Raw genomic sequence first — 144,179 nt, forward strand, 5'->3', positions numbered from 1 at the left:
GTCTAAGCAGCACTGGAGAGAGCAGAGGCTAGTGTAAACTGGAGGTCTCCAGAATATGGAGGTCAGGCAGGAGCGAACAGCCTCATGTAGACATGGGACAGTCATTCCCAAGGGGTCACGTGAGCTGCTTCAATAGTGAGGCATCATTGGTAAGTCATATGGGCTGCATGCACAGGGCACCCAGTGTATCTGCCTAAAAGTCACTAAGGATTATTTGTCCCAGGGGAGCTATGGGACAGAGGGGTGGAGGTGGGAAAGAGAACAGAAAAGATCTAGGGACTGGGAGGGAGGGTGTGAAGATTGTTCAGGAGACAGAGGAGTGGGGAGTGTGTAGACCGTGCAGGCAGAGCTGAAGTATGGAACCCCTAAAACCATGTGCTTCCCCGGATAATTGTGCTCGTCCCTGGCTGCAGTGCGCATGCGTGGTGGGCGTGGACGCATGCGTGTTTCTGTCCTCAGCGTCACAGGTACCATTCATTAAACGGGCCCTTCTCCCACCATAGCTGCAGGAATAACGGAGGTGGAGTGGTGAGGTTGTGTGTCCAGGAGGCAGAGTGCCTGAAGAAGAGCGGGAGAGTAGCTGAGTGTGCCCGGCACCGCACATAGGGACCAGCCTAGGTAGTTTCGGTGCAAATTTTTATATCCTAAATCTGCTACCTCCCAGGACTGGGGTGGACACCAAGAGCTCTCGCTTTCCTTTCAAGCGGGTAAGGTCATGTGACCCTGGCTTTCAGCCATTTTAAAAACCACCCAGTTGTCCCAGAGTTCCCTAGAGCCTCCCACTGAAACTAAGAACACAGGACCACCGGGCTTTGAAATTGGATTTAATGCATCATACAGAAGGAAAACTACACTGGTATATTTAAGACAAACACTTTCTCTAGCCACTATCCACTGGATGGTCCCCCTTGGTCCCAAAAATAAAATAAAAATAAAAATTCAAAACTAAGTCTCGAGACGCGTCAGCAGCTCCCCCTCCCGGGTCCAACCTTCCAACATCCTCCCACGTTTCTTACAAAAATCAAACTCAATCCATCCAAGAAGAAAAATCAAACCAACAAAAGAACCTGAAGACAGTTACGTCGCCAGCCGCGCGGTAATGCATAATCGGCACCCCGTAACCAATATATAAAGGCGTGCGCCTCGCAGGGCTCACGTTGTTCATCAATAAAAGAATATAAAAATCTTGTTCAACCCAGTGTAATGTGTATTAAAATAGATCTGTATCCTACAGCACAGTTTCTCCCGGAGTCGTGAGAAATGACAAGAGGGAAAGTGGCTGGTGGCGGGATCCCAGCCAGCCTTCCCGCTCTGCACGTGTGTCTGCGTGCACAGGTGTGCGTCTGTGGCCCTGGCGCATGCACGCGTGCTCACTGCAATTCGGCACCGTGTGATATGCTCGGGGTTGGGGGGGAGCCCCGTGGCTCCTGGTCACATATGGGTTGTGCTGTGTCCCTCGGGACAGGGTGAGGCTTTCGAAGTGGGCTGCATGGCTCACAGAGGTGCAGGAGCCCCCAGGGTGCCTAGGAGCCTACACTCCCTGCGAATAAGGAGCTTTGAGGAGAGCATCGAGGGCTCTGGAGTCTCCAAAGGCCTGGGCCCCAAGTGCACCACCCTCTCTGCCTTCCCCCTGGATCTCTAAGTCCCTTCTGGGTGCTCCATCTGGTCCCCCTCAGGCGAGGTTACCAATTCCTGTATCGGAGCAGAGACTATCAGATGCAGAGGAAGGCAGGCAGGGGCCCAGTTCACATTACGGATCATACAACAAAAACAAAACGCTATACAAAAAGTGTGAAGCTCTTTTTGGCATAGTGTCTTTAACTGGCAAGAAGTGGGCAGGATGCTTGGCGGTTCCTGCAAAGGAGAGTGCTCTAAAGGCTTCGGTTGTGAGTTGAAACCTGCCAGGTGCCTCCCCTGCTGGGTGACTGCTCCCTCTGGCCCAGAACTCCATGAGGAAAATTCCAGGGACTGGCAATAGGAAGAGGTGGGCAGCGACAAGAGCGTGAACTAGGAAAGGATGAGGCAGAGGCCAGGCTGGGCAGCCCATGCAGCAGCGACCCCAGGAGAAGCTGGCTTGTTACTTGTCCAGTTAAATGACTGATTTTCAACATGGTAATACTGATGGATTAAGGGCCAGCAGGACACAGGGAGCCCCAGGGCCATTGGAGAACTACCTAGGTTAGCTACTCTTTTACCGGCGGCTCACCCTGCCCACCCCACTAACCAGCTACCTGTTGTCTTCTTGTCTCCTCACAGCCATGTGTGGCCCAGTCTGCCTCACTCTCTTAAGTCTAAAGTCTTCCTCTCTTAAGGAGGATAGCATAAGGAGAGAAATGGCTGTGAAAACTGAAAGTCGGGGAGGCCTGACAGCCAAGGGTGAGGGCCTCCTGTGCCAGGGTCTGAGACACCCTCACCTGGCCTCTAGGTGTCCCTGCAACTGGCGTAGAAACCCACCTCCAGCTGGTTCTGGCTCCAGGACACTCATCCCACTCCTCCTTTCTCTCCTCATCACTCTGTCTAGTTTATTTTTGTCTAAAATTCATAGAGTTTATGAATTAAGGCTGACAGATCCTCCAGGTCTTGAGAGCAAGGTCCCAGTAACTTTCCATGAGTGTGATGCAGGTCCCTGGGGTCAGTTGTGGTTCTGGGGGTGCTGGAGGGCAGTGCGCATGGTGGTGGTGGTGGTGGAAGGCTTGGTCCAGGGCCCGGCCAGAAGCGGGGTGGGGCTGGTGGTTGCCATAGCGACCTGAAGCATCTGCTCACCCTGGATCAGTCTGAGGAGGGCCCGGATTCGGTCCAGCGATGACTGTGTGCCCCGTTGGCGGGCCAGGAGGCTTGTCTTCAGCTCCAAGCATTTCTGTCAAGGGCAGAAGTATTAGAGGCGGTGTCAGCATTGAGTTCTACAGCATCCTGGGCCAGCCACCTTGATGAGCTGACTTCTCACAAAACCTTCCTCTGACCCCCCACTCCCAGCAGAGCCTGAAACAGGCCAAGGGCCTCACAAAAAAATGGGATTAAATACACAGCTGGAATGGCAGGCTGCTGCCAGGAATGACTCTCCTTGTAGAGCTGGGCTGGCAGCAGCCACTGAAGCCCACAGGCTTGCCAGCATGCTCTCCTCTTCTGCCTGCTCTCTAGCTTCTCTGTGTGTCACACAGAGATGGCACTGCAGTGGGACTGAAGCCTAAGTCAGATGACCATGACACTAGGTCAAAGGGTGACTTCCTTGGGGCACTCTTCAAACTAGGATACGAATAATGTCTTGCAGGACATGTGATGGCTAGTCTCAGTGGTCAACTTGACTACACCTGTATTTAACTGAAGTGGGAAGACCCACTTCTAATCCCGACCTTTGAGGTGGGAAGGTCCACCCTTAATCTGGCCCACAAGTTGGCTCTAGAGTGGAGAGCACTCCTGCAAGGAGCCATGACACATTCCATTGAACTGGAAGCTTGAAGTGCCCCCTGACCTCCAGCCACTTTGAGCTTCTGATGCCCATAAACCAACAGGCTAAGAAAGGAAATAACAGTGTCAGGAGGGTGACTGAGCCAGACTACCAGGGGGAAGCTGGATAGCCTCTACACAATGGAGGTAAGAAGGATGATGTCCGGAGTACAGAAGATCCTTTAGGGTGTCTCTTAGTACCACCATGTCCCGTGACTAAAGTCCATGGGAAACTACATGGCCTAATCCAAGCAGGATGACAAAGGACACCAGGAATGAAGGTATGGGTCACTCCTCCAGGAGAAGAACCAAGACTTTGCCGAGGTGCTTGCAGAGGGCAGAGGAAACACAGAATGGGTAGTAGAGGAAGTAAGTTATAAATACTAGCTAAGGTCATGTGACTAGCTTCAGACATGAGGATTATAATTTCCATGAGTGTTCCTGTCATATTTTGATAAGAATACCTTTGTAAGGCTGGGCAGTGGTGGCGCACGCCTTTAATCCCTGTACTTGGGAAGCAGAGGAAGGCAGATTTTTGAGTTTGAGGTCAGCCTGGTCTACAGAGTGAGTTTTTGGACAGTCCTACACAGAGAAACCTTGTTTAAAAAAAAAAAAAAAAAAAAAAAACCAACCAAGCAAAACCAACAAGAAGAATGCACAGATGCTTTTGTTTTCTTTCTTCGATTTACTTATCATGTAATATAGCATCAAGTAAGAGAATATCAGTGGTTTCCATATGTAAATTGAGTTACTAAAAGAATGTCCCTAGCCGGGCAGTGGTGGTGCATGCTTTTAATCCCAGCACTTGGGAGGCAGAGGCAGGCAGATTTCTGAGTTTGGGGCCAGCCTGGTCTACAGAGTGAGTTCCAGGACAGCCAGGGCTACACAAAGAAACCCTGACTTGAAAAAACAAAAAACAAAAAAACCCAAACAAACAAACAAACAAATAAAAACAAACAAACAAACAACAACAACAAAACAAAAAAGAGAATGTCCCTGAAGGGACATGGCCACCAATTCTAAATTTATAATGCATTTGTGGTGGTTTGTATGAAGGATAGTGATATGTTAGGCATAATTATGACATGCTTAAATATATAATGCACTTACAATTGTACGTTCTAGTGTAATGTTCTAGTTGTCTTCATTTGGAAATTAAGCACGGCCGTAAGGATTATGATTGTGTCAATTGACAAGGGGTGGACTTGTGATTCTATTCTCCCTTGTCTACTCGACTACATCTGGAATTGACTAAAACCCAAGTGGCTGGATGCACCTGTGAGGAGGCTTGTTTTGTTTTGTTTTGTTTTGTTTTGTTTTGTTTTGTTTTGAAATTAAATCATTTGGAGTGGAAAGATCCACCTTTAATCTGGGCCACATCTTCTGATGGCAGCCTACCTATAAAAAGGGCACAGGAGAAGGAAGCTTACTCTCTGTGCCTGCTTGTCCTCACTGACAAGTCCATCCCTTCGCTGGCATGAGAATCTATCCAACCTTTTGGGCTGAACAATTACTGGATTCTTGGACCGTCCACGGGTAGACAGCCATTGTTGGACTAGCTGGGCCTCAGCCCGTAAGCCACTCTAATAAATTCCTTTACATATATTCATTCATTCATTCCGTTGTGTTCCTCTAGAGCAGTGGTTCTCAACCTGTGGGTTGTTATGCTTTGGGTCTGAATGAGCCTTTCACAGGGGTCACCTAAGACCATGAGAAATATCAGTATTTACATTACCATTCATATCAGTAGCAACATTACAGTTATGAAGTAGCAATGAAAATAATTTTATGCTTGGGGGTCACCATGACACAAGGAACTGTATGTATCAAAGGGTCCCAGCATTAGGAAGGTTGAGACCCGCTCCTGTAGAGAATCCTAACAGGCTAAAAAGGCACTGCATTCGGAGAGCTTCTCTAAGCCTGAGATCTCAGAGCCTTGGGCAGCTGAGGCAGAAAGACAATGCGTTCAAGACCTGCCTGGGCAACTTCGTGAGACCTCATCCCAAATTCCCTTAGACGCCATGCGATGCTGGGGAGACTGGAAAGATGGCTCAGTGGGTGAGAGCATTCGCTGTGCCCGTGAGCACCTGAGCGGGAATCCCAGCATCCACATAAAGGCCGAGTATGACCATGTGTGGCCGTTACCTCAGTGCTGGGAGTCAGAAACAGGTGGACCCTGGGAATCCAAAAGCTCAACAGCCAAGCCCAAACTGCAAATGTCAAGTTTAGTGGTAAACCCTAGATGTAGGAAGTAAACAGAGCACACTAGAGGAAGAGAGCCTCCTCTGGCCTGAACCTCTGTGCACACAAGTATGTGTACCTGCACGTGCATTCACACTTCTAGCTCCCCCACTCCCGCCATGCCTGGGATATAAAGTGTTTGCCCCACATACACGAGACCCTTGGCCCAATCCTTGGCACCATTAAAATAAAATAAAATAAATAAATAAATATAATAAAACAGAAAAACAACTTCTCCTAGGCCCAAAACTATTATTATGACCGCTACTGTCACAGCACTGCCTTACTGTCACCACCATCACCACCATCACCACGATCATCACCATCAACACCATCACCACCATCATCACCATCACCATCATCACCATCATCACCATCACCATCACCACCAGCACCATCATCACCATCACCACCAACACCATCATCACCATCATCACCATCACCATCACCACCAGCACCATCATCACCATCACCACCATCATCACCATTACTACCCAGCATCACCATCACCACCATCATCACCATTACCACCATATCACCATCATCACCATCATCACCATCACCACCATATCACCATCACCACCATCATCACCATCACCACCATCATCACCATCACCATCACCACCATCATCACCATCACCACCATCATCACCAACAGCACCATCATCACCATCACCACCATCATCATCACCATTACTACCCAGCATCACCATCACCACCATCGTTACCCTTACCACCACCACCCACCATCATCTTCATCATTTCGTCAATTATCAATCTACAAAGCACTATGTTCTCTTTATAGAGGAGGAAGCTGAGGTTCAGAAAGGCAGGACCTTGCCAAGGTCATATAGAGGCCGCTTGGTAAGTATTCATGGACGGCATCAAAGCTGCACCCTGAACCTATGGGCCCGCTGGGCGGTGCTGGTGAGACTGGGGTCAGTGAGTGGATAATGAGGCAGCCCCCACACCTGTGCTCACCTTCACAGCCGAGGCCAGCTGCCGGTCCCGCTCCTCCAGCTGCTGGCGTTCCGACTGCAGCTCGCTGCCCCGCTGCAACAGCTTCTGCTTCTCCTCTTCTTTCACTGGGGAAGAGGCCAGACCCACTGAGGGGCAGCTGAGCAGCTGGGCTGCAAACGTTCTGCTAGGGACCAGTCTCAGCCGCCTCTTTATCAGCGCTCTGGTCAAGAAGAACCTGGACCCACCCAGAACCCCCAAGGTCCCATATGAATGCAGGGGTCCTTTCTCACTCCCAGGGACATCTTACCTGTCTTGTGGGTGACATAGGAGTGCACAATGGCCAGCATCCCAGTCCAGGGCACACCTTCGTCTTTCTTTAAGGCCTGTGGGGCAGATGGGGTGATAAGAAAAAACACAGATTCTGGAATTTTCTGAGACTATCCCGGCTATGTACTCCCAAGAAGGCATGCTCTCAGATTCCCACAGAATTCCCACAGGGAAGCCACAGATTCTCAACTGTGACCACGGGGACAGTAGCCATTATCAGCCTAGTTCACTGCCACTGCCCAGTGAGACACTTCCTTCTGGGTCTCTCCCTTGCAGAAGTCAGGGATGGGTACCCAAGACCCCTGTTACTCCCTGATCCACCCAGAATACTGTCTCAAATGTGCAGGGCAGAGGTGTGAACCCTTCTGCCCACACCTTCCGCTGGCACTTGGGGCAGACCCACACGCCCTTGGGTGCCGTCTTAAGGGGCGGGTCCAGGCAGCTGAGGTGGTAGGCCCCTGAACAGGTGCCGCAGGGCTGCAGGCTGGCTCCTCGCTTGCAGGCAGCACAGAATTCATCGTGGGTAATTTCACCCTGCAAGAGAAAGCAGGGTGTGAAGTGGCTTGGCCAGGTCCAGGCAGCTTGAGGGAGCAGGAAGAAGAGAGACTCCTCATCAGGGTGAGAGTGTCAAGGCATGCTGGGCACCGATGGGAGGTGTGTGCCCCGACGAGTAGGGTTCCAGGGCATACCCTAACTGATCACTGAGCACAGGAAAGTCTCCTCCCACAGAGTAGGGCCCAGTAGTGACACATCTTCATGTCTACGCTGCCTCGGGGAGGAGGTGTGGACAGACACAAGCTACACCTGTGGTCCCCTCAACTGCATACCCATCTAGCCAGAACACTGCCACTCAGGAGAGACATACCTACTTTCACATCCATGATGCAGATAAGGACACTGTCCCTTGGACACTGGATAGAACAGGACAGAGCACACCAAGTGGACCCCACTCATCCATGTGTCCAGCAATGCAGTAAGGGATAGGGCCCTTTCTGTCCCTCCCAGAGGCCTCAACACAAGCCTAGGGACTGGGCTCCCTAACCTGTCAGCAGGCTGCACCAAGGAGAGCTCTGCAGATGACCTACAACACCTGCCCAGCCACCCACAAGAGCCCTTGTCACTGCAAGACTATAAACCGAGTAGAGTTTCCGACTCCAGTGCTGAAGAGATAGGAAGAGATGGCCCTTATCACAAGAGACTTGACATCAGAGGTGTCCCCAAAGAAGGCCTCTATGTCTTCCCAGCCAAATCCTCTATCCAGAGCAAAGACTCAGGAAGGATGAGGAACTTGCCCAAGGTCACACAGGAAGTGGGAATAACAGATAGAGCCAGGACCACAATCTCCGCCTCCTGCTTCAAAGCCAAGGTTCCCTCCAGGACTATGGACTCGTGGAAAAGAGGGAATCTTCTACTACCTTGTGTCCCTTGTCTGGGTAGTCTGGGTACTGGTATTTCAATAAATTGCCAGGCCCAAGGGTACCTGTGTTTACCACTTCAGGATGACCTTGGAAAGCAAGGTGGCCATCCGAAGCAGGCTGCAAGCAGTCCCCTGGGTGTGTGAACATGTGAACTGAGGTTCATTTGGAATTAGATTAGAAATCGGGAAGGGCCGTTGAGATAGTTCAGGGCACAAAGGCGCCTGGTGCCAAGGCTGAGTTCCATTCCGATGACTCCCACACTGAGAGGAGCGACCCGAGCCCCACAAGTTGTCCTCTGACCTCTACACTTGCATGACGGCGCACATGTGCCTACACACGGACACACAGGCACTAAAGCACACAGACATAAATAAAGTAAATGAAGAGAAATAGGAGAGAGAGGGCTATGCACAGGATCCAGGTCCTGACCAGCTTCTGCGTCAGGAAACAGGGATGTGGGCTTTCTGGGTGGAGAATGTCATAGCATCACAGTGAGCCTATGGGGACAAAGATGGCCAGCTCTGTCCTGGGTCACACAGAGAAGCCAGGCAAAGTCAGGATAAGGATCAGGTGGCACAGTCTGAACACCCTCAGGGCCAGGCAGCAGAAGCCCAACACCCTCAAGACCAGGTAGGAGGCAGTTCTCTGCAGCAATGCAGGGTTGAGCCTGGCATGCAGGCTTGGTGCTGGGCAAGGTCTGAGTGTCAAGGGAATGACAGATGTCAGTACTAAAGCAACGACAGATGTCCCACACCCTTCGTGTGATGATGGGGGTCACGTACCTTCCAGCAGGGGTCCTCATTGGCTAGCACAGGGAGGAAGGGTGGAGAAGATATTAGTGGGGGTGGGAGGAACATGGCTCATGGCTGGAGTTCCCCAGACTTAGTGTGGCAGAGTCCTTGTCCTATAGCATGATGGGAGTATCATGGACCCAGTGACACCCAAATTCTCAGAGCCACCGTATGATGAGGGAAGACTGTCTGTCTTGGGCCTGGTCAGGACCTACCTGGGAACAGGCATCTGAAGTCACAAGGATCATGGGTGGCACAGTGAGGTGCCTCAGAGACAAAACTAGAATTTAGAGGACCCCTCGGAGTAACCTGTTTCCAGCTCCTTTCGGCTGTGGACCCTTTGCATTTTAGGCCGTGAACTCAACCCACACAGAAAGAACCACAAACGGTTTTCCTTCCAGGCTCCTAGTCAAACCATCTTCAGTGATGCTGTTCCTGGGGGAGGAACTGTCACCAACTTAGAGGGGCCCATTGTGCAGATCAGCAGTCTGAGGCTAGTGAGCGAATAACGCCGAGAGCTATGCGGAACCCCGAGAAGCAGGCAGCCATTTCCCACCTCCAAAAATCACTGATAGTTGCTTCTTTGCTTCTGAGACAAAGTCTTTCCGTAGTTTCAGGATGACCTGAAACTGACTGCAATCTTCTTGCCTCAGCTTTTTGAGTACCATGACAACGGGAACAAGGGGCTCCCAGCCATGGAGGATGGTTGGCACGGGGGAAAGAGTCCTACTGAAAGCTGGGATGTATATCCCTGTCTATCGGAGCTGGGCCCAGCACCCAGTACTTCTAGATTAGCTAAAGCTGCCCAACTGCCCAGAGCCAGTATAGGAGGGAAGGCAGGGCTGGGAAGCAGGGGCATCTTCTACGTGTCCTCATGCTCTGCCAGGTCAGCCCTCTGGGCAGTCCTACCACAGTGGCCGATGGCCTGGTTCTCAGATCTGGACGCGAGTGCACAGCAGGAACCTATGTGACTCTAGTGAGCAGTGTGTTCCTAGTGCCATTTCTGTATCTGATGGGATGGAGCCCATCCCAGCAGCTCTCCTCCCTCCCCAGGATCCTTGAGAGCAGAGGCTACATGAAGCCCCTGGAGGACAGAGGAAAGCCCAGGCTTAGGGTCTACGGAAGCCGCGGCTCTAGCTGGCGCTTACCTCGTGCTGTCAGGAACAAGGGGTTGTGGAGATAACTGGAGGCCAGCCGCTTCCTCTGTAAGGACAAAGCAGAACCTAAGAGTCAAGCATATTGCACCTTATTGCACTACAACACCCTGCCCCGGACCCTCCTAGGACAGCTCTGACATCAGGCTCTGGAGACTGGGCAGACACTCTGTACAGAAGACATGGGGGTATGGTGAGGGGACAGATACCAAGGAGCCTGGGGCAGAGAGGAAGTCTACAAAGGCTAGATTCTGCTAAGGCCTAGGAACCCTCAATCCAGAGTTGTCTTGGGCAGGAAAGTCCCCAAGCATGCTAGGTTATGGACAAAGCCAGCCCTGCCCTCCCACCTGCCCGCTAATCTTTCTCTGGTTCTACCGTCATGTAGGGAAATGAAGGCGTATGAACCGGACCCCTCAAATTTCACCTCCTGGCATAGGGCCCAAGCCCCACAGTTATACAGACTTCCCTAAGCCCCAGGAGAGCAGAAGCCTTAATTTTAGTGACCCCCACAGGCCACATCCCCAAGACCTTGATGGTTTCAAGTGGTTCTGTCTATTGCAGAAAGATTGTTCTAGAATCAGCTCTGAAGCGTTCTCTCTCTCAATGGAGCCAAGTTACATTCAAGGACAAGGCAGGGACCTGCAAAGGGCTGCTCTTGGCTTGCATGTTTGTCTAAGGCTCAAGGGTCACAGGGTTTTGAGCTGACTGAGTGGCCAAAGAGATCCCTTGCCTCTGACTGAAGATTTAGAGCTCACGGAGTAGGTTCTATGCCCAGAGTACTGGGGACAGTTTCTTAACATAATAGCCATGGGGGTGAATCCCTGGTGACAGAATTGGTTGGAGGCTAAAGAAAATGTGAAGTTCTTCCTTTATTTATTTATAAGTCAGAGTTTCATGTGGTCCAGGCTAGCCTTGAACTCTCTGTGTAACCAAGGATGACCCTGAGCAACTGATCCACCCACCTCCCAAATGCTGGGCTTACAGGCATATGCCACTATGTCTGATTCATGTAGTGCTCAGGCTTAAACCCAGGACTTCATGGATACCAGGCAAGTACTCGACCAACTGAGCTACACCCTCAGCCGCTGACACTCATGTGAAAGGTTCCCACGCATAGCGTCAGGGATTGTTCACTAGACCCAAGAGAAGAGAAGGGGATGCATGCAAAAGTATCTTCTAGAAACAGGATCGGGGAGGGCTAGACAGAGCAAGGGACAGACGGTGAATGGAGCCTAGACAATGCCAGACAGGGCATTGCAGAACTGGAGCTGAACACTGCTCCCTGCAAGGGGGCCCTTCCCAGCTACGTCCAAGTTCATAAGACAACGATTTAGGACCCACATCTTAGAGAACGGAAATAGGCCTGGAGAGACAGCTCAGCAGTTAGGAGGACTTGCCAGACTTCCAGAGGACCCAAGATTGGGTCTCTGCTTGCTGCCTTCCAGCTGCCCCCAGGGACTAAGAAAGTACAGGCCGAAGATATTGGACACACCACAAGAGCCTCCCAGGAGAAGGACAAGCTACAGTGGGCTCTGAGAAGCATCAGTGGGCAGCCTGGGTCCCTGAGCCTTCACAACATTCCTCTGAGGAATCCAGTTCTACTTGCGGCCAGCAGGTGTGCTTGATACTCAGAGTGGCCTCTGAAAGGACTCCAACGGACAGCTTATGGATGGGACAGGGTCTTACTATGTAACCCAGGCTTGCCTGGAACGCAAACTTTTCCCCTTTCAACTTCCTGACTACTGTGTTAGGTGTGTACACTCAGTGAGAGTTCACCATCTTGTTTCAATGGAATTCTTCTGACTAGAAAGGATGAACAAGAAGGCAGGATGAGAGAGCTGGGGGTAGGGTAGGGCAGAGTGTCCAGGGACTCTTCTGGGTCCATCAATTATTCATCATAAAAGGGGGAGGGGCTCATGAGGCTCTGAACTGCTCCTCCCAACCCATGTGGTAGCCACCAAAAGTCCCACCTCGGTCTCCAAGAAGCCACTATAGGCAGGGTTGGCTGTGCTCCTCCTCTTCCGCTCCTGCCGCTTGCTCTGGATCTCTGGAAAGGTAGACACAGCAGTCACAGGCTCCCTGCCCAGCTGGCCAAAGCTTCTAAGAACTGCTTATAGCATGGCTCTGGTGGCTTTAGGATTAGTGTAAGGGAGGGGGATGAGGAGACAGGGACATACTCCTCAGCATAAAGCCCTGTGCTGTGGCCTCCATAGGATCGATCATATATTTGAATGCTTAGTTACCAGGAAGCAGAACTGTTTGAAAGGATTAGAAGGACTAGGAGGTGTAGCCTTGTTGGAGGAAGTGTGTCACTCTGGGTGGGTTTGAGGTTTTAAAAGCCCATGCCAGGCCCTGACTTTCTCTCTCTGCTTGAGGATCAGGATGCAGCTCTCAGCTACCTCTCCAGCACCATGTCTGCCTGCCACCATGCTCTCTGCCACGATGAAACTGTGAGCCAGTCCCAATCAAGAGTTGCCTTGGTCATGGTGTCTCTTCACTGCAGTGGTAGAGTGACTAAAACAAGCCCCTCTCTGTGTCTCAGGACCCCTGGATGGCCATAGCTGTGAGGGGTTGGTTCCGCTGAGCTGGGCAGAGCTTTCTGCTGAGCCTGTGCACACTGACCCATCTCCTTCCCCTCTCCTCTCTTTGGCAGGTTACAACTTGCTCTGTCTCCCCATACTGCTGGCTGGGGAGCTCATTCCTCATTTCTGTCAGCTTCCTTCTCACCATTGCCAGGGTCACTCTGCGTTTTTCCTGTGCAGTACCACAGGGTCCAAATAAGTACTCTGCGATCCCAGATCATGGAGAGTTTTCAAAGCAAGGGCCAATTGGAAAAGCGTTATCCCCTTGCTCCCCCAACAACCCAACAAGCATAAGAATATGGCTTCCCTTACGTCAGAGATGAGAAAATGTACAGAGTGGACCAAACACCAAAGAAGTAAAGACACATCAGCTCTCATGGGTTAGTGAACAGCAAGATTGGGCAATAACCTCCGCTACTTCACTGTGCGGCCTCTAGAGTGGGGACAGGTCCCTCCGCAAGAACGTGACAGTGCAATGTGTAGTCATGGCATACGGAAAACAGAACATTTCTCTGGCTTGTCTTGAATGACTGTGCCTCCATTATCTGGGGCTGGGTTCCTAGGAGCCTCACATCTGGATAGGGCACAATCATGACCTGAGGCACCCTAAAGACTGCTGCTTCTGTCTGGGGCCCCACAAAGCCCTACCCACCAAACTCTACCTACTGTCCCCATGCTTACCTTCTAGGTGTTCTGTTGTGACCAGGCCTAGAGCTACCATGAAGGCGATTTTCTGAGAAGAAAGGAGATAGAAAGGCTAAATTAACACAGTCATGGACCCTCATCCTTGTCAGCCATGAACTAGTCTGAGCCAGAGGGTTATACCCTGAAGGTGCCCAATCATGAAGCCACTACTTCAGACACTCATGTTGTTCCTGGGAAACTTGGGGAACTCCGATACCCAGAGACTGTCCAAGGTCACTATCGGGAGCTCCTGGGAGTATCGAGGGCCTGTGATGGGACTGGACAAACACAATCCTCAAACACACTTTAAAAACCAACAGCACAGGCCAGTGAGATGGCGTGAACCCCAGGCAGCTGTAATCAGGTGCACTTGAGGAAGGAGCTGAGTGAGCTCGGCCTTCAGGAGGCTCTAGCCTCAAGCGCAGGAAACACAGACAGACAGATGGGCACACTTGCTGAACCATTCTGACCGTGGAGTGGACTCGGCAGTGTGCACGTTCAGCACACAGACGCCTGGGTAAACAGGAAGAGAAAGAGGAGCAGCAACATAGAAGATGGAGCCCCACAAGGTGCTCACTATCCTGGCCATGGCGGAAGCCAGAACACGTCCTGAGTCCGTTATACAAAAAACAGTGTCCACACAAATCCTATGCGTGCCCTCTTAACGACTTTAAACCACCTCTGTATGACTTGTAATGTCTAACATGATATGAACCACATATAAATCATTGTTTTACGGTGTTGTCTAGGGAATGGTGACCATAGCAACGTCTGTGTACATTCAGTCCAGATGTAACCACCGTGGCCTGACTATCCAGCACAGAAGGAGACATAGGAAGTGCCCCAGGGAGACTGAAGATCTCTGGTACAGTCAGCACCAGAGCGCGACACGGCCATACTTCAGTGACAGGACTATGCTGTACTTGATGTGACAGGATTATTCTGTGCTTGACATGCAGCAAACCCAAGCTCTCTGCCTTTCGAAGTCTTCAGAATCTTTTCTCCCTGTGTCTCTCTTTTAATATGTTTGACTGGAGATTGGCTGGGCCCGTGGGCCATACATAACCTGAGGATACAGAGGGCTGAGAACAGCTGCCACGTTGGGTGACAGACTCAGCTGGGAGCTCCCTAACAGCCATAGTAAGGAAGAGAATGGGGCGGGTAATACAGGCCCCACCCAGCTCTACTGGCTTTCTGGAATGTTTTAGAAGTGTATGAACTTTGACGAGGGATGTGAACCAGGCTTATAGCCTCACAGGAGTCAAGTAATAGGAACTTACTTGGAATAGGAATAGTGAGTACAGGCTGTGTACCCACCATCCTGTGCCCACACCCCTCACAACTGTCACTGACCCCCACCCCCAAAGTGTCCAGGTATCGTTCTGAGTTGCTGGCCACCCGAAGTTCCTGCTGCTACATCAAGGCTGTTCCAATACTCTCTGGCAGGCTGCTCAAATGTGCAGGCCTTATCAGCAACTGTTCATGTTCCTTTATTAAAAATGGATGTTCGTGCCTAGCTGCACACCACAGGCTTGTAATCCTGTTGCGAGGGACGATGGGGCAGGAATAAAGCCAGTTGAAGGCCTGCCTGGGCCAAAGAGAGAGTTTAAGTCCAGTCTTGGCAATTTAGTAAGATCCAGTGTCAAAAGAAGTTAAAGAAGGTTGGAGCTGTATAACAGGCCAGAGACGGTGTGATTTTCATCCTGAGTACCATACAAAAACCAGAAGCCATGTTCTGCAATGACCTGGAGTCCCACTTAGGTCAGAGAGGTGCTTGGGGGAGGAGGGCTCCTGTTAAGGGTCCTGGGATTGGCACACAGTCTCTTGCAGCAGGCTCCTCTTACAGCAGGCTTATGCTGCCCAACTCTCAAACTTCAACAAGGGTTTCTATACCAGGATGTGTTTTGACTGTTCTGTTTAAACCATTACGAGTATTTACACTAATTACGCAGTTAGATATAATTATACTAATTGTAAAAATGCACAATAATTGACTAAGATGCACTCGGAGAGAACAAGGCGATGTCACTCTGAGAAACTTCCTGAATGTGGAGAATACAGAACACCTTAAAGCAGGATACACAGGTGCAGGAGAACGCTGCAGGCAGCAAGCCAGCCAGGGCCCCTACTATGTAAATATGTGGAGTTCAGACATTGCTTCCAGCTGAAACCGATGGGATGCAGAGGCTGTGTGGTCACAGAGGAGACGTGGCCCACACAGCAGCTTCATGCTCCAGGCAACCCAGTGCTGGTGTTTGTTTATTTGGGGTTGTGTTGGGCAGGGTCTCTTGTAACCCAGGCTAGATTCCAACCCTCTATGTAGCTAAAGATAACCTTGAATGAATTCTCCTGCCTCCACCCCCTGTGCTAGCATTAGAGGTGGGCACCACCACACTGAATTTATACAGTGCTATGGATTTGGGACAACCCCAGGGCTTTGTGCATGCTAGGCAAACCCTCTACCTACTTTGTTTCCTCTTACCCCCACCCCTGAAGGCCTACTGCACATGTGCAAGAGCAATAATCAACTTGCTCTCTTGCCCAGATACTCCACGGCCCCCATTATCTAAGGAGCAAATCCCTGCCCTGGCCGCCTGCTTTTAAGTCTTCTGCCATCTGTCTGTTCAGGGCTAACACTGTACTCTTAATCTGCGTGCTGTCCAGAGCTTAGCTGACCTCTCTGGGAGTGCCCAGTCCTTTCCCACTTTGTGCCATTGCTCACACAGTACCTTCAACCTGCCCTGCCAATCCCCCTGCCTCTAGTCTTCTGCATTCCTTTGACCTCCTTCCATGCAAAGCCCCACACTGACACACATGTACACACACCCCACGGATATACACGCACATCCCCTGTTCACCCCCTGAGTAATCTCCCTCTGTCTTTTCTCCTGTAGCTCACAGCTCACTGGAAGTTCCTTAACCCCTGTCTGGCAGCCTCTGTAGCCTCATTAGTCTCTGTCCTCAGAAGGGAGCCTCCCAGGGCAAAGACCACACTGCCCATCCTGAGTCGCCTGCTCACAGCACTGAAAACAGTGAAGAGCAGACAAGTGTGAACACAGAAGGAGAACAGCCACAGAAAGCAAGTGATATCTTTGGGACCACAGGTCATTGCCATCACCAGAAGGATGGGTGCCTATAGGGGCTTAAGGAAGACTTTGCTGGTGTGTGAGTGGCTGGAGCAGGGCACGTGGTAGGGACCATGCTGACTGGACTCCTGTAGGATGGATGAGGGGTCACCAGGGACATTGGAGTCTGAATGAGGAGAGTCCTATGGAGAAGAGTCCTATGGAGTAGAGCAGGGATGTTCTGAGCATGGTGGGGCTAAGAGTAGAGCCCCAGCATAGGACAAATACCCAGTGAAGCCAGGTCCTGTGAGACTAGCCTTGGTCAGCTGCTGCCCCACCCCATGATTACAAGTGACTGAAACTCAACCATTAGAAATGGCCTCATTTATCCCTCTTCCTCTAGGGCAGTGTTTTTCAACCAGTAGGCTCTCAGTCCTTTGAGGGAGGCTGAACGACACTTTCACAGGGATCGCTTAAGACTGTCAGGAAACACAAATAATTCCATTATGATTTATAACAGTAGCAAGATTACAGTTATGAAGTAGCAACAGAAATAGTTTTATGGTTGGGGGTTACCACAGCATGAGGAACTGTATTAATGGGCCATAGTGACAGGAGAACCACTGCTCTAAGGAGTGGGAGGAGGTGTCAAGTGCAAGTTCTAGAAAGTTCTTAGGGTATCTAAACTCTACAGTGCTATTAGTCTTGCTCTGTACCCCTCAAGCTTCAGGATTGACACAGATAGGAAGGAAAGGCAGGGGCTACATGCTGCCCAATTTAGAAGAACATTTCTTTCTGGGCTTAGTCCTGAGAGGGACAAAGCTGACAGGCAGAGAGGTCCCTGGAAGCTGAACAACACCCCTGATCTACTGGTTTGCCCACAACTCAGAATCCTCTATCAAGCCAGAGGAACAAGGCCCTCCCACTCTTGTCTGTAGATGAATAACTACACATGACACACATTGCTGGCATTCAGCTAGGCAGCACTGCGGTCCATGCTGACCATGGCCCTACCCTGCCTGGACAGCCCAGAGAATGAAGAGTGCAGATTCAGCTCACTGGGCGAGCCCTGCTCTGGCATCTCCCACCATGCAGTGCTACATCCAGGCAAGATCTTCCCAATGAGGCTGTCCCAGCCCTGCACAGAGCCTTGTCTTACTGCCAAGAGGGGGCTGGGTCCTCTAGCAGGTCACCCTACCTCAGGATTCTCCTTGCTGGGGGATCTTCCTTGATCAGGATCTTCCTTGGTGGCCTGAGCTCCCTGAGATGGCTCCTCCGTGGGTGGCTCGGGCTCTGCTGAACTCTCCGCCTGTGTCTTCACTTGAGGTTGAATGATGATGACCTGGAAGACACAGGGAAGATGAGTGGTCCAGGGACGGAGGGGCAGAGAGTAGCTAGGAGTCAGGTAGGTCCTGCAAGGTGTGTCACAGAGGAACTAGGTGATTGCCTTGCTTCCCCACACCCGCTCCCCATGAAAGCATCTGCGTGAGAGATGGCCAGGGTTACAAAGCAAGGAGGCCGGGTTGCAAATCCTCTCTTAGCACTCTCTGGCTATGTGGCCTCAGAGAGGCTACTCTGTACCTCAGCCTCAGAGAACTCACTGGCAAAAACCTTGGCAATGCCAGCCTCTAGGGGGCGCTGACTCTTTACTCTCAGCTCAAATGCAGGCATGCTGAGCTTGGGAACCCTCAGGATGGGAGGGAGAGGGACTAGGATGATTTGGGGTTACCTGAGGAAATGGAAAGACATCAGCTATAGGTAAGAGAGAATGGTCTGGCAGAGGGAAACAAGGAAAAGATTTTTTAAAGGGAAAGCAGGTGCTATCATGTTTCTCCAAAGGCCTCAAACAGGGCAATCTTCAGAGAGCTCTAGAGGACATGGGGAGATGATTTTAGTTTTAGCATTAAAACTAAATTCCTCACAAGGAATCAAGGAATTTTTTGTTCTCATTTTTTTTTCCATCCAGGCAACTGGAGCATAAAAACAGCTCTTGACCACCTGACTCTCCCAGCAGAGATGAAGCATTAGTACTAGACTCTCTTGCAGCTACCCAACTCAGCCACACATTAGCAGTTCACTATTCCCATATTAATGAATAGCAGTTCTCTTAGGCACTTGTTTTATCCCATACCCATTCACCTGTCTTCATTCATTCATTCATTCATTCACAGATTCACTCAGTTGATTGCTACTCACTCATGCTAACATTCATTCATTCACCTATCTTCATTCCCACAGATCACATGCTGAAGCTCCATTCACACACCCATCTGCTCACACTTCCTGCTCATTCACACTAGTTCATTCTGTTGACTGCTGGTTCACATTTCCTCCACACACTCACCTGAGTCTTTTCCCTTCGTTCTTTGGTCATGTGACTATCCCACCACCCAGCTACTCCTCTGCCTAAGCCTCAGCTCCTACTGGACAATGTCCTCTGAGATTCCACACGCAACACATCCACTCAGGGCTTCTGGCGGACACTCACCTTTTTGTCAGCACTGATGAGGAGGGGCTGCACTTTGATGCCGTCGCTGGCCACGGGCACGGTGGTGCTGGGGGTGATGGTGGCAGCATTGCTGGGGGAGGTGGAGATGATGGCATAGGCCACCCCGGCACTGCTCAGGGGTGAGGTGATGGCGGTGGGCTCGGTGAGGGCCTGGGTCTGGCTGCTGGGTGTTGGCACATGGTTGACGGTGTTGTTGGCAGTGGGGAGGGCTGGGCTGGGGTTCTTGATGCTGACCACAGTGGCCTTTTGGAATGTTGGGGGCTGCTTGGGTGGCCGGTCCCTGCCCGGGGTGACAGGGAGGCTGTCTGGAATCAGAGTCTTTGGCCTAACCTGGGAGGAAGGGACCAGTGTGTGGTCAGACAGACAGACACGAGCTGTTGATGAAGGCACGGTAGTAGGGCAAGCCTCAAGCAGACGAACTGAGTCCTCCATTCGAGGGGAAAGGACAGCACCCTCTCTGACCCTGCTCTGGGTCTCCCAGCAGTCATGACCCTGACTCCAAGGCTCAGGCTACTCCAACCACCATCTCTCTCGATTGGCTGTACGCTGTTACTGATCCCCTACCCACCCACCCATCCTTGGGCTCAGATGAAGCTGTTCCAGGCCACAGTGCCTTCTGGTTCAAATGAGAGCAAACCATGAGGGAGATTACACCAAGTCTACCCAAGAATCCCGTGTCACAGGTGCTGGAAACACTGCCCTTGGGCCAGACTAGGTGAGCCACAGAGTGACAGAGCAGTAGATCTTAGGCCAGCAACACCAATCAGTCTAAAGAGCTCACACACACGGAGGTAAAACACGGGCTGCAGGCAGTCACCACACAGTGGAGACCATGGCTCCAGTCAGTTTGTGTGGTCAATCCTGGATCTTAGGGAATGTAGGTGGTCTTGAAGACACTGCTTAATGTCTTCACCTATGCACTGGGGGGTGATGAAACCCACTCGTGATCACAAAAAGGTCACAAGATGTACAGCTGGCTATCACCAGCCTCCGTGGAGGGAAACTGAGGCAAAGCCAAGCAAGGCTGACCTGAGAACCGTGGTATGACAGGTGTCATTGTCACTAGGGCAGAGGGATCTGAGCCAGGACTGCTCAAGTTATGTGTTGGCCTTTCTGCTTACTCTTGCTTTACTCTAGTGACACTGGGAAGTCCCCCACTGGACCCTGGCTCTTGGGAAAGTCACCAAGACCTTAGTGTGCTGCAGTCAGCAGGCATCGTGTCTATGAGATCTTTCACAGCCTGACCCAAGCCAGCCTTTGATTCACAAGCCTTACTATCTCTTGCTCTAGTGGGCCCTGAGCAAATCAAACCAGCCCTCACCACCTTAGGAGCCATGCCATAGCTGGGTAATGTATCCAGCCTGGTTTAGGTGAGCCTGCTGCTTTATCCTTGTCAGGTATCAGGACCGGTCCCCAGACACTAGGCACAGTACCACATACATTGATGAGGGATGAGAAAAGAGTTCTATCCTTGCCACCCCTCAGCTGAGGATGGTTAGTGCCAGGTCTATTCTCTGCCTCTGAGGAGGACCAGTTGGGCAGATGACTTCTTAGGGATGCTGGGGGGGATGCTGCTGCTGGCTCCTCCCTGGCCACCTGCACTGTAGCGCTGGCCACTGACATTCCCTAACTCAGCCCAAATATGGTGAATAGCCATGGGGCACATGCTAGACATTGGGCACAGCTTAGCCATGCCCAAACACAAGCTGCCCATCCTGAGGAAATAGTTGGGAACCTCAGAACCTTCGATGTTTCCTGCAGCCACATGGAGACCCTGGTTAGCAGATCCCCATGGAACAGGCTCAGCTTGCCATGTTCCCTTCTCAAGGTCTGCTTCCACCCTTGTGAGCTTCCTAGGTCCAGGTGTGTGTTTGGCTCATCTCAGCCAAACTAACCACTTGAGAGCCAGTGAACTCAGGGCAGGACTTGGGGAGGGGACAGCAAGGGCTGATGAGAAACAAGAAGTCCAGGAGCTGGAAGCAAGAGGAGGCTGGGCAGGCAGAGCAGGGGGAGTGAAGAGTGATCATGGGGACCAGGTGACTGTCAGTTGCCTGTCTGTGCTTCTGTGGGGATGGGAACAGCAAGGACTGCTGGGAGATAGAGAACAGGGAGGGGGGCTGCCTAGGGAGTAAAAGCCCCAGAGGAACCAGCACAGGCCTTAGCTGAGCCCTTCTTTGCTGAAAAGCCGTGTGGAGCTGTCCACTGCCAACAGACAAGGACAATAATGTGGCCTCATATCCGAAGCCAGGATCCCCATCAGCTGCTGTAGCTCTTACCTCTCCCTCAGGGAAAACTCTGGCCTTCCCAGGGCCTCCGCCTTAGTTCCTCCCTCTGTACCTTCCTCCTAGGGCTCACCTCCAACTTTGGTCTACAATATCCCCACCCCAGGAGACCTTTGTGGATATCAGCATTGAGATGATTGATTAATATGATTGATATGATGTGGGGACCATCTCAGAGCTCCCACCAGCCCCTTGACAGATCCTTGAGACTCTGACCCTCTTTGGAACAGGTGGACACTTGGGGGGTGCATTAGCTCATGGACAAGGGTCCAAGACAGCTACTTGCCTTAATCCTTGAGTTAGGGGCATCTGTTAGCCCCATAGCTCCAAGACAGATGCTGTCCTCAACTCTGCATCCAGTGGCCCCTATGCAGGTATGGCACACCTAGCAGGAGCTCACCCAAGCTGAACCATTGAAAACAAAGGTGCCAGGCAATAATTCCCAGGGGTCTAGGTGTCTGCTATGTGCTGGGTGCATGTATAAGTTCTCTCTGTGACCGTCAAGGCCAACAGACACAGCAGAGAGCCATCCGACTCTCTGATAAAGGAGCCTTCCATCCAAGAGGTAAAGGGGCAAGTGACTTGCCCAGGATATGGAATCCATCTGGGGAATCGAGGCTGGCACTGAGGGCCTGCATCCTGTACCTGTACCACTTACCAGGAAAGGTGTTAGTGTAGAGTTCCTCAGACCCTCTGACTGACTCAACTTCAAGATATACATCACGTGTGACCAGCACAGGAAAGCACTGAGAGGCAGTTTGCCTGGCAGTATGCGCTCTGGTTGATGCTGGCCAGACTTATTGCTTTACAAAAATTCCTGGCTGTGACCCACTCAAGGATTTCACAGTTTCTCACTGTTTGAAAAGCCAGATTCCTCACTGTGAAAACTCTGAACCAAACGTTTCCCTTAATGAATGGACCGAGGGGATGGAGGAAGGAAGGCACCGCCTGAAGGAGGGACCCAGAGGCGGTGCTGAGGGGCTGGGGACAGAAAGGTGCTTACCTGAGGTAGCACTGCTGCTCCTTGCCCGGCCAACCTCTGCAGGGAGCTGACCTGAGGACCTGTGACAGGCACTGCAGTGGTGGATCCCAAAGTCTGAAAAACAGAGTGTGGAATGGTCTGAGTCCAGCACCGAGCCTGGGACCATGGTCTCAGAAATGACAAAATCCACTCCCTATGCTCTCCATATGCCACTGGAAAATTGAGAGAGAGAGAGAGAGAGAGAGAGAGAGAGAGAGAGAGAGAGAAGCATTGCCCAGAACACAGCCAACCTTACTGCATCCTGATTTCCCTTTTACAATGAAGTTTCTATACCTCGAGACAAAATGTACACACTTGTATGTGTACAAGTCAGGCATAGTGGCACACGCCTTTAATCCCAGAACTCATGATGCAGAGGCAAGGGGATCTCTGAGTCCAAGGACAGCCTAGTCTACAATGGGAGTGCAGAGTTACACAGAGAGAGAGAGAGACCCTGTCTAAACAAAACCAAAAATGAAACAAAAAACCTGGGGTGTGTTGGCGCGCACTTACAATCTCAGCACTGGGGAGACAGATAAAGGTAGCTCCTTGCAGCTCCCTAGCCAGCAAGCCTCATCAAATGAGTGAGCTCCAGGTCCCACTGAGAGACACTGTCTCAAAAACCAGGGCAGAAGTTGACACACATGAACACGCACACCATGCACATGCACATACACACGCGCTCTGAGGACTGTCTGCCTGTCACTGTGGGCTCCACACCACTGCAATATGCAGAAGCTGTCTTGTCCCAGCACAGCTATCAACTGATATAACTGGGGCAGCTTGCTCAGACCCACGGAGGTGGGAGCCAGGCAAGGGTAGCCATTCCATTAACATGCCTCCAGGAGATTCCTGGGAACCAGAGGCCTGCCTGGAGAAAGCTGCCACACCATGCCAAGGCCTATACCTCACACCACTGTTTCCTTAGTGGGGTTCCCCCCATGAGTGGCTTTGTGAGGGGTTGGGCCCTGAAACTCTTGAGAGTGAGCCAAGGACCTACTACTCCCAGGGCCTTCTGACTAAGATGCCTATAACGAGGCTGCTGTTGCCCATGAGGACAGAGCACCCTTTCATGTCTCTCTGAGCCCTGATGTACTTGCTGTGGCCAGCTGCTCTGGCTTTTATGCTGGGTGTGAGGGGTCTCGGGGTCCATTTCTGAGGCCACTTCTCTCAGAATCCACCTTTGTACACTATTTCCATGTAGATCCCTCATCTTTGGGTGTTTCTTTGGCTGCCTCTTTCCTGTAAGCACTGACACCCCATACTTTATTCAGAAAGCCTTCATTTCTGCTTCAGCTCTCTTTCCTGACTATGACAGGGGCAGCTTTTGACTGTCACCTTAGTGATTTACACTCAGAGAAGAGGAGGGATGGAAAGTCAAGAGAGTAAAGGATGGCTGAGGTTTGCCCAAGGTTTGCCCGAGACCCAGAGCCTCTAGAGAGACGACAGGGATAGCTGTGTTTCCATTCTGTGCTTGATACTAAGTTACCGCACAAAGGGCTGTATATTGGGGGTGGGGGTCCTGAAGGCCATGGGAGGTTTGCATCACAGAGCCTACTGGATGATTCCAACAAGATCCTGACTGACTTTACCCAACCTCACAGCTGTGAGACCACTGCCTGGATTGGGGTGCCCCGTCTGTTCTTCAGAGAAAACTAAAATATAAGGTGCCTTTAAGTAAGTACAGTGTGCCATCAGTCAGGCTCTTGTGGGGACAGGTTCTGTACTGTACTGTGAGACCATGGCCTGAAGCACCAGAGTCCTGACAGTTCTCAGTCTAAGTCCACAGTCTCCATGCTTCCGTAGAAAGTCAGTAGCAAACACTTAGCTAACAGGGTGCCAGTATCATATGGTCTGGCGGGAGTCCTCTCAGAATATACCTGTCACCTCTCACAGATGGCCCGTCCTCTGCCAGTGCTGCACAGACTGTGGGTGTGCTCTACTCGGCCCAGAAGCACAAACAGGCATCCATAGGCATCCACCCTTCAAGTCTCATAAAACGCTCATTAATAAGTGGGAAGGCATTTTGTCTGCAACGAGCTGACCTCTCTGCTCCATGCCAGAATTTATCGATACAACAGAAGCAGTCACTTCAGAGGTTGGATCACTTAGAGCCGCACTTCTGTCAAGATAAATGACCCGCTGATGACGACATTTATAGCTCTGAGCATTTTAATAGGGAGGAAAGGGGCCATAAAAGTCAAAGATAACTTTCCTGTATTAGCTCGGTCCCACAGGCAGTCTGGGAGAGGGCGAGGAGAAGCCAGCACATGGACAGGAGGCAGGTTCAGGCAGGCCCTTCAGTCTTCAGGGCAGAAGCCCCCGTGGCTTCGGAAAAGCTTGTCTTTCTTTGGTGAATGTTGAGAAGTCTCATGGAGACTCTCCTCAGGAGCTTTAGTGGGCATGAATGAGGGAGTGCAGGTGCAGTGTGGCATCAGTCACACTTAGTGTTTCTTGCTGATGTCCCCAATGGCCACAAAAGGATTCTTGATACTTGGGCCATAAATGGAGTGACTCTGTGGTGTGGGCACTGCACAGCCTTGGGGTGAGGAGACAGTAGGAAGTGTGTGTGAGAGGGAAACATCACCCCAGGATTAAATAAGACAGAAGGCAGCCTGGAATCAGCCCATCCTGACGACCTCCTTTGGAAAGGTCTATGTGTGAAAGGCTGGGTCCCAGGGTGTTGTCGTCTGGGGTGGGGGTTGCTGTTGACCTGCAGAAGGTGGGGCTCAGCGGGCAGTCCTTAAATTTGGGGACACAACCTAATGGGGCTGTAGGACCCTCTCTTTTTCTCTTCCATTTGTGCTTCTACTTCCTGGTCATATGGTGTACACTTTGCTCCTTCATGTAATCCACATGCTCTCAGAGGCCCAAAGCCATCCTGGACCTGAATGTCCAGAGCCATGGGCTAGATAACCCCATCCCCTTACAAGATATCTTGGGTACTCATGACAGCGACACAAAGCTAAGAAACACTCCCTTTGGAAAGCTGTATCTGCCTTGCCTTCTCACCTCTAAGTTTACACGTCTGCCCCCAACATGAATACAACATATTCTGGCCCCATTGCAACCTACGGGTGGATCAGAGGGTTTCTGGCCTGAGGCTCTTGAGTACCTCCACCAAAATCCTAATGCTTCCTCCTAAGTCCAGGCTGGGGATACAGCTGGAGCCAGTCTGCTAAGCGAAGCCAGCGTGAGCCCTCTGGAGGAAAGGGTTTCCATCTTATCTGCCTCTCTCCCACTAACGTGGCCAGCGTGGCTTTCACCTCTGCGGCCATCAATGCTTCCTTTGCACCTTCCACACATTCCTGCTCTTTCCAACCCTCTCATGGCTTCTGTGCAGCCCCTCTCCAAGCCCCAAACCAGTGCAACTCTTGATGATAATACACAAAACCCTCTATTTGATTCTGGTGGAGAAGAGGGTCCCTGTGAGAGTGGAGTCTCACCAAATGCACTGTGTGTGGGCTCCTCCCCCAGGCTCTCAAAGACCTTCTCTTCACTTTTCCCTCCAAATCCCAGGCAGCTAACATTACTTTGAGTGGTACATGGGACTTCAGAAGTCACACTGGCAAGGACATCACACAAGAAGCTTTTTGATAGTAGCCAGAAGGGGTCACCATAGCAACGGCCACCACAACATCCAGGCTAGCCAGGGAATGCCTGGGCCAGGGAATGTCTGTTGTGTGAGTGGCCTTGAGCTGCCTTCCAGGGACACATGGCATGATTTCCTGCTCATGACTTCAGAGCGCTGAGTTCCACAAGGGCCCAACAGCAATGACTGCTCTGTTCTATGAGTCACCAGAGAAACACATCCTCCAGATGAATTCCTGTCCCTAAGTCACAGGGTAGTCGGGAGGCCCAAGGGCCAGAGCCACAGACAGAAGCTTAGAGGTCATAGGATTCAAGTTCCTTGAAAATTTCTGTTAAAATGTCAGAGCCCAGGAGAGTGAATTCTAGAACAGAGGCTTGATGGTTCTGAAGCTTCCTAAGGCTCAGACCCCTTCCTACAGTTCCTAACAATGTGGTGACCCCCAACCATAAAATTACTTTCATTGCTACTTCATAACTGTAATTTCACTATTGTTATGAATCATAATGTAAATATGTGTGTTTTCCAATGCTCTTAGGTGACCCCAGTGAAAAGGCCATTCAACGCCCCCCAGGGGGTTGAGACCCACAGGTTGAGAACTGCCATTCTAGAAGGTCACACCTGGAAACACACAACCTTGCTCTTTGTGCATAGTTGTGTAAACTGAAGTTCTACTGGTGGAAGATGTTCCCTTAGGCACATCAGTAAGCCAAACCTCAGAGCCAGGAAACCTAACTCATGTGGTAACATATGTGACAGGGCCGTGCTCACAGAGGAAGCTGGGCCCCGCCTGCCCTCAGAATACACTCCCCCTGGTGCTCCCTGCATCTGGGACGTCACAGCTCAGATGGGGTTGGCATGGGGCTTAGGCACACATGACCTCTCAGCTACTAACAGACACATCCCAGCAATGAAGACCAGTTGTTGAGAGTTGGTCTCAGATGGTGTGGGAATGAAAACCCAGCTTTTCTAACAAGATGCTAGGGTGGGTTGGCCAGAGAAAACAGGGGAGGGCCAGCTCAAGCTAAGGCTCTGGATGCTAGTCTCCGTCCTGCCGAGATCCCTAAATACTTCCTGGGGAGGTGATACATAGTGTGTGATGGTGGAGGAGCCAAGATGGAATCGGGGTGAGGCCAGGTCACATGACTGGCCCTTCAGAGCTCAGATTCATTATATGTGCAGTGGGCCCATGGACCATTGTCACACCAGGCACACACATGAAGGTTTCTATCCCTTGGGCCATCTGGCCCCTCTGGGTTGTGTCATGTGGTTTTGACCATGGTGCTGCAAGTAAGGACATGAGTGCCCCTCAGGGTCCAGCCTAGAATAGCAATGGGTCAGAGGGTCAGACATTTGCTTGCATTCCAACTTCCCTGAACGTCTTGGGACTGGGTCCTGAACACTTAATATGCCAGCATGTTCCATATAACCTTAGTCAACCTGTTGAGGGGGAGGTGCCAGGCACAGGGCACTGGGGTCTGAGCCCAGGATGTTCACTGGCTGTGGCTCCCAGGATGTCAAGGACAGAACTTCCAAATCTCTGATTCTCTAGCTGGTCCCTGGCTGCTTGGGATAACCCGTTTAGATGACCGTAGCCAGGGTCTGACTTTCTATGCCCGGTGCGGCTCATTCCTCCTTCTAGCTGGGTGGGAGGAAGATGGAGATGATTGCTTTCTTACCTCCGCTCCAAGTGGCCCAGCCTTGGCAGACACAGCCAGAGTGCAGCGGTTTAATTGCATGTGGGTTGTGATTTTCCTGCATTCTTACAGAACTGCTGTGATATGTGACTCAGATAACAACATCAGTAGCGGCTAATAAATATTAATATAACATAAGCACCGCTTTGACTGTCATGGGAACTAGCTTGTTATTCACAGATGAAACTCAATGGTTGTCTTTATCACTGTTGGCAGGAAAGAACCACTCGCAAACAATGCTGCTGGCACAAGTTTCTGGGCCTGGCCCCTGCACTCCAACTTGGGTGTACCCACTCCTGTTTCCTAGACACAGAGCCTCCACTAGCCTCAGCTTGATGGGTACTCCATGAAGTCTTCACAGATACCCAGAGAAATCCACAAACTGTCCTGCCTCCCCCAGCCCACTGCTCAAAGCCACGCAGGACACAGTGACAGTCAGGACCAATGCCAGGTGCACCAACTTGAATGTGAATTCCACCCAGTGACAGCGCAGTCACTCTATATAGCCTTGTCCCCCAACTCAAAGGAGCAAGTACCCTCTTCCTGTGACAGGACCAGAGAGGAGGGTGGGAGGCATCTGCATATTTGGACAATGGGCCATTGCAACATCCCTGCTGTCCTGGGTCCTGAGGACCAATGTGTACCACACGCCATGTATTGACCAAGAGGAGAGATGGAGGGAGGGAAGCATGCATATGTGAGGGGTTTGTGAAGCTGACCAACCAGAAGACAGCAGGCCAGGGATAAGGCTCCCCTTATGCATACACTGTATTGCATCCATGAAGCCCAGGACAGCACCAGTGTTCCTAGGTGGTGAGATAATGTCACCAAGGATGTTAGAATGCTCTCAGCAGCCAGAGGAATTAGTCAGACTCAGCCATGTCCCTGGAGAATCTTTGACACACATCCCATCATGCTACACCACGTGACTACACGTGGTTTGGTGACATGCAGCCAGGATAGCCAGGGAGGGGTGAGGGAGGCAGGGACCATGAAGGAGTCTGAGGGCTCTGATCCCCGCAGGGCTTTGAGCAAAGGAGAACTGAAGTACTCCTGTGCTTGCTCACCAAGAGCTAATCAGGGGGAGGCCTTCTGCATTGAACAACTAGAAACAAGCATGGGGAGACAGAGAGCAGGAAGGCTTCCTGGAGGAGGCGGTGTCTGGGGTGGACCTTTAAATTTGGGCCAGAATGTTCCAAATGGGCAGTAGATGAAGTTCACAGGAACCAGAAGGGAGGACAGAGAAGCCATCAGCAGGGGCACCAGGGAGCCAGTGGGAAGGAAAGTGGCAGAGAAGGGGCATATGCAGAGGCTCTGTCTATGGGGGCCTTGAATGTCACAACCAAGAGCTTGGTCACTCTGGAAGTGACAGAGCACATCTTAGCTAATATAGCTGGGGCAGGTGTATCACTATTGGATCAGAGACACTGTGTGTACAATGCTGCACTTGAGCCAGGGCCACCAACACCTGAGGACAGCCAAAGGGTTAGGTTCTCATCCCTTTAATACATTAGATGCCAGCTAGCTGCCTCCCTGGCTTGCTGGAAGGCCATAACAAGGCAGGCAGTGGAGGGGCAGTGTGTGGAGATGGCACACCATGGCCTACAGACCCATCTGGACCTTTGCACTCTCTCCTGCTGAGGCCAGTTTTCCAATGAGGTCCTTCCCTGGCCTGCAGCCTGCTCTCTCCCAGGATGCTAAGGATAACCCCCAGTGCAGGGCAGGTGCCAAGCACTAGCTGCCTCTTGGACTCTCAGGGAACTGCCAGACTGTTAAACTATACCTTCAAGGCAAGAGCTCTTGGAAAACTGGACCCTTCATATCTTGGGAAGGGGTTCTTTGCTATAGCTATGAGAAGAAGGTGACCGGGGACTGGCCTCCGTGGCTCAGCTGCCAGTGCAGGTGGCCGGTGGAGCTGGTGATCCTGACTGAGACTTGGTCAGCTAGGGTAAGGTACCCCAGGCCACTCCAACAATTGCAGGGGCCCACTCAGAGGGCAGCTGTCAATCAGATGAGAAACACTAGCGGCTATACACTCGGCTGCCATCGGAAATACCCTTTCTGCAGCACTGGGGCAGCGGAGTAGCTTAATTAACTTGAAAGGATGTAATTTTATGCTATTTAGTACAAATGCACACTCTAAATGGCATCGCACTCTAAAGATCAGGGGCTGTGATCCGTGGGGGAGGGGGAAAACATGGCCAGAGGATCCTGGCAAACACGGGAGTGGGGGGACATTCTGCAAACTTCTGCATGTAAATGAAAACCTCTGAAGCGACACAAAGCCAAAGAAGGCGACCAGAACAGCTGTAGCTGAAAGGGCTCGGTCCCTCTCAGCGCCCCTGAGAAATGCAAAGCATTTTGGGAAGAAAATTGGACTCTGGCACCTAGGAGGTCAGTGGGACTCTCCCATCCACCCTGTCCACCTGCTGTGGAACCTACCTCACCCTTCCTGATGGTAATGCCCCGGATGAGGCATTACCTTCTCTACTTCTCTAAGAGAAGCTAAGACAAGTGTGTGTCCAGACTCGCAAAAGCTTGGGGGCTTGGGCATGCTAGGTTGCATGTCCCGGCCCCGTGGTTCTCACTGTATGTGACTTGTACTTCATTTACAAAATGCTGGACCTTTCTTTGGAGACAGGGTGTGGTTCACGCCTTGGTGCCCGAGGCTCACCACTCTGCTCTGGCTGAGGCTATGTTTGAACATTACAGAAGGCTGGGATGCTCTAGGCCAGTGTTTCTCAACCTTCCTAACGCCGTGACCCTTCAATACAGTTCCTCGTGTTGTGGTGACACCCAACCATACAATTATTTTTGTTGTTACTTCATAGCTGTAATTTCAGTACTGTTATGAATAATAATGTAAATATCTCTGTTTTCTGATGCTCTTAGGTGACCTCTATTAAAAGGTTGTTCAACCCTAAAGGGTTTGCTGCCCACGGGTTGAGAACTGCTGCTGTAAGCTATTCCCTGGTTTCTGTTAGGAATGTCCTTACAGGACTCATAATGTGTTCAGAGCCACAGAGCCTCAGGCTGCATGCTCCAGGTGACCCTTCAGTGCCCATCCCGGGAGGGCTTTCAGGGCACATTAACTATGAAGCTGGGGCCCCTAGCTGTGCCAGCAGGACATATCATGGGCTGGCAGGTGCCTAGCTTGTTTTCAGTCAGGGATATGAAGAGATTCCTGATAAAGGTAGCAGGAAGGTGGCACAGGGTGACCAGAAGTCCTACACTGCCTCCCGGGGCAGTGGCAGTGTGGCACTGTGTGGCAGGTGACTTATGGGAGGGACAATCCTGAGTCCCATCTGTGGCTTGTTCCCCTCTAGGTGATGGCTCCTCCCTGACCATGGGCCACCTGCCCTTTTGGTATGGAATGCTGGGCAGCCAGTGTGCCCGTGGGGCTAGAGAATCATGGGCCAAGGTTCTCCAGCAGGCACCCAGTGCGTCTGGTGCAGGGGCAAGGGCCTGCTCCATACTCTGGAAGGACAAGTAACAGTAACAAGCAGTTAAGCTATCTGGAAGTGCTGCTTAAGAACTTCCACGGATGACAGAGGGACTCCAGGCCCAGCAGGATGGAATGTGTCTCCAACCCCAGCCATTTGAGAGGCTGAGGTGTGAGTATGGAGGAATTCAAGGAGAATTCAAGGCCAGCCCAGCTTGTTAGTGAGACTCTGACTCAAAAACAAATAAACTCCGGAGTGGGGGATGAAAAGGAAGGAGGGAGAAGGTGAGGTTGTGGGAGGGAAGGAGGTAGGGATTATGTGTGTGATCAAGAGATTAAAGTTAGACAAAGAGACAGAAACCTCCTGGCAGAGGTAGGGCCCAGAGGTGCTGGGTGTTGGGGTCAGAAAGTGCCCTCTGCCAGAGTACTGCCTTTTTAAGAGTGGCTAGATTGGGGGACATCACCAGGGCACTCTGGGTACAGGCACATCAGGACAGGAGACCCTGGAATCAGGGCTTGATGGCCCAAGGCCCACATGCCAAAGTTTCAGTCTCCTTGGCATCTCTTTTACAGACACCAGTGTCCCCACATCTCCCAGCTCACCCTCACTTCCTCTCAGACTGTGGGATGTCAGAGCACTCCAAGCTCAGTGGCTCCCTAGGCCACCCAGAGATGGGGTAGGCCCTGCCTTCACTGAGGCCTGCCAGGAGCATGGAGTGGGTGTGGGGTTGGCCTGCTCAGCTCAAGAGGTCATTTGTTTACACTCATACCTGCACTACACATAAGCACCCCTTCTGAGGGAGGGAAACCTTACCATGGGGATACTCTAGTCACCTGTCCTGGTATGTCACTCCAGGCCAGTCAGTAGCCATAGGCATGTGGCTTGGAGGCCTGCTACTATGACTGTGGAGCTGGCACTAGTCACTCAGACTTCCCACGCATAGGCATTCCTCATTTCAACCCATGGACCATTGTGTGCTCAGGGTGTCTTCTCACAGTGTCTAATACACACCTGGAACTAGAAGGACCTAAAAACCTGAGCTGTCACCTGAGTGAAGCTGTAGGACATCATGGCGCAGGCAACCCTTGATGAAGACAATGGATCTCCAAAGCCTCTGTTTTTCCATCTATAAAATGAGGTTGTGCTGGTTTTATAAGGGGAGATTGTGAGATGGACTGAGGCAGGTGTCAGTTGAGGATAAGGTGGCTCTGCCTGGCTTTATCCTTTTGGGGCAGGAAGCCCAGGCCTCATGCAAGCTGGACTGTGCAGCCATGTGTGTGTCAAGATGTTATAATGCCAGTATGGCATGGCTGCCCTCAGGGGACACAGCACCCCATTGTCTCTATGCAGCTTTGTGAGAATGTTAGCATTCCTAATTTAAACGTGTTGAAAATGAACGTCAGATCCCGAGCTGTCTGGACTGAAAGAGAAAAGAGACCCAGGCTCAGTACCTGCAGTGGGAGACACACATATCACATGACCACCTCCTCTAATGAAATAGCGGTAGCCCTCTGTCTGAGAGCTCTGGGGTGAGACTATAGACCCCTCATGCTGTCCCTGGAGAAGCCTCCCAGCTTGCTGCCTGCCAGGCCTGGAGGAGGTGGCACTGGGAAGCTGCAGCAGTCAGTCCCGTTTATAAGGCACTTCTCTGCTGAGGTCCAACAGGAAACAATGCCAGTCCATATCTGTGACCCTTATAAGGCTCTGATTGGGCTGGAGAGATGGCTCAGTGGTTAAGAGCACCGACTGCTCTTCCAGAGGTCCTGAGTTCAATTCCCAGCAACCACATGGTGGCTCACAACCATCTGTAATGGGATGTAATGCCATCTTCTGGTGTGTCTGAAGAGAGCAATGGTGTACTCATATACATAAAATGAATAATTAAACCTTAAAAAAAAAAAAAAAGAATAAGGCTCTGATTGCCTCCTGACCGTCTGTTCTTGAGTCCTCTCCATGTGACACCCCACCTGAAGGCCCTCACCTCCCAGCACCTGGCACCTGCCAGCCACTTGGTCTGTGCACCAGGTATAAGATACACGCTGTTTGAAAGGCGGCAAAGGAAAAAGCAAAAATCTCATTACTATTTTAAAACATTAATTACACGTTGGGAATGATAGTATCAGGGACATGCTGGTTATGTATCATTGCAGTCAGTTGTCCCGGTTCTTTTTACTCCTCTCAGGGGCTGATGAGACAGTGCACAGGGGTTTTCTGAGGTAATGGGAATATTCCCTATCTCATCTCCACGGGTGTATGAGTTACCTGCACGCCTGAGACTGTCAAAACCCATCAGACGGTACAATTAAGAACTGTGAATTTCAAATGTATGTAAATTATATATCAAAGAAGAAATTACACATTAAAAAAGTCAAGCACCAGTTACAGCTCCCTTTTAGAAAGGCAGAGCCCTGGGGGCAGCTGGGGGAGCACCCATGGGGTGAGCCTTATCCTATGGGGGCAACCCCAATACTGTCTCCTATAGGAAACTCTGATGTATTGAAATGGACTAGACAGTCCTGACTATGTCTATTGGGGCCTGGGAGAGGACCCAGGATGAAGACGTGGAGCATGCATACAGTAAGGATTTCTTGGTAGCACAGGGCAAGTATGCTTATCACAGAGGTTATGCCGCTGTGCACGCCCTGCTTCGCTGATCACCAATGCAGTCTGAAGGATGGTGCTTGCACTGGAAACCATAGAGAAGAGGAGCTCGGCCCAGGACAGGGAAAAAGGGGACTTCAGGAACCCTCTCTGGCTCCCAGTCTGGAGTACCACAGGTGTAGAGTGGGCACTGAGTAAGTGGTACAGTGTCAAACACAGCACACACCCATCCTGTCCCCTGCCAGGAGCACTTAGGAAGTCCCAGCAAGAAGCCTAAGATAGCTCAGGCAGGGCTGGGGTCAGGGATATTCCTACAGAGACAGACAAGCAATAAGCCAAGGGCCAGTGGGTACTGTGGGAGCTACATTCTACATCAGAAGACCCCATTAATCTAGGGTGAAATAGGTAGAAAGAACAGGGAATCAGGGGTCAGATACCCCAGGGACCACCCTAAAGCCAACAGCTGTGTGAGCAGTCAGCGTGCAAGGCTGCTTCAGATAAGAAGGAGGGTCATCATGCAGTCAGCCAAGGCCCGTGTCTTTTCGCTTCCCGCTCTAGGAGCAGTATACGCTTCAGATATAGGCAACAGAGCATTTGTGGAAACTCCTGATACTAGGAAGGAAGTTAGCAGGAGCCCCATGGGATCCAAAAAAAAAAAAAAAAAAAAAAAAAAAAGTGAAGTCAACTGATAAGAAGTTACCAAGATAGAGATTAAGTCCTGTCCTCTGAAGTACTCACAACCCAGAGTCAGAAGGTTGGGAACCCAGGGGAGCCCTTGAGATCCTGAGCTTCAGTCTTTCAACCTGCAAGGTTGGTAGTGGCTACAAATGCAGAATTGAGTCTTAAATTATCAGCAACCTCTGCCAGGCCATGGACACTGTGGTCACTAGGCAGTGACCCTGTGTATGACTCCTCTTAGCCAGAGGACCCAGGCTGCAGATGGCTCATTAGGCCTGGTGTGACCCTTTGGCCACCTGAATCATTTTGATCTCCAGACATGAACTGTGATCCCTCCCGCTAGTTTCATTAGCATCTCTCCTCTTCTTCCTGAGCTATGAGCATACCTCATCATCATACCTCACCAGTCTCTCTCCACAACAAGCCAGGATATAAAATGTGTGCTTAAGGATGGAGCTCCATGCACAAGGGGTGCTTCCACCTCAGATTTGGAAGTCTCCAGTTACTGGTGACAACTTGAAGGGTAGGTCACATCGCGGAGCCTCAGAGAAGAGGCAGACCACTGCGGCTAGAACATCTTGAGCCCCGTGTGTGCTCTGGACCTCTGGACATCATTTGCTAGGTACTCTGTGAAGGGCAGAAGGTGAGCCCGGCCAGTATCCTCAGCCCTGGTACCTGGAGCCCACGAGTCAGAGAAGAGCCACAAGACCCCAGCCCCACCAGCCCACCTTGTTCTGTACTAGACACAGAACTGGCTGTTCATCCTGAAATTCTATGAAGAGGCCCAGGACACACCCAGGGCACCAAGTGGACCTGGGTGCCTACAGTGTAATGCCACCTAGCCTCTGAGCTGTGGCAAAGTGCCAGCAGACAGTTGGAAGCAGGGCTGGCTAGGCCATGGCATAAACCACATATAGTTGTAGGGGAAGATGTGGGAGGTACACAGGCTGCCTTGGGGACAGAGAAGTGATGCACACTCTGGCTGGGGTAGAGATGGGGATACAAGGCTACACTAAACAGGGCTTCGTTCCAGATCTCTTATGGCCTTATGATGCTTTGAATGCATAGGGCTCTTCTGAGGCTGAGAGTTCCCCTCTTGGGGTCCCTGTGTCCTAGGGCACTGAGATTCCAACCCTTTCCATTGACTCAGACCCTCACACTGAACTGTGGGCATAAGCCCACATTCTATAGATGGGGAAACTGAGGCCCAGCCAAGGCAGGAGCAGAGAACCTTGAACCACACATGTTCACTTTCATACATGGCAGGGAGAAAGCCATACACATCTAGGTCAACACCAACTGGTCCTTTTCTTCTCCAGGCATTAAGCAGGCACTGACCTGGACCAGCAAGTTGTTCTTCAGTGACACAGTTCTGAGAGGAGAACCAGAGGATCAGAAAGTAAAGATAGCAAAGATGGGACCAGAAGGTCTTACACAGCTGTGTCTTAGGCTGAACAAGTTTACTAAGAATTGCAGCGTCTTATATACACTCTGCAGAAGGAAAACATGACAGACTCAGCGGAAAGCTGTCACACAAATGGACAAAGTCAGCAGGAAGCCAGTCAAGCAGTGTTACACAAAGGGAACACAGGGTGTCTCAAGTGTGTCACAGATAGAGCTCACAGCAACCTTGGGACTGGTGGCCACAGCCCTTTAGGAAGCAAGAGTTGAGTTTCCAGGATCCAAAGTTGCAGCTTCCCCAAGATCCTGGCCCTAGGCCATCACCAGCTGTTCAGAGCATGTTCCTGGTTTTAGACTAAGAATAACATTCCTTCTCTGTACATCATCAGAGCCTTAGGGAAAGCCTTGGACAAGCCTGGCTCCCAACAGTTTTCCCCTCTTTTATTTTTTGAGGCCAAATAATTTACTCACGGCTGAGTGTCCAAGAGACTCTGATATTCCCTAAACCAAGAGAAGCCTCCTAATGATGTAAAAAGGGTCACTAACATAAGCAGTCTGAGTGTAGAGTTAAAAGGACGTTAATGGATGCCAAAGGGGTTGAGTCCCTAGAACTTGTACAGTACATCTTTGGCAGTTCCCATGGGAAACTGAAGGCACCTAAGTCAGTAACTAACTACTTAAGGGTTATGAAATCTAAGAAATCTAAACTAACATTCTCATAATGTCCTATTTCCTATAAGTTATTTTTAATTTTGTTCCATTTTTACTTAGATTCACTGTAGCTTAATGGAGTGAGGCAGACATAGTTCAAGCCAGCATGATGGTAAAAAACATAATGGATGTTGTATAGTTTGTGTTGCATCTTCTAAGTGCAACACTGTAGCTCTTAGAGAATTTAATGTTGCCTCTGGATTTTTATCTATACATTCTTGTGCTGCCAAAGCCAAAGAGGTACTAAAAGCAAGCGAGTGGTGGTGGCTCACACCTTTAATCCAGCACTCAGGAGGCACGGGCCAACACATCTCCGAGTTTCAGAGCAACCTGGTCTTCAGATGGGGTTTCAAGATGGCCAGGACTACATAGAGAAACCCTGTCTAAAACAAAACAAAACAAACAAAACAACTCCCCCCCCCAAACCCCCAAGCCGCCCAAACCAAAAGCAAGCTAACAAAATGGGCAATTTGCACTTGTGGGTTAGTGCCACTGTGGAAGCAGCTAGAGACATAGTAACAGTGATGATGAACTGTATCACCCAGACTGTAAGCCCAAACAAGCCCTATCTCTTGTTGCCATAGCAACAAGAAAAATAACACACCCAGTCTCCCAAGTGCTGGGATTCTAGGTGTGTACCACCATACCCAGCCTCTTGTGCTTATGTAATAAACATGCCCTTAACAAACACTCCTCCACTGCTGATGGGAGTACAAATTTGCACAACTACTCTGGAAATCAATTTGGCAGTTTCTCAGAAAATTGGAAATAGTTCTACCTCAAGACCCAGCTATACCACTCCTGGGCATATACTCAAAAGATGCTCCACCATCCCACAAGGACACTTGCTCAACTATGCTCATGGCAGCTTTATTCATAATAGCCAGAAACTGGAAACAACCTAGATGTCCCTCAATTGAAGAATGGGTAAAGAAAATGTGGTTCGTTTACACACTGGAATACTGCACAGCCATTAAAAACAAGGGCATCATGAATTTTTGCAGGCAAATAGATGGAACTAGAAAATATTATCTGGAATGAGGTACCCCAGACCCAAAAGGACATGCATGGTATGTACTCACTTATAAGTGGATATTAGCCATAAAGTACGGGATAACCACGATACAGCCCACAGACTCAAAGAAGACAAATAACAAGGAGAACCCAGGGGAGAATGGCTGAATCTCTCTCAGAATGGGGAACTAAAGTAGATATTGGAGATGGAAGAAGGGAGGAAACTGGGTGGGAAAGGGAACAGGGAAGAGAACGGGGTGGGGGGGGATCAGGTGTAGGGAGAGCAATGGAAAGAGAATGGAAATCAGAAATGGGCAGCTAGGAGGCTTCTCTAGGACTTGCCAGAGACCTGGGATGGAGGAGACCCCAGGGAATCTATGGGGTGATTCTACCTGAGACTCCCAACAGTGGGGAGCCCTAACAGTGGAGGAGTCCAAAGAGGACACCTCCTGTAGCCAGGCAAGACTTCCAGTGGAGGAATAAGGATAGCAACCCACCCACAAAACCTTCGACCCAATATGTGTCCTGCCTACAAGCTGTGCAGAGACAAAAATGGAGCAGAATGGAGGGAACGGCCAGCCAATGACTGGCCCAACTTGAGACCCATCCCATGGGCAAGAACCAATCCCGACACTATTAATGATATTCTGTTACGCTTTCAGGCAGGAGCCTAGCATAACTCCTCTGAGAGGCTTCACCCAGAAGTCAATGGAAACATGCAGAGACCACAGTCAAATAAGTAGATGAGTCTTATTTTTTCCACGGAGTCTTGTGGAAAAGTTGGGGGAAGAATTGAGGGACCCAAAGAGAATAGAGACTCCACAGGAAGACCAACAGAGTCAACTAACCTGGACCTTTGGGGGCTCCCAGAGACTGAACTGCCAGCTAAAGAGCTAGCATGGGCTAGACCTAGGCCACCTGCACATACATGCAGTCTGATCTTCATGCAGATCTTCCAACAACTGAAGTGAGGGCTGTCCCTGAATCTGTTTCCTGCCTGTGGATCCTGTTCCTCTAACTGGGCTGCCTTGTCTGGCCTCAGTGGGAGAGGATGAGCCTAGTCCTGCAGAGACTTGATGTGCCAGGGTGGGGTGATTTCTGAGAAGAGGAGGGGAAATGGTGGAGGCACTGTGGGAGGTGGGACTGGCAGAGGAGGGGGGCTGGATATTGGGATATAAAGTGAATAAATTAATTAATGGGGCAAGGGGGGACATGCCTTTGCCACCTATATCCTGCCATCAGTCCATCTCAATGGGCAGGGAGCATCCTGGCTCATGACAGACAGAGAAAGGGGCAGATAGACGCTCCAGGTGTCTCCAAGTAAGCAAGTTTCCAAGGGGCTGGGCTTGAGGAAACAGCCAGGTTCTGTGAGGGCGGCTAAGTGTTCTTGTTTGCTTTCTGTTACTGTGATAAACATCACAACCAAAAGCAACCTGGTGGGGCGGAGCTTTGTCTTAGTTTACAGACAGGTCACCATCAAGGGAAGCCAAAGGAGAAACCCAGAAGCCTGAGCTGAAGCAGAGACCATGAAGGAATGCTGTTCCAGGCTCTCATATTCAGCTATTTCTTACACCACCATGGACCACCTACCCAGAGAAGACAACACTGACAGTGGGCTCGGCCTTCCTACACCAATCAGCAATAGAGAATTCCCCAGACGCGTCCACAGGCCACTCTGATAGAGGGAATTTCTCAGATGAGTTTCCTTCTTCCTAGGTGACTCTAGTTTGTGTCTAAGATCAGAGTCCCTAGGCATCTAGACACCTTACAAGTGTCTGACAAGTGCCTTTTCTTTGCTGCTCAACTCTTAACAGGAAGACAGCCAGGACTCAACACTAAGCTACCTCAACCCCATCGTAGTCATAGAAAGAGACTGCAAATCTCACAATGAATTCATCAATATTTAATTTACTCATTGCAGGTGGTAATCTACTTAGCTTAGTGGCAGAAATATTGAGGTTTACCGGTCAGTCAAATGTTGTGTGGTGGCTGCCTGCCTTCAGGAGCTGGCTACGTCAGGCTTGTGGAAGGTGCACAGCTTGCAGGTCTGCCCCATGCTACCCATGCACTCTTGGGCCCAACACCAGCTTGAGGCTGACTGAAGTCTTAGGTAATCCCTGGGAACCACCTGCCACTCAGGAGCACCCAAGGCAGGAGTTTAATTTTTAAGACCCACTTTGGAAACAGGAAAGAATGTTTTTAGGAAAAAAAATGAAGAAAGAAGGTGCTGTCCTCTTGCGGACTTCTGACTAGGATTACATGAACTACGGTGGAGTTCTCTAATTATTCCTAGATAGAAAACTGGGGACTGCCCACAACTAAGTCACTCACCCACATTCAGGGAAGAGAGGGGAGGTGGCCGTCATTGCCAGTGTCCATGACAATCTTTGTCTCAGCCTGCTATCCCGTCTTGGGAGCTGTAGCTGCTGGTCAGCACCTACATGACAGTCCCACAGCCAGACACCAGCTCTCCTCTAGAACCATGTGTATAGCCCCCTGCACGCTCTTCCACCTCAGCACTTCTGGACACCCCCTCCCCCTTCCCCAAAGGCCACAGTACCTCCTGCCAGCTCTACTGCAGTCCTGGCCTCTATGGACGAATCAGTCCCCGAGCCCATGGCAACCCAGAAGCCCAGAAGTCACACATGAAGATCAGCTCTTTGGGAACATCTTTGCTGGCCTTCACTTCTTGCAACCCTTAGGAAGCTTGGGGGTCAGTTCCACGTTAACCGGTGAGGGAAAAGTGCATTTGTGTGGAAGGGCTGGTGCATCATGTCTGCTCCAGAATCTAAAGCGCACTTTCAAAGAGACTCTAGACTTGAGCTTAAATAATGCATACACAGCCTCAGGAGTCAGCCTCCTGGTCTTACCAACTGCTTTTCCATTCCTGAGTTTTCATGGGCTTGGTTTTATGCCCAGTCTCCACATCTTCCCTGGTACAGTGAACTCACTTGTGCAAACATGCAGGGGCTCTTCCAGGACTCCACCAGAGGCCTCACCACCTTCATGGTCTTCCCCTAAGCCCATGAAACCCCTTTCCTAAACTCAGAATCCCATTTTGTTTTCTGAGTATAACTTCTTATTTTCGGGGATCATCTGGCCTAGGGCTCACTGAGAAAGGCAAAGGGAAACGAATGCTCTAAAGGAGCTTTGCAAGACCGTAAGTAGAATCCAGGTTGGAAACCGCACCTTCCACACTCTGGTCCACAGCACTAATAGCTTCTGCTTTGGGGGCTGCTGGGGGTGTACACACTCCACCATCTCTCATAACTAAACATGCATTCACTATCCTCTGGTGCCTAGGGTCTTAGGAAACCCTGCATTCTGCAACATCAATGGTCACAAACTCTTCTGTGTTCTTTGCTAGAGACAATCACTCTTCTTCAAGTTGTGCTCAGCACTCTCTTCTGGGCTCCGGATAGACGTATCCCATTTTTCCCAGCTTCCATTGCAAAGCCATTCACTGAGCCTACGTGAGAGATCTTAGACCATCCTCTTGCTGCTGGTTGCTTGATTCTCCCTCACACACCTCCCTCTCCCCGTCTCTTGGCTCTGATTTCCTGAGTGCTGCTCTCTGCCTGATACCTTGGAGAATCAGATTTTGGAACTGTTCTGTGGTGGTTTGAATGAGAATGCCCCCCATAGGCTCATATGTCTGAATACTTAGTTATTAGTCATCGAACTGTTTAGGAAGGATTGGGAGGTGTGGCCTTGTTGGAGGTGTCAGTAGGGGTGGGCTCTGAGGCTTCAAAAAGCACGGGCCATTCTCAGTTAGCTCTATTTTTGCCTCATACTTGGGGATAAAGATGTAAGCTCTCAGCTACTGCTCCAGTGCCATGCCTGCCTGCTGCCATGTTTGCCTGCTACACAGGAAGTTTGTACCAGCTACTCCATTCCATCAGAGGGAGCAGGTTATCCCCCACCCCCCATCAGAGGCGTATGGAAGAGTATGCACTGCATCACAACCAGTGCATGGCCTTTGACTTTCCTGGGCCAGCCACTCGGTCCCCAGTACATGGACTTCACTCACACTGCACATCACACCAGGCAGAGGCAGCGCTGTTTGGATTCCCACTCACTCGGGTGCTCCCCTTCTGGAGGAGGGCTGGTCTTGGGAGAGCCCTTGAAGCAGAAAAAACTAATGAGAGATAAAAGCTTGGCTTTGAAATTCAAATTCTTCTGTTCTTCCTCACTCACAGACAGCAGGATCTAGCTTGCCTTCCCGGGCCCACAGCTTTAATGCCCTAATGAAGATCTAGAGGAGGATTAAGAACAAGTCTGCTCGACTTTGGGAAAGTGGATAATGAGCTGCATTGTAAGCATTTCCTTCAGGTAAAGGGAGAGCCTTGAAAAGTCACATGCCAAAACCCTCCCTTTCCTAAGTGCAACAGGAAGCTGTGCACACAAGGAACCTGTATTCAACTGCAAGACCCCCACCCCCACCCCATGAAGGAAGGAAAACTGGCAGAATTTCTCTCCCTTCCTCTGACCAAGCCACCTCTATGACTCCTCTCAATATGTCTCTATTTCTCAAAGCAAAACAAAACCTCAAAACCCCCATCTCTGTCAGTCAACCTCCTTCACACTCCAACCTGGCAGAGCTGACCTTTTGAACAAATACAATCCTACTCTGGTACTCGCTTGCGCTCTCTCTCTCTCTCTCTCTCTCTCTCTCTCTCTCTCTCTCTCTTCTCTCCCCCTTTCTTTCCCCCTCTCTCTTCCTCTCTCTCTCCCCTCTCTCCCTCTCTCTTTCCTCTCTCTCTCTCTCTCTCTCTCTCTCTCTCTCTCTCTCTCTCTCTCTCTCTCTCGTGTGTGTATGTGTGTATGTGTCCTACCAATGTGTGTGTGTGTGTGTGTGTGTGTGTTTTTGTATGTGTCCTACCAATTGGGCCCAACCAAACCATAGGCCTGATACCTTGTAGACCAAGGTGTAGTGGATAATTTTGGCATTATTTTTTTAAAGAATATGTTTTTATTTTAATCCCAGGTATGGGACATCATGCTTTACCAGAGGTGTGATTTTTCCAGCAGCAGATAATTTCTGTGACTGTGACGTTTGGAATTCTGGGGACTTTTCAGAAGGTATATAAATGCTAGGGCCCCAAGAGACAAGGGGGGTTGTTGGTTAGTTGTGGTTTGTTAAGTAGTCATGCACAAAGAAAAAAAAATAGATATCTTGGCTGTGAAGATCAAACTTGCCCCAAGGAACTCGGTGGCCCTAATCAGCAGGAAGTGTCCTATGGATAACATCACCCCCTTTTCCCATTATCCTTTTTACTCTCCTATCTACCGTTAGGGAGTTGAAAGGGTAGAAGAAAAGAGAACCCACAAAGCAGCCTAAGTCCAGCTACACCAAGGTGGAGGACGTGAAGAAGAAGAAAGAATCAGGAGGGAGGAGGGAAGAGGGAGGAGGCAGGCAGGACATTCCCACCTCACCATGCTTGTTGCCTTCAGCTAGCTCAGCACCAGATGAGTGTCTCTATAACAAGCCCCCATTCCAGCAAGGACTCTCAGCTTGTTGCCAGGGTTGGTGCTAACCTGACTGGCTCCCACCATAGTCATCACAGTCTATAGGAGGAATCTGGAAACCTGACTTTAATACGGTAATCCCTGGAGGCTGTATTCATGAAGGACCAGGGCCTCCTGGTCTCCAGCCTGTCTGCTAAGGGTTTCCAAATAGGCAAAGGGAACTCTGTAAGTCACCACCCTCCGAACGGAAGAACGTTGGGAGATCTGAAACCCAGAGGCTTTTCCTAGATCCAAAATGACAGGGGGCACAGAACAAATCTCCAGACTGGAAAAACCACTGGTCAAAACTCTCAGCTTGCTGCAGACACACTCAAGCTAAGAATTGAATACTTAAGGTCCTATCCAGGAAGTGCTGGAAGCTACATTCATACCAGTTTAAGATAAAGACTCCCAGGGACAAAGCCTGAGTCGGGGGCACACTCATGAGTTTACCTCCAGGAATCCCACGAGAGCCTCGAAGTGAAGACCTGGGCTAACAAGATGGCTCAGTGGGAAAGACATTTACTGTCAAGCCCTAGGACCCTCAGATCTCACACAGTAGAGGAGAAGAAACCCACAGAGGGAGAGAACCAATTCCTTCAGGTTGTCCTCTGTTCACCACATTGTGCACACACCCCCAGATAAATAAATAAATGAAAAAAAAACATAAAAAAAGGTTAAGTGAAGATCAGAGAAAAATCTCCTCAGGAGGAAAGGAACAATCATCGTGAAATATGCTAACACATATGGAGCCCCTACTGCATCCGTCAACACACATGGGGCTCCTAGCTTTGATGAGGCACCACAGCAGGTGGCCCGACCTTAGAAGCTGGGTAACCAGCCAAGGAAGACCTAGCTCTTCATTGTGAAGTCTGGATGAGGTTCTGAAACCATCAACAGGAATGACCTAGGCAGAGTGAGCAGAGACAATACAAAGTGTGTATATTTTAACACTGATGACACCCACACTCGGAGCTTAGAGGGAGACTGTTTCTTAAGGCATCTGGCTTGGACTGACCCCTCCCCCCACTCCCTCTGAAGCACCAAGAGCTGTGAGCCAGAGAGACAGACCACCATGTAAGCCTGTCACACTTTGCCCAGAGGGTTCTGTGAGATCTTGTAATCATGGACAGAGCTAAGGACAAATGATCTTTACTGCCAGGTTTTGGTGTGGTGTGATGTACACAAGCTGCCGACATGCCCGTGTGCTGGTGCCACACTATGCAAGGTTCAACCTCACACACTATGTCCTGTTTCAGTCCTAGACAAGCCCATGCGTCAAAGCCTGGAACTAGGATGGGGCCCCATGCTGTACTGCATGCAAATCAAGTGAGAATCAGAGAGAGAGAGAGAGAGAGAGAGAGAGAGAGAGAGAGAGAGAGAGACGCAGACGGCAGGCATCCATCTCCCTCCCATGCTAGGTTTGCTGTTCAAATCAAAGCTGCCGAGTGTGATGGTTATTTAGATTTAATAAGCCCTGGGTGGCGGGTGGCGATGTAGGCATATCAGCAAATAGCAGAGCATTCCCTGTTATTGAAAGTTTCGATCATGTAACATTGCTCAGTGCCCAATCATTGAACAAGTAAATCAAAATGAAACATGAATTAACTAATGAATGCTGTCGGATTTAAAGCCAAGAAAATCCTGTCCGTCTCTCCCTTTCCGAGCACAGAGCCACAGCCTGCCTCCCGAAGGCTGATTCCCCATCTCCTTCTACTCTATTCACACACAGACCCACTAGCTTCCCACATTCTCAGCCCAGGACCTTTAAGAGTGTAGAGAATCTTCCAGAAGCCCACTTTGTGCACCAAGCCCATCTTTTCTCAGGATGGAGTCTGCAACCTAAGAATGACACTTCAGCTCTTTTCAGTAGACCAGCCCCTTGGGAGTCCAGTCCAAAGGAGGACACTGATCACCTGCCTGAACTTGGCTGTCACCTCTGAAGCAGGAACTGACCCATGGCTCCAAGCATTGCCTGCTCCTTTCTGGCCAAAGCCAGCCTGGAAGTGTGGTCTTTCATTGGCATCTCCCATGAGTCTCAGGACTCATGGACTCTGGACTAACTAGGTACCTTCCTGCCCTGCTTGTACTCATCCGAGACTCCACTATCCATCACCCCAAGCCCCCCGCCCTCCGCCCCCGACAGCAAAAGAGGTTTATGACTGTCTACTCTGAGACCAAGTTGGGCACTGTGGCAGTCTCCCAGAGGAAATGGGTAGCTGTCCGTGGTTCTGAACCAAAGCCCACAGACTGCCCGTGGTCCTATATCTGGTGCTGTCCGTTGTGCTGGCCGCACAAGGATCACGGCAGTTCTAGAGCTGTCCGTGGTGCTTAGCGAGAGGGGCCCAACCTGGGACACTTTCACCTACTGCTGCCAGGCTCTGTTCCCAGCTTACCCAGGAGAGGGCGCGCAACTGTCTTCCTTTGCTTCTAGATTTTTAGCTTGATTAAAAACAAAACTTATAGTGTTTATGCCACTCCAGGGGGAAAAGGCAAATTACAGCTTACATTTCAACTGACACAGCTGGCTTCACACCCTGGTCTTCCAACTTGCCTCTGAAACTTGCACAGCCTTCTCTGGGAAACTGGAGATGACAGAGTGTAGAGGCCATACACCTGGTCCTCACCCTGGACACAGACACCACACCTGCAGGCGTGCTTTATAGATGCACACAAATTCTATTTTATACTGAAGATCAGAATGATAAAATGTGTAACATTTGAAAAGTAACAATGCCCAAATTAAATGAAGCGAGGAGTCTCAGAACAATAGGCCAAATGATGCAGCCTTGGTCTGCAAGGTCTGGGGTCACTGGGGTCACTGGTGTGAGTCTGATAAAAAGCCCAGGAAGCTGGAGTCTGATGTCACAGGCAATGGCAGCCACAAGAGACAACTCACTCAGGAAGAGTGGAATATATTCACACCAGCCCACACTGATCCACACCCGCCCACACTGGTCCACACCAGCCCACACTGGTCCACACCAGCCCACACTGGTCCACACCGGCCCACACCAGCCCACACTGGTCCACACCAGCCCACACCAGCCCACACTGGTCCACACCCACCCACACCAGCCCCAGCCTATTGAATAGCACCGCCCACGTGGAAGGCTCTTCTTCCCTTGTTGCTCTGCATGTCAATCCACTCTGGATACAGCCCCAGTGTCACAGACACACCCAGAGGTGTGCTTTAGTCCCCTCTTAGGTGATTCTCAATCCACATAAGTTGACATCCAGATTAACATCACAGCTTCTAACTCCCTCTTAGCATTTTAAATTTGGGTAAAATCTGCATTTCATTTGCCTTCTACAAACACACCATCGAGTGACATTGAGCACACACGCCATATTGTGCAACCACTTCCTCTCCCAAGCCCACAAAGGGGGGACTTGATGCCGCCTCTCTGGAATGTTTATGTATCTGATTCTGTTGGGGAAACTAGGAATCCTGAGGAGCAAGTTTAGGGATCCTCTTCATTTTGGGGGGTCGTGAATACACCTAGTTAAAGAGTAAGTTAATGTATGAAGATGTGGTCATGTAGATCCTAGGTTGACTCAGATATATACTCAGCACCACCACACATCTAACAAATGTAAGTAACCTCAGGCCAGGCCTGCACTGAGAGAGGCAGCACAGGCCTCTTCTTAGAAGGCAGCCTTCAGGGCACATGATGAGCACAGGGTTTAGAGGGAACCATGCTATGGTAAAGATCTATAACGACATGAGAGCAAGGCTGGGGAAAGGCGGTGGGTAAAGGGCTTGCTGCACAGGCATGAGTTCAGATCCTCAGGACACACAAAAGCTGGACACAGTGACATGCGTCTGCGTCTCTACTCCTCCTTCTCCTACAGCAAGAGAAGGTAGAAAGCCGAATCCCCAGAAGTTCACAGAGCAGTCAGTCCAGTGTACAAAGTAACCACCAATAAGAGGTTACCTTACCTCAAACAAGGTGGAAGATGAGAACCAATGCTTACAGCTGTCCTCTGACCTCTGCAGGTGTGACACGACATTCTCATGCAAGCTTATACCGTGCATGCACGTGAGTGTGAACACACACACACACACACACACACACACACACACAAAGAGAGACAAGAGGGTACAAAGGAGGCCCCTGGTGCCAATTCAAGGTAACTTGGAAGCTGGGGTTCCACAGGCATTGCTCCCCACCCACGTCCCCCTAAACACCACGCAGTCACTTTAAATACAAGTATCAAGTGCTGCACCTGAGTCTCTCCAAGGTGACTAATTAGCTTTTACTCAGTCTTGACCATAATTGGTCCAGGGTCTGCCACCCCAGGGAACCAAGACACTTCACAAGGGGACTGTGCCCTCTCAGGTTAACCCAGGACCAAGAACCAACATCTGCCACCCCGCACTGAGCTCCAAGTCATCAGCACGGCTAATTAGCACTAATTGTAATATCGTTTCTGTCTTGTGGCTAATACATTTAGACTTGCTAATCAAATCAAACCATTCCACCTTGCCTCCTGCCTTCAAATAAACATTTCTACAGAACGAGAAATAAATAACTCCCAAGCGTTGTCGGCTTCTCTGAGCTGCTGTCTGCAGGGGGGGGGGGGGGAATCGAGAGTAGGGTGGCCAGCTGTTTGTCTCTGGAACCAAGGGCATAAAAGGAATCTGAGAAAGTGCAGGGCAGTCTGGATTGTGCTGAGAAAGAGGGAGAAAAGTGAGAGACCTGGAGCCTCGAAGGGAGAGAGGAGGGTGGAAAAAGAGAGGGAAGGGAGGGAGGGAAGTGGAGAGACTGGCCTAGCTTTAAACAAACACCTTCCTGTCACTTTCAGCATCTTTGGAGACACTTCTCCAGCAGCCCCTGGTGAGGCTGGTAGCTCCTTGGAAACTCCTTCTCTCACCAAGGTGGTATACACAGATTTGCCTCTGCTTTGTCTCTGAGCTTGCAGGCCCTAGGTCTCCAGATCTGGGTTTGCCTAGCACTTCATCCAGCGCCTGGCATGCAGTAAGTGCAGTAAGTACGGAATTTCTGGAGCCATGGAGCAGCAAACGCACAGCCTAAGGATTAGGCTAATATCACCGTGGAGGGAACCAAGAGTCAAAGCCACCAGGTGACTGACTGCCCGGCGGCGTTTCTGATTGGTACAGGGTGGAACTGGCTCAGCACAAATCTCTGCTGTAACTGTGCTCTTTCCCGAGGGAGCAGAGACCACTGTCATCCCTGTGGCCACTCACAACTCTCCTCTGGGGACCTACAGGAAAACAGCTCATGGCATCAGGTCCTAGGGCTCTCTGCTCTAGGACAGGAAAGAGTGATTCTGAGAATTCTGGAAAGGAGATTGACAAAAGGGTGACCATGAATGCAATTTAGTGTAAATGGACCCCGTTACCATGGCAGTCCTGCTGCTTCTCACACACTATCCCACTGCCCAGGAAGGGCTGTGCTGCCCCGGGAACTTCAGGATTCCTATATGGCACCTGGCTGTTCTGTATCTTGGCAAACACCATCCCCCCAATTGCCATTCTAGAGGGAGCAGGAGTGTAGACTTAACCTGGTTCTGCCGGCTGTGACCTAGACCACATCACTCTCCATTCTGAGCCGTGGTTCGGCCCAGAGATCCCCAGCAGGGTCTGGCCATGATCGCATGACAGAAGGGAGCAAATGAGTTTGATAATAGGACAATGGAAAGAAGCTCTGAGCACCAACTGTAGGCACAGGTTGTCACCATTACGTTCTCCAAGCCCTCAACACTGGAGCTGATAAACCCATTTCACAGATGAGAAAGCCAAGGCTGGGAATGTCAATTTCACTAAGAGGTGCAGGTCTGCCAGTCGAGTCTGGACCTCACCAAGCCCACGTCTTCCTAACTCATCTACAGGAACACACAACTTAGCTTGGCCTGCAAGGCTCCCCAACCCAGCATCTCATGGTTACTTATCCAGCAACGACCACAGGGTTGGTATACAAACTAAGACAAGGAAAGTCATCCCACATGAGGTGAGGCTGCCGACTGTCATTAATTTCAGAGTTTGTTCCTGGGAATTATTGTTAACAAAGTTTATGGACAGCATTGGAAACTAGGATTTTTCATGTAGCGATCGCTGCTCATTTTTTAAGTCGCTCATTAGAGATAAGCCACAGAGGAGCAGTGTTAGTGAGAACGGAGGCTCCAGAGGCTGAAGGGAGAATCTAAGAATGAAGCAGCAGCCAAACTGTGATTGGTTGGAGCCAGCAGCACCCTGAGACAAAGCTCCAAGGAACAACATAAAACTGGGTTTAGATTGAGATGTGTGCACAGGCAAATGAGGTGAGGCTGGGTCTGAACCACCTACAATGGGAAAAAGGAATCACTATAAAGGCTCCTTCTTGGACACTGAGCAAAGACTGAGAGGAGGGGGCCATTTCTCAGAGCCAGCAGGCAATTGAGGAAGAGCACACAGGGATCTGTCAGAAGCAACAGACCATGGGGTGGTAGGAGAGGCCTTGTGTTCTCTCTCTCTCTCTCTCTCTCTCTCTCTCTCTCTCTCTCTCTCTCTCTCTCTCTCTGTGTGTCTGTCTGTCTGTCTGTCTGTCTGTCTGTGTCTGTCTGTGTGCTTATGCCTGTGCCTGTGTGTGTTACTGAGGCCTCACTCCTCCTAGACAAGCCTCTACCTCTATTCAAGTTATAAAAATATAAGGACTTTCGTGTGTAAGTCTTTAAACTTTTTTTTTTTTTAAGAAAAAATGTTCTTAAGAAAACCCAACACAGACAAACAGAAACGTTAAAACAGCAACCACTTGAAACCAAACCAGATCCATGTTTCCCTCCTGCTATGGAGCCAGGAGGTAAAATCAAGTACAGTCGGGGGCCAGTAAAGGTACTTGCCGCCACACTGGACAGTTTCAGTTTAATTCCTACATGGTGGAAGTGAGAGCCGACTCCTACAACTCATCCTATGACCTCTACATGCAAGTCACGGCATAGCCATACATACCAATCAATTGATAAAAAATGTAATCAAGGATAGTCCAAATTATCACATGTCTAGTTTTGCTACACACACCTGTGGCTTTGCCAGAGTCTGGGAATAGGAAATGCAGTAAGAAGACACCCTGAGCACACAATGGTCCCTGGGTTGAAGTGAGGAAAGCCTGGGCATGGGAAGTCTGAGTGACTAGTGCCAGCTCCACAGCCATAGTAGCAGGCCTCCAAGCCACATGCCTATGGCTACTGACTGGCCTGGAGTGACATACCAGGACAGGTGACTAGAGTATCCCCATGGTAAGGTTTCCCTCCCTCAGAAGGGGTGCTTATGTGTAGTGCAGGTATGAGTGTAAACAAATGACCTCTTGAGCTGAGCAGGCCAACCCCACACCCACTCCATGCTCCTGGCAGGCCTCAGTGAAGGCAGGGCCTACCCCATCTCTGGGTGGCCTAGGGAGCCACTGAGCTTGGAGTGCTCTGACATCCCACAGTCTGAGAGGAAGTGAGGGTGAGCCGGGAGATGTGGGGATGCTGGTGTCTGTAAAAGAGATGCCAAGGAGACTGAAACTTTGGCACATGGGCCTTGGGCCATCAAGCCCTGACTCCAGGATCTCCTGTCCTGATGTGCCTGTACCCAGAGTGCCCTGGTGATGTCCCCCAATCTAGCCATTAGAAAAGAGGGAACCTCAATTAAGAAAGTGCCTCCATAAGATCCGGTTATAAGGTATTTTCTTAATTAGTGATTGATGGGGGAAGGCCCAGCCCATTGTGGGTGGTGACACGCCTGGGCTAGTGGTCCTGGGTTCTATAAAAAAGCAGGCTGAGCAAGCCACGGGGAGCAAGCCAGTAAACAGCACCCCTCCCCCATGGTCTCTGCATCATCTGCTGCCTCCAAGTTCAGCCTGAGTTCCTGCCCTCACATCCTTTGATGATGAACTCTTATATGGAACTGTGCGAAATAAACCCCTTCCTCCTCGGGTCGATTTGGTCATGGTGTCTTATCACAGCAATAGTAACTAAGACAAACAGGATCAGACTACAATATCCTGTCCAGAAATATACTTTGGGGTAAGAAAACACCTTTTAGAAAAACTCAAAGAAAGCAGTTAATCTAAAAGAGTTTCTTCGGCAGCGGCTGGGAGTCGTTTTGTGAGAGGCTTCTAGTGTTGCAGACAGAGTTCCAGTTCTTGGCATAGGTGGGATGCCAATTGTAAGATGATTAATTAAGCTGTACATCACGTTTGTATGCTATTCTGTATCTACGAGTTAGCTTACAATAAGAAGATGACTTTAACTTGTAACAAATCCAGTGTATCCTAAACCATGATAGAACACTAACATCTGCACAGGCTTTAGCGCTTATGAAACAATTATTGCTCCTATTTTACAGATAGGGAAACTGAGGCTTAAGAGATCCCATGCCTTACTTAGGTGGGTGAGGAAGTCCAAGGCTCTAATTGAGCCTATAATGGTTATTCTTGGTTTTAAACTTGACTACATCTGCAATTAACCAAGCAGCTCGGTACACCTACGAGGGATTTTTTTCCCCCCTTAATGAAGTCATTTGAAGTGGGAAGACCCACTTTTAATTTGGATCTTTTGAGGTCAGAAGATCCACCTATAATCTGGGCCACACCTTTGCTGGCAGCCTATATAAAGGACCTGGGAGAAGGGAACTTGGTCTTTGCCTGCTAGCTCTGTCTGGCAAGTGCATTCCTTCACTGACGTTAGAGCCTACTTCCTCAGGATTCCAGCACACACTGAAGCCCAGCTGAGACCTCCAGCCTCATGGACTGTATAAGTACTGGATTCTTGGACCTTCCACTGGTAGACAGCCATTGGTAAACTAGCTGAACCACAGCCTGATACATACATATATATATATATATGTGTGTGTGTGTGTGTGTGTGTGTGTGTGTGTATACATATATACCATATATATATATATATATATATGAGAGAGAGAGAGAGAGAGAGAGAGAGAGAGAGAGAGAGAGAGAGATCTATTCTATCAATTCTCTTCCTCTAGAGAACAGGGTTCCTTATCCATGAATCTCCTCAGGCATTCCCTGACATCAGTAAAGCATGACTGCCATCACTAATATGCTAATAATCTCTCCATAATAAGCATAATAGTCATCACCAGCATCACTATGGTTGCTATCACTACCACCATCACCTCTCCTCGCTTAGCACCACTACACCATCCCCTCCATCACTCATCAGCTTTACCATTGTCACCATCGTCTCCATCATTACCATAGTCATCGCCATCGTTAGTATCATTACTACCTCCATCAATCATCTCTGTCAGCCATCACCACCATCTCCATCTCCATCAATGGCATCATCACTATTATCATCACTACCACCATCATCATATCATCATCAGTATTATCTGTCAATCATCACCATCATCACCACCTCCCATCAATCATCCCCATCAGTCATCACTTGATCAGAATCTATCACTTTGATATTATTATCATCCCTTTCATCACAATAATCATCACTGCCAACTTTCCAAGAAGAAAAGAACCAACAAAGGTTTAAGAAGGAGGAGGAGGAGGAGGAGGAGGAGGAGGAGGAGGAGGAGGAGGAGGAGGAAGAGGAGGAGAAGGAGAAGAAGAAGCAAGATCAACTTCAATTTTCCAGTTTTACGGGTGTCCAGACTAAGTATCTACCTCAAATAGAGCCAGAGTTCTCACATTTCACAGGTACCAGAACCTTGTGGGTGGCATGTGACAACACAGAGCCCTGCACCTGATGGTGAAGACCCAGACCCCTCTAAGTGAGAAGATACCAGGTACCTGTATAGGTAGACAGATGCAGGCAGGCAGTCAAGGGCCTGTTGTGTGGAGACGGTGGTGGCAATGCTGAGACACCTGCATGAAGCCTGCATCCTGGTCATGGATAGTGCGCCTCAGTTAAAAATCTATGACCACGGGGGCTGGAGAGATGGCTCAGAGGTTAAGAGCATTGACTGCTCTTCTAGAGGTCCTGAGTTCAATTCTCTGCAAACACACGGTGGCTCACAGCCATCTGTAATGGGCTCTGATGCCATCTTCTGGTATGTCTGAAGACAGCGACAGTGCACTCATATGAATGAATGAATGAATGAATGAATGAATGAACCTTATGATCCCTTGATCTTGGGAGTATGGTGGAAGCTCCCAGCACATCTTGTATTTGCTCATGAGTACCTACATTTTGCTCCATGATTTATCAACTTAATCTGAAGATCAGGAAGAACTGTTTAGCCTGTTGTTACTTAACTTTAATTTTTCAGACAAATCACATTAAGATACTCACTATTGCAGTACTTCTGTTTTGAACATCAGCATTGACCATGGCCACCAACAGAGGTACAGGTGTAGGTAGAAGAGGGACAGCCAGAATCTCAACACCCAAGGCACTGAGCTGAGACATGTCATGGCCGTTAGATGAGAGGGGTCACCACGTATTTTAAAAGTCAGTGCTTGGCTTTCAAGTTCCCTTGTCATTAGAACTAAAGGGCTTTTGTGGGATTTCTCTCTGGACGCACAGCACTCTTTCCCTGTCAGGGGTCAACCCTGGAGGTTAGGAAGTGTAAAGATTTTGCTTCTCCTTTACAGACACACAACGGCACTGCATCCTCAAGGGTATAAAGGAAGCAATAGTGGTTTCCAAGCACTTCTACCACCACTTAAGCCTGTGCTTCCTACTTCCACTTTTGAAGTACAGCTCCTCCTTTCGCTGACAGGATACTGCAGCTCCAAGCGTGATTTGTTGCCATCAAGTGGAAAAGCTACACCCAGCAAAGCTCCAGCACTCAGAATTTTCAAGTCACTTACAAAAGACTTCAACGATGCTTCTCTGCTACTGCGGAGAACCACATTTCCTCGCAGACATGCTTAGTACAGGGGGCTGTCACTACTTCTAATAACTCCACCACTAGCAACAGCAGCACCACCACCCTGAGGAAAACCACTACACTCTAATCACTGTTAAACTGCCATTATCATCAGAAAAAAAACACTATCATAGTCACCACCAGCCTTACAATCATCATCACCACCTGCATGACTAACATGGTCACCATCCCCCTCATGGTCACTATTATAATCTCGGTCACCATCACCAGCATGGTCACCACCATCAACATACTGGTCCCATCACCACCAGCAGCATCATTATCAGGGTTACTGTCAGCAGCATCATTGTAGCAGGATACTTATTCTGCTACATTGTATTTGCAGTGGAGCTCGGTGATTAGGCAGTAGAAAAGGAGGTGGAGCTGGGAGAAGAGAGGAAGGGGAGGAGAGAAAAAGAGGAAGGGGAGGGGAGAAATAGAGGAAGGGGAAGAGAAGAAGGAGGCTATCAGCCATGGAGAACCACGGATGGATTAGTCGAAAGCTGTCCTGGGTAGCAACTTCTATCAAAAGGTTAGATACTGGGTAACAACTCTAATTGTGTGGGCATCTTGTTAATTGAGCATTTCTAAATATATAAATCCTTTAGATAACCATTAAGCTTTAAGAATCTCGTTTCTACCAGGTACTGCGAGGATGGCAGATATTGTCTGGGGTTCAGCCGAGCTTTATGGATGCAGCGTGGGGGATTGGTAGAGCCATCCCCCACGCTGGCATCTCATGGGTGCCAGGGCCTGTGCATCTAGCTAACTGAAGCCCCAGGCAGAGCTGAGGAGCAGCGGGAACATGGTGACTGCCTGGGAACAAGCTGGACCTGGTGCCGTTTTCTAAATATCACCCCTACACATCATAATCACCATTACCACACAATCCAGTCAAGAACCCAGAGTTCCCCTCATGAGAAGGAGATGATCTAAGACCTGAGTTTTAATGTATGGCCTTTGCCTCATTTAAAAGAGATGGGGGAAGAGGGGCAACCCAAGAGAGAGCACTGTCTTGGGTGAAAGTCCAGTGACCTCCTCAGGTGTTTGGTGAGCCTGTCAAATGATCAACAGTGTGTCAGGAGATGCTGCTGAAGAACCTGGGGCCAGACTGTGAAAGGCCCCATCTGTTCACCGGAAATACCTCCTGGATTTTATTCCTCAGGCCGTGGCTTCTGAACCGGAGCCAACTGTCTCCCCATGAAGGCTGAGGGCAGGTGTGTAGTGCTCCAGACGCCCATGTGGCCTCCAGAAGAATATTTTCCTCTCTCATATGTGCACCCAAGTGGGAAGTCAAGCAAACATCCCACACAGCTGCCATAGGCAATGGAGTTGGTGAGAGCATCTGGCATGTCAGGGTCAACTTTAGAATAAACAACATTGGTGACAATACAGAGGATGGATACTGGGGACAGAAACTACCTAAGCTGCTGGCCTTTCCCAAGTGAGAGCATCTGTGAGGTGAGTAGGGGCAGCTGCAGAGGGGGAAAATAAGTATTTAGGGGGTAAAGTTGGCAAGATGAAAATGTCGGGCTGATGTGAGAAGGCACCAGAGGAAGCCCATGACAGTGAGCATCTGTACAGCCAGATGTGAGCAGAGACCATGTCACTTCAGAAGCCATATGTGCCAGGCTCTGCAGCACCCATAGTGTATCCTCCTACCTCTAGTCCAACGAGGCATTTGGTGATACCCATCTCACAGACTGGGTACACAGAGGCTGACTGGGGTTTGAGAAGAACAAGCCCAAGGTCACAAACTAACAAGGCTTGGGAATGGAATCTGAGCTGATGTCATGAAGAAGTGTCACTGCTCGGAAGGGAATCTCCAGGTTCTCTGATCCCTGAGCACTAGTGCCCCCCGACCTCTGCCATCACCCAGGTGTCTCCCCAGTTTACAGAAGATGAGAGATGCCTACTGTTGTATCGGCAGTGTGTCCACAGAGCCTCTGAGTGGTACAGGGATGTCAGCCCTAAGCTATGCTTCTAAGTAAGTTTCATAAACATTAGCCAAGTCCTCCAGGGGTTCCTGCCTGGTTCCTCCCACCACTTGGCTCCTTCTGTGCCAGAGAACTCATGCCTCCAAAGGGAGGCTGCTCCGTGTCCAACTGAGGCTCGTGGGAGAGGAGCCCACCTTTTCCTGAGGTTGGCAGGTCCTGTTATCTATCAGCTATGGACTGATTGCTGGTGGAGAGAGGGGAGGAGATGGGGGTGAGAAGACTCACCAGCCCTCAACCTTGGCATTTTACCCACAAGATGAAATGTTCCAATGGGTTCACACAGAGGATGGTGCCTGCCACCTCAAGACACTGCTACACAAATGCCACTGTTTTAATGAATGGCATGGTTCAGGAGAACCAACTGCCCTCACCTGGGATGATCATTCAAGAGGGACAGAAAGGAAGAACTCAGATAATATAAAGTCTAAACAAACACCACAACTGATCTAAACTTTGAACATCTACATTTTATTTAATTAGTGGTTTCTTGAGATGGGGTTTCTCAGTGTATGTAACTCTGTAGACCAGGCTGGACCCAAACTCACAGAGACCCACCTTGCTTCTGCCAATGGAGTACTAGAATTAAAGGCATGCACTACCACTACTCAGCAATCAAGGAAATTTTTGATATTTATTTGATATTGTTATCTGTAAGAGGGTGTGTCTCCTGTGTCTCCTGACAGCTTCCCCAGCCCCTAGCAAGTGTTTGCCTTGGGGACATGTGGACATAGACATACCTCCTCCGAGTGCACTGAGGTCTGATGACAGTCAATGACATCCCACTAGGTATCCACACTGACATTAAGAATGCAGGCAGGCAGGCAGACAGAAGGTACTCTGTGAGTTATAGGCCAGCCTGTTCTACAGAAAGAACTCTAGGACAGCCAGGGTTACACAGAAAAACCCTGTCTTGGAAAAAAAGAAAGGAAGGAAGAAGGGAAGGAAGGAAGGCAGGAAGGAAGGAAGGAAGGAAGGAAGGAAGGAAGGAAGGAGAGAGGAAGGAAGGAGGGAAAGAAAGAAGGGGAAGGGAAGGAAGGAAAGAAGGCAGGAAGGGGAGGGGAAGGAAGGAGGAAGGGAGGAAAGGGAGGAGCAAGGGAGGGGAGGGGAAGGAAGGAGGAAGGGAGGAAAGGGAGGAGGAAGGGAGGGGAGGGGAAGGAAGGAGGAGGGGAGGGAAGGGAGGAGAAAGGGAGAGAAGGAGGGGCAGAAAGAAAGGAAGGGAAAGGAAGGAAGGAAGGGGAAGGAAAGAGGAAGGGAGGGAATGAAGGGAAGGAAGGAGGGGAAGGAAGGAAGGAAGGAAGGAAGGAAGGGAGGGAGGGAGGGAGGGAGGGAGGGAGGGAGGGAGGGAGGAAGAAATTTCCCTTAATCACAATACTGAGTAAGATGGGCAGTGGTCAGTACTGGGCTCTGTCTCCAAAGAATAACCAAGTTAACAGTCAGACTTCTCTGGGGACCTGTGTCCTGAAGTTGTGTGGGAGGAGAAACAGTGTATCCAGGCATCCCAGTGCTGGTACAAAGTGTATCTTTGGCCCCAAGACTGGAAGGAGGTACTTATACAGCACATACTTATAGACAGCAGCCGTCATAAGAATCAAAAGGGAGAAGGAACCTGTTGCCACAGATGACAACACAAAGGGAAACTATTACTCTGCCTTTAAAAGAAGGAAATTGCCATGATGCAAGCCCTTGATCCTGGCACTTGAGCCAGAGGCAGGTGGGTCTATGAGTTCAAGGTTAGCCTGATCTACATAGTGAATTCCAGGACCTCTAACTCTACACTGAGAAACTACATATCGAAAAACCAAAAAATAAAATAAAATAAGAAAGAAACAAATAAATAAATAAATAAGAAGGAAATTCCCATTCTTGTTTGTGTATGGACAAGTCTGTATGGCACTGCGCTGAATGAAATAAGCCAATATGTGCTTGTATATCTGAAGACCTCTGAAGGAAAAAAAATGCAGAAGGTAAATCTGGAGCAGTAGGGTGCTCAGAGGAGGGGGTGGAAATCTGTTCAGTGGGGACAGAGTTTCAGCTCTAGCAGATTTGGGGGCTCTGGAGATAAGTCAGAGTATTGGTGACAGGCCAGAAGGGCTTGAGTTGCTGGGCCATGTATCTAATAACAGTAAGAATTATATCACCTACAATGCATCACAATAAACCGTTTCAAGTCTTGGTTTCTTTCTCTGCAGAGAAGGTAATAATGCTTGCAGAAGTAAGGGAGAAACTTCTGCAATCTGCTGTCCCCTCCTCCACCCCTCTCCCCCCAGCTGTGGGAGGGGCCTTGGGCAGGCTCTCTCCACTTGGAACCTTCCTGTGGAAAATGGAGAAAATGTTACAACAGACCTGTCCAGAAGCACTGCAGACCCAAAGCTTTTGCCAAAACCACAAGAGGCCTGCGCCAGCACGCCTGCCTGCTCCGTCAGCCCCCTGCACACCCACCCAGGGCTGACATCTGCCCTCTAGCAGGCTTTGGGTTGTCCCTGAGTTGTGACAGTTGTGAATGCTACATAGGAGACATGCAAAGCCCCAAGTAGGGTGCTGCTGGCAACACAGGGTAAAGCCAGGCTACTGCCTCCTCTCCAGCTTCTGATCTGTCACCCATCTCTGACAAGCACTGTGAAACAAGGGTTTCACAGTGCTTGAGACATGACACCCCTACTGCTGGGTGATAATGTGTTCTCTGTACCCAACCCCCCATGGTCACTCAAGGCATACTGGTGAATGACTTAACTGATTGCCCAAATAAAGTCCATCATGGGTCTAACCCAAGGTACTCAAACTGCAGCCCCAGAGGAACAAATGGCTCCTGCAGCCAGGACATCTCCTCCTGGCAGACCTTAGGACAAGGAATGTGTTATTGGAGGAGCTTGGCCTTGTGTGGCCCCAGATCAAGCAATAACTGAGAAAGCTGTCGGTGCTGCACACAAGCCAGGCCTAGGGGATGAGGTCAGCAGACTAGGTTGGGGAGCAGAAGGGAAGGTCTATCCGAGGCTGTATCTGGGAGGGGCACACATTGGAGGAACTAGGGTAAAGGCATAACAAGTGTACCCAGGGAGTACTTCTCTCCCAGGCGTGTGGCCTGGGCAGCACCTCAGATGTGGAGTTTGGAGGTTCAGAAGGGAGCCACTGAGACCCATCCTCAGCTCAACTTCACTCACTCTCCCTGGCTATCTTTTTTAGTACAGCAGAGGTAGCGATCGAAACTCCACAGTCTTTGTGTGGGTTCTGGGCTATCATCTGTGTGCTACCATCATGCCATGAGCTGAACCCCTCTGCAGCACAGCATCTAAGAGCTCCTAGAATGTGGAAGAGAGCATAAAGACCACGGGGTCTCACGAGAAGCAAAACTCTGATTCAGTGTCTCCAGCTGGTACCTCCACATACTGCTCCACAAGATGCCTTCACATGGTGGAGTGACAGGCAGGGGTCAAGTTGCAAAGGGAACAGGAAGTGACGCAGTACAGGCACTGGACTCCATGTTTTTGAGCTTTCAAGTGACAGAACTAGAGTCAGAATGAACATCCTCACCCAGGACAGGGTTCTCTAAGCCCAGGCAGAGATCACATCAGTAAACCACTTGGAATGGTGTTGGGCCACCTGTCTTCCAGCCCAAGGCCCAGGAACAGGAAGAACACAATTCCTCGCCGGGCGGTGGTGGCGCACGCCTTTAATCCCAGCACTTGGGAGGCAGAGGCAGGCGGATTTCTGAGTTCGAGGCCAGCCTGGTCTACAGAGTGAGTTCCAGGACAGCCAAGGGCTACACAGAGAAACCCTGCCTCAAAAAAAACCAAAAAAACAAAACAAAACAAAACAAAAAACAAAAAAAAAACAAAACAAAAAAAAAACCAAACAAACAAAACAAAAAACAAAACAAAACAAAAAAACCAACACAGTTCCTCATAGCTCTTCAGCCAGACCTGTCCCCAGTTCCTGCCTCACCACTGTTGATAATGGCAATAGCCTCATCCCGTAAACCTGGACACTTGCAGGGCAGGCCCACCGAGAGGCATGTCTACATGGCATGAACTGAACCCTTAGCATGACCATGAAGGATAAGTGGGCCCCCAAGCTCTGTCCATACCCAATTCGGTGCTCTCGGTCCCTTCCTGTTCCAGACAGCTGGATGTAGCAAGCGCTGCTCACAGGAGAGGCAAAGCAAGTGACAAAATGTTAGAAACTGGAGGATTAAGATAGTTTTGTGGAGCCTCTCAGGCCTGCCCAGGCTGCTTGCCGACCTCTTTACCCCATCACCAGTTAATTTTCCACACCTCTGCAACTCTGGGCCACTCTAAGGGCTCCCAGCAACATTACAGATCCGGAAACTGACTAAAAAAATCTCAGCCTCTTGGTCAAGCAGAAGGACCAACAACCAGGCTGCCTATTCTACACCGACCCTCATGCCATCAGCAACCTGGTTCACATGCCTGCTTCTCCAGGTGCCAAATCTCCAGCTATTGATTCAAATACTCAAACCCTGCTACCAAGCAATGGGTTTGGAAAATCATCCCATCACCCCACCTACTGTAGAAGAAGTTCAGCAGCCTGTCTACCTAAGCTCTCCCTGTGAAGAACACACAGTTATGGGGAAGCGAGAGTGTGGTCAGTGTGAGCCTGGCATCCCTTCTTCTAACAGAGGGGTATGCCTAACCTATAGCCCCCAGATATGCCAAGGCCAGCTGAGACCCATGGTTCACATCTACCTAAAACCATGAACTGTAACCTTAACTGGAAACAGGTCCTTTGACTCAACTCAGTTGAGGCCATTCTAGGACAGAGTGGCCCCTAAACCCAAAAATCTAATGTCCTCATATGATGAGGCACAATGGAACAAACCTATGGATGCATAGGGGAACAACAGGCCATGGCTGTGGCTCCATTCACACATGGAGAGCTTGCCTGCCATGCGCAAAGCCCCAGATCACTCAATTCCCAACACAGATTTTGAGGCCAGCCTGGGCTACCTGAGACCCTGTCTCAAAAACAAAACAAAACAAACAAACAAACTAAAAAAAAAAAAAAAACATAAACCAAAGGAGAAGAGAGAAATGACACAGACCACCAAAGCAGGAAGAGACCATGAAGACGCAGCAGAGCCTAGAGTGAAGTGTCCACAAGCCAAAGAATACTTGGGACTGAAGCTGGGACAGGTGGGGAGGCTCCTTCCCTGGAGCCACTGAGGGACCTCAGATCTGTAGATACACTAATTTCAGACTTCTGGTGTCCAGACTTGCTAACATACAGACTGTTGCTTTAAGCCTCAAGTAGAACTCATATGATACAGTGGCCCAGGGAAACACAGCTGAAGCACAGAGGACTTGAGATGTGGGCAGTCCTGGTCTAGCCCCTAATCTGGAGGCCTCTCTTCAGGCTCTATCTAGCAGGAGCCTCTCTGCCTTGACTCTCCACTTAGTTGCTGCTGCTGCTGCTGCTGCTGCTGCTGCTGCAATGGGAGTTGCTCACACTCTCACTTCCACTGGATCTCCAAATTAGTATGATCACAAGACTGAATTGCGGATGAAAAATACTCCAGCCGGGGGAGCACAAGAGAATCCACAAGGCAATGGGCACCACTTGTGGTGCCCTAGCCGGGCATGAGCTGCACACCTCGCAAGCCTGGGACACCGTCCCTCTGTGCAGCAACCCTAGGCCAGAGAGTCCCGGGGCTGGAGTAGCATGTTTATCCTTTCTATTGATTGAACAAAGCTTAAAAGAGGCAAACACAGCCCTGGGAAAGCATGGAAGGGGTACACACACATTCTTCTCTTGAGTCACCAGGGCTGGGGCACGAAGGGGTGGGAGGATAAATTACTACGCAAGTCCAGCCGCACTGGGATGTAATAAAATGTGTTGCTAAGATACAAGTACCAAGGAAGTTCATTAAAGGCCGCTTTAACCCCGGCTGCCAGACTCTTCCTCCTTCCAAGGCGGCTTATTTGGTGCCGTCCCCTGTGTTTATAATTAGATCCACAGTAGACGAGACGACACCACCCATTCACGTCCACTCAGCAGAATGCATTAATAAAATAACTTGGCTATGCTGACCTGGGCCTCAGTGTTGGGGTTGAGCTGCAGGCCTATTTGACTTTAAGGGCCTCGCTCACTGATCTAAATGGCAGACACCCTTGAGGAACCTCCATGGCTCTGTGGTTATACAATCTCTCCAGTGATGCTATGTTCGGCTGTGTTCACCTCGTGGAATCTCAGACCAGGACAACAGAATAGTTACACCTTGGAAGCTCAGTCACCTCACAGCCTCCCAACATCTTAAGAGTCTCACAGTTGCAGAGTCTCCGCGGGTCAGCCCTCGCGTGGTCTCTGAAGTAGCCACCATGTGATGCTGGCAGGGGACAAGAGTTGAGGGAGGGAAGCCACTTCAAGGCTGTGAGCCAGCCCAGTGGAGCTATCAAAGGGTTGACCCAGAGGAAGAAACCAGACCTTGTCTGAGAGAGCAAGTGGCTGCCTGGCCCTGCTCTGGATGAGGGAGGAGCATGACGGTCAGCTCTCAGGGATGTCGCTTCCGGCCAGGAGTGTTTGGAAGCCTGCGGCGTCTGCACTGATCCCTGTCTCAGGAGGCTTTGCTATGCACTCGCAGAGCGTGGTCTGTTAGGCCGGGTCTCAGGCCCACAGGCCCATGCTGAGCTCTACCCTCTCATCTGAATGCTGGTTCAGCTGCCACTGGGCCATCAGAGAACCTTGAAACCCTTAGCATTTCTGAACCCAGAGTCTCCATGTTAGGAAGCAGCACCAGGCCTTGGCCTGGGTTAGCAGTCGTGGCCTCTTCTCCATTAGGTGGAGTGGTGGCTTGGCAGCACAAGTCCTCCAGAAGTTCTTCTCTAGATAGTGCCAACCCTGACCCCAGCAGAACTGAGCCTAGCATGCAGGCCCTGAAGCTGATTTAAATGGGGGAGGGGGTTAGTAGAGCAGAGATAACCAACCCCGCCTCAGCTCTCTTCTCCATACTCTCTTGTCCTCTGGCCACACAGGTCCCTAATGCAAACACTAGAGCCATCCTTAAGCAAGCAAGTTGACTCCTCTGCCCAGAGAGTGTGAGAGAATGGCCTGTCGTGACTACCAATGCAGGCCTCAGTTCCAATGTCATCTTCTTGGTAACAACCTATGGCCTGCCCACATCATGTACCCCATATTCTAGCCCTGTTCCACTTGGCCAGAGTACCTTCCACCCCATGATCACCATATGTCACTTACTGTGTTTTGGGGGTTTTATTTTGGGGGGTGGGGGTTGTGGGGTTTTGTTTGTTTGTTTTTTTTTTTTTTTTTTTTTTTTTTTTTTTGGTTTTTCAAGACAGGGTTTCTCTGTGTAGCCCTGGCTGTCCTGGAACTCACTCTGTAGACCAGGCTGGCCTCGAACTCAGAAATCCGCCTGCCTCTGCCTCCCAAGTGCTGGGATTAAAGGCGTGCACCACCACCGCCCGGCTCACTTACTGTGTTTGACTATTACCTGCCAGAGGCTGGCAGCACTACCTGTCCTTGTCCTGGCACCATGTTGACCCAGTACTGTCCTGCACAAGCTAAATGTCACAGTGTGTTCAGGTGCCATGGCTACTGTAACCTTCCCCGATGAGCATATGCCCATGGACACCTACACTCACAAAGGTGACAAAGGGACACACCAAAAAAAAAAAAAAATGCAGAAAAGGGCATAAGATATGGAGAGCTCTGTCACCTCAGTGTCCTTCCAGTCCCCAGTGCTCAACATTCTGGGCCACATGGGAGTCCCAGCCTCCACTTTAAGAAACCAGCTGTGGGTGACACTATGCACATCTTTCAAAGTTTCCACATTTGCCATTATGCCTGCAGCTATGACAGACTCACCATGACCACACCAGTGTCTAGCATGTCCTTTTCTTTCTTAGCCAGGACAGACTGGTGCGTGTGTGTGTGTGTGTGTGTGTGTGTGTGTGTGTGTGCAGCATGAGCAGATGGAACTCCCACCTAGCAGCCTGCCCCAGCATGCATGTCACCTCTCACCTAGCAGCCTACCCCAACATGCATGTAACCTCCAAGCAGTGTCATTAAATCCAGGTATGCAACACCCCACCGATTGCAGAGAATCAATCCCTCTTGGTGAGCTGTATCTCACAGTTCTGGACCGGGCTCTCTGATGTGTATTCTAATGACTCTGATATTTGTTTATATGTGTAGATTGTCTGTCTGAATGGCATGCGATCAGCCCCCACTTCCTCCCTTCCTACTTCCCTATTCCATCCCTGCCCTTTCCCTTACCTGGGGTCAGAAGTCTTCCTGCAGCTTGTCTCAGTGACAGTTTGCTGGCACCTGTAGGCAAAGCCACCTCAGCTCCACCACCGCCATGTAAGACTCTGTGTCACCCATTAAGGGAGCAGAGAGCAGGCATTATGTCCCCCAGTGGTCTCACTAGTTATCGATGCCTAGCATTTCTATTTGGGGGGCTTACCTCCCTCACGAGCCCACTGTAGACCTCTGTCCCCAAACGTAGACTCCAAATGCAATGAGGAGGTGCACGGGCTGGGCAACAAGCAGGGACAGTGGGGCTAAGGCAACCAACCTTCATCTAAAGCCTTGCAACTAATCTAAGCCAACCGGCTTCACACACAACTCTAGAACAGAGCACAGGAGCTCTGCCCACGCTGCCCACTCCTTACTTGTACAGCCTGGAAGCCCGCTGCCACCAGGCACCTAAGAATCACTTTAGAGTCATAAGAGTATCACCTGGGGACCACTTCTTAGTGAGTGATCCTGTTGTCAGACACAAGGACATCCCATGCAGGACCCACTATGTGAAAGCAGCAGTCCCTGGAAGAGGCGGCTTCTAAGAAAAATAATTAAAGGACTCTCTTCCCTGTGGTCACAATATGGTGGGTGAAGACTAAACCCTTCCAGATAGTTCTAGTCACTAGACACGGTCCCCAGGCCCATTCTGCTCACTTTCTCCTCTGTGAGAGGATGGGTCCTCCAATATATCCCCTTGTTATTCACTTCTGATACCATAACCCACTGGCCAGTTCTAGGAGATGCTGAGAGACACCTTCATCTACCAACTTTCAAGTCTAGCACTCAAGCCCAGCTGTGTTCACAGGAGTACTAAGACATGGAGTATCTCTAAATTGTCAACAGGGTATAGCGGCACGCACCTTTAATCCCCAGTGCTCAGGAGGCAGAGGCAGGAAAATCTCTAGTTCAAGGTCTACACATGAGTTCCATGTGAGGACTCTGTCTCAAAAAAACAAAAACAAACGAACAAAAAACAAAAAGAAGTAAAAAGTGACTCTGAAGTTTCTGTCCCAACCAAAAAACATATCTGTCTCTGTGTTCTAAAGCTTTCTGTCCCTTGCCAAGTATGTTAATAAAGCCACAGTGAGAATAGCTCCTCCCCTCAACTGCACTGCTGCGGGCTAGACATCAGGCCCAGCACATAGGACACTAGCCCTCATGCATTGTTGAGACCCCACCTTAGAACTAAAGCTAGCTGCTTCTTCAGACTGGGGGTTTGACTTCTTCCTGGATGCCCCCACCCTAAAAAAAAAATAAATCCCTGTGAATACATCATTTCCTTCTCATAAAGAGGGCAAGGACAAGCCCTGTACCCCAAAAGTGCAGCTCAGCTGAGAGCCAGGGATGCCTGTTATTGGCCATCAGAAGGAACCAGAAGGAAGCTGCCAGAAAGAAGCTGCAGTAGCAGCTTCTCCCACATTGGAGACACTACCCCACAACAACACCCACAAGGAAATTTGTCCCTTTAGAGAATAGAGACTATTTCAAAATTAGAAGAATGAGTCCACCTTAAAGCAGAACAGAAGGTCAGCCATCATCAAAAAGAAAAACCCAAGCCCTGCAGAGAGAGGTTCAGGCCAGGGTTGCACAAACACAAAGTGGGGTGTTGGTGGCAGGCTGGCTCCAGGGTCCAGACCAATAGGTCCAGGGTCTGTCCACTCTAGTTCCACTCGCTGGGCCTCCTGACCTGACCCGCCACATGCTCTCAATCTGGGACTAGGCAGAACAGGGAGACAGAACAGGGAGAGAATCTACCCACATCCCTTGAACGTTTTAGGACTTTTTATATCTGTGGGAAAGTTCCACCATGGCCAACAGAATAGTCTCTGACTGGTGGGAAATTGTGCCAAACCATGATCTCCATTTGCTCTGACCTGAATGTCTGTGCAGACTCAACACACACACACACATACGCATGCGCACATGCACACACATGCACACACACACATGCACACACACACATGCACACACACATGCACACACCATCTAACACCCTATGCAGCCAGAAGCCAACACCCAGAGCATCTCTACTACTGTGTGACCTGTACATGCCTCTCACCACAGCCCCATGCTTTAGCCTGCCCCTGAATAAAACTAAAATTACCAGCAGTACTTCCTCAGAGGGCCAGGTAAGGGGTGAGCGAGGAGGAATGGGAGACGGAAAGGGCTCTGAGATGCAGGTGTCCAAAGGCAAGGTGTGGATCTGCAATGCCGGTAGAAATAAAGATGCCAAGTCCCAGCTGTGACATCTCATTTAATCAACTCGTGCCTCTGTAAAACCACTTTATGAACCACTTGCCCTGTACTCTATGGTCTTATCTGGCAGCAAGCTGTTGCTTTCCCCCTTTCTTGTTGAGGGACACAAGCCTCCAAAGTGAGGAATGCTGACTGGGAGAGGACAGGACTCCAAGACTGAAGCTGACTTACAGTTCAGGTCTGCTCAGGTTGAAAACCTGACACAGACCTTTGTTACTGGCCTCTTAAAGGCAAGTGAGAGCCTTCTGAGAGGTCTCTCTGTAGTGGAGAGCCAGATGGGATAACACACACCCTAGGAGGCCTCTGGAGCCCTCCCCAGAGGTGACAGGAGCCTCCGCTGCACTGCCAAGGACAGGACCTGAGAACCAGTGCTAACACTTCCAAGCAGAACACCAGCTCACACGCACAAGTGAAATAAAAAGACGGAGAGCCCACAATTCTGTTCCCAAAGAGACAAAGGCATCAGACAGAGAACCTGCTCTACCACAGGGCGAATCTCATAGCCAGGAGCTCTAATGAGGCATCGTGGGATTACCAAAGTTATTATCAGCATCATCTCATTGAAAAAATTCAGGCCTAATTGAAATCAAGCGCACAGTTCTGACAGCAGGTGCTTTGAGAGGCAAAATATCAAAGTGAACTCTCTGGACCAGTCGAAAAGGATGCCACCATCAGCAGTTACTGGTCCCAGGGATGGGGAGTTCATGACATCTCCCACAGAAATGGCTACAATACACTTCCTGAGCAGTCTGCAGACCCGCTGGGAATTTTGGGATTGTTCAGGAGGCTTGTCCAAGCACAAATCTAATAGCAGTGATGCCACTCACTCAAAGTTTCCCTTGACTTTGGGGCTTCCGTGAAACTTTCCCAACCACTGTCTCGATTCCTCCAGAAGGCATTGTTGGGCCAGGGTGTCTCATCCCTGCCCACATTACAGAAGGCAAACAAATGCAAAAGGGCAGAATGGCTTACCCAAGGTGGCCTGACCAGAGCAGGTTCTAGCACCTGAGGATTTGGGGAGTGAGGTAAGGTTCTGAACATCTTGTCATACCCAACAATGTTGAACATTCCCCCCACCCCCCAGAGAGGACGATGATGCCACAGGCAAACAGAACAGATGACTCCACTCACTGAGAGACCTTATCAACTGACTTTAGGAAGTCTCCCTTCTCTTATCTGTTCAGTGGAGAAGACTGGCAGCCCAGCCTGACCCAAGACCCAAACACCCTGAGAATCAGGTGGTAGGAAGGTGTTTGCTGAGAGTCCCTGTGTGTCTTAGTTAGGGCTTTACTGCTGTGAACAGACACCATGACCAAGGCAACTCTTATAAGGACAACATTTAATTGGGCTGGCTTACAGGTTCAGAGGTTCAGTCCATCATCATCGAAGTGGGAGCATGGCAGCATCTAGGCAGGCATGATGCAGGCAAAGCTGAGAGTTCTACATCTTCATCTGAAGGCTGCTAGTGGAAGACTGACTTCCAGGCAGCTAAGATGAGGGTCTTAAGCCCATGCCCACAGTGACACACCTACTCCAACAAGGCCACACCTCCTAATAGTGCCCCTCCCTGGGCCAAGAATATACAAACCATCACACTGTGACAGCCTCTTTAGACACAGGCAGTACCACAAGACCATGTGGACGTACCTGCACTGTCTCCACCTTTCCTACCAGTGCAAATTAAATTCACCACCTAAGAGCTGCTCCTCAACCCAGAGAGTGCTTACTGCTTCTTCAACTACCAAGAACTAAGTGTCTTGAGTCAAAACTTCACTGTGCCTTGAGGAACGGGTAGACATGCCCATCTTCCCAGCTATATGAGAACGTTCATCAGTAGAGACCACACAGAAGTCCTCAACAACCCCGGCACTGGGCAGGAGCCCTTTACACACCTGTGGGATTAACTGGAGTGTTTCCAGCAGAGGCCCAAGAGGAATAAGAACAAACACATTCACTGTGTCAGAGAAAGGCATTTATCTACACTGTGTGTCTGTCTATCATCTCTCTGTCTGTCTGTCTGTCTGTCTGTCTGTCTGTCTGTGTGCATATACCCATACAGGACAAGCAGTGGAGCATACCCCAGGACTCACTCACACTGGTAGGACCTCTAAGGCAGGATGAGGAACTAAGAGCTAAAAGGTGACTTTTAAACTGCCCAGGGAGGGGAGGGGAGGGGAGGGGAGGTTGAAAGTTTGAGGTCAGCCAGGGCTATATAGTTAGATCTTATCTCAAAAAATATTAAAAGTGGCAATTCTCCTTTACCCCTGAAATGCCACTTCGAAGCATGAGAATGACAATTATTTCCCTGGTCTCCAAGATCCATGGGGCCGGAGAGCTGGCTCAGCAGTTAGGAGTGTTTGCTGCTCTTCCCGAGGACGCAGGTTCATCTAGGTGTCCACATTCCCCGTAACTCCAGCTTCAGGTTATCTAATATCTCCATCTGGGTTCAACTGGCATTTGCACACATGTATCATACACACACAACACACGCAGTGCGGTGGGGGCTGAAGAGCTGGCTCAGCAATTAAGAGCACTTGCTCATCTTCCAAAGCCCTAGGCTCAGATTTCAGCCATGTTGAGCAGCTCACAACCACCTGTAACTCCACTCCTCCCTGGGGTTTAACTGCCAGGAAGCCTACCAGCAACCGTACCTCTTACTTGCAAGGTTTACTTAGGCCAACAGCCCCACCTGGCTACACTGAGTTCTGAGGACACGGCCACGTTCCCCGGCTTCAAACTCATACCATGACCCTACAGCATCTTCCCCAAGTTCCTAAAAACTCAGCCATTCACACCCGACCCTGTCCAGTTTCCCGGGAGTGGGTCTCCCTCTTTTCTCTGCCCACTCATTTCTAAGACATACTTTTAAAATCTACCATTCAGCGTCTGTTCACCCTGGAAGCATCAGCTCATCAATGCAAATCCCTATTTCCTCCCTACCCTGAGAACAAACCTAGGAAAACGCTCCCTCCGCCCCCTCCCTCCGTATGGAGGAGCTTAGAACCTATCAAAGAAATTCATGCACGATGAAGACAGGCGGACACCCAGCCCTCCTCAAAGGCAGAGATATGCTTGGGGTACAGGAAAACTGCTAAGAGGCAACCAAAATGTCTTCTGTGAAGTGTAAAAGTTGGAGAAAGTGAACAACCCCATCAGGGGATGAACAGCAGGGGGCACCCTAGGGTTCCAGTCAGGAGCAGCAACAGACCACTGAAGGTTTCAAGGCCCAGAGTGACCATAGCCCAAGTTATGTAAGTCAGTATGATGAATAACATAATAGGAAGGGCTGGACAAAAAAGGTAGAACATAAAAGGTAGAACACACATGTCCATCAACAGGTGAACAGTTAAGCAAAGTGTACTGTCTCCACTCACAGGTTATTCAAATACGAAGCATGCATAGTTACAGTTTCTCATTATGTTCCGAAACACACAACCCTGCAGACAGAAAGCACAAGTGGTCCAGGGCCAGGGAGAAGGCAGAACCTAGCTTCCAAGTGATGAATGCTCTCAAATGGATGATAACCGTGTCCTGAGGCCTGTGATGTAGGAAAATCGTCAAACTTCCTGTGGGTGATTGGGAGAAAGGGCTTTTGAAATCTTGCAAGAGAAGACAGCACTGAACAGGTCCAGGGTGGTGGAGAGAGGGAGAAAGTGGTTCAAGTCGCACTCACTCCGGGGCTCAGGTAGAAGGATGGGTCCAAGCATTTGCCCCAAGCAGTTTCTTGCAAAATAAAGCACAGAGCCTTTCTCACCGGTGTCTTCTCTTTAAGGTGTAACCATTCTGTTTCAACACGCACCCTCGCTCTTGCTTGGGAAGAAGACTGAAGTTTACTTTTCTAGAACAAAAAGCTCAGAAAAACAAAAGAATCTTTCAGCAGACAGTCTTGGGGGCAGGTGCACTGGGGATAAACCAGCACACAGATTCCAGTGCCAAGCTCTCTGATGTCTGACCTAGAGAGTGAATCATACTGAAGACATGATTCAGGGCCCGTGAGCACCCGATACATAATCCCTTTCAAAAAAAGACAGATTTTTACTGCTACACTTGGGGACAGCCCCTCAGAATCTAGAGTCCATAAAATTGATAGATCAATCAGGTGATGTCCCAGACTCCAAGCTCACCTTCAGGTTCTCCCTGGCCATGTCACAAAAGCTGCAGCAGCAGTTCAGACAGAGCCCCTGCTCACTAGGCTCACTCAGGATCGCAGGTCAGGGCAGCTAAGGCCCTGATGGGCTTTAAAGGCTATGCAGAACTCCAAAGGAGGGGGAAGAGGTTCCGGCGGCGTTTATGACTCGACTATTATTTACACAAAGTGCATCTTGCTTGACAATGAAGATTAAAATGTTACTGTATCTCAGCATGTGTTGCAAATTCTCAGAGTAAAAGCACTGAGGCAGCTAATAGAGGCCTCACACAGCATGGCTCAAGTCTGTCCTATCCAGGTCCAAAGCCTGCCTGGCAGGCTGCCTGTTATTTGGGGTCACTATCCCACCTTCACACCTCCCTTTCTTTTGGCGGGGAACTCCCCTTGCAAAACACAAAGTATGTAACAGGAACTTGCATTCGACCACAAGACTCCCCCAATGATGAGAGGAAAACTGTACACAGAATTTCTCTCCCTTCCTCTGACCAAGCCACTTTGAGGCATCCTCTCAATATGATCTCTATTTCTCAAAGTAACTGAAAAGTAAAACAAAATATCCCAGTGCCACAGGCAATTGCAGGTAGGGCACTGTGTGTTGGAGTTACCCTACTGCTACTGTGTATCTAACAGAGGAAGTTAGCAAACTGTACAGTTTCAGAGTTACCTTACTGTTACTATGTATCTAACAGAGGAACAAACTGTATTGTTTCAGAGTTAGCTCACTGCTACTGTGTATCTAACAGAGGAAGTTAACAAACTGTACGGTTACCTTACTGCTACTGTGTATCTAACAGAGGAACAAACTGTACTGTTTCAGAGTTATCTCACTGCTACTGTATATCTAACAGAGGAAATTAACAGGCAAGCTGTCTTCTAGATATAGTTTCATCACTTGCCTGTGAACTTTTAATTGAAACTTAACCTTTTTACTTCATATTCCAAGGGGCAACACAGGAAAACATCTCCAGGGGTGGAAAGACTATGATTTTCCCCCCAAATAACTCTATAGAGAGATTGTACCTTTAAATTCTTCCTTGAATTGAAATATGCACTATACTACACCAGACAAAAAAAAATTTGCCTTCAGTCCTGCACTGCAACTAACTTCTCCGGGGCAAGTTTTGGGCTGTCCATGCAAAATTGAGTCGCCTCTGACCTTGTAAATCCACCCGGCCCCAGCCAAACAGCCAATCACCACCGAAGTCCCCCAGGAAGCACAGAGAGTTAAACCTCCAGCTCATTGCATAGGTGAACTCTGAGAGCCCGTTGCTGCCAGCATGGGAGAGGCAACTCTATTAGCATGCTGAACCCGGCCTCGGGCCCCCTCCTCTCCCTCTTTTATGAGCCCTTGTTATATAAAGGCCACAAAGAGAAACAGAAAAGCAGACTTGCCTTCACAAACACAAGTTCCGATGGCCAGGCCAAACCCTGGCTGCCTACCAAACGTTATTTTTAGGCATCTAAACGAGAAACGTTTTTAAAAGGCCAGAGAACAAAAGTTTTCTGGCTTCCTTTCTTTCTTTTAAAGCACTCACACAAAAAGATGGAGGCACTGTTCCTTTGCAGGCAATACTCCCGAGTTCAAATTTGAAGGCAAAGGCATCCTGGGGGTAGGAGGGCTCCTTACCCCCAGCGGCAGCCTGTACCTTCAATCAGGATTTTCAAAGATTTCCTTTGTAGCCTTATCTAAATTCCGGCATACGGGATAATAAATAGCTTCTCATTTACTATCATAAAAAATTTAAAACCCTGAAATAGTTGCCACAATCCAGAAGAAACGATCGCACACAAGCTCGGAAAGACCTACTCCAGATAGTGCAACTACTGGCACGAAGCGAACACATAAAGAGACATTGTTGCAAAGAGAGAGGCACCTAGCACTGGTTTTTCCCTTTTAAATCTTCTACTCCGAGCCTAGGACTCCACAACTTCGCGTTTTACCCAAGCTATCACACTGTTCCAGATTTGTTAGATTTTTTTTTTTTTAAGTATCTGGTTTGATTCTACATAGTGATTAAACATCTTTGTGCTCTGCGGAAAAGGGTCTTCCAACCCCTCCCCCTCCAAAAATGGCATCGAAGCAATCAAAATGGTAATGCCGGGCCTGGGTCCCCTCCCCCCGCGAACTCCCCGACTTCGCCGGGGCCGCGCGCAGGCCCCCCTCCGGCGGGAATGGAAGCTTCCACTCGCGGACGGGGGCGCGCAGCCCGGGGGGGGGGGCGGGCTCCGACAGAAAGGGGCAAATGCCCGACTCCCCAGCCTACGGTCCAGCCCGGCGTCCCTTCTGCTCTTGCGCGCCCCCTCCCACCACTTTGCAACTTTAAAGACTCGGCCTGGAGCACCAGCCTGCGAGCCGAAGCATCCTCCCGAGCAACTGCGAGCTCCCGGCCGCTGGGGAGGGGGGACCCCGTGAGCTGTGGGAGGAAAGTCGGCCGGGCTGGGGGCTTCCTCTGGCTGCCCTAGTCCGGGGCGGGCGGCGACATTCCGAAGGAAACGAGAGCTATGCCTGGGCCCCGGCGGCGCGCGGGGGGAGGGAGGGGCGCGCCCCCGCCCGCCGCCTCGGAGACCCGGGTGCACCATTGGCTGTACAGCTCAAAGTTCTCGGCCGGCGGCGCGCAGGGGCGGGGGCGCGCGCAGAGGGGGAGGGGCTCGGGGGCGCGCAGCCGGCCGGGCTCTGGCGGCGGCATCTGTTCGTGGTGCTGAAACCCGGAGCGCTGAGCTCAGCGCAACTAACTCACAATGGACAACTTTTCTTCACCGTGGGGGCGGCGGTCGCGCACCCCCCCATGGCTGGAGCTCCTCCCGGGTCCCCACATCCCCTTCCAGGCATAAACACTCAAGTTAGGGCAGAACTGGGGGGTCCCGGGGGCGCCTTTCTTTTGTTCCCCGGGAGCTGGCGTCAGGTTCCGAGAATAAAAAGTGAGGCCGGCGGGATGGCCGGGAAGGGGCCGGCTAGGAGAAAGATCACCAAACCGGGTCGGCAGTGCCACGCGGAAATGGCTTCCAAGGAGTTTGGGGTGCAGGCCCGAATTGCCGCCCCCTTGTGTCCCCCTCCCACCGCAGCAGGGATAAGGGGATGCCGAGGCCGGGGAATGTCCACGTTCCCAAAACATGTCCACCGCTCAAGATGGACGCCGGGCAGCCGGCGCCTCGGAGGTACGGCGCAGATCTTTGGCCGGCCGCCGGAGCCTCGCGCTCCCCTCAGCCACCACAAACCAGCTCTTTCTATCAAGAAAGGGAAGACGGCAACTTTGAGGACTACAGCCATAACCTCACGGGAGTCGTAGCGTGCGGCGACCGCAAAGGCACTTTTTAGGGTGCTGCCAAAGTGCCCGGCGACCCTCCCTGGACCCGGGTCCCCTGTGGGGGATAGGCCCCCCTCCTTACTTGTTTGTCGCTGAGCGCTGCGATCCGTGGCTGCCTTTCGTGGAGCTGCTTCTTGAGGTCGCCGTTCTACGGAGACACAGAGGAGAGGGCTCAGCCTGGCCGCCCCGGGGGGCGAGCAGGCGAGCCCCGAGCCCCGCATCCCCATCACTCAATGCCTAGCGGGCCAGGCCAACCGCGGCGCGCCCCAACTTTCCAGGGCCGCTTCCCTCACACGGGCCACCGTGCAATGTCGCGCGGAGCAGCTTACCTGTGGCTGCCGCCTCATTGGGGCAGCTCCCGGGGCGGGGCGGGGGCCGAGGCCACCCGGCGGCGCGCCCCGAGCCGTGCAAGTTTGCAGGCCGGGGTGCGGGTGCGAGTGAGTGTAAGAGTGTGTGCCGGGGGAGGGGGGACGAACAAAGAGCCAAGTAAACACGGCGAGTCCGTGTCGAGCAAAGCTCATAAATATTCAAGTCGCGTCCTAATCTCCCCAACACACACACGCGCACGCCGCAATACCGCTCGGGCACCGGCCGCCTCTCTCCCGAGTCACAATCGCCAAACTACTTTTGCTAACAGTGATGGGTCCGTGCCGGGCTGGGCCCGGAACAGGAGGCTTGGAACTGGCCTGTCCATGCACCCTGTTCCCTGGGCAGCTCTAGGAAGGTCCCCTTTCCGCGTTCCCGAGTTGTGCAAAGGGGGCAGCGGCAGAGAAGACGCCACGCTGGGGTCCCACGAGCCCTGGATCTGCAAACAGTGCTGATTGCACGGGAGCGAGGAGAGGGAGACCCAAGGGTTCCATCCCCGCCCGGACATGCTCCAGGAAGGGGCCTGCTTCCAGCACCCCTGAGACCAAGAGTTAGAGATGGAGCTTGGGTCCCTCCAGCCTCCACTCCCCAAGCCACTACTACTCCTCGGCCCAGGTTCCCGGACCACCTACCTGGTGGCGCGCGAGTTCCACCGCGAGCGCCTCGGACCGGCTCTGCAGCTCCATCGCCGTAACTTGGGCAGCACTTTGCGCTCACTTTGGCCAGAGCTCGCAGGAAGTTGTGCGACTCGGCGGGAACCAGACTGGGAGAGCTCGGATCCGGCGTCCCGGGCACTGAGAGACACAAGTCCCCTCCTGCAGCGCCGATAGGAAAGAAGGCTGACGAGAGGGAAGAAAGGCGAGCGGGCGCCCAACTCTTCCGGCTGTCGCTAAGTTGCGCCGGGTGCCCGGGCTGCCTGCGCCGCCCGGCGCATGGCCCCCCGGCGCCGGGAGCCCCGCGCAGCCCCCCAGCGCGCGCCCTGCCGCCACCCGCGCCAGCTGACCGCCGGCAGGGACTATATTTCCTCCGGCGCGCGCGCCTGGATCTCGCTGGGGCCGCGGCAAAGTTGTGCCTCGGCACGATGCTAATTCGGCAGTGCCCGGATGGAGCGGGCCGGGGCGGCAGGGGGCGGTGCCGGGAACCCGCCGCCGGCCCCGCCCCGCCCCGCCCGCGCGTGCGCATTGCGTTCGTCCCGGCGACCGGGCTTCGGGAACAAAAGTGGCGGCTGAACGGAGCGCAAAGTCGCTGCTCTCAGAACCTAGCACCGGAGCGATCTCCTCGGTGCGCAGCCGAGAGCACGGAGAGCCGGGAATGCTTTCACAGTCCCACTCCCGGAGCGACACTTCCCGCAGCAAACTGAGATGCTACCCTTCTGCTTCTTGCACCTCCTCCCTCCTCCGCTTCCCCTTCTCGCCTCGCTCTCCGGTTTTATTTAAATCACCCGGTCCTCTCCCGCAGCTCCTAGCGCTGTGACTCGGAGACTAAATCAGTCCTGTCGTCGGAGTCCCTGCGCCTAATGGCCGCTGTGGTATTTAAACAGTATGAAAACTGATCTCTTGACTAGTCCTTTAATGATTTTTTTACACTCACAATTAAACTCTCAACAGATGTCACTAGACTTTTTTTTTCCAGACAGTTGTTAAAAATCGTAAACACGACAGGTCAGTGTGACATAAAGCAATCATAACTACAGCTGCGGAGATGACATTTCAGAATTCCCAGTGCCGGGGCCGGGGTCAACGTCTCGGAGTCGAGATTACTACGGCGGAGTTTCCTGTCCTCATCAATTAATGTCGGGGCTTTGTGCCCTGCTGGGCGCTAGCACACTAGTGCGTTTCTAAGAAGCAAGGAAAAAGGGGGCCTCCGTGTCAGAGTAACCATGAATTGATAGCGACTCATAACTAACTCTTTCCGTGGGTCACAAGAAAGGGGGGAAGGAAGGAAGGAAGGGAAAGAAAACTCAGGCACACCAGACAGAAATGTCGCTTCAATGGATGCCAACAGTCTACACATTTCCTTTGCCCCTCAGGAGAAATCAGCCTCTCTCCCTCTGTCTCTCTGTCTCTGTCTCTGTCTCTGTCTCTTTCTCTCTCTCTCTCTCTCTCTCTCTCTCTCTCTCTCTCTCTGTCTCTGTATCTCTCTCTCTGTCTCTCTGTCTCTGTCTCTGTCTCTCTCTCTCTCTCTCTCTCTCTCTCTCTCTCTCACACACACACACACACACACACACCAGAACACCAGGTTTGTTAGGGTCATATGCAGTATTGGTCACAGTTGACAAACATGACATGAAAGCAATCTAACTGGCTGACTGGACTGGTTTCTCCTACTTCTGGGTTAGACTCAATTCAAGACAATGTCTCCCACTCCCTTTTTCTTTCTTATTTTCTTTTTCTCCCCCTTTTGTAGTTAGGGGTACTGAGGATCCAGGGACTAGAACATACCAGGCAAGCCTCTGTTACACAAGCCACTCTGGAAGCTCCGCTCAAGTCTTTTGCTGGCGAGGACAACAGTCTAGTTGAAGACTGGTGTTTGGAGGACCAGGAGGGATATGTGCTGGCCAAGAGGCTCCCTCCTGTGATCTCTGTAAATGTCATTGGCTTTTGGCAAAGGCTCAGGGTTATATTCCTGGCCATGTGGTCCTTTCATCAACACGGTAGACTTTCTGGTTGTCCTTGGCTAGCACAGACTCTAGCAGATGCCCACCGAAGGAGATGTGCTGGCTGGTCAGATGGTGATGGCCCAGCGTGATTTGTAGTTTTGCCCACTGTCTATTGATTCAGGCTTCAATAATGATCAACATGTCACCTACTTCCTGGGTCATGGCACAGACCATGGTGTGGGAGCACTCTGACAATGAAGGAAAGGCAAAGTGACCAACCAAGGATCAAACTCAGGGCCTGGCCTATGCTAGGCAAATACTCTACCACTGAATTATATCCCCAGCCACCTGCTTTTGAAGTCTCTGGACTTTGATCCCCCTGCCTCAGCTTCCTGAGCAGCTGGGAGCAGATGTCCTCGTAAGCAAACATGGAGGTTGTCCTGAGCTCCTACAGGCTTCTGAACACCAGGCTTCACCCGATCAATGTTCTCTAGAATATTCCTTCCCTCATTCCACATTTCACAAATCCTTTTCTTCAAGATCCACTTCAAATGCCTTTTCTGGAATACCCTCCCCTAATTTCCACAAGAAAACTCCTGTCACCATCTCTGGAGGTAAACCAAGCAGTGTTTACATTGTTAGAGGTACTGGGAGCTGAAGCCCAAGTTCTACCCTGAACAGCATCAGACAAGTTTCTCTACATCTCCTAACTTCACTTCTATGCAAGATGGGAATCTATCACGCTAGACACAGATACTCCAGATTCTTCAGCACCTCGCCTACCTCTCACCATGTTGACTTACTTAGTAGAGGGGCTGGATTGCTACCCATTGCTTGCCCTGCTTGCCTCCAGCCCCGCCTTGGCAACAAGCCTGATCTAGGGGAGCTGTATTTGCTACTTTTCTCTTTCTGTGAGAAGACACCATGACAAAGGCAATTTAGAGAATTTATTTGAGACTTACTGTTCCAGAGGAATAAAAGTCCATCATGGCAGAAGGGAGGCAGCAGAAACTGAGGGCTTGCAGCAAGCAGCAAGCAGCAAGCAGCAAGCAGCAAGCAGCAAGCAGCAAGCAGCAAGCAGCAAGCAGCAAGCAGCAAGCAGCAAGCAGCAAGCAGCAAGCAGCAGGACACTGAAAAGGTTGCTTTGACACTTCGAAGCCCGTCCCCAGTGATGTTCCTCCTCCTGTGGGACCACATTTCCTAAACCTATCCAAATAGTCCCATCAACTGGAGAATCACGTATTCGAACGTCTGAGCAGATGGGAAGCATCCGCGGGAGACGTGGAGCCACCAGAATGGTCATTCTATGGCTGTGGAAGAACGGCTGTTTGTAGGTAAGGTGCTACACCCTGGCATGCAACTCTGGCTCCAGTGGCCATCCAAGGGCTTGAATAGCACAGTCTCTGCACACAGCCTTTCAGGCTTCTAGCACTTCCCCTGGACATGCTCTGACCTGCACTCAGCACCCCCTAACAGCCCAGCTCCCTTCCCAGGCACATCTCCTTTCATTTCAGCCCCCCACCCCATCACACATACTGCTTGTCTTCCTATGTATAGCAGGGTATGTATCTGGTTGTTATCCTTGGCTCCTGGCCTACAGCTTCTAAGACGCTTGACCTTTCCTGATAAGACTGAATGACCCCTGTCATTCATTAGGACCCGACTTAGTCTCAATGGAGCCTGTACTGAGGGTGTGGCTGGCAGTGAGGGTAGACAACCTCAGGATCAGGCCAATAATCAAAGCAGGAATCCTGCTGTCCAGCCAAGCTCTGGAGGCAGCTCACACTGGCTGGCCAGCTCTACTTAGTACATTGGAAAGGTGCTGCAGATACCCTGGGGGCTGGGCCAAGGCAAAGTGAGAAGATAAAGACAAAGACAAAAGGTAGCTATCACACTGTGCTAGCCCAGGCTGGCCAGGCCTTCTCACCACACCACACTCAGTAACCTGTCATACTTGTATAGACATTATGATGTCCAGACCCAGCCACAGTACTGCAAATGATATAAGTCCCCTCATTTTTTGTGGCAGAATAAAACTCCACTGTGTGTAAGTACCACATTCTTTATTCCTTCACTCATCAAAGGACACCTAGGCTGATTTTAAGACTTGAGTGGTCAGGTATCTCTATACTGGCTGTCTTGGTTAGGATTTTACTGCTGTGAACAGACACCATGACCAAGGTAACTCTTATAAAGACAAGATTTAATTGGGGCTGGCTTATATGTTCAGAGGTTCAGTTCATTATCATCAAGGCTCGGGAACATGGCAGCATCCAGGCAGGCATGGTGCAGGAGGAGCTGAGAGTTCTACATCTTCATCTGAAGACCTCTAGGAGAAGACTGGTTCCCAGTGGTTAGGAGGAGGGTCTCATTGCCACACTTCCTCCAACAAGTCCACACCTCCTAATAGTGCCACTCCTCGGACCAAGCATATTGAAATCATCACACTGGTTGACTTTGATTCCTTTGGGTAAATTCTTGAGAGCGGTACATCTGCGTTGTCTGGCTCTTCTGTTCTTGAAGACCTTTCATGCTTGTTTCCATTGCAAAATGATACGACGTTAAGAGGTAGGATTCAGAAACCAGAGACTTTGCCTCCAAATCCCCAAGGATGTTTAGGACTCTCCAGTGGTTAATGGCAGATGGGTACCCAGTCCAGTCAGCTAGCTACCCATCAGCACTTCAGAAGAGCGGCTCTTTGGGGAAGATGCTCAAGGGCCTGCCCTATACTGCCATGTGGAGTAAGCTCCCATGGCTTATGTGACCTAGTCACACAGACGAAAGAGGGGCTTCTATGACTTCACAAAACATCTATCCATCTCTCCCCCTCTTCCTTGTTTTCAACTTCATTTCCATCTTTGTCACCTGCTTTGTGGGAGACAGTTTCAGCTGTCCTGGAACTGGCTATGTATCAGAGAAGAACTCTGACGTCCTTTCCAGTGTTGGGAGTAGACCTGTGGTCCTCAACCTTCCTAATGCTGCAACCCTTTAATGCAGTTTCTCATGCTGTGGTGGTTTCCAATCCTAAAATAGTTTTTGTTGCTACTTCAAACCTATACATTTTCTACTGTTATCAATTATAATGTAAATATCTGTGTTTGCCAATGGTGTTAAGGAGACCTCTGTGAAAGTATCGTTCAATTCCCCCCAAGGGGTTTGCAATACACAATTTGAGTACCACTAGATTAGAGGAATGTTCTGCCTTGCCTGGATCAAGTGGTGCTGGAGATCACACCCAGGGCTTTGCACCAGACAAGCACTCCTTCAACTGAGCTAGCTCCCAGGCCTGCAGCATCACCTTCTGATGCACCCACCCTCCCATCTCAGACTCATAGTTTTGAGTGGAGGGATCAGACATGTAATTTCATGTGTGAAAATAAAAGCCGGCTTTTATGCACTGCTGATTTCGAGCCAGATTCAGCTGCCCGCGAACATGTTTGATCTTTACTGTCTCCCCATTTACAGATGGACAAACTGAGACTTTACAGTTGCATCTGTCCATGGCAGAGCTTGGCTCAGCTCCATCCTTTGTAGTGCACCTGAGCAGGGTAGGGTTGAGGCTTTGTCCCTGCCACTGTAGAAGTGTGACTCTGGAGATGGAGCTTGCCCTATACTATGTTTAAGCTTCATTTCCTGTGTCGGAATAAGCAAGAGGGAACTGAAGCCCAGAGATGGCAATGAAGGCCTTGCCCTGCACCAGCTGGTTGGAGGCGGAATGAATATTCAGGTTGTGGTGGCTAAGGCTCCCACCACTCCATGCAGCTACAGGAATGAGGACAGGGGTGTGTGCACAACAGGTGGCTCGGAGCAACCCACAGGAGCTGGCTCCAATCACTTCCTCTTATTACTAAATGGGGAAACACAGGCAGAGAGATGAAGGTCAGAACTGGAGGAGTGGTGGCCAAGTATGGGACTAAGATTTGGGGAGGACGTTGAAGGAAAGTCATGGCAGGGACTAGGTAGAGGGTGTTCCAGGCTTGGCACGGACCTGGAGATGATCATGCCATGCTCCGTTTACAGATGAAGAAATTAAGGCCACCCAGCCTGTGTGTTAGGTGGGCTATCTCTACCTGAATCCAGATTAGATACCCAAGCACACACTGTCTGAATTCAAGTGGTCCTCAAGCAAATAAAACTAAGCAGGGGAGGACGAGGGAGGGTTGACTTTTCTAGATCCAGCATGGGTGAAGTGGCAACTGGTCAGAAGTTCAGGGAGCCTGGCTGATATAGGAATCTTGGGGCTTTCTGATGTGCAGTTAGACTACCACCACATCACACAGCATTCTTCTCTCAAAGATTTTCAGCTTCGGAGCTTCTTTGGAACAGGAAAAGACCTATGGGGAAGAGGCCTTCTTACTTCTGGAGAACTGACCACCTTTAGAGACAACAGCTGGGATTGGTGACCTGGCGGGTGCTAGAGGGGTGCTGTCAGGTGCTGGAGGGGTGCTGGTAGGTGCTGGAGGGGTGCTGGAGGGGTGCTGGAGGGGTGCTGGTAGGTGCTGGAGGGGTGCTGGAGGTCCCTTGCTTCATTTCAGGAGGTCTGGGTTTCCTCCTGGGTCCAAAGAAGTGTAGGCCAATGAGCTGAAGGGAGAGCAGGGTGGAGAAGCACGGGGTGAGATACAGCCTTCACTCCCAGGAGCCCCTTAGTGAGAGCCAGGAAACAGGAAAGCCCCACCCTGTGCCACCTGAGGATGCTGTCCCTGGGGTTCTATTATTAGCAGAGCATCCTAATTAGTGCTTTCACACCTACGTCATCATAGATTCCAAATCAGCTGCTCAACTCGCTTTTGAGAATGAGTCAATGCGTGGCACGTAGCCGTGGGCTGCCCTTTGAAAGGGAAGGACTGTTGCTGGAACATACCAAGTCCTCTTCCTCTCTCAGCTCTGCACCTTGAAGCTGGCAAAAGAAGTGGAATTGGGTTTTCTTTCCCACATTTGCCAATTTTTTTTTCCACTTTAAAAAAATGTGTGTAACTAGGCAGTAGTGGTGCACGCCTTTAATCCCAGCACTTGGAAGATAAAGGCAGGCAGATCTCTGAGTCTGAAGCCAGCCTGGTCTTCAGAGTGAGTTCCAGAACAGCCAGGGTTACACAGAAAAACCCTGTCTCAAAAAAAAAAAAAAAAAAAATCCAACCAAGCAACCAAACAAACAAAAAAGTGTGTGCGTGTGTGTTTGTGTGCATGTTTGTGTGTACATGTGAATGTGCGTGTGTGGGTGCGTGGGCACATGTATGTGTGTGTGCATGTGTGTGCGTGCGTGTATTGTGTGTTTGTGTATGTGTGTTTGTGTGTACATGTGCCAGTGTGGGTGGGTGTGTGCATGTGTGTGTGTTTGTATGCACATGTGTGGGTGCATGTGTGTATACGTGTGTATGCACGTGTATAGGTGCGCATGAGCATAAATGTGTACGTGTGTGTGTGTGTGTGCGTGCGCGCATGTGCGTGCGTGTGTGTTTGAGTGCATGTCCAGCACATGTGTGTATATCAGAAGACTTTTGTGAGCCCATCTTCCACTTCCACTTCATGGGTCCCAAGGATAGAACTCAGGTCTTTAGGCGTGACAAGCTTGACTTTACCGCCCACCAAGACACCTTCACAGACCTTTGTGACATTTTAGCTCTGGCTAACAGTAAACCTGACCCTGGGCCCCTTCTTCAAAGAAACAGAATCTTTTTCTTTGGTCCAGCCCTGAGCTGCCAGCACTCCACCCTTCATGAAGCTGGCCAGAGTCATCCTGGGGAAGTCATTGGGAAATCTAGGCGGCAAACTGACTCTTGTTCCAGCATCATCCCCTGGGTCTCCCTGTGTCTTCTGGAGTAGCCCCAGTATGATGAGGATAGACAGTTGTCAACATCCATGTCATAGGACACTGCCCAGGGATAAAGAGGGACCAAGGAACAACAGCTTGCCTCCCCCTCCGTCACTTAGTGAGCATCCCACTCACCTACAGAGAAGACAGCACCGCGCCATCGCCATTCTGCATGTAGGGAAAGTGAAGCTTGGGGTACATGGGTTACTTGCCGTCACTCGGCTGGTAAGTGTCAGCAAGGACTCAGCCTTGGTGATGTGGGCTTGAATTGGAACACTGCTTTACAATGGATGGATGTTTATACTTCCTCATCCTTGTTTATCATCAAAGGAAGTCAGGATGAGAACTCAAACGCAGCAAGAACCCGGAGGCAAGAGCTGCAGCGGACATTGAGGCATGCTGCTTACTGGCTTGCGCACCAAGGGTTGCTCAGCCTGCTTTCATGTAGAACCCAGGCCCACCAGCCCAGGGATGGCTCCACCCATGACAGGCTAGGCCCTCCCATGTCAATCAGTAGTTTCTAAAATGCTCTACGGGCTTACCTGCAGCTCAATCTTATGAGGCATTGTTCAAATTGAGGTCCCCTCCTCTCAGATGACTATAGCTTGTGCTTGTATTGAGTTGACATAAACTAGCCAGCACAACAGGTAATATTAACCCCTTCATATATATGAGAACGAGGAGGCCAGTGGATGCTGGAGAGTGGGCTATCTTCCCAAGTACAACGTGGATCTAAGCCTGATGTTCTACTCACTATATCCAAAGTGAGCTGGGTTGGCCAGAGGCTTGAGGCCTGGAGACGATATTCTAGGCTGAGGGGCCAGCTTTGGGGCTTCCTTTATCTCCCTCTAGGGAGGACCTATGTAAAAATCTTCCAGCCACTGTATGCTTATCACTAGTGAGGATCGTAGTTAAGGAGTTACGAGTTGTTAATATAATCTATAATAATAAAATGAAGAATATTGTTGTAATGATGAGAGGTGCTATTGGTGGATGTTAATTGCAGTAATTAGTTCTGATTTATTAGGAAGGGAGGGAGTGGCTCCGAATGGTACATCAGGAAGGCGTGCAGTTGCTGGGTGTTCTAGTTCTCTTTCTGTTGCTGTGACAAACGCTAACCAAAAGCAACTTGGAGAGAAAAGCATTTGTTTGTCTTGTGTTTCCAGGTCATGGATCATCATTGAAGGAGGCCCAGGCAAGAACTCAAGCAGGAACAGAAGCAGAAAGCATAGAGAAGCACTTGCTGGCTCATACTCAGGTAGCTTTCTTATACAGCCCCGGACCATGCTGCCAAAGGTGGACTGGGCCCTTCCACATCAGTCTTCAGTCAAGACAACCTTCCACAGACATGGCCACAGGCCAATCTGACTGTGGCAGTTCTTCAATAAAACAGGTCACCTCATCCCAACGACTCTAAGTTGTGTCAAGCTGACAGTCAAAAACTAACCAAGACACTAAATGCATGTGAAGAAATGAGACGAACGGGAGTTCGAGACCCCTGCCTGAGCCCTGGGATAGCGACCGGTGGATCCGCACTCCTAAAAATGTAACATGTCCTGGATCTTTGGATGGGGGGTGGTTCAGTAAATGTGCAACGGGCACACTGTTGCTGGCACAGCGTAAGCTAATTACATTCAGTACTCAGTTAAATCAATGGAATGGATTTACAGGTCAGGATGATGTAGTAAATACCTTGGCAACGGAATCGCTTCCTATCCGGCGTCACCGTGGCTGACAGCAGCTGGGCTTCCTTATGACCAGAAGTACAGTGGTTGACACATCAATAATGCATCATGATACAGTAGCACAAACAATGACAACAGCGTCACTAACTCATGGGATTTTCTAGGTCCCTCCCACAGTGATCCTGGGCACCTTCACAGCATCAGGAAACCACTGTTGCCCACAGCCAGGTTACACAGTTTGTGGCAGTATTCCTCCCTCGCCTCTTGTCTGAGGTAGAGACTCAACCTGGGCCACGGTCACAACTTCACAAAGGCTGGAGGATGAGACCCAAGCAGGAGTCAAGGGGTGATGTTTGAACATGTGCAGTGCTGAACAGCTCTTAATTGCTAAGTGGTTGGCCCGTTTCCCCGTTAGCCTTCTCTGAAACCACTAATAACTGGAGAATCCGCCGCTAAATCAAACAAGTTTCATTGGTCGTGTTTTGTCCTGTTATAAAAATAGCTAACATTCTCTCTCTCTCTCTCTCTCTCTCTCTCTCTCTCTCTCTCTCTCTCTCTCTCTCACACACACACACACACACACACACACACACACACACACACACATACACAGGGAGGGGAGGCATGGATGCAGGGGTCTCTTATAGATGGGAAGTTGTATCCTTTAAGATGAACATGAGAACAAGACTTTAGGGACTAAGGGTGAAATTGTATGTTGTACAGTGTCAACGTGAGTGTCAAGTTGACAAGGAGTGGACCTGTGATTGTTAATTTTGTCAACCTGACCAGTATCTGTGAAAGTATTTCCAGAGAGGTTGTATGTTTGTCTCATGGGGGGAGCTGCAAGTGCGAGTAAGTCAGCTGTTTGGTGTTAGCCCCCAACCATTGCACTGACTTCATGCCCACACGGGAAACCTTAATGATTCGCCTGTAGAGTCTTCATGGTCCCAGGATTTCTCTTCCTACCCGAGTAACACATTTCTTTTTTCTTCTTCCCACTGGACACTCAGGAGCCTCAAGTCCAGTGTCCGTGGAGAGGTCCCAAGGAGAGAAGACAAGGATGCTGGGTGAAAGTGGAGGCAGAGGTGGCAGTGATGTGGCCATAGGCCACAGAATACCTTGAGCTGCTAGAAGCTGGAAGGTTTCTCACCAGGAGTCCTGGTCACATCCTGATCACAAATTTGTGGCCACTGGGATGATGACAAAGTACACTGCCTTTGTTTAAGCATTGGAGATGGCTTATTTAAAGCAAGCATTTCGAACTAACAAGCACCGTAATAAATAACTCATTTTCTAGTGGATGCCAACACTCTACTGGAATTCAGGCATTGTAGTAAGATTGTGTTTCTTCGACTCCTGTCACATGTGTGAAATGGAACCAGGATATGCTGTCAGGGGAAGCTCCCGTTTCCTTTCAGGGCTCATCTGGGAAGGCTTCTAGCTCAGGTCGGGGCTATGTGCTCTGTTCGCTCTGGACTTGGCTTCTGTATCAGCTGGTTTTGTGTCAACCTGACACAAGCTAGAGTCCTCAGAGAGAAAGGAACCTCAGCTGAGAAAATGCCTCCATGAGATCCAACTGTAAGATATTTTCTCAATTAGTGATCAATAGAAGAGGGCCCAGCCCATGGTGTGTGTGTGTGTGTGGGTGGTATCCCTGGGCTGGTGGCCCTGGGTTCTATAAGAAGGTAGGCTGAGCAAGCCACAGGGAGCAAGTCAATAAGCAGCACCCCTCCATGGTCTCTGAATAAGCCCTTTCTTCCGGGTTGCTGCCATGTTTAAGTTCCTGTCCTGCCTTCTTAGTTAGGGTTTTACTGCTGTGAACAGACACCACATCACAACCAAGGCAACTCTTATAAGGACAACATTTAATTGGGGCTGGCTTGCAGGTTCAGAGGTTCAGTCCATTATCATCAAGGTAGGAACATGGCAGCATCCAGGCTGGCATGATGCAGGAGGAGCTTAGAGTTCTACATCTCCATCTAAAGACTGCTAGCAGAATACTCACTTCAAGGCAGCTAGGATGAGGGTCTTAAAGCCCACCCCCACAGTGACACACCTACTCCAACAGGGCCACACCTTCTTTTTTTTTTGTTTTTTGTTTTTTGTTTTTGTTGTTGTTGTTGTTGTTGTTTTGGTTTTCCAGACAGGGTTTCTCTGTGTAGTCCTGGCTGTCCTGGAACTCACTCTGTAGACCAGGCTGGCCTCGAACTCAGAAATCTGCCTGCCTCTGCCTCCCAAGTGATAGGATTAAAGGCCTGTGCCACCAGCGCCCGGCTCAGGGCCACACCTTCTAATAGTGCCACTCCCTGGGCCGAGCATATATAAACCAGCACACCTTCCTTTGGTGATGAACAGCAATGTGGAAGTGTAAGCTGAATAAACCCTGTCCTCCCCAACTTGCTTTTTGGTCATGATGTTTCATCCCAGCAGTGGTAACCCTAAGACAGCCGCTGTATGACATTGGGAAAGTGCCTTAGATTTTCCGTGACTCTATTTCTTCTCTGTGAGGTGGAGACCATTGTAACGGGGTCCTCTGCTTCTGGAAAGCTGTGAAATGTGGTAACTGACAGTGAGTGCTGTGGGAGTAGCATCCCTAGCCAATGCCAGTAGATTTTGGGATCTACTCGTGATCCCAAAGCCCTTCCTGAACAGGAGCACAGTGAGGAAAAGGAGCTTCACGGATGGCTACTGAAGACACAGGGAACATGTAAAATGCATGAGAGTAGGGGTAAACTGAGGCATGTGTAGGAATTCAGTCTTCCCACTGGACACTCAGGAGTGCGTCTGTAGAAAGCCTCACCAAAACATAGGAGCAGAGATTGCTAGTGACAAGGGACCAACAGAAGAAGATGCTGCCTCTCTCTGGCGTCCGTAGCCCTTCCATGGGGCTTTCAGGGCACAGAGAAGTTCAGCATAAAGAGGCTCATGGGAGAGTGTGCTGTGAGGGTCTTGATGCCTGTAAGATGGCTTCTCCCTTCCTTAGTTCTGAGGCTAGCTTGGGGCTTTAGTGGCAGCAAGGAGCAAGGAGCAAGTGGGAACAGCCAGAGGGACGCTTAAGTGGTGGGCTACAAGGCCCTACCAGCGACTAGCCACGTGTGTCCTGGGTGTCCATTCCTTGGATGCCCAGAATAGTGACTGTCACCAGCCTCCCCTAAGGGAGAAGACAGAGGAAGAGCAAGGCCAGAAATGGCTCTGAAGCTGATAGAATCTTGGCACTCTGAAGACCTCCAAACTCGGGAGACCCTTACTCAAGTCTCAAGAAAACACAGCCACCCAAAAATCGCAAGACACCATACCTGGATGCAATCAGCAGAGGTTTATTAGGGAGAGTTGGCCAGCCAAGGTCAATTCGTTCACTCATGCAGGAGTTGAATTGACAAAAGACCAGCAAGCTGAGGGGCTTTTTATAGCACGGGGTGGGAAAAGGGAAGAATTTTCACGCGGTTACACATGATTGGTTGCTTTACAATTTTTGAACATCAGCAGGCTGTACCAGTCAATGGGGGCAGAGGGCAGTTCCTACAGGCGGAAGCTTATCTAGGTTAGCAGAGCATCTAGTTAGACTTAAATTACAGCTTTCTGGAACACTGGGAAGACCTCAAGGGGGTTGAGGGGTAACCAAGGAAACACCACATAAAAACAGTAGAAAGTACACTTATCTTTGTAAGGATATAACCTTGCCCAACCATTCATCTTGTGGTCAGCCAGTTCCTGGGACTACCCAGATGATTTGCATCTTTCTTTGTAGTCAGGAATGTGTCTTTCTGCTTTGGGCCTTCCCCACCCACAGGTGGGTTCTCTTCCCTGAGGCTTGAGGAATGTCCTCTGACTCAGGGATAATGTACTCCTCCCGGAATGTATCCCGGGGCAGTGAAGGCCTGAAATCTTACATTCAGTTCCACTTTCTGGAGCTAGTGAACCTGCATTCTTTTGCTCAGGTCTAGGGGTAAAGAAAAAGCCTGTATATATTTTATAAAATGGTCTTTAGCCGGGCAGTGGTGGCGCATGCCTTTAATCCCAGCACTTTCGAGGCAGAGGCAGGTGGATTTCTGAGTTTGAGGCCAGCCTGGTCTACAGAGTGAGTTCCAGGACAGCCAAGGCTATACAGAGAAACCCTGTCTCAAAAATAAATAAATAAATAAATAAATAAATAAATAAATAAATAAAATGATCTTTATAATTTTTCACTCTACAACCCTGGGAGGTCATCTGAGAGGTTGATGCCTGCCGAGTGGAAAAGGAGACTCTATGCATGGCTTAATCATCATTGTGATGGTACATTATCTGGTAGTCCTAGAACACACAGCCCTACTTAGAAATGGCTAGAAGCATGGCATGCTCACCCCTGGCTCTCAGCTCCCACAGCCCCTGAGGAAAAGCATCAGACTGTGTCATCAACAATATCCCCTGATGCAGACTGTGCAGAGTTTTATGAAGAGTGGTTGTGAGCCCAATAGAGAAGGTTGGGTGCAACCTATGGGCAAACCTGGCTCTGCATAGGGATCTGATGAGCCAGGACAGGAAGATGGTCAGGAGAGAGCCCTACACTTGTGTCAGGAGGTATATGCATGAGGGTGAGAAATAGAGACCTTCCCAGCCTGTTCTCAGACTGACAGGACAGGACATGACCATCCAACCAATCTCAATGTCCAGTACATTGTAGTAGTAAACTCTCCACCTTCCAGGTAGAGGTGGTGCCCATGGGTGCTTGAAAGAAAATGGCCACCAGAGACTCATAGGGAGTGGTACCTAATGGAGGTGTGGCTTTGTTGGAGGAAGTGTGTCACTGGGGATGGGCTTTGAGGTCTCTGTCAAGCCAGGCCTGGTGCAGCTCACAGCCTCCTCCGGCTGCCTGAGGAACTGTAGAGTGAAAAATTATAAAGACCATTTTGTGAAATATATGCAGGCTTTTTCTTTGCCCTTAGACCTGAGCAGAAAGAGTACAGGTTCCAGAAAGCGGAACTGGATGTAAGATTTCAGGCCTTTACTGCCACTGCCCTGGGGTTACATTCAGGGAAGAGCAACATTCCTCAGGCCTCAGTGAGGGGGACCCGCCTGTGGGTGGGGAAGGCCCAGGGCAGGACACATACCTGACCACAGAAAGGGATGCAAGTCATCTGGGTGGTTCCAAGAAGTAGCTAACTTTCCACTGTTCTTGGTTACCCCACCCCCCTGAGGTTTTCTCAGTGTTACAGCCTGCTGATGTTCAAAATTTGTAAAACAACCAATCATGTGTAACCGCGCAAAAATTCCTCCCATTCCCCCCCTGTGCTATAAGAAAAGGCCCTCAGCTTGCTGGCCTTTTGTCAAAATTCTGTTCCTGTGTGGACGAGCAGTTTGACCTTGGCTAGCCAACTCTCCCCAATAAACCTCTGCTGATTGCATCCAGGTATGGTTTCTTGTGATTTTTGGGTGGGCGTGATTTCCTGAGACTTGAGGAAGGGTCTCCCGAGTTTGGGGGTCTTCAGAACCATATGTAGAACTCTGAGCTACATCTCCAGCACCAGGTCTACCTGCATGCCACCATGCCTCCCACAAGGATGATAATGGAATAAACCTCTGAAGTGTAAGCCAGCCCCAGTTAAAATCACTTTATAAGAGTTGCCGTGGTCATGGTGTCTCTTCACAGCAATAAAACCCTAACTAAAACAGCACCTGTGTTCAAATTCTAGCTGCACTTGGTTACAAGTGGCTTGATCTCACTGGGCCTCAGTCAGGTGATATAAGGTGATGCTGGTGTCCCTTCCCCATACAGGATCTTTCAGAGTGCAAAAATAACATGGGAATCCTAGAACAGTAATGGCGCCTTAAACACACAGCACAGCTCTATGGCTCTATTATAAGAAATAGCAATGTCATGGTAAAGAAAAAGAATTGCCGGGCAGTGGTGGCGCACGCCTTTAATCCCAGCACTTGGGAGGCAGAGGCAGGCAGATTTCTGAGTTCGAGGCCAGCCTGGTCTACAGAGTGAGCTCCAGGACAGCCAGAGCCAGGACTACAGAGAAACCCTGTCTTGGAAAAAAGAAAAAGAAAAAAGAAAAAAGAAAAAAAAAGGAAAAAAGAAAAAGAATTGATGGGTATGTTATGAACTTTCAAAGATGGTGGGCAGTCAGATATGTGGACACCATAGATGGAACACAGACTCTAGCTTATAGTGCCTGCATTTTCTATAACCAACTTCATCTTGCTTAAAAGCTGCCATTTCCAGGCTGCGGCAACAGTAAGCTATTTAAATTGCCATTTAAACCAGTACACAACAGGGAACTCTCTAGATGGAGTCCCACCCAACCCCTACTTCTGAAGGAAAGGTACCCTGAGAAATGCGCATGCCTCTGTGTGCAAAAAAAAGAGCTGGCAGAAACCTGGGCCTCTTGGTGTCCTGAAGAAGTCACCTGGAAGACTGTCCCCAGGGAAAGTCAGACAAGAAAAGGCCAATGTTAAGGAAGACACAGGTCCGTTAGATTCATCACGTGTAGTCCCGGAAGCTGACAGAAAGGTGGTATTCATAGGACTAAGCGACAAACTGATTTTTATACCAGAGAAAAACACAAGAGATCAGAGTGAGCGCCTCTGAAGCAGGCCTGCGTATGGCGCTCCAAAAATACACTAGGAAGAAAAGAGACCCAAATCTCCTCAGAGGAAAACTGGCTCACTAGTGCGAAACAGCCAGTGAGGTGTTCACACGGATGAGACATGTACATCAGAAGGTAATTTTAAAGAAGCCATACTTACTGAGTGTGGCAGCATACACATTTAGCCCCAGGACTCAGGAGGCAGGGGCAGGAGAATGTCTGTAAGTTTCAGGCCAGCCTGGTCTACATAGCGAGTTTCAGACCAGCTAGGATTACATGGAGCAACAAGCAAGCCCCCACTCAACTTGTGATTTTTTTTCAAGATCTTATTTTATGTATTTAAGTACACTGTTGCTCTCTTCAGACACACTAGAAGAGGGGATTGGATCTGATTACAGATGGTTGTGAGCCACCATGTAGTTGCTGGGAATTGAACTCTGGAAGAGCATCTGGTGCTCTTAGTCGCTGAGCCATCTCTGCAGCCTGACTTGTGATTTGTTTGTTTGTTTCTTGAGTATTTGGGTTTTGGTGCATGGTGCACATGTGTTTGTGTGCATGCATGAGTGAGTGTGTGTGTGTGTGTATGTGTGTGTGTGTGTGTGTGTGTGTGTGTGTGTGTGTGTGTGTATGTATGCTCATGCACATGTTGTAACTCTGTGACACAATCCTCCGGTTCAGGAATTCCGGAACTTCACTTCTGGGCTCTGGCCTGGGTGTAACAGCAGGTTCCCCAGCCCACCTTCACACCCCACTCATAAAAGCGTTTTAAAATACCATGCTTTGTGCTCTAAAGGCACTGACGCACTTCAGCAGAAGACATGAATCACCATAGAGTTGTATAAATAGCACCCTGCTGTTGACAGACCAGTCCCACACCACAATCCTACTGGCAAGTCCTGGCTCTGGCACCTGTTGCCTTCTGTGTTCCTCCCTCATCCACTTGACACTCAGACTCCTGTCCCAAAGGGCCTGGATGGGCAGTGTCCACAAAGGAGCCACAAGCACCCTAACGGCCACCAGGTCACACATTGTGGAAGTCCAGGTTCAGTGAGAGACCTTGACTAAAAAACCAGATAAGGTGGAGAACACTAGAGAAAGACACCCGGTGATGACCTCTGACCTGCACAGGCATGCACACACAAACCTCCAGGTGTGTCTGCTCTAATACAAGACAGTGATTCTGTCTGTGTCCTTGGGCTGGCTTAGGTTCTCATAAACTGGCTTTGTCTGCCCTAGGAGTTCCCACATCAACCGAGCACAGAGCTATCTGACTTCCAGGCAACATGGTTCCTGAGATATCCATCTGCATCATGAGTATATTTAGACCTGTTCTTAGTTGCTTCAAGACATGACCACTCGGGCTTAAGGTGTGGGACTCATAAAGCTGCATCCCTGGGGCTCCCTACCCAGAAGGTAGGCCTGTAAGCTACACCTCAGGAGACCTCCTGCTCACAGGTTTTTACCGTTTCAGGGATGGGCCTTGCAAGCTTCCTGAGCTTCCTCAGTCATTTACATTTCTTATGTATTTCAGGAGCCTTCTCCTCCCCTCAGGAGGAACCCTGTCAATCAAGGGGGACTACTGGAGGATAATCGGCTATCATCCAACGGATGCCAAGGCCAAATGAGTTTCTGTGGGGGTGCAGGGAGGTAGTGATTTCTTGCTCCCCATTCACTGGATAAGATCCAGACAAGGAGAGGTCAGGAAAGTGTCATGGCTAGTTTTATGTCAACGTGACACAAGCTAGAGTCGATGGAGAAGGGGAAGCCTCAATAGAAAAAAGCCTCCAAAAGATTGGGCTGTATGCAAGCCGGAAGGGCACTTTTTTAGTGATTGACAGGGGAGAGCCCAGCCCATTGTGGGTGGGGCCATCCCTGGGCTGATGGTCCCTGGGTTCTATAAGAAAGCAGGCTGAGAAAACTGTGAGGTGCAAGCAGCACTCATCCACCGCGTCTGCATCAGTCCCTGTCGCCAGGTTACTGCCATGTTCGAGGTTCCTGTCCTGACTTCCTCCAATGAAGAACAGTGTCATGGAAGAATATGGCAAATAAATCATTTCCTCTCCAGTTTGCTGTGGTCACGGCATTTCATCAAAGCCTGACTAAGACAGAAATCGTAACCCTAACTAAGACAGAAAGTCAGCAGGGTGTCCAGTTAGCTGACAGGCACAGTATCTCATTCAGCCCAGAATGCAGCAGCCCGGGCTGCCAGGGTCTCCCCCGCATCCCCATCAGCTAGGAATGGAAGTGTGGTGGATTTCAAGAAACATGATGTGGCTTACTTACCAGCTTACATGTCACCGGGGTGACAGCTGGGTTTGTCATCCTAGCTGAGGGGAACTGGTTAGGCTTCTGCCATGGAAACTTATACAGGGACCCACTTGTTGGTAGATGTTGAATAGCGGTTTCCTTCTAGATAACTCTGTCCATCTTGGAGGGAAACTCCTGAAGACAGGATGTTCTAAGGCAGGATGTTCTCAAACTAATACTGTGACCCTCTAATGCAGTTCTTCATGTTGTGATGTCTCCCAACCATAATATTATCACTTCATTACTACATCATAAGTGTAATTTTGTTACTGTTGTGAATTATAATGTAAGTCTCTGATATGCAGGATATCTATCTGATAGGGCCATTCAACCCATAAAGGGGTCACGACCCACAGGTTGAGAACCACTGGCGTACCCAGTGTCCCGAAGGCATTCTCTAGTCCATATACTGTCTCTACATTTTATCCTTCTATCCAGTGTCTCTGTGGTCCATCTTCCTGTCCCCATGGTCTCCCCACAGCCTGTCCTCCTTCCATTGGCTCATCTTGTTCTCCAGTATCCTGTAATCCATTCTCCTGTCCACTTTGTGTCCTGCAGCCCATCTGCCTGTCTACAATGTCACTCCTTTTGGCAGTGCCAAGGCTGCAAGTCGTGAAGCTTTGATGACCAGCAAGTCTGTCACAGTCCCTCCTCATTGAGTCACTCTGCCTCGATGTCCTCCACTAGACTTCTCAGTGCTTGTTCTCATCTGAAATCTGCTCCTTGACTTTAATACTTAGGCATCCTCCTCCTTCCTGCCCCAAACTCTCTAACACTGGGCTCTATAATAGCTCCCTGCAGACAGTAAGACAGTATTTGCTGAGTACATGTTGATGAGAGGGGGGTGGGGGTGTGGTGTGGGTCTTTGTTTCACAGGCAACAACCCCAGAACAGTTCAGTGACACACCCAGTTATGTGCACTGAGACCAGGTGGGGTGGCAGGGGAGTCCTTATCTGGGTTACCTGAAAGACCATTGTATCAAGTTGTAAAAGTGACGGCTGGATTGCAATGGAGACCCCAAGATGTTAGAGGTGCCAGAGCTGTGGGACGTCTGCAAAGGAGAGCTGCGTACAGGGACTGGAACCAGCCCAAGAGAGAGAAGTGTGCTGCAGTCAGCAAGGCCAGAAGGGTGGAGCCATCTAAGCCCTTTGTCATGAAGCTACTGCTGGCTTTCGGTCTTGCTTTGGCCCACCGTTTCCTTCCTCTTCCCCAATTCTTCCTTTTTGGAATGGTAACATGTATTCTGTGCCGTTGTATGTTGAAAGTATGTAACCGCTCTTTGATTTTACAGGGGGTTACTTACAATGAAAGGATTGCTTTGAGTCTCAAAAGAGGCTTTGAACATTGGACTATTTAAACAGTGTTGGGAATATGAAAGACTCTGGGGACTAAGTTGGACTGAATGTATTATGCATTATGAAATGGCTGACAGCCAGTGGCATCCAAGCAGTGGCATGTGTGGCTTAAATGAGAATGCTCATGCATTTGAATACTTGGTGAAACTATTTGGGAAGAACTGGGAGGTGTGGCCTTGTGAGGAGATGTCATTGGTTGGGCTTTGAAGTGTCAAAAGCCCATGCCATCCATTTCCAGTCCTCTCTCTCTCTCTCTCTCTCTCTCTCTCTCTCTCTCTCTCTCTCTCTCTCTCTCTCTCTCTTCCATACTTAGGAATCAAGATGTGAGCTCTTGTTTCTTCCTGACACCACCCCCATGCCTTTGCTCTGCCATCATGGACTCTAACCTTCTGAAATCATGAACCTAAGTAAATGCTTTCCTTTCTAAGTTATTGTGATGATGGAGTTTTATCACAGCAATAGGAAAGGAACTAAGACAGCTTCTAAAATTAAAATAGTGCTTGTGGAAATGTTTGGTTTTCTCAGCACCAAGTGAAGTGGGAAACCACCATGTAAATTCTACTTTGATGCTCAGACAGCCAGGCTAAAGCTTCTGGAGACCTGGGATGCTGGGAACTGAATTCAGGTCTCCTGAAAGAGCAGGGAACACTCTGAGCCATCTCTCTACTCCTAGAATTTATTGCTTTTAATCTACCACAAGTGATAAGCTCAGGGCTGTGAAATCAAGTCCAAATAAATGGATTAGGGCCTCAGGGGGCATTTTTAGTTCTGGTCACAGACCTTAGGAGAGAGACTCTGAGCATCTATTTTGAATGTTTAAGACCCCATACTTGCTATTTCTAGTCTTAAGAATGTTCTAGATGGTTCAGATAGATCCTAAAACATCTTCAAAAAGGCTGGGTATCATGCTAGACTTGGCTCTATCACAAAGCCTACATTTATGTCTCTCTCATTTGAAAGGTGTCATGACTCTGCTTTGTGGGGCTCTGCATGGGGACTTGCCACTCTTCCCTGGAGGTAGGAGAGTGGGGAGGGAACCATCCATCCCTGGGCGATAGGAGGGCTTTCTGCTGGCTTCCAGCTGCCCACAGTGACTAAGAATGATGCGTGAAAATAGCAGCTGAAAATGTCACCGCCCACTTCCCAAACTTTCCAAGAAAAAAAAAAAAAAAAAAACCATTGGCCCAGGCGATGGAGCCTGTGAGCAAAATGAAGCAGCAGTCATTTGTCTGTGGCTAGAGATGAGGCTTCCATCAACAGTGATGTGGCTCAGGACCTTGCTTGCTCGTCCACTATTGTGTGACACTATTCCTGGGAAATGTAAACAAATGTCTACTCCCCAAAGTACAGGCAGCCTCAAAGTCCAACTTGGTCAATCAATGAGCTTTCTGAGTGTTACTTTCAGGGATATTAGTGAGAAATAACCTACAGGCACAGAAATGACTCAAAGGCATTTTTGACTGTGCCAAAGCCCACCCGAGCATGCGTGACAGCTCACACAAAGGTGGAAACACACTGCACAGTCAGAAGGAGGCACAACAGGTTGGAGTGTCTGCAATTGGTCTGAGCCTCTTCCAGGCAGCTCAGCTGACTGAGCCCCCTCAGCAGTCCTTACTGCTTAGATAAGCTTGGGAAAGACACAACCCAGTGAATCAGGTCAGTTTCAGGGAACTCCTGGAGCTTTTGAGTTGTTTATTTTCCGAGCCCAAGGAGTTTCCTTGCAGGATGTATTTCACCTTCCCTTAGAACAGCAATGAATGAGGCTGGTAGGTAGAGCTTCACAACTTTTCATGACAATGTAGATGTCATAGTCATTGCCACTCCTGTAGGTCACACCTAAGAAACTCTTCTATTTGAACTTGAGTAAGCCATCCTTTGAGCTGTTGGCCTGTCCCAGTTTGAGGGCACGTGTTATCTTTAACAGGTCATAGCAAGGAGTCTGCTCACAGAAACCACTGTAGGAAAGGATGGAGGTTGAACGGAGCATGGGGTCAGTTCCGACAGAGGCTTTCCACAATGTAACTGGGGAACTCTGGCCAAGTCCTAGCACCTGTCTGAGCCGTGAGTGAGTGAGGAGGTTGCCTGAGATTGGTGAAGTGATGCCTGTAGAATACACGGCCCTGCCTGGCACAGTCCTGCTGATGCATCGCCGAGGGAATTAGTAAGAGTGTACAGAGCGATGATGCTTCAAACGCTTCAAAGGACGCTGTACTCTTTATTGTCTACAGTTGTCACACAGAGAATGTAGAAGTCATTAGTCACACTCGTGCCAAACACCCTTTCCAAACTGGAAGCAGGCAACACAGAGGGAACTGTGAGCAGCTTGTGGCTGGAACAAAGCTTTAAGCTGGGCTAGAGACTGTGAGACACACACACAAACACACAAACACTCACACACACACACACACACACACACACACACACACACACACACACTATCAGTAACTCAGTGACTCAGCCAGGCACAGTAATGCTGAGAACTTCCCAGAAGGGTGATCACCCTCAGTTCTAAGAATGAACTCATATGTCCCAGTGGAGCTCCCTCTGGACTTCTCCTTTTGGAGTTTACTTACTTACAAGCTCTGCTTATTAATTAGTTTATTAATGTATTTATTTATTTATTATTTAAAGTTTACTTTTAAAAATTATGTGCTTGAGTATTTTGCCAGCACGTGTGTGTGTGTGTGTGTGTGTGTGTGTGTGTGTGTGTCCGTGCCCCACATGTATGCCTGCTGCCTGCAGAGGTCAGTAGAGGGTGATGGAGTCCCTGATAACGGATCCCCTAGCACTATCATTGTGGATGGTTGAGAGCAGTCATGTGAGTGCTGGGAACTGAACCTGCGTCCTCTGCAAGAACAAGTGCTCTTAACTATTAAGCTGCCTCTCCTGACCCTTTGTTTGGTTTTTGGAGGCAAGTTCTTGCTGTGTAGCCCAGGTTGGCCTGGACCTCAATTATAGAGTTCAACTTAACACTAAACTTTTACCAGTTCTCCTGCCTTAGCCTTCTGAATGCTAGGATTTAAGCTTAAGTCACCATGCCCCACTCTTGCCTCTGAGAGAGGGGTGTGTGTGTGTGTGTGTGTGTGTGTGTGTGTGTGTGTTGGGTTTGTGTATACACGGATGCACGGATGCCCGGATGCATCTGTGTAGAGGGCAGAGGATAACTCCAGGTATTGTTTCCTTAAAAGAGCACCTCCACCTGTTGTTGCTGTTAGTTCTTTCCTTTGTGTTTGTTTGTTTGTTTGTTTGTTTGTTTAAAAAGGTCTCTCACTGGCCTGGAGCTCACCCAAGCAGGCCAAGCTGGTTGTGCAGCAAACCCCAGGGACTCACCTGTCTCCATCTCTCCAGGGCTGAGATCACACATTAGACTACAACCCTTTGCTTTTTAAAGGCAGATTCCAGGGATCGAACTTGAGGCTTGCAAAGGACAGCACTCACCAACTAAGGTCAGAGGATCCAGCCTGAGGTCCCCATCTGTAGCAGTTAGAGGCAGTACTCAGATTCTCTTAGTGCTAAGAGACAGGCTTAGTGAGAGGCTTGGGGTTTACAACAAAGCAAGAGGCGAGTAGGAGGCTCAGTTCTTGGTAAATACAGTCACATGTTCCTCAACAAAGGACACCCGTTCTGAGAAATGCAGAGTCAGGACACTGGTATCACCGAGTGTATTTACACAAGCCAAGACAGCTCCTGTGTCACTGGTAACATAGACTATGAGTCCTCTATCACAATGGGATCAAAATGTTACACTGGGCATGACTGTGAGTGGATGAACAGGACAAGAATTATGGGATGTCCTCAGGATGAGTCCCAGTCCCCGAGAGGCTCCTTACACTCAGTCCACAGGGTCAAATGAGCCATAGTCTGAGCTGGGGTCAAACTGAGGATGCATGAATGGCTCAGCCACAGGGTGCAAGGTTAATTTTCAACAAGACTTTCATTTCTTCACTATTTCTCTACCTACTGACAGCTGTCTAGACATCTTTGTCATCTGTGACTGCAGTATTGTCTAATGACATGTATAAATCTCCCTAGCCTGGGGTGTGGCTCAGTGGCAGAGTCCTAGCCTAGCACGTGTGAAGCTTTATGAAGCTCTAGGTTTGATCCCTAGTGCTGAAATGTGAATCTTGTTAATAGTTTCTTCCTGTGTATGTGTGGATACAAGACTAGAGGTCAACCTTTGGTGGTGTTTATCAAACCATCTACTGCAGGGTTTTGTTTGTTTGTTTTTGTTTGTTTTGAGACAGGGTCTCTCACCGAACCTAAAGCTCACCAAATAAGCTAGGTTGACTGGCCAGAGAGCCAAGACCTTTCTGACTCAGTTTCCCTTATACCAGGATTAAAATTTTACCCCACCCACCCTCATGTGTTGATTGATTTTGTCAACTGGACACAACAAAGAATCACCTGGGAAGAGAGTCTCTAAGAAGAACTATCTAGTCTGTGGCCATGTCTGTGGGTCTTGGTTATGCCAGTTGATATGAGAAGTCCCAGACCATTGTGGGTGAAGCTGTACAATGACTGGCTGTAATCTGGAACTGTAAACCAAGTAACCCCATTCTTTTTAAGCAACAGAAATGAAATAAAGACACCTGGGAAGAATGTCAGCATCCCCTCCCACCTATGTAAACCGCACCACCTACTGGGCTATCTCTGCAGATCTCATTGGTTCCTGTGTGGGCCGCATGTTGAACAGATAATACTTTCCACATGAAGAATTGAATAAAACAAACCTTGAAATCAATTTCCTTTGCTAATGCTGCTACCACAGAGTCTAAAATCATCCACGTGGCCATCTCGCCTTCCACCGTTTTCTTCTTTGGCATCTACACATGGAGTCTGAGTGGGATGCCCTCATTTTCTTTATCCTCTTGGTTTCTGCTTTAGTTGAACCATAGCCAAAAGTATACTCTGTATGAAATCAAGTTTTATAGCACTTTGTTTTAGAAATAAATGAGAAACTCACTGAGACTCGTTTTGTGGACCAGTATACTCGCTACTTAAAAAACACTCCTATACTTTCGTTTGTGTGTAGGGATGTCTGTATGTATGTTTGTACACCCTATGCATGCAGTACCTGCAGAGGTCTACGCTGTAGACCAAGGTGGCCTTGAACTGAAAGATCCTTCTGCCTCTGCCTCCTGAGTGCTGGGATTAAAGGCATGTTTGAGAAATCATCTTTGGCTCTGGGCATCATACGAGCTTCCTGGGGCTGAAGGTTCTAAGATGTTGAACAGTTCTCATCTCTCAGATGAGCATCAGGCAGGCAGCTCAGGGCTGAGGGTTCTGCGTCTAATGACACTGGATGTACTCCTAGCCCTTGTGTGGTGTGGTCCTAGTGAGAGGCTGCCATTTGGAGATTTGAATCAAGAGTTTGCCATGGGTCAGATGGGGCCTCTCACAGATCTGTGCTGTCCTTTGTTCTCCGTGAGAAAGCTGTTCACAGTGTCCCTCCACAGTAGCAAAACTGTCTTCCAGAGAGGGGTGGCTTTGAAAGAGAGACGGGCAGCCAGATGCTCCAGGCTTGCCTCCACTGAGGCAGGAGGATGGCTGGAGAGAGAGCATTGGGCAGGGAGTTACAGAGACAGAGGAGACAGAGCTGAGGCAAATGCTGGAGAGACCTCAGGACCATGAGTTTTATTCCTGGGCCCCAGTGTTTGTAAGACTAAAGCTAAATGCACTAAAGGGTGTAAGGCCAGAGCTTATGCATGGGACCACAGGCATGAGCTGCGATACAGAATATCCAGCAACTTCTGACCACAGAGAAGCAACAAATGGGTTGGTTGGTCTATGTGTGTCTCAAACATTCCAAGGAATAGACATATGCAAAAATCATTCATTGTGTGTAAGAAATTCAAATTTAGTGCCAGATACACTCTGGAGTCAGAAGCAGGCAGATCTCTGAGTTCAAAGCCAGCCTGGTCTACAGAGTGAGTTCCAGGGCAGTCACGGCTATACAGAAAAACCCTGTCTCAAAAATCAATCAATCAAACAAACAAACAAAAAAGATATTCAAATTTAACCGAACATCCTGTGTGTGTGTGTGTGTGTGTGTGTGTGTGTGTGTGTGTGTGTACATTTGGTCAGGTAGATGCGTGTTTGTGGGTACATGTGCATGTTTGTATGTGCATTTAGATGACAGAGGACAGACAACCTCAGGCGTCCATTCCTCATGATGGCATCTATCTTGCTTTTTTAAACTGGCCATCTCACTGGCCTGGCCTCACCAACATAGCTAGGTTAGCTGGGCAGCAAGCCCCCAGGATCCTCCTGTCCCTGCCTCCCTGGTGCTGAGATTTCAAGCATCAGCCGCCACACCTGGCTTTTTCACATAGGTTGTGAAGACTGAACTCAAGTCCTTATGCTTATAAGGCATGTATGTATGTATGTGTGTGTATGTATGTATGTATGTATATATATGTGTGTGTGTATGTGTATATGTATGTGTATATGTATGTTTGTGTGTATGTGTGTATGTGTTGGGGACCACTCTGCTCTACGTTTGGGGGCCAGAAATGTTGAGAACTGCATTACCCCACGTTTGGGGGCCAAAATGTCTCGGACCGTTCTGTCAATGTTGGAACCCGAACTGCCAAAAGCTTTGGGGACTAACCTGTTAGCTCGCACTGCCCCAAGCAGCTTCGGTCTGCGGGTCAGGGTTCAGCAAGAGAGAGTGAGGACGGACTCGAGGAATGAAGATCAGACAGAGTGTGATTCAATCCCATTTATTCTTCAGTCTCTCTTCTTCTCTCCAAGTCCCAAGTTTTAAGTTCCTAGTCCCTAGTGCCTCCAAGTTCCAGGTTTCTTCTTCCAAGTGCTAAGTGCCTAATGTCTAATAACTAACTCCAAGTTGTTCTTCTAATGCCTAATTCCTACTCCCAAGTTGTACTCTGTCCAAGTTCTTCCTCCAAGTTGTACTCTCTAACCTAATTCCTAGTTCCAAGTTGTACTCCAAGTTGTACTCCAAGTTATACTGAACTCTTCTGTCTGCCTCTTGCCTTTTATATGTCTCACTTCTAAGCCACGCCTCTAAATCACGCCTTTAAGCCATGCCCTTAGACCTTGTCTCAGAATCTGATCTCTAAGTCACACCCTTAAGTCTCACACCTTTAATCTCACACACCCAAGGAAAGATCCTGGGTATCTAAACCAAGATGTTATCAGAGTGTGCTCAGCTGTTGTAGGCTGATGTAATCAAGTCTCTTGCCAGGGTAAATGGCTCGAGATGGCTGCAAGGATGATAGCTACTTTCTGTTGGCTCCCCACATGTATGTATGTGTGTATGTATGCGTTTATGTATGTGTGTATGTATATATGTGTGTATGTATGTATGTATGTGTGTATATGAATGTATATATGTATTTATGTATGTGTGTATGTATGTATGTGTATATATGTATGTGTGTATGTATGTATGTATTTATGTATGTGTGTATGTATGTATTTATGTATGTGTGTGTATGTATGTATGTATGTATGTATGTATGTCTTTGTGTGTACATACACATAAACACAGATACCCAAGATAATTGGAAGCTGGCATCAAATTCAGACCCCCAGGAGGTAGACTTACAGCAGTTTGTGAACCATCTGATCTGGGTGTTGGGAACAAACCTTGGGTCCTCTGCAAGAGTAACAAGAGTTCTTAACTGCTGAGCAATCTCTTCAGCCCACTTTGGAGGGATGCAATTCCATCAAAAACATTTAAAATGGCAGCATTTTACATAATATATATGTTGCTATCATGTTTAAAAATGAAAGAAAGTAGCTGGACTTGGTGGCCCATACCTATAATCCCAGCACTTGGGGTGGGAGTGAGGGGCTGGGGCAGGAGGATTGCCTTGAGTTTGAGGCCAACTTGAGCTACATAGTGACTACCAAGCCAGCCAGGACAAAATCTTATCTCAAAAAAACAGACAATGGTGCTGCAGTGATGGGTCAGCCATTAAGAGTGCTTGTTGCTCTTTCAAAGGACCAAGGTTTGATTCCTACAGCCAACATTGTGGCTCACAGCTGTCTCTAGCTTCAGTTCTAGGGGATCAGACACCTTATTTTTGCCTCCACAGGCACCGAGTGTGCATGTGGTGCACATATATTATGCAGGCAAAACACCCATACACATAAAATAAAAATAAACGTAAACAAAACCCGCAGAAAGCATATTATCTGCTTTATAAAGTCCCCGTCTAAGAAGCTCCATTGAAAAGTGGGCTTGACTAGGAAGGTGTGATCAACCCGCTGTGGCAAGCGCGGCATGTTTGCCAGCTGCTGGACGGCGGCCAACATTATCTCCTCTCACTGTAACTGGATTAGCTCCATTAAAAGTGTTTTTAAAAATTAATCATAGAAATCTATTTGTACCCGGGGCACTGCAGTCTCCTGGGCACAGAATTCTCATATGTTAATATAATCAGTGCCTGTTACATTCTACGACATTAAGAGGAGCAAATAGCCTTTAGATTTTCCCTTTAGATCTACACACATTTTCTTCCAGGTACTTTACTCTCCTCCGAGACCTTCCTACATGTTAACTTGGGTACCTCAGTGGAAAGCCAGACTTCTCGTTTTTCTATTTATCGTGTAGAGTGGTGGGCATGTTTCTCCCAGACACGTAGCTAAGGCAAAAAGAGGGGTAGCAGTGACAAGTGCCAGATAAAGTGACACAGCCTCCAGCTGGGGAAACTCCAGCAGAGTTAAAGCAATTCCTCTGGGCTCCCACAAGGCCATGCTGGGATGACACAGAGCGAAGGAATCTGTCCCTACCTCACAGACATCCCAAGTCTGGTGTGGAGACAGCTCAGGGGTAAACAATTCAACTTGAAAGGATGCCTTATATGTCATGGAGCTAAGAGGAAGCAGGAAGCACCAAACTATGGGGAAGGCACATGTCCACAAGAGAACATGCACACACTCACAGGTACACACACACACATGCATAGGCACATGTATGTACATACACACATATGCACTTTAACACACGCACATATACATGCACACACATACACACACAAATATAATTCTAAGACATTTATAAGGGAAAAATGTAAAAGTTAATTCCAAGAATATTGAGGGTAAGGCCAGATGGACCCTCACCATCACTGGTGACAGGATTCTCCCTAAACACTGCTCAGCTTCTGAGAAAGGGCATGTGAATGTTAATCTTGCTTCTCAAGTTGACTGGACTGAAAGGCATCTGGATTAATAAAGTGGAACTGTGGCTGCCGCATCTTGGAGGGCATTTCTGACCTAAGCCCTGGTTTAATCCATCAATGGGTTCAAAATCTGAATAGATCATGGGGGAGGGGTGTGCGTGATAAAACTGGAAGGTGTAGTAAGTGGGTCCCTGGGTAAGATTAGGGGTGCCTGTGAAGGGTACACCTCAACCCTAGCCTCTTCTTGTGCCTCCTCTTAGCTTCCTGGTAAGCAGCTCCACCCCTCCACACATTCCCACCTCCACAATGTTCTGCCTCACCTCACAGACAAAGCAACAGGGCCAACGGGCCATTCATTGAAAGCCTTGAATCAGGGAGCCACAATAAGCCCTTCTGGCTTTTAAATTGCTTTTCTAAGGTATTCGTCACAGCAAGAAGTCTGATTGAGCCGGGCAGTGGTGGCACACGCCTTTAATACCAGCGCTTGGGAGGCAGAGGCAGGTGGATTCTGAGATCAAGGCTAGCCTGGTCTACAGAGTGAGTTCCAGGACAGCCAGGGCTACACAGAGAAACCCTGTCTCAAAAAAAAAAAAAAAAAAAAAAAAAATCCATGTCCCACTATCCCTAATACAGGGGGTTGCTTCATGTCTAAATGCATGAGGATGAGGAAAGCATGCTCTCTGAATATCTACATGTTATACAGTGTTATTCCTACCAACTCTGGGCTGAAAATAACCCAGGAGTCTATCAATAGGCAAATGAGGAAGGAAGTAATGGTGTCTGTATGCTGGGATGCTGGATGAACGGATGGACCTAATGACATACCAGGTCGCAACTAGTATGATTTAGTTTATGCAGTTCTAGAAAATGACAGCATATGGGGGCTGGCAGAAAGCAGCCTAGAGATGAGGGACTGACGGGAACAGGAGGGAGGGACCAAAGGGGGGCTTCAGAAAGCCAGGGAGTGGAGGTGTCCTGATGCAGTTTGGAGTAGGCTCATAGGCTGAGGCATCTGCTTTGGCTCACGAGATTGAATAACGTGCGTGAGTGGGTGCCTTGTGCTGCACATGTCTCAAAGGGATCCCAAAACCACAAGAGCCAGGTGCATCGGCACACAGCTGGAATCCTAGCATGGAGTTAAGGAAGGGAGGCCCAGAGTTTAAGGACACTCTTTGCTACACAGCAAGATGTAGTCGCAAGGGCACAAATAAAAACTTAAAATGAATGGGCAAAAGGAGAGTGTGATGGTTTGTATATGCTCAGCCCAGGGAGTGACACCATTATAAGGTGTGGCCTTGTTGGAGTAGGTGTGTCACTGTGGGTGTGAGCTATAAAACTCTCATCCTTGCTGCCTGGAAGCCAGCATTCTGCAAGCAGCCTTCAGATGAAGATGGAGAACTCTCAGCTCCTCCTGCATCATGCCCGCCTGGATGCTGCCATGTTCCCACCTTGATGATAATGGACTGAACCTCTGAACCTGTAAGCCAGCCCCAATTAAATGTTGTCCTTATAAGAGTTGTCTTGGCCATGGTGTCTGTTCACAGCAGTAAAACCTTAAGACAGAGAGGAAATAAAACAAACAGAATAAGCTTTTATTTGCATGTGGGGTGTGTGTGTGTGCTCATGTCCATGTACATAGAGGCCAGTGTTACATGCCCAGTGTCTTGCCCAGTCACTAGGGCCTCTCATGTGAAATCAGAGCTTGCTGGTTTGGCTAGTCTAGCCAGCCAGCCAGTCTCTGCCTCCCAGGTGCTGGGATGCCAGGTGGCCCACCACACCTGCCCAGTGTCCCTGTGGGTTCCGGGATCCAAACTCAGATCCTCATGCTTGCGTGGCAAGTGCCAAGTGAGCCATCTGCTCAGTGCAAAGCAATAGTTAAAAAATACTTAATTGAGGTACAAATAATATATCTCAAAACTGCATTTTTGGTATCTATAATTGGATGTCTTTTATAAAGAAAGGATTCCCTGAGGATGGGTTTGTGGCTGGGCCTGACAGATGGCAGGCGAGGGGTCTTTCCAGAAGTGAGGGACAGGAGAGTCTGTATGGGACTCAGTATTCTATATGAGGGGGCTTTTTTTGTTAGAACTGGGGGGGGGCTGTCCCTGGGGAGATCAGTGAGTACAGGATAGAGTATCTTGAATCCCTGTACTTTGAGAAGTTAGGAACTGAATATTTGTGTCATCTCTAAAATTCTTGTTGAGATTCTAATCTCCAATGTAACCACACTTGGAGAGGGGGGTCCTTCCAGGGATACTTGCGATTTAATGAGATCATAAGGGCAGAGCTCTTGTCAAATTGGATTAGTGTCCTTGTAAGAAGCCTGGAGGGCAGAAGGCTGCGGGAAGAGAGATTCCACCACCACCACCACTCTCCCACCCCCACCTCCCAGGAACCTCACCATGTGACACTTTGACCTTTGGTTTTACAGGAAGAGGAATGGAGGTGGAGGGGACCCAAATGGCTTGTCAATGGACCTGAGATTTAAATGTAGGGTTTTGCTGTACCCTCCCTGGGGTTCTAACATGGTAATACCCCCAGAACTATTCTGCTCTTGCCCAGACTACAGAAGTTTGCCTAATAAAGGCATTCAAAATTCAAAACCATTGTCAAGTTGGAAAGTTACATGGCCCACGACAGGGACACTGATGGCTACCCCACTCCACCTGGCCTGAGCATGCTTTCCTAGCCTAGAAGAGAAAAGAGCTTCTTCTAGGAGGCCAAATCCAAACTGCTCTCCAGCGCCATCTAGTGATCGGGAGGCGTGCAGCTCAAGGCTTTAGCATTTGGCAAGGACACAAATGGCCAAAACCAGCTCCAGGGAGAAAGTCCTCAAATAAGAGGATCCACAGAGACCGGCCATAGGGCTGTCACCAGGGAAGTGGGGCTTGGGAATAGTAGGATTTATATGACTGTTGAGAAAGGAAACGGTAAGCCTGTGAGCATAGCAGCACTAGTCACAGAAGCCAAACGGTGGCGTTTCACCTAGATGAAAGCCTGCTATATAATGGATGGGCACCTGTGGTCGTCCATACAAGGAACAGTGCTCAGCCTTAAGTGGGGAGGGAATTCTGACACATCCTCTATGGACCCTGAGTCCAGACACAAAGGGACAAACATTGTGTGATGTCACTTGTATACAATACATAGATCTGGGGATGTGGCTCCGTGGTAGAACATTTGCCTAGCATGGCGAGGCTCTAGGGTCAATCTCTAACACTGCAAAAAAGGCAGATTGTTTTTAAAAATTGATAACCACATAAAGCAGCACTGAGGTTTGCCAGGGATAAAGAGATAGCAGGAAGTGTTGATTCCAGAATGAGGGAGAAGAGGTGGGGCTAGGGTCAAGGGCTGGTATTGAAATAAGGAGGGGGGGCTTTCTAGCAGAGTGATATCTGGCAAGGGACCCTGGGCATCAGGAGCCCTAGTCAGCTCCCACAGAGGTCAGTGAGAACTAGCAAGCTGAACCTCGCATCTAGAACACACGCCGGCCACTGCACTCCACCAAGAACTGAAGTAGCCTGGGGGCAGCTCTCACCAGAGGCTGCACCCCACTTTCCCACTTGCAGTCTCCATAACCATGAGATAAACAAACCGCTCTTCTTTGTAAGTTAGCCTGCCTCAGGTATTTCATTACGGTCGTGGAAACTGACTGAACCCACGTGTAACCCAGAGGCCAAGAACAATCGTAAAACCGAGTCTGCTCCAGATGGACACATCAAGCCCAGCCTGTACGCTGAGACGGTCCTGAACCCTGACTAACTGACTCACCCAACACTGAACATCTTGAGTTCAAGCCTGGACTGTGTTTTTCAAGTTAATTTTCTACTTTAAAAAAATAGAGGTATTCTTGGGGAAATAGCTGATGAAGAAAAATAAAAAACTGTGCAAGCAAAGTGTGAAATGTTTTGTCAAAGGAGAGAGCCAGGAAATTGCCGAATGGCAGCTAAGATCCTCCAAAGGACTCGGGAGCTGACAGTTTCCTCACTAGCTAGGAGTATCTGATTTGAACCCTGACAAAAGGGAATTATGTAGTAGATTGAGGCCTTCGGACTATGCCTACGCTCATGAGCTCACAGTGATAATTACAGGAAGGTATATGACCACCTCTGGGACATGAAAGTGACTCATTTGTTACCTTGAGAAACAAGGAAAGAATGGAGCATTTCCTACACAGACTTTACCACCAGGTTGCCAAACAGGATGAAGGGAGGAATCACTTTGTTAAATATTTTAATTTTTTTATATTTAATTACGTTATGTGCACACAGTACAGGGGCCAGAAGAGGGTATTGGATCCCCTGAAGCTGGAGTCACAGGTGGTTGTAAGCTACCCCGGGTGCATGGTGGGAATTGAACTCTGTTCCTCGGCAAGAGCCTTACATGCTCTTAGCCACTGAGCCATCTCTCTAGCCCCAAAGGGCTTGCCATCTCTTGATAGGAGGAGGGCACTCAGCAAAAGAATGATCAAATATTGTCATATTATAACACCCAATGACTCACAGACCTTGACATTAATCAGTACCTGCCAATATCATCGAAGGAGACCCAGGCGTTGTGTATCTCTAATGGAAAAATAGGCACGAACCCTCCAACAATAAAGGTATGGCACCTAATACATATTAATTCCAGCACTGGGGAAGCTGAGGCAGGAAAATCATGTGTTCCGTGGAAACCCAGTGTCTTAGTTAGGGTTTTAGTAGAAAGTTGTAAAGAGACACCATGTCCATGGTCATAAAGGAAAGCTTTAATCGGGGCTGGCTTACAGTTTAGAGGTTTAGTCTAATTATTGTCATAGTGGAAAGCCTGGTAGCTTGCAGGCAGACATGGCATTGGAGAGGTAGCTGAGAGTTCTATAACGGATCCCAGGGCAGCAGGAAGAGAGAGTGACAGGGCCTGGCTTGAGCATCTGAAACCTCAAAGCCCACTTCCTCCAACAAGGCCACACCTTCTCACAGTACCACTCTCTACGAACTGAGCTGCCGATTTCCAGACAATGCAGAGGGGAGCTGCTCCAAGAACCTTTCTAAACAGGTCCACTTCCCCAGTATCCTTTCTTTCCCACTACCTCTGGTAGGCGGTGGGCTAAAAGGGGGACTAAAGTGTTTAAGAACCATTAGAAATAGGCGTTTGCAAAAATTAAAGTTACACTTCCCAGTCCAAAGCCCCCAGTGTGACCCTCAACACACCCTTCCAGACATCCTCCTGCCTTGGAAGCATGCTTCTCTCTTTCTCCTCCTGACCAGGTAGCTCCTGTATTTGCAGCACTCCACTAGGGTCTTGGATGAGGCCACAATGTTCTCATTCAGCAGATGAGAACCAAAGAAGGGCTCGGCACTGTGAAATAAAATCATTTTGCAATCTGCTTGTGGGGTGCTGGTGCTGGTGGTGTCAGTGCCAGACATCAAGTGTGAATTGAGCACTTACTATAAATATAAATGCGCAGGGGATAAGAGATGCCTTTTAGCTTTGAGACACAGGAAAGTTATCAGTAGAGCTGGGAGCTGAGATTCCCAGTGGAGAAACAAGTTCAAAGCCAGTTGCTGTCCTCTCTGAAGAGGCCCCTAGCCTGCTGTGTATATGACTGGACTCCCAAAGCCTGTGATCTGGGTCTAGACCTTTGTTCTGCTTCTAATTAGACTCATAGACAGGGCAGGTTACTTAACATCTCCTGCCTCAGTTTCCCCATTTACAGGATGAACTGACATTAGGGGGCTTCCCTCTACACACTGTTGAACAACTGGTTACTATGAAGGATTTGGAAAGGGTTTCATAGCAAGTGGTGCAAGGCCCACAGTGTGTGCCCAGTACATGTTGGCTCTTGTTACTGTCCCCAACAAAGTTGTCAGTGACAACGGTTGCCACTGTCACTGGTAAGGACAGAGGGACAAAGGAGAAGTATCTGTCGACTTAACCTCTGGTTGTGTGCTGGATGGAGTTTGCAGTTCAGTGCGCACCAACCCGGCCTGCTGATCCTCGGGGCATTACAAAGAGTTTGCTCAGAGTGGGGGCTGGTTACCAGCCACACAGAAGGCTGTCAACAGAGCCGAGGAAGAGGACTCGGTGATATTTACAAGCCCATTAAGTGCAGAAGTGGTTAAGGGCTGGAGTTCCAGGAAGCTGCCTGCCAATTTTCATCCTGCTGGGTTTTGTGCAAGGCTGAGTCCCCTGCCCCCCTTTCTCATCTCCTCCACTCCCTCCCTTCCCAAGCCCTGGACAGACTTCGGAGGTCTTAATGATTCTGGAGAGCTATTATGAGCTGCCAGGAGAAAAAAAATTATTTTCTTTATGAAGTGGTGTGTGTGATTTTCACTACTGACTGCGATAGCGGCAAGAATCATTTTGGTCACTGACTGCGTAATCTGTGGCGTGAAACTTCTCTAAGCATGGATTTACATGATGGAGAAAAATAGCCTTCCAGGATCCACCCTGCCCCATGGAGAATATCCAGAGTGCTTTTCAGAATAGGCTGAGTATGGAGCAGAGCCATTGCCCAGGGCTCACTGAAGTCTGGGAGACATGGAATACAGATAGCATCTTCACTCATTCCCTAGTAACTTAGGAAAAGGAGACATGAGAGGATGGTTAGCTCTGGAGGCATGCACCTTGCCCCTTCTACCGCATCATACTGACAGACGGGGCCAATAAAGCCAGACATTGCTGGAGCCATTCTTGGTTCTCAATGCTTGGTGCACCACAGGGTTATGGTCTTCAAGAAAGACGGTTAGGATTACAGTGGGTGGATCAGTTGACAGTATTGTAGGATTCACCTGGATCCTTTCCCTGTCATCTTCCTATTCCCTCTGTGGGAGTCCCTGGGGCCATCAACACAGAGCTGCACCCAGCTCCAGAGGCTGCCTTGGTCTGTCTTGAAACATCGACTCAGGCTGCGCAGACAAGATGAGCAGAGCCAGGTAGAAAGGAAGACAGACACCGGCCATCAGTGTGACTACCTTCTAGAGAGAGCATCAGGAATGACTCTCTTCCTAATTGTTTGCATTTCTCAGGTTTTTTACAATGAGCACCCAAAATGATAAAATAATAATAATAACACCAGATCTCAAGAAGCAAATTCTGAAGCTGCATCAACCTCGTCCATGCTAGTAAAAAGACTCGGGTCCTGACACATTGTAAGCAGCTCATATCAAGGTGGAGATATACGATGAGCATGTTGGCACACGCCTTTAATCCCAGCACTCAGGAAGCAGAGGCAGGTGGATCTCTGAGTTCGAGGCCAGCCTGGTCTACAGAGTGAGTTCCTGGGTAGCCAGTGCTACACAGAGAAACCCTGTCTCAAAAAAGGGGGGGAGGGAGCATAACGAAGTCTAGAGTTTTTAGTTTCCCCCAATATTTATTTATTTTATGACAATTTTTAGGAGTTGGTTCTCTCTTTCACCATGTGGGTCCCAGGAATCATTGAGATCTTGGCTGCAAGCACCACACCCCACAAATTTTATTAAAACATAGAGCCTTAGGGAGAGTCCAGTCAGTAATGAGCTTACCTTACAAACATGAGAACATGAGATCTACCCACATTAAAAAAAACAAAGAGTCTGGTGTAGTGGCTTTTTATCCCAGCAGTAGGAGGTGGAGCCAGGAAGATCCCCAGGGCCCAGGGGCCAGCCAACCTCCCCTACTTGGTAAGTTCCAGGTCAGCCAGACCCTGTCCACTGTCTGTGAAACAACCCATGAGGGTGTTCTCTGACCTCCAGATGGACTCGCCCACGTGCATGTGGACCCTCACACATGATCACACGCAATATGCAAACATGCACAGACAAGAATATACAGGAGGAAAGACACAGCTGAGAATCAGAGAGTCCTTGTGTCCCTGTCTCATGAGTAGAGGGTTAAAGCCCTCTACTGACCTGGAATCTCCTAAAACCTTACCTGCAAGCAAAGGCTGGCCCAGCCTCCAGCATCCCACACGGCCTGCTTCCTCCCTGACAGGGTCCTTCCTCTTTCCATTGGCCACTGCTATATGTTCCATATCCCACTCTGCAATTCTGCTTGGATGTCCCTGTTTGTCCCAGGTCTAGGTGGGATCAGGAGCAGCTAAGCTAATGGGGACAAAAAGCCTGAAAAGAGGTGCAGGGGGGCGCTAAGGTCACCAGACACAAGGTCTGCTACGTTTGTGGCTGCCTAGGGACAGCTTGGCTGAAGATGAAGCCAGCAGATGAAAGCCAAGCAGAGATAAAAAGGAGGCCGTCCTGGGTCTGTCACCAGAACCTGAGCCCCGAGCTCACCCTCACTGACCCATTTCAAGCCTTTCAAACTTCCCTTTCTCCCTCATGGGAGTGTGGGAAACACAGGTAGCCGTAAGCAGAGAAGGCCGACACGTAGCTTGGGATCCGAGAGTCCACGGGGACTGATTATTTGAGTTAACACTTTAAAATCTGAATTTCATCTAACACAATGCAGCCGATCCGGTGACAGGCAGCCTGTGCCCTTCACAGTTCTGTCAGGGGCCTGCAGTGAAACGGTCCCCCTAACTTCCCGTCTCTCTCCCCACTGAGGTTAGATATGTTTGACATCTGTGACTGCTGGACTTTGAGCTTGATGTCTCAGTCCGTGTCTTTAACTTCACTGGGTAGTTGTTAGAGAAGTTCAAAAGCCTGTGCTGAGGTAAAAACATGGGAGCAGCTTCTGCTTAGGCGGTCATAGGAGGTCAGGCTTTGCACAGAGTAATTACATCCTTATACTCACGGGCTATGCTCTCCTGACCCAGCATGCTCTTCATTGAGCCATACCTCCCAACAGCACTGCTGTTTCCAATGCATGAATTCAGGACACATCCATACCACATCGACACACACTGTGGTGGTTTGGATAGGAAAGGCCCCATAGACTCATGTGTGTCAATGCTTGGCCCACAGGGAGTGGTACTATTAGGTGTGGCCTTGTTGGAGAAAGTGTGTCACAGCAGAGGCAGGCTTTGACGTCTTCTATGCTCAAGCTACGCCCAGTGTGATACCCAGTCTTTTCTGTTGCCTTCCAACCAAGATGCAGAAGTCTCAGCTCCTTCTCCAGCACCGTGTCTGCCTGTGTGCTGCCGTGCTTCCTGCCATGACAATAATATACTAAACCTCTGAGCTGTAAGCCAGCCCCAATTAAATGTTTTTCTTTAAAAGAGTTGCCTTGGTCATGGTGTCTCTTCACAGCAATAAAACCCTACTCTCTCTCTCTCTCTCTCTCTCTCTCTCTCTCTCTCTCTCTCTCTCTCACACACACACACACACACACACACACATCATAGCAATATACATATAATAAGAACACACAAACTATAGTAATACAGATCATAACACTGTCCCCACACATATACCCTCATACACACATACTCAGTCACATACTTGACACACCTACACACATACACAGTCTTACATACACATACCTTTACATGTATACACATATACAAACATACACACATGTACACACATACATATAGATACAGGACATACTATACACACATATACATACCCTTCTTAGTTCTACCTAGAGGCCTCTTATGAATCTGAACTATGGATTCTAACAAATTTTAAAATATTTCTCTCATAAGGATCTCTAAAAGGAGATGACTACACCATTCAACAGCTAAGTTTTCCCACCACTATGATCCACGGTTTTTCATGTCCAGCTACAGGGTGTGCTGCCCTGGGAAGGGCACAACCTTGTTGCAAATCTCTGAAGAGATAAACTGAGAAGGCTGCTGCCAATCATTCTCCCTGCAGCCCCTTTATCAGTCTATCATGGAGAACTGTGACTTAGGTTTGCTCCACTATGAACTATGCTAAAAATGGAGCCACTGGCAATGACACAAAGTCCAGAGATCCCAGAACGAGGGAGGAGAGGTTATAAACCAAAGATGGTGCCTTCAAGCTTTGGTCTGATTTTGCCCCCAGTATCCTCAGGCAGGTGCTAGGATGGTGTGTCATGGAAGGAAGAGAACAATGGGGCCTTGGTCCCTTTCCCTTCAAAGGCCATCAGGCACTCCACTGACAGACCCCTTCCTCTGGCTTTTCCCCTTACCAGTCCCAGGGAACAGAACTGGCAACACACCTTGCTTTCCTCAGCAGTGATTAAAGCAAACTTACTCTCAGGGGAAGGTGAGGAGGAAGAAGAGACAGGCTAAATATCTCAGGCTCTTCCCGGGAGACGTAATTAGTCTATCTCGGCAATCGCTCATTTCTAACTCTGTCAGAATTTTCGTCAGCAGGTTAGGCTGCTGAAAAAGAAGTAACAGCTATTAATTAGTATGCAGATTCATCAGGCAATAAGAAACAGGAAGAAATCGGCTTGGGAGTAAAAGGTAGAGATCATTCCAAGTTGCCTCCCACCCTGGGGTGGTGGGCCTGGTGGCTGGACTTGAGGAGAGGTCAGTCTGCCGTTCTCTTAGGCCCAGGAAAGCAAGGCACACAGATCACAGGGTAGTACAGGGTCAGGTTCCTCTGAGTCACAGAGTTGCCAGCTCAGCCACAAGGCTTGAGACCTGGTACCCGTATCTGGTCCTGTTTGGGTCTGTTTCTTTCTATCATTGTTAAATGTATACTGATATTTAACTTGCCACTTAAATATTTTTTTAAAAATTATATTTGTTGAAAGAGAGAGAGATTAGGCTTTGCTATAAGCACCTTTATCCACTAAGCCATCTCTCCAGAACTATAAATATTCCTGGTGAGAATATAAACTGAAGAGTAAAAGCCACAATCACCTCCAACCTAGTCCAAAACTAAATTCTCTCTCACCACCCACCCCTAGCAGGGTTTCTCTGAGTAACAGTCCTGTCTGTGCCAGGACTCACTTTGATCTCAAACGCATGGAGATCAGCCAGCCTCTGTCCCTAGAGTGCTGAGATTAAAGGTGTGTCCCACCAGGCTCGGCTCCGAGTTCTGATTTCAGTGCTCACTTAAGCGTCCTTTCTGCTTTGAGAGATACACTTCCCGTAGAAGACTGGATTACCAGTCCAGTTACTGGAAACCCGTGTGTGGTAAGTTTCAGACCAGAGGGAGGCTATGGGGTAAACACGAATCAAAAGATGGAGAATCCCCCTTGAAGACAACCTCAGGTCCACTGAGATTCCGGAACCCCTCTCAGTGGCTGATGAAGAACCCCTCAGACTGTGATGAAGGTGAAGAAAATGACCTGATTTACTGATCTACTTGGACCCTCCCAAACTGTTGATGTATATTTTTCTCAACTTGTTTTAATAAGAGTTTAACATCTCTTCCAGCCCACCACCCACCAGAGGTAGTAGAAAAGAAAGGTTATTAGGATACGGGGCAAGTGGACCCATTTAGAAATAGTTCTTTGGGGTGATGCAAATCTTTGTTGTTTTCAGTCCAGTCCACTAGCAAACATCAAACACGAATCAGCAGCTGCAGTCCAGCCCACTCGACGGACACCACACACGAATCAACAACTGCAGTTCAGTCCAGAAGAAACAGAGAGGCTTGCCAACCAGCCCAAGTCCATGGAAGCAACAAGAAACCGCAGGAACCTCAGGAGAAGTTCTTTGGTGAGTTTCACTCTATGGTGTCCCCACAAGCAAAGCTCGGAATAGCGAGGCAGAGCAAAGCGAACCAATGTTCAAGGTCCCACTGTGTGTGGGGGGGTCATATTTATATTTCTTCTAAACGTCATGTGTCCTTTCATGTGTCTGCTTTAGGAAAACATCCTGTCACCTGTGTGCCCTCCCCAAAACACCATTTGACAAAACTGACTTTCCAAAGAAACCAGAAGTTTCCAGTTCACAAAACCTTACTGGTTTGCCTCCTGGTTTTCAGCAAACCCTTCATGATCAGCTTGGGCCATGGGGTCAGCTGGCAGACAGATGCCAGTCTTTGCTACCAGGCAGTGTCTTGGGGGTCCAGGTATTCAGTATATGCTAGGTTTTTGTTTTTGTTTTGTTTTGTTTTTACCAAGTCATGGAGTTGACTCCTCCTGTACACAGAAGCAGCAGGACTGAAAGACAGAAAGGAGGACAGACAGATGGGCAGAAAGAAGAATGAAGGTCAAATCCTGATGACCCATATTTGGGACAATGACAACAGCTTTAGCTAACAAGTAATTACATTACAATAGGGAACAAAGGGAGGGCAGAGACGGCGGATTCCAGAAGCCCCCTGGCTAGTCAGTCTAGCTAAGGGGCAAGCTGCAATGCAGGTCACCCAGATATGCTGTTTGATTTTGTTTCATTTTGTAATAAGGTGAAAAATGATGGAAGAAGACACTTAACACTGACCTCTGACCCTATGTGTACACACGTGCATGTAACATACATGTGCACACACTCATGAGGACAAAAGCTGTGCAGCTACACATAGAAAGGCAGTGGGAAAATTCATAAAAGCCAGAGACTACGCTGGAGCCAAGGCTGGGGAAAGAGGAGCCATGGGCTGTTGCCTATTGGGTAATATTAGCAATCACTAGAGAGACATATCAGAGGGTTCTGGAAGTGGATAGTGGTGAGAGTCTATGTTCATAGACCCTAGCATGACACTATGAATACATTTAATGAGCTGTACACTTAGCCTCTAGCACTTAGACATGACATCCGGACAAGGATGCCAGCTCATTCCAGGAGACCAGTGTCACTCTGAAACCAAAACCAGACAAAGGCAACACAAGGAAACTACCACCCTGCATCCCGTCTGCATGCTGTGCAGACATCCTCAGCAAAATGCTAGCAGACCGTCGGGAAACCCATAGGGAGGCATTCGCACCGTGACCAAGTGGATTTGTCCTGGAATCCAAAGGAGTCTTATCCCGGGAATGGAAATTTGGCTTAGCATCCAAAAATCAATTATGATACGCCAAGGTAATAGGATAAAGGACAAACCCCACAAGATCATCACAGCAAGAAAAGGCACTTGGCAACTCTAAAAGCATTTCACAAAGACACTCGGCAAACCGGAAGTGGAGAGGCATGTCCTCAACTGGAGAGAGATGATCTGTGAAAAGCTGATTGTACTGCACTTCTTAACAGAAGGCTGAAAACTCCTTCTTGGGTCAGGAACAAGACAATGGTGTCTGCCCAGACACACTCAGTGTGTCATTGGAGGATCCAGCCACAGTGAGGGGACAATAACAAGAGACACGGGCACCTGGATTACAGAGAGGACTTGCACCCCACCCCACCCCCATGGAAAACACCAGAAGACTGACAACTATCGTGGAGCAGAGAGCAGATTCAAAGAGTTTCAGGCTGTAGGGTCAGGATCAAGTCCGACTGTGCTTCTCTAGTGAGGCTGTGAAACTGGGCTAAGGGAGAGAGTTTAGTGGTGATAACTACAGTAAGGACACAGTGTTTAGGATGGCACTGAACAAGAGAAGAGAGGAGCTGGACACCAAAAACTACAAAATATTCTTCATAAAAATGAAAGACCCAACCAAAGCCATGTCAGATGGTACAGTTCCTTTAATGCCAGTATTTGGGAGGCAGAGGCAGGTGAGGCCAAGCCTGGTCTGCATAGCAAATTTCAGACCAGCCAGAACTACATAATAAAACCCTAACTCCAGGAAGGAAGGAAGGAAGGAAGGAAGGAAGGAAGGAAGGAAGGAAGGAAGGAAGGAAGGAAGGAAGGAGAAATGAAAAACAAGTAAAAAAAAAAAACAAAACCAAGCAAGTGAAAAGTTATTCACATTGGATGACAGCAACAAGAACAGAGAGTGCCCAGGAGATGGTTGGTGAATGAATGGCTGCCTCATTACCACCCATGATTTGGGGGCGGGGGGTGTGGAAGTCAGCTGAATGAATGACCCTCCTTCTTGTCCCCTGGGAGATCTCTCATGAAGCTACGGTCAGATGGCACCCTGTGAGGAAACACCCACACTGGCTTTACCTGTGTGTGCCTGATACCTTTGTCAGACATGGTTAGGACTGTGCTCAAATCCCACCTCCCTTTTCCCTCCTTCCCACTGCCTCCACTGTCCTCTTTCCTCCTCTCCCCCTTACAACTGAATAATATTTGCCTTGTGGTCTCTCCATCAGGGTGGCTGGATCACTTTGCAGGGTAGATCAAGACTCCCCTAAAGCAAACATACCTTGTAAGACTCAGACCCAGAATCAGCCTGGCATCCCTTGGCTCCACCATGTTAGTTAAGCTGAATCATCAATGTGGAGGGAGACCTTGGAAAATGACAAGCGGTTCCCTTGGAGCCATTGCTGAGATGAAGCTCCAAGCCAGCTTTGCTGCCTGTGCCCCAACGGCTGCCTTACCACACTCCCTCCTCCTACCAGTCTCCTCTCGCTGTCACTTCCATCAGCAGCTCGAATAAAACTGTCCACATACAGCCAAGTACAACTCCCCACTAAAGAGTCAACAGAGCACCCAGGTACACTCATGTAATCCCAGCTACGTCAGAGGGAGGGCGAGAGGAACGAGAGCCTGTATAACAACAAAGGTGTATCTTTCCCCCCCTTTTACTGAACATAGATTTTATTCTCATGTAATATATCCTGATTATGGTTTTCCCTCCCTCTACTCCTTCCAGTTCCTTCCTCCCCCACCTTCCTTCTCATCTGGATCGACTCCATGTTGGTCTCTCATTAGAAAACAAACAGGTTTCTAAGGGATAGTAATAAAATATAATAAGAATAAATAGAAACTATCACGTTGGAATTAGACAAGACAAACAGACAGAAGGAAGAGAGCCCAAGAGAAGACACAAGAATCAGAGACCCATTCATTGGTATACTTAGGAATCCCATGAAAACTGGAAGCTATTTTATACACACACACACGTATATGTATATGTGTATATGTATATGATGCATATGTATATAAGTATATGTGCGTGTACATGCATGCAGAGGTCAATGTACAGACCAGTGCATACTGTCTCAGTCTCGTCTCATATGACCTTTGATCATGCTCATTTAGAGGGCCTTGTTTTCTTGGTGTCCTCCATCCCCTCTGGCTCTTATGCTCTTTCTGCCTCCTCTTCTGCTACGGGGTTCTCTTGAGCCCTGATGGGAGAGATTTGACGGAGACATCCCACTTAAGGCTGAGTGTTCAAGGTCTCTCATTGTCGGCATATTGTCTAGCTGTGAGTGTCTATATTTGTTCCCATCTTCTGCAGGAGGAAACTTCTCTGATGATGGCTGAGCAAGGCACTAATCTGAGTATAGCCGATTCAGGATATATATCTTGTATAGAATTATATAAGAACAATAGTATTTGGTTTTAGCCTAGGTCCCTGTGTTAGCGAATCTCTGCTTCTCTGGTCCTTGGTTATCCATGCACTGTGGGATATGGGTTCCATGTGGTGGAGTGGGTCTTAAATCAAATCAGACATTAGTTGACCACTCCCACAAGCTTTGTGCCGCGTTGCCCAGCCTATCTTGCAGGCAGGACACCATTGCAAATCAAAGGGTTTGTGGCTAGCATGGAGGTTCTCTTTTGAGATCGTGAAGAATACCTTCTGGTACCAAAGACAATAGAATGTAGGGGTGAAGCTTTATACAGGCAGCAGCCCAATGTCTCCATGTTCAATGAGTTGGGTAGGACTGAGTAAGAACCTATCTTTAAAAGTTACTGTATTGTAAATATGTCTTCGTCCTACCTGGACAATAAATGTTGTCATACACCTTGTGCATGTGCAGAGCTGGAAGACAGTTCAGTGGGTAAGAATGCTTTTTCTGTAAGCATGGGGACATGATTTTGAGTTCCCAGCATCCATATAAAAAGCCAGATTTGACTATAAAAGCCTGGGGCCCCAGCAATGTAGAGATGGGAAGATCCCAAGAGCAGAACACCAGCTTTGTAAAAAAAAAAAAAAAAAAAAAAAACAAAAACAAAAAAAAAAAACAAAAACAAAAAAACCAAATAAGCTTCTGGTTCAGTAAGGGACCCTGTCTCAAAGCAATAAGGTGAAGAGCTGTAACACACTGCATCTTATTCTCACCCTCCTGTAGCTACCAGCGGCCATACATGAACTGGTTTACCTGAAAGAGGGGCTGAAAATGAAAAGGAGACAGAGGGGCAAGAGAAACGTGAAGCCAAGATAAAGTTTTCTGATCAAGGCTCAAAGTTTAATATTCAGCATTGCGTTTATATAGGGGAAGCCCCACTGGAACCATCCTTTGTTTCAGCTGGTTAATGTTGCATAGCAGGCTCAGCAGGCAGTCTCTTCTTCTAAGTTCTTGTAGGAAGTTGCAAGTGTAAACAAAGGGGCTGAGTTCACCTAGGTGTTAAAGTCCTGTGTGGCCAGCAAGGTCTGTTCAGACTGCTCAAGGCTGGGAAGGGCACACCCTCCAGGCTCATGCACAGCTTACACACATGCATGTATCATGCCTCTAAGAGGAGATACTTTTTGATAAACCACAGCCCACAAGGGCTTACCTCAGGAACACTCTGTTTCAAACTTCTGATGGTACCTTTAGTACGAAAATCTTCCTTGTTTAGAACACTATTATTCCAGAGCTTAACATAACAGGTCAAAATCTTAGGTTATATACATAGTAAGCCTTTTAAAAGGATTTATTTTATGTATGTGCCTGCATGTATGTATGTGCTATATCATGCAATGTCTGTGGAGGTCAGAAAAGGTCATTGAATCCTCCTGGAACTGGGGTTACAAGCAGTTGTGAGCCCTCTTGTGGGTGCTGAGAGCTGAAGTCAGGTCCTCTGGAAGAGCAGCCAGGACTCTTACCCTCTGAGCCAACTCTCAGCCCCACACATTAGGTTTTCAATATCCACTAATGAGAATAGTTATGAGATGTTCAAGTATAAATAGGTTTAATAAAACCATGAGTTCTGCCCCCAAGTGTTCTGACACATCCAGGACCACAGGGGAGACAGGGACAAAAAATGGAGCAGAGACTGAAGGAAGGGCCATCTGGGACTGCCCCACCTGGGGATCCATCCTGTCTAAAGACACCAAACCCTGACACTGTTGCTGTTGCCAAGGAGGAAGCTGCTGTGGCTGTTTCTTGGGAGATTCTGCCAGCAAGTGACCAATGCAGATGTGGATGTTTAGAGAAACCATCAGACTGAGCTCAGGAACCCCAGTGAGGGAGCTGGCAGAAGGACTGGAGGAGCAGAGGCGGATTGCAGCCCCATAGGAAGAACAATGTCAACTGGCCAGACCACCCAGAGCTCCCAGGGACTAGACCACCAACCAAGGAGTGTACAGGGAGAGATCCATGGCTGTGGATCCATATGTAGCAGAGGATGGCCTTGTCTGACATCAATGGGAGGGGAGGCCCTTGGTCCTGTGGAGGTTGGATGACCCAGTGTAGGGGTATGCTGGAGTGATGGGGCCGGAGTGGGTAGATGGGTGGGGGAGCACCCTCATAGAGGCAAAGGGGAGGGGGGAGAGCACAGATGTGGGATGGGGGTATTGTGGGGGGGGGGGTAACGGGGAAGTGGGATATCATTTGAGATATAAACAAAATGGAATGATTGATAATAATAAAAAGAGCAGCCTAGATGAAACATAAAAAAAAAAAAAAAAAAAACAACAACCAACCAAACAAACAAACAAACAAACAAAAAAACCTATGAGTTCTTACCAACAGTTCACATTCCATGGACTCAGACTTCTTGCCTTCACAGCAGTTGACACAATTTAGTTTCAGTATGAATTCTGAACATACCAACCTCCTGGAAGAATCCTAGAATGTTACTGCACTGAAAGATTAACCATGTGGAGTGACATTCGGTGGCAGAAGTGCTTAGCTTCTCCATGGAGATGTTTCCTAGTGGTAGAACAGAGTACTGCTCTCAGAAGAGTTGTGATGCAGCCTGCAGCTGAGTGTGCCAGATTCAGCATGTGTGGCCTTTCAGATAGACGACAAAATGGCCTCCTAGCTCTTCTTCCCTTGTCACTGACGATTCTTAGGCTCCTTAAAGCATTGCACAGTCTGTCCTATGCCTGGTCCCTGGGACAAAATTAAGATGCCCCCAACCTTCAAGATAAAGGAAACTAAGTTATTCAAGATTCACTCTTTAAAAAAAAATTTCCTTTATAATTCTAAAATAATGATACATTTGATGACTTGCAGGGAAACATCAAGGAATTTCTATAAACGTGAGATCCAAAAATGTGGTGTCACTCCCTGAGTTAATTTTTCTGTTGCTGTGATAAAACATGATGACCAAGACAACTTATAGAAGGACGAGTTTATTTGGACTTACAGTTTCTGAGGAATAAGAATCCACCACCATCACTGTGGGGAAGTATGGCAGCTGGAAGGCATAGAGCTGGAAGCTGAAAGCTCACATCTTAAATTGCAAGCAGGAAGCAGAGCCGACTGGAAATGGCCTGTGGCTTTTAAAACCCCAAAGCCAGTGATATACTTCTCCTAGCAAGGCACACCTCTTAAGCTTGTTCAAATAGCACCTCTAACAGGAAACTAAGTGTTCAAATGGGGGACATCTCATTCAAACTACCACACTGCCAAAATCCAATCAAAATGCCAAGCAGTGCTGTGCTGGTAAGCGTTTATGGCTTTCTCAATAACACTGACAATTACTGAGGTGTAAACACTCCCATGATTACCATTTCAAACCAAGAGCTTGATGTAATTAGACAAAGAGCAGAAGACAGGTACACAGCCATGAGAGCATACTCTAGACTTATGGGAACATGGGACCAGGATGTGACTTGTAGTCAAATAAGTTTAAACCGAATTAATCACATTTTGTGCTATTTGAAGGAATGCTAAGCAGACTAAAGGACTTGGTGACCACAGAAACCAGAAAAGGAAAGAATAAAGAGCTGAACTGGCAGGTCTGTCTGCATTAACTCTCCAGGAAGAGGGTGTCCCACCCGGAGACACACGCTGCAACTTCTCAGACACAGCCCATGCATCTGGTGGCTGCATGAGATTAGAAACAGAACTCTACTGGTACAGTTAAATTTCCTGTTCTGCAGGTAACTTTCTGATTAGAACTTTGAAGTGGAAATTTCTGGTTTCTTTGGAGACTCAGTTGTGTTATGTGATGTTTTATAAGAGGATGTTTTTGCTGAAGCAGACACATGGGAGGCTGTTTTGTTAAGAACAGACATGTGGTGTTATTCTGGAAGTTGCCTGGGAAAGGGGCATGTGCTATTTTGCTACAGTGGAGGCTTGACAGAACGTGGATGTTAGGAAAGGGTATAAATATTACCCAACAGACAGTGGATGATGCTGTGTGGTATTGGTTCGCCTTGCCACTCTGCTGGTCTTTATTGGGTTTTGCTGATGTTCGTCTTTGTTGATGATGCTGTGTGGTATTGGTTTGCCTTGCCACTCTTTGCTGATCATTATTTGTTAAGAACTGGTAGAGAGAAACACACCAAAGAACTTCTGGCGTTCCAGTGGCTTCTTGCCATTTTGAAGACTCGGGCCAATTGTCAAGAGCCTTGGAGTTGTTCTGAATCAAACTGCAGTTGCTGATTTGTGTAAACTGAACTGCTGACATCTTAACAATGCAGATTGGATTCACCCCGAAGAACTATTTCTAAACAGGCCCACATTTTCCTTTGCTTTATTAACCTTTCCTTTCCACTACCTCTGGTGGGTGGCGGCCTAGAATGGAGGTTAAAGCATTTAAATACCCTTATTAAAGTAGGTCTTGGACAATATAAGCCTAGAGAACTTGCTTTCTCTTAAAGAGTCATTCATTGTCCAGGGGAGAGAAGTCAGGCTCTACTAAGCAACAAGTCACTGAATAATTTTTTTCTTGTTCACTTTTAACTAATAACCGCATCCACAAACATTCTCATTCACTCTTTCACCACACTGTGATTGCTTTAGTGGCGGTAAACAAGGATCTACAGCATCTTGAGACTGTGTGGGCTCTGGGCTGCTCCTCCCTCTGCCTCCAGGTTCGGGGCAGATATGCTGATGCATGGAGAGGATAGTAAAGGCAACATGCCTGGTCATCCTCCAGTGCCTCTACACAGATGTTCTTTCTGAACCATCTGCTTTTGCAACTGTTCTAAGGAGGTGGGTCTAATACAAGCTGCCTTTGAGAATGCCCTTTCTGTCTTAGTTAGAATTTTACTGCTGTGAACAGACACCATGACCAAGGCAACTCTTATAAGGACAACATTTAATTGGGGCTGGCTTACAGGTTCAGTCCATTATCATCAAGGTGGGAGCATGGTAGCATCCAGGCAGGCATGGTGCAGGAGAAGCTGAGAGTTCTACATCTTCATTCTGAAGACTGCTAGCAGAATACTCACTTCCTGGCAGCTAGAACTAGGGTATTAAAGCCCACCCTCTACAGTGACACACCTACTCCAACAAGGCCACACCTCCTAATAGTGCCACTCCCTGACCAATGCATATACAAACCATAATACTTCCCCACATCTAAGATTTTTATATGCCATAGTCTATTTTCAATGACACCCCTATATGTTTTTTCTTGACACAGGAAGAACTGCTTCTACAAAAGCAGCCACACCACCTCCATTCCTCTACTGTACAAAGGAGAAAAAGAAAACTGAAACAGTATGCAGAAGCTTCTTCCAGCCACGGGGTATTTTCTGCTAATAGCCTATGAAGAGCAGAAGAGAGGGCAAGGAAGCCTAGCAATGGGACCAACCTTCAAAATTAAATTCCAGACACAGAGTGACCTCTGCCCCCCTAACATTTAGCTGCTTAAAAATGGACTCTGCTCTGTGTCAATGTTGCCACCTGCCATAGGCCACGGTGCTTGCTGTGAGCCAGAGGGCACACTAATTACCTTCAGTGCTATGCATCTGGGTGACTTCAGGATGAAGACACTAGAGGGGGCAGACAGACTGACATCTGGGGATTGGAAGCACAGCCAAGAAGCAGCCTTAGAAACGACCATCGTTGGGTCAGCCTTGCTAACACCTCACTACCAGCTCTGCTTATGTGGAAACTGCTGTGTGTATGAAGGTTTTTATGGTCTTAGACTGGAACACAAAGATAGGATGACATCATAATTCTGGGAACCCTTAAGAGTCAGTGAGGAAGAACCCACTGTTGAACATTCTGTTGATGTACACTTAGCGGTCCAGTGTCCCTCTTTCTTCAAATCCTCCGTCATGGGCTTTGAAGTCTTTCTTTTTGAGAAAAAGCTTTTATGAATCCCAGGCTGGCCTCAAATCCAGTATGTAGCTCAAAGGTGACCTTGAGTTTCTCATCCTCCTGCTCCTCCTTCCCAAGTGGTGATATTACAGGCATGTTCCACCTGCTTGGTTTATGTGATGCTTGGGTCAAACTCAGGACTTTGTGCCTGGCATCAAGCACTCTACCAACTGAGCTACATACCGAGGCCAGCTTTGAGACTCTTCAACTGTCTTGTATACAGAGTGTGACAACACTGGGAAATGTTTACCTCATCTCTACTTCTCTCCGTGATCCTGTGGCCCACTGTTTGTGGGATTCCCTGGGTGCCTTCCTCTTTGGTGTATTCCATACATACAGAAGAAAACCTTTCCTCATTCAAATGAGTGTCCTTGCTACAGGAGGAAGTGCTTAGTGAAGGCTGGCTGTGTTTTCTATCAGGAAGATGCAAAGAAATGCCAGGAGCTTCTGGGATACCTTCCACAATGACAGAATCCCTTGCTATATACAGACCAAGGGAAGGAAACTGATCCTGAGAGTATGCAGACACGAGGATAGCAGGGTATACTGCCGCTGCTACCACCCTTCACTCACATCATACTCCAACTGCTTGCTGTTTGTACCTTTTAAAATTAATCCCCCACCATGTGTATGTATGCGCATGTGTCATGGTGAACCCATGAAGGTCAAAGAACAAGTTGCTAGAGTCAATTCTCTTCTCCTACCACATGGGATTGAACTGAAGACATCAATCAGGTTTGACAGCGAGTGTCTTACTAAGCTAACTCACTGCCCCATACCTATGTACTCATTTTTTGAGGCAGGTCTTTAGTTGAACCTGGGCTCACTTGTTTGCCTCGCCTGGGCTGCTCAGCAAGCTCTAGAAGACTCACCTGACTCTGCCCTGTCTTTCACAAGTGCTAGAGTTAAAGACATGCCAGTTTTTATGAGTACTGGGAATTAGAACTCAGGTCCTCATGTTTGTGGGGCAAGCATTCTATTGATCAGGCCATCTTCCCAGCCTTCTAAGATGCTTAAAGAATGCTTTTACTGAATTTGCTCTTTAACCATGTCGTGTACTGTTGAGAACCGCACTGCCCCACGTTGGGTCCCAAAATGTTGCCGACCTCACTACCCCATGCTTGGAGGCCAAAATGTCGGGGACTGCTCTATCAGTGTTGGGACCCGCACTGCCAAAAGCCTTGGGGGCTAAGTTATTAGAGCCCGCACTGCCCTAAGTTGCTCCGGTCCGTGGGTCGGGGTTCAGCAAGAGAGAGACAGTGAGGATGGACATGAAGAATGGAGACCAGACAGAGTATGATTCAATCCCATTTATTCTTCAGTCTCTTTTTCTTCTCTCCAAGTCCCTAGTTCCTAGTCCCTAGTTCCTAGTACCAAGTCTCAGGTCCTAATCCTAGTTTCTGCTGTAATAAGTCTCAAGTCCTTATCCCAGTTCCAAGTTACTAATCTCTTTCCAAGTTACCTGCTTCAAGTCTCAAGTGTCTGATAATTTCTCTGCCTGCCTCTTGCCTTTTATATGTCTCACTTCTAAGCCATGCCTTTAAGTCATGCCTTTAAGTCTTAACGCCTTTAAGTCTTATCTCTAAATCACACCTTTAAGTCACGCCCTTAAGTCTTGTCTCTAAATCACACCTTTAAGTCTCACACACCCAAGGGAAGATCCTGAGTATCTAAAACAAGATGCTATCAGAGTGTGCTCAGCTGTTGTAGGCTGTTGTAAACAAGTTTCTTGTTAGGGTATATGGCTCAAGATGGCTGCAAGGATGATAGCTGCTCCCCACAACGTACATATAAAGTGAACTCCAATTATTCACACTTCCCCATTATAATCCCTGGCCCTCCATCCCCCTTCTCCATAAGTCCTTCCTGTAGGCATGTCTTCTCTGGTCTAGTTAACCAGGATAGCTATGTGCTTTGAACTATAAAAGCCAGGTGGGCACCTCAGTTAGTACAAAGCTGAAGACAATAACTACCCTACCCTCAGAATCCATCAGTATCCAATAGGTCATCTGGAGGCCCATGAGCACCACCCCAATCTATAATGTCCTGTTGATAAGCCCAGTCTTGTGCTGGCCCATGATAGGCAGCCTCAGCCTGTGAAGCCATGCTCAGCAGACAACATTTCAGTGCTCTCTCCTTATTCTCCAGCTCTTCCATTCTGTCCCCTCTTCCACAACTAGCCATGAGTCTGGGGTTGGGGGGTGGCACAGTCTCCTGTTTGGGGAGAACATCAGTCATCACCCTTCTCAGCACCTTGAGCACCTATGCATCTCTGCATTCACAATCATTCATACCAAAAAGAAGTTTCTCTTAGGCTGGGGATAGCATTTGTCTATGTATATAGACAAGCATCTAGAAGTCAGCTTGCCATCATGGCAATTTAGCTAACAACAGTGGTATGCTCAACCCTTGGGCCTAAGACATCCTCAGCTATGGGATTTGGCCTGGGTTTACAACATAAGGCATGAATTACTTTTTTGGTGAAGTGTACTTCAAATTAAGAATGGAGCTACCCCATAACAGTCACCCACTATTACATCAGTGAGATACCCTGCCTGGTGACTTGGTAGTGGAGTTTGTAGAAGTCACCTCTGGGTAAAATGAGTGATGTTTTTCCCAGCCCCTCCCCTGCTTCCCAAACCTGTATAGCATCTTCTGGTACCATGAAAGCTAGCTAGCAGTGTAAGATATTTTATCTAAATAACACTAATGTCACATCTGATACCCAGACAGAGCTTTCTGAACTAGTAATGAAGTATGTGTCTTAGTTAGAATTTTACTGCTGTGAGCAGACACCATGACCAAGGCAACTCTTAAAAGGTCATTTAATTGGGGCTGGCTTACAGGTTCAGAGGTTCAGTCCATTATCACCAAGGCAGGAACATGGCAGCATCCAGGCAGGCATGGTGCAGGAGAAGCTGGGAGCTCTACATCTTCATCTGAAGGCTGCTGGCAGAATACTGGCAGTAGACTCATAAAACTACCTTCCCAGCAATATCTAGGCTAGTAGTTAACGAAAATGCCTAGGTATCATTAGCCAAATTAACATTAATTAGCATGTCACTGGATTAAGGACATGTGTGCCTTGCAGGAAGAGTGAATAGATACATTTACTGATTATAGGTTTATGGATACATTTACTGATTATACTGATCTAAGAAGACAGTTTGTTCCCCAAGCATCTGGAAGTATGGAGATGTTTTTACTCAAAATGGGAAGACTGTGGCAGCAGTCACAGAAGAGAGTGGAGGCTTTGAATTTTGAGCCTCTTAAAATTCTAAACTATAACACCCTATAAAGGAGTCTGGTTACAAATCTAGGACCTGGAGTTGGAGGGAAAGCAGGCTCCGGCCCTAGGACAAGCTCTGTCTTTTCTGTGGGCCTTTCGTAAGAGCCTCACTTAATTCCTAAGTTATGGTAAATCCTTCCTGCCCTACTTTGGGATGTACCAAAATAACCATCATCAGAAGCTGAAGTATATTAATATGGAGAGAGCTCTGCAGCAGAGGCAGAGTGTGCACAGACTGGGTTCTAAAGGGGAAGCCCAGACGATAGCCAAGGGGCTGCATCTGGAAAGTGGAGTGGTTTCCAAGGATAAGATGAAATGTCAGGACTAAGTCAGGACTGTCTTGAATACTGGTGGTACCCACACAGATGCTATTTTGGCCAGCTGTTTTCTGATGTCTGGTTTATAAACAAGTCTGTTGCCACCATGAACAAATAGCGCAGCCCCCAGGATCCTTTTTCTGGGTTCTCCCTCCAACCCCACTGTCTCTTTTAAAGTGAGAGGTCGCCTCTGTTCCCTCCTCTGTGGAATCACATTGTTCCCTCCTTCCTGGAACTAAATGCTATGTTTTAGCCCAGAGTTCACCCTCTTCATGAGTCTCAAGATTCAATCTCATGTCTATCACTAGCCCATACCAGTGTCTAGCATGAGGAAGAGCAGCATGTGCCAAATGAAGTGAGCAGAGCGGTGGAACAGTGGCATTAAGGAAGAAGTGTGGCAGCTCTCATGTTCCTGGGGCACCCAAGCTTATCCCACCCTTTCTCCTAAGGAAATGCTCGGTTTTCAACCTCTCCTACCTTCTCAAGAACTCACCGTTAGCATCTCACTTTTGTCTTCAGCCTCTCCTTTTAGGAGCATCCAATCTTCTGACATTGTGACATATTGTCATCTACAAAGTTCATACCCCAAACTCATGTATTCTGAGACAAAAGACATAGCTCAAAAGTTGAGTACTTCAGGGGCTGGGAAAGTTAATTCTCTCCATTTAGGTAGCTTGTATAAATAAGAGACTAAGTCAAGACAAGTAGGGGAAGGCTTCTTTGTCACATTTGTCCACTCATTAGGAACAGAGCCAGGCACTACACAAAGCAAAAGGGGGAGGAGCTGAGCCTTGGACAGGGGTGCACAATCTTAGGGCTCTCTAGAGGACGAGGGCCAAGAAGATGGATATATAGTAAGATGAGATTTATTAGCTTACACAATATGGTCTGAGTAGTCCAAGAACAGTTGTCTCACACTGCAAAGACCAAGAACCTGGTATCTGCTCAGGCCCAAATGCTGGGTAACTATCTCAGCAGTCCTACATTGGAGTTGAAGGCATGGAGGATTCCTGAGGAGCTTTGGGCCTTCCATCAACACTGGAAGCCTGAAGAAGCTGGTCCTAAAGTCAGCTAAAGGATCATCATCAGCAACAGAATAGATGAACTTGGCATTGAGAGTGAAGGCCAAGTAGGCAAAAGAGCAAAACTCTCTGGCTTTCATATTGTTTTATCTGAGCACTAACAGAAGGTCCCTCCCATATTTAGGGTGGATCTTCCCATAGCAGTTAAGACAGTCAAGACAATCCCCCCATGGGTGTGCCCACAGGTGAACATACTGTAGATGAGCCTTCATTGAGGCTCTCTCCCCAGGGGATGCTATGTTGTGTCAAATTCAGACACACACAGCACTTTAAAACCATAACCTTCACCTCTGTCTCCACAGTCTCATGTTTTACTTCATAACGTACAACGTAGTCCAGCTTTTTAAAAGTCCCTAAAACAGAGCTAGTGATGGGTCGATGGTCAAGAGCACTGCTGCTTTTTCAGAGGACTTGGGTTCAATCCCCAGAACCCACATGGCAGCTCACAATTATCTGTAACCCTAGTTGCAGAGGCTCTAACCTGACACCTTCTGGCTTCCAAGGGTACCAGGCACATTTGTGGGATCCAGACATATATTCAGACAAAAATTAACCACAAACATAGACATAAAATTTAAAAGTATTTATTAAAGTAATAATTTGGGAGGGGAAACAAGGGTATGTCTCCTAACAGTTTATAACTTGACTTTCAGGAGATCTGACATACTTGTCTGGCTTCTGAGGGCACTGCATGCATGTGGTACACAGATACACATATAAAGTAACTATTTCTTAAAGCTCCCAAACATCTTTACAAATCCCAATATTTTAAAGGGCCAAAACCTCTTTAAGTGAGCTCTTATAAAAATCAAAACCAAGTTATATACTCAGGGACATAGTACATAAACTGAAGAAAAAAAAAAAAAAAAAAAAAACCAAAAATCTAGCCAAGAAAACACCAAATAGTGTAGTTCCCACGCCTAGCGTCTGCAACCCTGAATGTAAGGTTCTGGTCTCCCAAGGGCTTAGGGAGCAAAGTCTTTAGAAGAATGTTTAGTCTTATACCTTAAATATGGTAATATAGATTTATGAGATATAACCACTGACATTATCTCAACAGATATTACATTTCATGATAAAGAAATGGAAGAAAATACATTATCTGCTTACTGTATGCACAAACATGTTCCTAACAGGACAAACATGTTCATGTCAGTTACAAACCTCTTTTCTATAAGGTCACATGGCCTCAGCTGGTATTTATAACTCCCTTCCTGCACTACTTACTCTGTACTCCCCCACCATCGGCAAGCACTTTAGTGAGTCTTGGTTCTTTACCTGGAGTTAAGGAGATCCATATTTTCATTACTGAAGGATCTGGGCAATTTAATCATCCTGTCTGGGTTGAGCTGTTGGGGATTCCCAGACTTTAATCACAGGACATAGAACACAAAGAGATGCCCTGAAGGATGTCATTGAAAAGACAACCTTATGTTTAACATTCTAGGTTTCCCTAATGCTTATGTGTGTCCACAATACTTGCAGATACAAAATCTTAAGATGAGTTATCTCTCTCTTTTTCAAATCTTAATTTTGAGTATGAATGCTTTGAACTTCCAGTGTTGTGTATCCACCAGAGAAGACTGTTGCTCACACATGAGTTTAAACCAATAGAATGTCTTTATTAGCTGAGCAGTGACCTCACTGAAGCCCAATGTAGCCTAAAGTCTTACTCAGGGTGAGCTAAGCACAAAAACATATTTTGAGTTGACTTCTCTCAGTTGAGCAAGGTACACTTAGAGACGATGGCACTATGGCCTTTGATGAGTTTGGTCATTGTTTTCATTTTGGCAAGTGGTACTGTTTGCTGAATTTTATGGCCTGAATGGCACTGCCGTCAATGGAGCCCATTGTGTTGAGGTACCGGGATCATGTTATGGAGGGTTGAGAACTGAACCTGGATCCTCTGAAAGAACAAGTGCTTTTACACACTGAGCCATCTCTCCAGCTGCTCAAGGCCCTTCTATTAAGTGGTACAGTATTCACACAGGTATTTTACTTATAGGTTTTGCTGTTAGGGAAAGGATCTTACCTGATAGCTCAACATGGCCTTGAACTTGCAATCCTGTCCCAGCTCCTAGATAACCAAAACTGCCTATAACCTAAAAGAATACAGGCAGGTTTCACACCGACACCTCACTCCAATGAATTTGGCTTTCAGCTAGGTTTTTGCTCCTCAATACTGAGTAGTGGAATTACAGGTGTGAGCTACTACTTCCAATTTACAGTTTTTGTTTTGTAGTTCTAGGGCTTCGACCTAGGGCCTCACAAGTTCTAGGCAAATATTTTACCTCTGAACTACATCCCCAACCCTTTCTGTTTTTTATTTGGTTGGTTTTTTGTGGTGGTTGTGTTGTTTGTTTTTTGAGACAGGGTCTCATTATGTGGTGCTGGCTGTCTTGGAACTATGGAAATCAAGTTAGCCTGGAATTCAGAGATCTGCCTCTTACTCTCAGGTACTGGGACAGCCGTGTGTGTATGTGTGTGTGTGTGTGTGTGTGTGTGTTTTGAGAGTTGCATTCTCAACATGGATTTGAATTTTATCTGTGGCCAAGACTAGGCCTTAAAATTTTGATCCTCCTGCCTCAACTGTCTGAAGAGCTATGATTGTAGGTCTGGTCTGTATTAATGAGAGAGGATCTTGTTACTCTGACTGGCCTGGGTTCATCCTCTCGCCTCAGCCTTCCAGTAACTGTGACTTTAGTTGGAAATCTCCATGACCTAACTGACTTCAGATACTTAAATTATCTCTGGAGTATTTATATTACCAAATATGATGTCAATGACAATAGTTGAAAATGTGTAGAGAATGATAAGAAAAATATCTGCATATGTTCAACACAATTCTTCAGAATACACTTTAGTTGGCAGTCAGTTGAGTCAAGAACAAATGTATACATTAAGTGCAATTTGGTCTTTTCTCTTTCACTCTGCTGGATTTAGGGGGGCTTGAATTTAGGGCTTTCCTTGTGCTAGGCAAGTACTCAACCACTGTGCCAGCTAGTCTCCTTTTGCAGTTCTTATCGACTGATGAATGCAACACCCTGGAAATAATGGGACTTGATTTCTCCTGGGAACCCCTTTTCTCCTCTCCCAAAAGTTAGGAACCATTGCTCGAGAAATGCTAGTTTCTCTAAGACCGGTTTCTAGATGGTTAAGGATGAGTCTGACATTCTGGTTCACATTCTCTTTAAAACTTAATCAGAAGAATTAGCCCAACCGGAATCCCTCTTTTAACAACCGAACCGCTTGAAAGTGCCGTCGTCAGCTAAAAGAAACAAAACAAAACAAAACCCCACGAGTCCTGATCCAGGACGCAGGTGGTTCGTCCCGCAGCTGACACCCTCGGGGACTTCTCTTCTGTGGGCTCTAACTGGTCGTGCAGTTTTGGGCAAATTTACTTCACCTTTACAGTTCCCAACGAGGAAATCTGTGGACGCCTATGGCAAGGCAACAATTGGGAGAGATGACCTCTGGAGTCGGTCCCTCAGGGCTCCCCAGCTCCAAGACGGGAAGAGCCAACATAAGCTTCCAAGCCGCAGGCTCAGATCCACCCTCCCTAAGGCCCATCCACGTGAGAATCACGTTGCAAACGCCTCGTGCTCCCCCAGATTCACGGCCTGCCTCCTCGGCCACCCATCACACCATCGGAGGCCTCCAAAGTCAGTGACCACAACTCCTCCCGCCAGTGTCTCAGCAGCGATTGGCGCGCGAACCTTCTCAAACCGGGACGGCGGTCGACACGTGACCAACGTGCCTACCCCGCGCCGACAGCGGCGTTGGCTCCAGACCGGCAACCCGCGCTCCCGGTGCGCACGCGCGAGATCCGACGCGCCTCCCTGAGACAGTGTCCAGGGTGGGCTTGCGCATGCGCCGCGTGACCCCGCGGCCCGCAGGAAGAGGTGCGGGCGGCTGAGGCTCCGACGCGCTTGCGCAGAGCTGGATGTGGGCGTTGCTTGCCCCTCCCTTTTTTTTTCCTCCCGATTGGTTCTGAGGGGTATATTCGAGTTACAAAATGGCGGTCCCGGGCGCTCGCTTCACCGTTCAGTAGCAGCTTCAGGCTGGGCGGATGTCTCTTCTCCTCAGGGTTGGACTTAGAGACACACAGCTCCCGAGTTCTGCTGATCGCGAAGTCCTTGAAGGCGCTCAACGCACCGGAGTCTCCCAGCGGCCGCGACCGCCGCCTCGGCCCAGCTCGCCGCGGCGCCGGAACTCAGTGTGATCTGCGGCGGCCGTCCAGGAGGTGAGGGCCGGGCAGGGCGGGAGGGCGGGGCGGCGGCGGCCTTGGCGACGCGGTGGGCTGTTTGTGAGGCCGGGCCGGGCCTCCCCAGCGAGCCGCCTGGCCAGTGGAGGGCTCGGCTGGGCGCAGGCCTCGGCTCCCGCGGAGGTAGGCGGCGGCGGCAGGGCCGCCCTGGCTGGTCTTCATCCCTCATATGTCGTCTCCCGGCTGCCCCCGTGCACTCATCGTATTCCCAGGCCGTTGGTCACCCGGGTTCGTGCAGAGCCAGTTTTGAGGTTTGGTCTTTCCGGGGCGTTATAGTGACCTCGGTTGGCTCCTAGTGTTTTCATGTAAAATTCGTCCGTGACAGGGTTGTACCCGGTGCGCACACTGCACGAAGCGGCCGTTTGTGAATAATTCATTTTTTTTTTTCTTGGCAACTTCCTAACTTCATATCTTGAAAACATTTCATGGAACCATTTTACCCACAAACGCAGACGTTTGGCAAAGTCTTCCGGGCAGCTGGTGTGACTCATTGGTTACGGGGATTAAATTTCCCCGGTAACACATTGGTAGAAGGCTTGCCTAGCACGGACAAGACCCTGGATCCTGTCCCCATTTCTCTAAAAGAAAAATAAAACAGAAAAACTTTAATAACAACGATAATAGCTGGCAAGTAAGTCTCTAGAGCCAGGCCTTGTTCCAAATAATTCGCAGAGATGTGTTTCCAAAAGAGGAATATTAACTATGGAATGCAGAATAAGTAGGTATTTGGTGCTTTTATTAAAGTGTGTATCTCCTATGCTGTCCTTGAACTTGTCCTGTGTCTTAGACTGTCCTCAAACTGTCATCCTGCCTCTGCCTCCCTTTGCCATCACCCAGGTTGGTGAAATGTGTTTTAAAAGTTTAGCCTATATTTCGAGTTACTTGTTTTCCCACTCCACAACTTTTGAGTTTTAGAGTAAAACTAGTATTTTTTGTTGTTATTATTTTGACAAGACACTTCCTGTTTTATGCACTGTTCTAAGCTATGCCGTCTATCTTATATAGTTTTTATAGTCCTCCCTCTGTTCCACAGTTAAAGAATCATTTACCAAACTTCCCTGCCCGGGATCTCTCAACTTGTCCTGAAAGCTAGCACTAGTAATCTTGTATTTTCTCAAATAAGTCATGCCTTGGACCACTGATTAATACCTACAAGCCAGGTTCCTGCCCTCTGGTTTATCCGACTAAATGTGAAATGGCAGCCGCAGCATTGGTTTGTTTTAGGCCATCAGGTACAGTCCATCAGGTACTCTTTAGTTTCAAGTCTGAGCCAGGCATTAAAATTTCACTTAATACCGTTTGCGTTTTCTACCATTCCTTTTGTGCACATCTTAAAACAGTAGATCTAGCCGGGTTACTGCTTCCCTCTTTGGCCCTCTGGTGATGATGTTAGGTAATGATTAGAAAAATTTCCCTAGGAATCCAGAGACTTAGCTGTGAACAGTTCTGTAAAGAATGCTATTTCTGATAAGGTTAATTTTGCAGCGTTTTGGGGAGGACTTAAAAAGAGGATCTTTAATTTTAAAATCATTCATTCTCTAATCAGAAAAAGTGCCTGTAAGAGAAAAATGTAAAAAGTTGGAATGTATCAAAAGCTGGAGGCCTGCACATCAAATTTTGGCAGGTTTTGGAATTTACTGATTTGAAACTTTCTCTGTAGTTGCTAATCTGCTGTAGGGCGTTAAGTGTTGGGTGGGATGCTATGCTGAGGGTAAGTGAATGGAGAAAGTGTTAGGAAGGAGTACCTGCTGCCAGCCTGGGCAAGTACCACTGCTGCTTCAGCTGCTCTGAAGAAACCAAACCGTGCTTAGAGCAAAGCCCTCAGAGCTCCTGTGGGTGTTTTTTTTTTCCCCTTTCTCTGTTGTTCTCGTGTGAGTGTGTGTGTGTGTGTGTGTGTGTGTGTGTGTGTGTGTACAGTGCCTGTGCAGGCCAGTAGAGGGCACTAGATCCCCTGTAACTCCCAACAGGGATGTGTGCTGTGGCTGATGTGGATGTTGGGAACTGAACTCTGGTCCTCTGCAAGAGTAATGTGTGTGTTCTTAACTGCTGGGCTATCTCCCAGCCCCTGTTATTGCTGTTTCTAAAAAGCAAGACATTTTTTTCTGGAAACAAGGTTTCTCTGTGTAGCCCTGGCTGTCCTAGAACTTACTCTGTAAACTAGCCTGGCCTTGAACTCACAGAGATCTACCTACCTCTATCTCCTGAGTCCTGGGGTTAAAGGTGTGTGCCACCTTGCCTGTCTCTTGTGATGACAACAACTATCATCATCATCATCATTTGTGCTTGCTCACTTTTGGTAGCCAGAAAAGTTAGATACCCCAAGAGTTGGAGTTACAGGTATTTGTGAACTGCTGATGAGTACTTGAAATGGTACTCATGTTGCAAAAGTATTTCCGAGGCATTATTAAAATCCTTACCCAAGAAGAAACTTATAAATCATCTTTAAATTTTAAATATTAAGAATGTTCATAACAAGAATATTTACATTGATTTAAGGACTTTACGTACAATATACTACTTAAATACTATAGATTTAGAATGATCAATAGATGTTTGATTTAATTTTCTGAATGGAGTTGGCTTCCTGTTCAGAAAAAGTGCTAGTGTCCCTCAGGTGTCTTTGCCTGCTCCTTAGTCCTGCACTGAGGATTTAACACTGGAGACCCCTGCCCATTGAGAAGTTCTCACTGAAGCACTTTTCATTAGCATCAGGAGCATGCTTACCAGATTTTATGCTGGCATAGGATTTTTAAAAATTACTTGTATAAAAATACTTAATTAAAAAAGTAAAATTAACTTCCCCGAACTTCATATTTTCCTGAATTTCTTACTGTATTTCCTTCCCTTTGAGTCAAACCCTCTAAATCTCATTTGCTTAAAACCTGTTAATTGCTTTTTCTTATTTCTCTATTTTGTGGTTTTATTACACAATAAATGAAAACTGCAACAAAAAATTATTTGTAACAGTTATTGTGGTGTAGAAAAGCAAACATCTTATTTCTGCTTCCTGTAATTTAGGTTCACAAAAATGGCGAAGAGAGTTGCAGAGAAGGAATTGACAGATAGGAACTGGGATGAAGAGGACGAAGTTGAAGAGGTACAGAGCGGTTGCCTTTGGTTTCTTGCTGTCTGTGTGAAGCTGATGTTGTGGATAGCCCCAGCCTCGGGTTTTAATGGTAGTTCCACTTTCCTGGGAGGGGCTGCAGAGGAGTGAATCAGTACTCTTGTGAACCTTCTGTCCAATCTAATTTGTAAAATAAAGGCTAGAGCCAGTATTGGGCAGTAGAAGGGGAGGTGGAGAAAAAGGCTTGGGGGAGGAGTCGGAAGGGGAGGAGTTGGAAGGGGAGGAGTCAGAGGAGGAAGTCAAAGGGAGAGAGAGGGGCTACAGAGGAGCTTCAGAGGAGCTGGAGGTGGAAGAACAACGGAGGAGTGTTGGGAGACGACTTTTAGCAGAAAGCGGCTATCAGCTTTGCAGCCATCTTGAGCCATATACCCTGACATGAGACTTGTTTTACATCACCCTACAACAGCTGAGCACACTCTGTTAACATCTTGGCTTAGATACCTTGGGTGTGTGAGATTAAAGGTGTGTGACTTAAAGGTGTGACTTAGAGATCAGATTTAGAGATAAGACCTAAGGGCATGACTTAAAGGCATGACCAAAAGGCATGGCTTAGAAGTGAGACATATAAAAGGCGAGAGGCAAACAGGAGAGTTCAGAACAATTTGGAGTAACAGAGATTCAGACACTAGGAGTAGGAGTAGACATTAGACACTCGGAAGAGAACAGAGGAGTACAACTAGGAACTCAAGACTTGGGACTTGGACTAGGAAGAGAGACTGAAGAATAAACGAGATTGAATCACACTGTGTCTGGTCCTCACTCTCCTTGCTGAACCCCGACCCGCGGACCAGCAGCTTGGGCCGGGATACAGTGGCTGCCAAGCGCGGAGTGTAGCGGGCCTCAACATTTTTGGCCCCCAAACGTGGGACTAGTGCAGTTCCCAACATTTTAGGCCGCCCAAAGTGGGGCAGCCTAGGCCCCAACATTTTTGGCGCCTGAACGTGGGCTAGTGCAGTTCCCAACAGAGGAAAAGAACGTGGCCTGGAAAAATGGCAAGTTGTAAGGGAACTCCTAGCTGGGGAATAGAGTGGTGCAGTGGTAAATCTGCCCAATCTAGGCCTCCAGTTTATATCCGTAAATATTGAGTTGTGGTTTTTTTGACTGGACTTATTTGGGTTGGAGATTTACCACAACAAGCTCAACGTTACTTTCTTGGTGAAGAAGATGATAGAACTTAAAAACCTTCAAGAACACACAGCCGGAGAGGTGATGGTTCCTGGTGAGCTGTCCATACTTGCTGTAGAAATGTGTTCTTTGTGTGTGAGTAACCTGTTCTATCAGTGTGTGCTTGTGATGAGTCAGTCTGTAGAAGCAAGAGTCACACACAGCGTCCTCTACTGTGCTTTGAGTGGTCTAGTCATGACCAGAAGGCAGGTTACAGGAGCTTGCCCCCTGCAGTTCTCACCTCGGTCTGCTCTCCACAGTTGCTCACTCCAGTGCTTCTCATGACCTGCTATTAGCTGTTCTGATGCTAAATCTGTGCCCGGCAGTTGAACTGATTTAATAGAATTTATATCAGTGTGGTTTCTTTGCCAGCAAAATTAAAGTTGTCTTCTGTGAGGAAATCTTTGCATATCTAGGTCTCTTGAGCAAGTTGATACTCCTAGGCCAGTCCACTAGGCAGATCTGTAGCAAAGCTAACTCTAGCTCCGTAGCACATGGCTAGGCAGAAAGGGAAGAAGGAATCGTGGAGTTAAGTGTTCTGCAGCTTTATTCTAGGCTGACGTCTTCCTTTTGGTCTTGATCTGTTTGGGGAGACCAAACCACTGACGTGTTAATGTTTTTACAGTCTTTAGCTGACTTGGTCTTTAACTGAATCTTTACTTATGGATTTTCTTTTTCCTGCCTTGGTCTTAAGCACAGTCCTGGAGTGGAGTAAGATCTAGACTGCCATATTGTGGTTTGCTTTGATGCTCAAGTGTCCAGGAGTGAAAGAACTCGGGCAGGTTCTCCTGAGACAGCTATGGAAGTTAGTTCCGTTACCTGTCCAAGTGGAGACAGATGGTCCTTGTTCTGGGATGAGGATCCTTCTAATGTTAACATGATCTGAAACACCTGCAGATCAGAGGCCTTTCGTTTTTGACGTGTTCTCACTTTAACCCAGCGGCCTCAGCTTCCTGTGTACAGGGGTTGTGGTGGGAGTTGGCCCTCCTGGCTGGATGAGAATTTGTACAGTTACTTAGTTCTAGCCCTGCAGGTGAGGGAGTAGATGAAGCGAGACCATAGACCTTCAGCAAATGGTGGTTATGTTAGCATACTCAACACACCATGGAAGGGCACAGGGTGACAAGGGGCATGTGTGGCCTAGCTATCTGGCCTTCTGGACAGTGGGCAAAGTGGGAAGGTCTGCTCTTCAGAACAGTGGATGAAGGCTGTGGCTCAGTGGTAGAGCTCATGCATGTACAGGATCCTATTCTACAAAAGAAAAAGTGGGTGCTATTCATAGCAACTTAATTGTTTTGAAAACTGGTAGTAAGACACTTGGTTTCAGAAACTGTGTGCCTAAGATGTTTCTAAGAGGAAGCCAGCCATGAGTATTTTTTTGTACCAAGATTTAGTGGTGTTCATCTTTTCAGGTATCTCTGGGTTAGAACTTGGAGGCTAGATTTGTAGATTCTGGAAAACTTGTGAGTTGCTTGACTAGAATTGAAATCTACAGAAACTTGTAGATAATATATGTGAGATGTTTCTTAGTGTGTTAAGTCAACTCTTTTAAGAAGATCAGATACCAGAGAAGCTTGTCTGTTCTGGTATTTGTGTTTAGCATTTAATCTTCCTTTGACTTTATCTTTCTGCTGTCTTAATTTGTCTATTCTTGCAGATGGGAACATTCTCAGTGGCCAGTGAGGAAGTCATGAAGAACAGAGCCGTAAAGAAGGCAAAGCGTAGAAATGTTGGATTTGAAGTGAGTGCTTCCTGCATGGCAGCTTTGATGTCTTACTAACGTGGCTTCCAGTCCCAGAGCATGTATACAGCAAATGATGCTCTCCCTATGCACATTTTAAAAATATGTGTATATATAGATGGGGGTGTGGGTGTCTGTGTGCTTGTGTGCCTGCTGTGCACACTTGGAGGTCAGAACAATGTATGAGTCAGTTCTCTCCAGCATCTGGTTCCTGGGAATCAAGTTTCAGGTCATCTGGCTTAGTGACAAGACAGGTGCTTTTACCTTCACATTACAGAAGTGAAGTTGGTTTGCTCTGGTTATATGCACTATGTAACTCAAAGCAGAGAAACAATTGTATAGCCAACATGTTCTTAGGAGACTCCGTGTCATACCCTGGGTGTAGTCAGCGTGCACTGACTAGTATAACTTCACATTCACATCCGCCCTAGAGGAGCACTTCCTGTGCAGCCTTGATCTCCCTGGAACCAGAGAACAGTGAGCAGGAGCAGGTCTACAGTAAAAAGATGGCCTGACTTCTTTATTGGCAAGATGGATGGGAAGCTGTCACATCTGATGTCTGTCCTGGAACTCACTCCATAGGACTTGAACTCAGAGATCCATGTTATATTTGTGTTTGCATGTGCCTACCCACAGAGGTCAGAAGAGAGAGCATCAGAGCTCTAGGCTCAGGTTCCAGGCAGTTGTGAGCCACCTGCTAGCAGTGATGGGAAGCTCCTGCATGCTCTTAATCACTTACTGCATCCCAGCCCTGATTTTTAGATTTTAGATTTTGATTGTTCAGAAAATCAGATTTAGGAGCTGGGAGGTTGTTGTTCACTTAGCACAGTGTTTGACTAGAATCTATCTGGGTATAATGGCATATGCTTGTAAACCCAGAGTTCAGGAAGTAGAAACAGAAGGCTCAGTTCAGTGCCATGGACCACATGATAACTGATACTTTGTCAGATAAACAGAAGCATCAGAATTAAAGATATTTTATTAAGATTTTTTATTCTTCCTTATTGCTGTAAATGTACCAGTGGTCAGTAAACATTTGAAAATCTGTAAGTGTGATTAAAACTGTTTTTGAAAAAAACTGTAGGGCTGGAGAGATGCCTCAGTGGTTAAGGGGACTAGCTGCTCTTCCGGAGGTCCTGAGTTCAATTCCCAGCAACCACATGTTGGCTCACAACCATCTGTAATGTGATCTGATGCCCTCTTCTGGTGTGTCTGAACACAGCGACAGTGTACTCATATATATAAAATAAATAAATAGATCTTTAAAAAAAGAAAAAAAGTGTAACATTAAGGCTAACTAGTATGTTTTAGTTGGGGTGTCTGTTGCTACACCCTGAGAGTAAACTTATGAGAGGGTTTATTTCAGCTTACAGTGTCCCATCATGGAGGGAAGAAGGCAGGAACTCTGGCAGGAACTGAAGCACAAGGCATGCTTACTATCATGATTCTCTCCGCATGCATTACTACACACCTAAGGACCCTGGCTGGGGTGATACTGCCCACAATTAAGTTGGGCCCTCCCACATGGATCATTAATCAAGAAAATGAACTACAGAGTTGCCTACAAGAGGCATTTTCTTCTTCTTCTTCTTCTTTTTTTTTTTTTTTTTTTTTTTGTTTGTTTGTTTTGTTTTTTTGGGGTTTGTTTGTTTGTTTGTTTGTTTTTGAGACAGAGTTTCTCTGTGTAGCCCTGGCTGTCCTGGAACTCACTCTGTAGACTAGGCTGCCCTCGAACTCGGAACTCCGCCTGCCTCTGCCTCCCAAGTGCTGCCCGGCAAGAGGCATTTTCTTAATTGAGGTTTCTTTTTCCAGATGACTCTAGCTTGTGTCAAATTGATAAAAGAACAAAAACCAACCAGGACATGAGTTATGTAGGAAATGAAGAGGGACTAGCTTAGTTTGTGCGTGCGTGCATGTGTGTATGTTTGTGTGTGTGTTTGCTTGAATGTGTGGACACATGATGGGCACATGTGTTTGTGTGTGTAAAGGTCTGCAGCTGACATGTGTCTTTGGAGTTGGGTGATTCAAATTTCAGTCCTCCTGCTTGCAGGAGCACTATATCCACTGAGCTGAGTCCTTAGCCCTGACATGTTTAATATAATAAAAAATTGAGAAGAATGTAAGCATTAAAACTAAGTAGACATGGTTGAGTTTTCCTGTTTAGTTGTTTACATAGGAACAGGTTGCATTCTGGTGAAAGTGGTGGAGCATTATCGGTTTAACCACTCCCTCAGGAGGTGACAAGTTAAACTTTTAGGGTGTGTGTGTGTGTGTGTGTGTGTGTGTGTGTGTGTGTGTCTGCATGCTCCTGTGCTGCATGCAGGTAATGTCCTGTTCTGTGCACCTTATTCCCTCAGACAGGGTCTCTGTGAACCTGGGGATTCTTACTCCGGTCCTCGTGCTTGCACGGCTAGTAGTCTCTTACCCACTGAGCGTCTCCCTCAGCAGAGACCTTTCTCCACAGTACTGTAGACTCTCAGAAGGAATAGACAAGGGAAGAGCTTGCTAGAGACAGGGATAAGGAAGCAGCAAGGAAAGAAAAACGTACTGCACTGGATTGCTTAACTGATAGAATGGCTAGAATATACAGTGTGGTCTCCTTGGACTTCTGTAGGCTAAGAACAGCTTGAAAACCCAAAAGTTCTTAAAGTTAGGTAAACTATCTTTTCCTTTGTTTTGAGACAGGATTTCTGTGTCCTAGAATTCACATTGTAGACCAGGCTGGCCTGGTACTTAGGGATCTGCCTGCCTCCCAAGTACTGGAATGAAGGTTTGAGCCACCATGCTCAGCTAAATGTTTTTAATGAATCTAACTTTATGTTTCTGAAGCCTCTTTAGGCAAATGTTCTTTAGAAAGGTATATGAGGTTTAGTTGTATTGGGAATATTTTCAGTTATTCTGAAGTTCAGTAGTAGGTATATGAATTTGCTATATTTGTCTTGGTACCATCTTTCCTGACTGTTTCAGGAAGGCAGCTGTGACACAGCTGTCCTTAGAGGCACCATCTTTTCCTCTCCTGCCTGGGCTGTGCTAGTAGCTTCTCCTCTGTCCAGTGTCAGCCATGCCTGAGCACTGCTGGCTCTGAGGTCTGCTGCCTCTTACTTGTTTATTTGAGGACAGGCGGGCTGCTTGCCTAAAGTGTGCTTTCTTTGTGTTTCAGTCTGATAGCGGTGGAGCCTTTAAAGGTTTCAAAGGTTTGGTTGTGCCTTCTGGAGGAGGAGGAGGAGGTTTTTCTGGATTTGGTGCTGGCTCTGGAGGGAAGCCTCTGGAAGGACTGACAAATGGAAACAGCACAGACAGTGCCACGCCCTTCTCCAGTGCAAAGACAGCAGTAGAGCCCAAGGCAGCCTTTGGTAAGTAGCCCTTCCTCTCCAGCCCTCTCTGAAGTCCATGCTGAAAGAGAACTTAGCTTACCCGATTGTTATGTTTTTCTCTCTTTGTCGGGGCCTTGCAATGTAGCCCAGGTTGACCTTGAACTCAGTCCTCCTCTTCCAGCCTTCTGAACACTGGGATTATAGGTTTGTGCTACCAGACCCAGCTGGTGAGATGTTTCCTTGGATGTGCTGGTGAAAGGATGGGACTTGGAGCAAGTGGGTCAGCAGAGCACACCTCTGCACCTGACACAGCAATTGTATTCTCATCTCTGCTGGTTGACAGTGGTGTGACTTCAGTGTCAAGTTCATAACCCCCAGACCCCAGAATTGACTCTCAGCAAGGAGGCAATTTGTTGACTCAGTGTTTGCCTTCCTGGGTCATGCACAACAAGGGCCTTCAGTGCACCTCCCACCACAGTGGCCATTGGAAACTGGGGTGATGCTGTCTTTGATCAGTTTCCCTGATCTAGATTTGAACAGGAAGTACTGAACACCTAATCCTGTTCTGGATGAATTAGTCAGGAACTTTTGGGATTCACATAGAGAACAGGATTATGGGCTGAATCCTAGAAGTGATCCTGATTGGACAGATTGTGTTTTTCAATTCTCAAAGTGTATGTTGTGTGGTGGTTGTTGGTTTGACATCGCTCTCAGGTAACATAGCTACAGGAGCTCAAGCTGGCCTCCAGCTGTGTAGAGGGAGGATAACTTTGACCCTGATCCTCCTCTTGATCCTAGTTTTACGTGCCAGATGACCTCATGCACCACCCACTGCCCTGTTTAGTCCTTACTAAGCAGAGTGTACTAAGTGCCTTGGTAACCATTTGCTAGATACCCAGTTCCTCAGCATTGGTTTATGAACACAAGCTTGGTAACAGGAAAAGCAGAGCATGATGGTAGTAGTCCAAAACCCTAGTTGTAGTGAGCCTGGTGGCACACACCTGTTGTCAGCTTAGGAAGCCAAAGTAGAATGGCAAGGTCCAGTTCAGCTGGGACTAC

At 48.6% G+C, this 144,179-nt stretch overlaps 2 protein-coding genes across 4 annotated transcripts in view; one reads left to right on the top strand and one right to left on the bottom strand.

The window, feature by feature from the left end:
* Positions 1-811: 811 nt before the first annotated feature.
* Phf21b (PHD finger protein 21B) lies at positions 812-75,277 on the bottom strand. 2 transcript variants are annotated; one of them, XM_034516997.2, is made up of 13 exons: positions 74,929-75,277; positions 74,013-74,078; positions 22,461-22,553; positions 19,155-19,505; positions 17,865-18,008; positions 13,599-13,650; positions 12,306-12,382; positions 10,330-10,384; positions 9,173-9,195; positions 7,348-7,506; positions 6,953-7,028; positions 6,667-6,770; positions 812-2,857 (listed from the first exon to the last, which is right to left on the bottom strand). In XM_034516997.2, exons 1-13 carry the CDS (start codon positions 74,980-74,982, stop codon positions 2,633-2,635), a joined length of 1,479 nt encoding a protein of 492 aa, XP_034372888.1. In that variant the 5' UTR covers positions 74,983-75,277; the 3' UTR covers positions 812-2,632. The 2 variants fall into 2 exon arrangements, with proteins under 2 accessions (XP_034372888.1, XP_076767904.1); XM_076911789.1 differs by lacking the exon at positions 74,929-75,277 and adding an exon at positions 74,260-74,429.
* A 58,082-nt stretch (positions 75,278-133,359) lies between these two features.
* Nup50 (nucleoporin 50) overlaps positions 133,360-144,179 on the top strand; it is a 19,144-nt gene continuing 8,324 nt past the window's right edge. Inside the window, exons 1-4 of one of the 2 annotated variants that reach the window (XM_034516406.2) lie at positions 133,360-133,756; positions 136,796-136,874; positions 139,723-139,806; positions 142,967-143,159. In XM_034516406.2, the coding sequence (XP_034372297.1) occupies positions 136,806-136,874; positions 139,723-139,806; positions 142,967-143,159 (346 nt within the window). In that variant the 5' untranslated portion in view covers positions 133,360-133,756; positions 136,796-136,805. Of the gene's footprint in view, positions 133,757-133,798; positions 133,901-136,795; positions 136,875-139,722; positions 139,807-142,966; positions 143,160-144,179 lie in introns of those variants that run through there. The other variant, XM_034516407.2, reaches the window with a different exon arrangement.

Source organism: Arvicanthis niloticus, chromosome 13 (assembly GCF_011762505.2).
Source record: "Arvicanthis niloticus isolate mArvNil1 chromosome 13, mArvNil1.pat.X, whole genome shotgun sequence".
NCBI classification, from domain to species: Eukaryota; Metazoa; Chordata; class Mammalia; order Rodentia; family Muridae; genus Arvicanthis; species Arvicanthis niloticus.

Excerpts from the sequence above, each read along its gene's own strand:
- Phf21b (XM_034516997.2), bottom strand. The coding sequence starts at position 74,982 with ATGGAGCTGCAGAGCCGGTCCGAGGCGCTCGCGGTGGAACTCGCGCGC. Across the intron at positions 22,554-74,012 it reads CAGCGCTCAGCGACAAACAA|ACTTTGGGATCCACCACTGC; the intron begins GTAAGGAGGGGG and ends TCTGTTTTTCAG. Across the intron at positions 9,196-10,329 it reads CTTGTTCCTGACAGCACGAG|CCAATGAGGACCCCTGCTGG; the intron begins GTAAGCGCCAGC and ends TCCCTGTGCTAG.